This window comes from Oryx dammah, unplaced genomic scaffold (assembly GCF_014754425.2).
Source record: "Oryx dammah isolate SB20612 unplaced genomic scaffold, SCBI_Odam_1.1 HiC_scaffold_20, whole genome shotgun sequence".
NCBI lineage: Eukaryota > Metazoa > Chordata > Mammalia > Artiodactyla > Bovidae > Oryx > Oryx dammah.
The window spans coordinates 48,877,734-49,021,912 of NW_024070204.1; the positions used below are offsets into that span (position 1 = coordinate 48,877,734).

General features: G+C 39.5%; 3 protein-coding genes and 1 pseudogene across 5 annotated transcripts; 2 read left to right on the plus strand and 2 right to left on the minus strand.

Moving 5' to 3' along the window:
- Positions 1-9,025: 9,025 nt before the first annotated feature.
- MAP3K1 (mitogen-activated protein kinase kinase kinase 1) lies at positions 9,026-80,875 on the plus strand. The gene is made up of 20 exons (XM_040262551.1): positions 9,026-9,504; positions 53,745-53,895; positions 54,535-54,735; positions 57,920-58,120; positions 59,129-59,245; positions 59,627-59,775; positions 61,728-61,849; positions 62,467-62,548; positions 62,663-62,846; positions 65,260-65,538; positions 68,729-68,850; positions 70,482-70,573; positions 70,834-71,023; positions 71,332-72,613; positions 72,983-73,135; positions 73,851-74,013; positions 75,123-75,254; positions 76,245-76,387; positions 76,978-77,109; positions 78,316-80,875. The coding sequence occupies exons 1-20, from the start codon at positions 9,026-9,028 to the stop codon at positions 78,463-78,465; spliced, it is 4,524 nt and encodes a 1,507-aa protein (XP_040118485.1). The 3' UTR covers positions 78,466-80,875.
- An 8,267-nt stretch (positions 80,876-89,142) lies between these two features.
- Positions 89,143-89,288, minus strand: LOC120879710 (annotated as a pseudogene).
- An 8,225-nt stretch (positions 89,289-97,513) lies between these two features.
- On the plus strand, positions 97,514-105,709 carry SETD9 (SET domain containing 9). 2 transcript variants are annotated; one of them, XM_040262552.1, is made up of 6 exons: positions 97,514-97,771; positions 99,478-99,845; positions 101,585-101,708; positions 102,763-102,878; positions 103,571-103,676; positions 105,238-105,709. In XM_040262552.1, the coding sequence occupies exons 1-6, from the start codon at positions 97,674-97,676 to the stop codon at positions 105,323-105,325; spliced, it is 900 nt and encodes a 299-aa protein (XP_040118486.1). In that variant the 5' UTR covers positions 97,514-97,673; the 3' UTR covers positions 105,326-105,709. The 2 variants fall into 2 exon arrangements, 1 of the variants encoding a protein (XP_040118486.1); XR_005724810.1 differs by lacking the exon at positions 99,478-99,845 and having other exon boundaries at positions 97,532-97,771.
- A 5,422-nt stretch (positions 105,710-111,131) lies between these two features.
- MIER3 (MIER family member 3) lies at positions 111,132-139,769 on the minus strand. 2 transcript variants are annotated; one of them, XM_040262555.1, is made up of 13 exons: positions 139,715-139,769; positions 138,238-138,262; positions 134,837-134,982; positions 126,083-126,217; positions 124,763-124,883; positions 123,791-123,876; positions 123,529-123,601; positions 121,362-121,513; positions 118,995-119,076; positions 117,520-117,611; positions 115,464-115,591; positions 115,238-115,380; positions 111,132-115,124 (listed from the first exon to the last, which is right to left on the minus strand). In XM_040262555.1, exons 1-13 carry the CDS (start codon positions 139,721-139,723, stop codon positions 114,667-114,669), a joined length of 1,650 nt encoding a protein of 549 aa, XP_040118489.1. In that variant the 5' UTR covers positions 139,724-139,769; the 3' UTR covers positions 111,132-114,666. The 2 variants fall into 2 exon arrangements, with proteins under 2 accessions (XP_040118489.1, XP_040118487.1); XM_040262553.1 differs by having other exon boundaries at positions 117,520-117,614.
- Between the last annotated feature and the right edge of the window lie 4,410 nt (positions 139,770-144,179).

Genomic DNA, 144,179 nt, shown 5'->3' on the forward strand with positions numbered 1-144,179 from the left:
TACATTGACACTTTTACTTTTTCATCTTGGAAATTATTTTTCTTTATAATTAATTAGAGATGGAAGTCAGTGAAGGTGTCCTCTTGGCAAATGCAGAGCAGTACTAAACTGAGTCCCCAAATCAAGACTGTTTCCCTCACCTCATGAGTTGTATTTCTTTTTCACTTTTCTTTTTTAACTTTGCAAAAACACTTAAGCATGTTGTGTCCACAGTGTGTGCTGAATATATCGCAAGGATCAGTCTTTCCATATTGCAATTCTTTTTCCCCCTTTTTATTTCATATTGGAATATAGCCAATTAGTAGGCTTCCCAGATAGCTCAGTGGTAAAGAATCCACCTGCCAATGTAGGAGATGTGGGTTCGATTCCTAGGTTGGGAAGATTCCCTGGAGAAGGAAATGGCAACCTACTCCTGTATTCTTGCCTGAGACATCCCATGGACAGAGGAGCCTAGCAGGTTACAGTCCATGGGGTCACAAAAAAGTCGGATATGGCTTAGTAACTAAACAACATAGACAACTGTCAATATTGTGATAGTTTCAGAGGGACAGTAAAGGGACTCAGCCATACATATAAATGTATCCATTTAATCTTCCCCAAACTTCCCCCTGATCCAGGCTGCCACATAACACTGAGCAGAGTTCCATGTGCTATACAGTAGGAGTTTGCTGGTTATCATTTTAAATATACTAGTGTGTACATGTCAGTCTCAAGCTCCCTAATTATCCCTTCCCTAACTTATCTTGTAAATGTTTGTATCATTTCTTTTTAGATTCCGCCTATAAAGGATGTCATACAACATTTCTCCTTCTCTGACTTATTTCACTTAGTATGACAATCTGTAGGCCCATCCATGTTGCTGAAAATGACATTATTTCATTCTTTTCAATGACTGAGGAATATCTCACTGTCTACATGTACCATATCTTCTTTATCCATTTACCATGTCTTGGCTATTGTAAACAGTGCTGCAATGATCATTGGGGTGCAAGTATCTTTTTGAATTATGGTTTTCTCCATATATATGCCCAAGAGTGGGAGTTCAAGGTTATATGGTAGCTCTATATTTAGTTTTTTTAAGGGACCTCCATACAGTTCTCCATAGTGATTTAACCAATTTACATTCCAACCAACAGTGTAGGAGGGTTCTCTTTTCTCTATAACCTCTCCAGTATTCAGTTTGTAGATTTTTTTGATGATGGCCATTCTGACCAATGTGAGGTGATAACTCATTACAGTTTTGATTTGCATTTCTCTAATAATTAGTGATGGTATGGGGTCACACAGAGTTGGACACGACTGAAACAACTTAGCAGCAGCAGCAGCAGCAGCTTTTCATGCGCTTTTTGGCCACCTCTTGGAAGGATGGGGAAGGGATAGTTAGGGAGTTTGGAATCAACATGTACACACTGCTATATTTAAAATGGATAACCAATAAGGACCTACTGTATAGCACATAGAACTCTGCTCAATGTTACGTGGCAGCCTGAATGGGAGGGGACTTTGAGGGAGAATGGATACATGTATATGTATGGCTGAGTCCCTTTGCAGTCCACCTGAAATTATCACAACATTTTTCATTGGCTATATTCCAATATAAAATTAAAAGTTTTTTAAAAAGTTAACATATATGAAGTACTTATCACATACTGCTATATAGTAAATGCTCAATAAATAATTTATAACTGCTAATAATTTTTAACTTCCTATGCTCCCTGGAGGAGATTCCCTGGTGGCTCAGATGGTAAAGCGTCTGCCTGCAATGCTCCCTGGAAACTTTCCAAGATCCTCTTTCTATAAACTTTCAGATTTGTTTCATGTGTCACAGATATGACTCCTTTTCTGTCATCCTCTTCTTCTGTATTTCAGAGTCCCACTCCTCAGTTCTCTCTCACCTTTCCCCTTCCTTCTCTCCTTACATCCCTCCTTCTCTCTTTCTCCCCTCAATTATTCCCAATAAGAGCTAATTAGAATGCATACAGAAATTAGTTCTCACCTTCTTCTAAAGAAAGTGCACAGTTATATTTGCAAATGAACTCATATCACTTTCAGGAAACAGAACTTCTTCCTCATTAGGGAGCAAATGCTGTGATTGATGCTCAGGTCCTAAGGAGTCTTAGACAGCTTGTGTTTGGTAGCGACCTGTCTCAGCTGGTAAAGAATCTGCCTGCAATGCAGAAGACCCTTGTTCAATCCCTGGGTTAGGAAGATCCCCTGGAGTAGGGCATGGCAACCCACTCCAGTATTCTTGCCTGAAGAATCCCATAGACAGAGGAGCCTGGTGGGCTACAGTCCATAGGGTCACAAAGAGTCAGACACAACTGAGTGATTAAGCACAGCACAGCACACAGCAACCTAAGTCAACCCCTGTTACTTGAGCACCTACTACATGCAAAGCACTGAGCGAGGGGCTCTGGGAGGCAAGGATGATGAAGAGGAGATGGCCCCTCCCTCTGGGGTCTTATTGGCCGGTGAAAAATGTTGGCATGGACACAAGTGGCTCTCATGCAAGGCAGGCTCTGGAAGTTCTCCTAGGGAAAGGGCGTCTTCTCACTCTCTCTACCCCCAGCACCTGGAAGGGGCCTGCCTGTTCGCAGGTGCTTAGCAGTACTTCCTTCAGACCTAGGCAGGAGGATAGAAGTGTACCATGTGTCACAAATTCGGAGAACACATGTTTTAAAGAACACACAGCTGCCCTGGGCACTTGGGTCTGGGGTGCAGTGCTGGCTCAGCATGATGCATAACCCTAAACTTCTGTTCTCGAGATCGATGCCTCTCAGGATCCAGAGATGCATTGCTTCACATGCCTTGTCCCCTGGTCTTGACAGGTCAAGAAGGTCTGTGGCTGTACTGCTGCCCATGTTGGAGATCAACATTAATTTGCAGTTGGGGAGAATCTTACTAGTAGATGTATTCAATAAGAGAAGAGAAAAATAAGCTAACTTGTCAAATCTGTCCCTCTGATAACAGGAATGCAATGGATTCCTGAATAACCGCATGTCATATCCTAGGCATTTGAGTGTCCATGTCCTTGCTTCTCTTTTTGACCTATCTCATGGGTCCTGGGCTACTCACTCATTGGGCCATTATTCACAACAGTAACACATAAATGCTAAGAAAAATTTTGCAATATTAAGTAATGTATATGACCTAGATTTGTATTTGTGTAGATAGAGACAAATCATGTGAAGTATGTTGCTATTCCTTACATTGGCAACTGTATGGATATTGAATGCTAGGACTGCAAATAGTTTTATCCTAATAAAATACTTGATTACATTTAATTAAATTTTTTTTTAATTTAAAATTCAACTTTAAATATTTTTTATTTAAAATTTTGATATATCTTTATTTTATTCCTCATCCAGTTAGCCCATCAATGGAACACCAGATATAAATATAATTCTTTAATATTTTGTTGCCAGTAATATAAAAAAATCACAACTTTACACAGTGTTCATTTTGTCTTTATGAAAGTATATATATCAAGGTAGAAGCCTAAAATATATTTTATCCACTGTTGGTTTACATTCTGACTTTTAACTAGTTTAAAATGTTGCTATGGGGCCTTCATGTGTACTTACCCTGCCCCTTCAAAGGTAAAGAATGGGCCAGGCCCAGGGGTGGTGGTGGCCAGAGTTTGGGGGTGTAGTGGATTTAAGGTAGAGTTTTCGGAAGAAGAGGGGTCATAGGTTAAAGAGTGGAGGAAAAGATAGCATGATCTGCTCCCAACCTGGGGAACAGATATCTGTGGTGGGAGCCCAGGTACAAGACAGGGTGAACTGTGCTGAGAACCTAGCAGTCAACGGTGGTAGGCTGGGGGTGTGATGAAGGCAGGTGGCAGGTCTATGCTGATCTCAATCCTTGACCTTGAGTGGTGCCCAGCACACAGGAGCAAACGCATTTAATATTTGATGAATGAAAGAAAGAATGAATTTGGACTTTATGTAACATGGAACCACTAAAGAGTTTGAGTAGAGGGGACAGAATCACAACTGTAGTTAAGAAAGAAACTGGCAAGGGTGCCTGAAATTTATTTGAAAGCTTCGCTGTTGGAGGTAGAAAGAGTAATATGCTAACTTATATGTTACTAATTTATATCTATTGTGATTTGTTATTTTCTGAACATACAAATGTGGATATTTGTAATTATACACAATGAATGAAAAACCAAATCTGGAATCTGCACTCTATATTCTGTAATATGGAACCACTAAAGAGTTGGAGGCCTAACCGGACATTTAATGGTCCATAAAACTCCTAAGTCTTAGGTATAAACGGCTCTAGGGCTGTGCTGTCTGATAACACTGGTCACTGTCTACATGTGCCTTTTGAGCATCTGAAATGTGACTCAAATGAGGTTCGATATGTTCTGAAGAGTAAAAACCACACTGGATTTCAAAGATGTAGTAAAAAAATAACGACAAAATCTCATTAGTAATATTTTATATATTGATTACATACTGAAAAAGTAATATTTTGGATATACTGTATAAACTATATTGCTGAAATAAGTTTCACTTGCTTCTTTTTAGTTTTTCTAATGTGGCTACTAGGAAATTTAAAATTACATATGAGCCTTGCATTTGCAGCTTGCATTACATTTTATCAGATGGCACTGCTCTAGTGGATATCGCTTTTGTATACCTCTTTAGCAGTTTTGACTCCAAAACAATGCAAATCAATTACAAAATGAAGGCACAAATGTTGCAAAAGATGAAGAAGTTGACTAAACCACTGGAAGTGATACTAAACTTCCTAGATCATGTGTAAGGTCTTGTCAGCATAGGATTTAGCAGAGTTGGACCAGTGGACCACAAAAGAAGAGAAAACCAACAAGGACACTGATTCAGAGAAAGAAATTGAATATTACAGGAGGACCTTGGAGAAATGTATGAAGTCTTCAAATTTTTTTTTTTTGTGCAAAAATGATAGTAATGATTAAGCCATAAAACCAATAGAAAAAGAATATTGCTTTATACACCAAAAAAGAGCAACCAACGGGGTTCAACAGAATTCAAAGAATCATTCAGAGTTGTATAGAACTTGGCTGACTGTGAGATAAATCAAATTTCATTAGTTGCAGTTGTATTTTTAAATATAAAATCCCGATTCAGCTGGCTTTCATTATTCACTACAAAAATTTAGTTTCTGATTTTAAATACTTGCAAATATAAGCAAAATATTTAGATGGCTGGTTAATAAAAAGGAATGTCACATGATATATATAGTATAAACTATTTCCCTTTAGCTTAAAACATAAGCAACAGGGTTTTGTCTTGTCTAGTCTGGGGGTTTTAACCAGTACTTGGGTGGAGGGCCTTGGTCTTTTGAGAATGGGTCCACTATCCAGAGGCTTTCTCACACCTCTCATGGTCTACAGTTTTCACTCTTATTTTCTTTCAAGCAAAGTGAAAGCTGAGAGACATGTACCAAGTTCTTTTAGATGTGAATGCTTTTTTCTCTACTCTTTCACAATCCTCATATCCATAACTGATTCGACAGATACTCTTTTCTGTGTCTCGCTTTCACTCATTCTGTGAAAGCATTTAACTTAGTTTTCATCGGAATAACTTTTTGTTTTGCACTTACATAGTCATGTTTAATAGGACTTAATTAAATTCCATACGGACAGTTACAGCGGCTATAGTCAGATTTGGGAACAAATATGGTGGATTCGCTGGGGTCTGTAACTCACCTGATGGGAGCAGAAGTGTGCAGCTGTCATGAACGTTCGTTATGCTGCAGCACCCCTCTGCCTCTGCACACCACACCAGGAATGACAGGTATCTGTTACTAGACGAGTCAGCAAGTGGAGGTTGGTGAAGAAGCTTTCTACTATAATGTCACCTACAGTGTACTTGCAAAAGGTCAACTGTCCCATAAATGACAAGATTTCCCGACTTAGGCTATCTGGAAACACTTGGAAGTATGGTGTCTGGAAAGAGCACAGAGAAACCAAGTTCTCACCCCAACTCTCCTGCAAGTATTCCATAATAATATTTATAACTCGGATAGGATACCAGCTTTTACTCTGTTCTCAAGGTTATCTTCTTACTCTTTATGTCTACCTAAGACATAGATCTCACAAACACAGGAGTGAAACCCCACACACAGATGGATCTGAAATTCTAGCAGAGTCAACTTGATAAATACCCACTAATAAAAATATTTGCAAATGGATTGTTTTGTTTACTTTTGTAAATATGAAAAACAACAAACAATATCTCAAGAGAAGGAAATTTCTTGTGTGTGCATAATAGGTATTTAAGAAATAGAAGGTGAATGCTACACAGACTGCAATATTTCTGCCAGTCCCTATTAAATCTTTTCATTCTAAATCAGTGATGTTTATGCATAAGAAGGAAATGTACTACTATTAAACTGGATCCTCCAAATGACTGAGATTCAGGAACTGAAGTATGACTTAGGTGATTCCCAGAAGCACTATGTGGAAGCAGTGATCTGTAAAATATTGACGTAAAGGTTACCAAAGTTGTCATAGCATAAATGAAATTACTGCAACATTTGTGTCTGAGAGAGAATAGAAATAAAGAGGTTGGAAATAGGAACTGGGATTTTCAGTGTACAAGCAAACTTGGAAGAGTCACAAGTCTCCTTTATGTCATTAAAGAAATCAAATTAAGGCAATTTGACATATGCCTTTACGCAGTAAAATATAGCAGGACCCAGCAGCACCAAACTAGAGACAGAATTTTAACTATGCTTAAGATGCAAAAATTATGGTAGCAATTCCACAGGTTAAATTTTCTTCAAAGAAGACTTTATATCAACATATGATGGAGGAAGAACACCCTTTTCAGTCAAGCACATCCTTTATCATTCTTCCTTCAAAAATAAGTTCGTCAGGGCAAGGTGCATAATGACAACTCGAATATATACATAAAAGATTAAAGGGGGAAATGACTCAAAGCACCAAAAACCAGGTGAAAGACCAGCACTTAAGGTTTTGCCATGGCAGTGTGATGGATGGAGGCGAGACGGGCTAGTTGAGAGCACTGTGCTCTTCTCACTTGGTCCCGTTTTCATCACTGTGCACAAATGACGAGGCTAAAGTAAATGTTTTACTGGATCCCGTTCTGTTTTGCTACTCTGGCCAAACTTCAAAATTGGAACAATTTTGAAAAGCTGAAGGCATCTGCTTACTTTTCTCATTTACAGTTAACCAAGTACATGTGTGCAAATTTAAAGGTTTTCTAATCTAAATAAGAAAGAAACAAGTTTATCCTTCCCAACGTAGGTTTTAGTGGGTGTAACAATCCGGGAAGACCTAGGAAATAACTACTGTTTGCTTTGGATGATACACTTGGCTACCATTAAAAGACTGTATAATCATAGCTTAACTGTAGACTTCAAATTTTAACAGATTTATCTAAAGTTTCAAAATTTGTACCGTTGGATGTTACTAAAACTAGCTTATGGCAGACTTCGTAGCAGTTAACACGGAGCTAATATGAAATCTGAATCCGCTTTAAAAATCGCTCGGATATCACCATCCTTCTCAGTTACCATTTATAGCCAAGAAAGAGGTTTTCATTTTATCTGTTTCCAGGAAATCAAAGGAATTATTTTGTAGACAGTTTAGACTTTTGTCTAAATGTATGAATACCGACAAGTTAGCGCTCTCCTTTCTCTTCCTGAGCAGCTCTCTCCCTCCACGACACTCCCCCACACTATCCCCGCCTTAATTCCTGTTTCACAAAGTAAATCTAGGGACTCGGTTCCGGGCTTGAGGGAGATTTCTCAGCACTGACACATCGGCTGGAGGAAAAGAAGGGAGGGGAGAAGTAAACGCGACAGGGAAGCCAGAAGAAAGGTCTAAAATCATTAACATGTAAATGGTGCTTTTTCCATTCCAAAGCACCTTATCGCCAGACGCCCTCGGGGACTGGCAGGGTTCGCGACGCCGCGCTGGGCAGCTCGGGCTCCGCGGGGGTGGGGGCGGAGGGAACCCGACAGGCAGCCCGACCCTGCGGGAAAGAGGGACGTGCAGCCAGAGGCATAGGGCTCGGGGAGGGTCAGAACCTGGCGGAGGATGACAGCAGCCAGCACTTCCTGGTTCCTTCCCCAAACATGCTGTGGTCCTGCATATCTGCCTTTCCCAAAGACAGCGGAGGAAAAAAAAAGATTTATAACGATTCACCTCGACCACTCCACCCCCCCGACCCCGTTGCCCGGCCCTCTCGGTCTCCCTCCAACTGGGGGCGGAACAGTGGGTGAAGAGGGTGTCCCAAACCTGTGATTTCAGGCTTTGAACACGATATTCCAGAAACTTCTGTTTTATTTGTAGCACGATCTGGGGGTGGGCAAAAGATGAAGAAAGCTTTTTATATATATAAACTTTGTGTTTTGGGTCCGCGGCATCACGTCAGCTGAGCGTTGGGTTTCTCTTGCTTTGCAGCAGGCGACCGCGCCGGGCGCCACCTGCGCGTCCCGCGCGGAGTGGAGGCGGGGGCAGGGGTAGGTCGGTCCGCGCCCGGGTTCCCCGACGCCCACTGCAACGGGCATGCGGATGACAGACTGCAGACAGTCTGGCTTGCGCCCCCTTCAACGCACCGTCCATCAAAGCTCGAATTGCAACTCCTTTAGGGCGAGCGCCGGCTGAGCCGGGCCGAGATTGCGGCGGAGAGGAAGCGGAGCTCTGCCGCCGAGGCTCCTCCTCTCGCCGGTGCAGCCCGGGACTACCTGGCGGCGCGGCGGGTGAGGCGCGCGAACCCCAGTGCGCCCCCGCAGCGGCCACCTCGGCAGCTACCTTGGCGGCCCGCATGCGGGGCTGAGCTAAGAGTCCGCTCCCCACCGAAACCTGCGTCCCGCCGTCCTCCCCCCACTGAACCCGCGCGCCCGCCCGTCCGTCAGCCCCGGCCCGGCGCCCGAAGGGCCGCGCTCACGCAGTTGGCGCAGCCAGCCCTACGCTAGAGGCGCAGAGCCCGCCCCCCGCCCCCTGCACTCTCCCCGCCTCCTCCCTCCCTCGCAGGGGCCGAGCGAATGTAGCCCGCGAGAGAAAATGGCGGCGGCGGCGGGGAATCGCGCCTCGTCCTCGGGATTCCCGGGCGCCGGGGCGGCGAGCCCCGAAGCGGGCGGCGGCAGAGGGGCCCTCAAGGCGAGCAGCGCGCCCGCGGCAGCCGCGGGGCTGCTGCGGGAGGCGGGCAGTGGGGGCCGTGAGCGGGCGGACTGGAGGCGGCGGCAGCTGCGCAAAGTGCGGAGTGTGGAGCTGGACCAGCTGCCCGAGCCGCCGCTTTTCCTCGCCGCTTCGCCGCCGTCCTCCTCCACTTCCCCGTCGCCGGAGCCCCCGGACGCGGCGGCGGGCGGGAGCGGTTTCCAGCCTGTGGCGGTGCCGCCGCCCCACGGAGCCGCGAGCCGCGGTGGCGCCCACCCTGCCGAGCCGGCGGCCGCACCGGACAGCGGCGCCCAGAGCCCCGCGGGGGCCGAGCCGGGGGAGAAGCGGACGCCCGCCGCCGAGCCGACTGCGGCGGCCCCGGCCGGGTAAGCGGCGCGGCCGGGGAGCGGCGGGGACTTGGGGGGCGGGCGGGCTATTGCAATGAATGAACCCCGGCATCGCGCAGGGCGTCCCGGGGCTCCGCAAAGCAAGGCTGCGCGCGGCTATCCGGGACCCGAGCTCTCGGGCACCCCCTTTGACCCTTCCAGCTTCGGGCGGCGCCCCGGACCTGGCCTGGGGGACCGGACGGGGGCCCGGGGCGGGGACGTGCTGGAGAGTTTGTTATTGTTTGCAGACATGTGACAGGCGTGCGAGCCGCGCTGCTTGGACCAGTTGAGATAAGGTGTGGGGGGCCGGGCTGGCTTTGTGGGGCTCCTGGAATCGGGGCTCTCCGAGGAGCCCCGGAACGGGACCCCGGCGCTGCCCTCCGGGTCAGGCTAGAAGAGGCGAGCAGCAGTGCGGCGGCGGCGACCCCGGACCTGAGTCCCGGGGGGCGCGGGGGTGACGCCTGAGCCTGCGGGCGGGCAGTGTAGGTGGGCGAAGTAGGTGGGCAGCCCTGCCCGAGACCGGGTTGGAGGGCCGGAGGGCGGCGGTGCAGAAAGCGGTGGGGTCCCCCGGGCGGTGACAGGCAGAGCCTCTAGGCAGGTACCGGAGGCCGGGCCGGAACGGAGGCGGCGCGCCCCGAGCGCGGCCGCAGGGGGTTCCGGGTGGACGGCTCCGTAACGCCTGTCAAAGCGGTGCAGGGTGACGGGCTGCAGCTCTAGGGGGCTTGCGGGGTATTAGAACGGAGAGTTTTCTAATCGCGTCCCCCAAGGGACTCCTAGTGTCCTGGGGAATACAGACCGCAGCACGGAGACTTGAGTGACTTCTGTTTGGAGTTTGAATTTGGCCTTTGAAGTTTGCATTTGGCGGAGTGGTGTAAGAGCCAGGACCGGATGTGTCAGCCATTCAGTTGCAAAGCGGTAGTGCCTACTCCCCGCAGCCTCTCCGGAGTGGTTGGGGACCGCGGCGCGGGTGCGGTGCTTCCTGCTCCCTGCAGCTGCGCGGGCCGCCTCGGGATTCCAGGGGACCCAGTGCGTTGTGCTTCGGAGCCCTGGGCTCCCTGCGCGTTACGGTATGTGCAAGGTAACTCAGGCCAGCCATTCCTGGCCTGGCTCTTTTTTGGCAACTAGAAATTTTTGTTTAAGGAAATTCTTTTAAATGTGACAGCCATAGTCCTTGTTTTTGTTTGTTTTAAAATCTAACTAGTGTATGCAGAGCACAGGTTTGAGGAGTATTTTGAGTTGCTGAAAATATTGTGATAGTCACCCGTTTCCCTGTAGGGCTTCCTGACCTTTATTCTGAATGTTTTAGAGACTGCCTTGTATTGGTTTCCCTTGTGAAACGAATTTGACAGTAGGAATCATTGGCTTTCGTTAATTATCTAGTGATTTGGCACTTTTGGGGGCAACTTGATTATTTGTTTAAAACCGCAGTTTGTTGATTGCTACTTAGAAGTTGGCCCCTTCTCTTTCCCCACCTCGCGGGGGAGGGAACCCTAAAAATGTGGTCAGCAGTGTGCCATGGCAATGTTGAGAGGAACAGGGACTTGTGACTGTGCTGGTTTTCTGTGTGCACTTGTACATGTAGCTTAGTCTTAGAAGGGTTATGTTTCTCTGCACTACTGCTTCTTTGCAGATTGCATTAGAACTTGACTGGAATGATTCGTTGTAGGCGATTGTTACTACAAGTGAGGTCCAGTTAAAGATATTAAACCCTGAATTTGAGAGGTGAATTTTGTCTTACTCCCATGATACCAAGTTTTTGGATGCAGTAAATAATTTAGCAAGCCTCAGCATTCTAGGCATCTTAACGAGCTATGAATACAATAGAAGAGGAACCACTGTAAAATTAATGTATAGATGTTTAGTGTTGTCTCCACACAAAATAAGAGGACAAAAGTGAAAGCAGATAGAATTCAGGGAGTGAGTAATCCATGTTTAATTTTTGCATTTTATAACCTAGTTTTCCCCCTTCTCCTTTTTTGAAAGGGTGGATTATAATTGCACAGTATATGAAATAATAATCGGCAAAATCATTTTTTAAAATGAATTTCACTGGCCAGAATGCTGTTTGTTCATCCCAAATGTTATACATAAACATTTCATTTATAGTAAAATATTGATTTCCTCTACTTTTGAAATAGTGAGTTTTTTTCCATATTTCCTTGTTCATGGGGTTGAAATTCATTTGAGTCCGTTGGTATAAGCACTTTGACTGTAAGCAGTAAAATTGCAATTGAACTTTACTTTTTGGATAATAGTTACATTCATACTTTAGAAGGATCATTTAACATCAAGATTTTGAAATATTTTTATGTTTCAGTAGTACTGTACATCTTTAAGACCTGTCGTATTTTTTTAAAGAGAATTCCTAAAGTTTTTAAATTTCATAATTCCTCCAGTTTTTGATCTTTGGGTATAGAAATTGAAATTGTGGAAAATACAATTTTGTAGTGTAAATAATGTAAATAATACTGATATTAAAAATAGAAGATTTAAAGTCCACCCCTCTTTTTCAGGTTCGTAACTGAAATCAGTGAAAGTTTTTTGCCTGTAAGTGGCGCCCAAGGGTTTGGGATTTTTCCTTCTAATACAGAATTAGGGGCTTTTTCTTCCTATTTACTGTCTTTGAAGAGAAATTACAGTGTTACTCTCCATTGAACAGGCTATTGTGAGTTTGGTAGATATAATTACTCCATCCTATTTTTGTAACTTAAAAAAAAAAAACCTAACTATCAATTTGCTGGCCCCATGAAAGAACAAGATATGCTGTACTTGTTAATGTTAGTTTTTCCTTAAAACTGAAGCTGTTTCATAGGCTGCTTTTACATCCTCATATAGCCCTCAGCTTTCACTTCCTTTTAGAAGCTTCTGGATTAAAAATATAATTCAGTGACTTTACTAAAGGAGGTGTAGGAAAATTATTGCCCCCAAATAAGTTTTTTTTTAAAAAATTGGTGATTTTATAAAATGACAGAAGTAGTTACATAAGTTAGTCTTACATGAATTTGTAAGTTTGTAGTTAGGAATTGTCTCCAAGTTTTATTTTGAATCAGGTAAGAAAATGAATGCATTCTTCAAAGATTATTAAATATAATTCTGAAAGGGAAATATTAGAACTAGAATTGTTGCCAACTTTAGTTTTCTTTTCATATCTGATTCTGGCATGAGTGACTGGTTAACCAACATTCCTTAATACATTATTACCAATATGCTATAATAACTCCATTTCGCTAGATTAAAAAAAAAAAAACAGGAAGTAGCTCTGTTCATTGATATTCTTTTTCACATCTCTTATACTACCTCAAGCATATGTTGCACATTTTAGAAATGGTTGCTGACTTACTGACTTGGAAGATTTCAAAATATGGAATGAAAGGAGCGTTCTTTGCTTTCAACAAGAGCAAAAGAACCAGCTACAGCTTGCCTAGGCTGTCTGCTGATCAGCCCTTGACAGTTGCTGGGAGCATTCCAGAAGAAATGCTGGAGTGGCTGGGGCAGTTAATAGGGAATGGATTCCCCTGAGGGAAAACATGGGGCATTCAGAAGTTCTCTGAGTAAGAAGGCACAACTTTTGCATTTTGTATCCAGTTTTCTTGGGTTGAGGGTTATTTTTCTTTGAGGAAGGCAATAGGAGAATGTGGCATGGAGAAGCATTAGTCTCCAGAGGCTCCTTAAGAGCTGCAGTATTTTGCACTTCTAACCTTGAAATGCCTTGCTATATCAGATGTACCAGGTATATTCCTTAGACTTGGTTGTTTTCTTCAATTCTGGCCTCTCTTTATAATCTAAGCTGAAAATTAGAGTTACTTTAAAATGTAAATGGGTAAAAAAGATTAATGTGAGGAAATAGGCACTATTAAGAATCAACCCAAGTTGTTTTTAAGAAATAATTTAAGAACATTTTGAAACGCTAAAGAAATAATCAGAAACAGAATTGAAGTAAATGTTCATTTATAAACCCTCACTGCAAAGCTAACTGCTAGTTGGGTGTTCTTGCAAGAAATAAGAGGATTTTTGCTGCGGTTAATAAACATGTTCATTGATCAAGTAGAAGTACTTTTATATAGTCACTTTTCTTGCCTTCTGTGTGTCAGGCAAGTTATATATTAGCTCATTTCATCATGTCTGCAGCCTTCCAGTGTGTTGTAATTTTCTGTTTTCAAGAGGTAGAAACTCATGCGTGATGCTAAAGCCCCATGATCACACGACTGGAAAACAGGCTAGGATTCCAGTCCATGACGATCTCACTGCACAGTCCATTTCTTTCCATCCTTCTCTGCTGTCTCCACTTTCTTTTACAAATTAATGACCAGATTAATGATTTGAAGGAGGAAGTTGTCCTTCAGGAGTCAATGTGAGAATGATAGGTTTTTACCCAGTGCCGTTGCCAGTACGTTTGTCTCCTGACGTGTCCATAAAGCATGGTGTTTGTAACCTGGCCCCATACATGTAATACAAGTAAACTCTGCTTAGATCGCCTCATCATGTTAGGCAGGGAGAATAAATGATTTGTACTTAGATCATTTCATTGTGTTAGTCAAGGAGAACAGTTGATGAGTGTTGAGTGTTTCTTAGGTTTCTTGATTTGTGTGGTTTATAAGTAGAAGGAAATAAAGAAGCTAATATCACATATTCATTTTAATCATCACACATGGAAACTGTTCCAGTAGAGTCAGATCCTATCCGTTTGTACTTGTTTTAGATTTCATTCATCCAACTTTTAGGAACCTCGGCGAGGTGATTTTCTGGGTGGTAGAGAAAAATGTCATCAACGCACAGCCTCTGTTTCTGCTGGCAGATTGTATTATGAAGAGGTTTCACACTACCATGTTAAGTGTTGTGAGAGACATGGGAATAGAGAGGAGCACCTAGATTAAGGATTAGTGCTCTGAATCTCACCCACAGCATTTCACACTGTATCTCTGCAGTGAATACAGTAGTGCTTCCTTAGCTTTCCGAGGAATAATTGACCTTTCAGGATAGTAGTTAAAGGTGGAAGCTCTGTTCTGCTTTCTGCTTGTACCTTTGGTCTGCTAGTTTTTGCTCTTTCCCTTTGGTCTCTTTCCCTTTCTTAGGACAGATACATACTGTAGCTTTTCCATTTCTACAGCAATGGCAAATTTAGGTACAGATTACTTTCAAACTATTTCTGCCTATGCTCTTAAAAGGTATGAGTATGGAACTGCAAGTTCAGATGTGATTTTTTTTTTCTTTCTTTCTTAAAGAAAAAATTAAGTAGCGGGTATAGGAGCAAAAAACTGAGAATCTGCCAACACTAGTTTTACAATTCAGGCTTTATTATTAGTAAAAGCAACTCTGCTAGTTAGGGAAATAACATTGGGAAACATATAAAGTATGCTCTAGGCTATAAGATAATCAAGAAGATATCCTTGTCTCATTTACTCTGACCTATGGGTTGGTTTAGGTATGTTTGGTATGGAAAGGAGTTCTGTACTATTAGCGATAGAATCCTTTGAAATAACCAGTCTGGTTAGTTTGGTTTAATAGATTGAGATGTTATAGAGAGCCAAGAGCTGTTAAGTTCTTAAGACCCACCAAGCGTGTATTTCTGAAAATGCAGTCTCACCTGGGAATTAGTGATGAGACCTTCAGTCCTCTCTAAGACTGAAGCAAGTGCCTGGAGCTTACACAGTGCTGTAGTTAGCGTGTTGACTATGTGTCACAGTAAGCATGATGATGAGTGTATGTGGAGTCAGAAGAAGGTAGATATCAGGGTGTGGGGGGGGTAGAGGTTGTACTCTTGATAAGTAGTAGGGATTATTGCCTTCCTTTATGGCCTAAATAACCATTCAACTGATAATAGCATCAAATAATCTTCAAACTGGTCGTACAGCATTCTGAATACTAAATATCAGTTGCTAACAGACCAGGAACTCTGTCTTATTCTTAGTGCCATTGCCCATCACCTAGACTGGTGTCTGGCACCCATGAGTATCGGATGCCTGTGAGTGGTGTTGTTTAGTCACGTCCCACTCTGTGTGACCCCATGGACTGCAGCACACCAGCCTTCCCTGTCCTTCACCATCCCCCGGAACTTGCTCAAACTCACGTCCATTGAGTCGGTGACGCCATTCGACCATCTCATCCTCTGACATTCCCTTCTTCTTCTACCCTCAATCTTTCCCAGCATCACGGTCTTTCCTAAGAGCATTAGGATGAGCATTAGGATGAACTAATTTTCCCAAAGTGTTAGGATGAATTAATTTTTAAATAAGTGTATTAGAAGACACACTAACTCATGACTTAATGTAATGTGTTTAATCATAATGTAGCTTAAGGAAAGTTTTGAAGGCAGGAACTATTTCTTATGAGTTTTGGTGTATTGCTTGGTATTTTGTAGCAGTAATTGATATTTAGCAAGCAGTGATTAATAATGTTGACCAATTTTATATAATGTAAACCTTACAGAATTTAATAACTCAGTGTAGTTACAAAGTAATTGGAGCCATGTGTAAACTGTCAAATATTGAGAAAATTGAGTTTCTGGGATTTGAGTGTCTAGTTATTTGTGCTTATGGTAAGCCCTCCTGATTGTTTTCTTAACCCTGCCAACCCTTCTTTAATGGCTCCTCAGCTTCTTGAGCATTATATTAGAACATTCTCAGGTCCAGGCCTTCTCTCATTTCCTCTCTTCCACCCCCACCCTAGTCTCATTAATGCCTTTAGGTCAACTATTGGCCTTTCATGAATGAGTGCAGAGTTTATTTTCCTAGCCATGACCTCTCCTAGTTGCCACACCTCTCTACAGAACACATCCATACTCAGGCATCGAAAACCAAATTTAGGATTTTCCCTACACCTTGCCGTACTCATACTCAGGAGTTCTCTGCTCATGAAGCGGCAGGACCAGAGCCTAGTAGTTACCCTTGACAGCTCCTAGTCTTCAGTTCCGTATCAGAGGCTGGTGCTTTGGTCTGTTACCATATTCCTAGTCCAGGTCTCCATGATCTCTCATTTGAACTAACATAGTAGCCTCCTAACTTGCGCCCTCTCTCCTGCTTCCTTCCTTCCAGTTGGTTCTCCATATTGTATGACCAGAGTGATCATTTAAAAATGTAAATCTGAGTGTAGCAATTTTCCTATAGAAAAGTAAATTAAATTGTAAAACGTTCAGATGCTTTCCATTTGGATAAAGATCGGAGAATTCTTAAGGTGTCCCACAGAGCCCCTACCGGGTTTAACCCCTGGCTGCCTCTCTGGGCCCATCTCTGGTCACACACACCCTTGTTCTTGGCAGGACTGCCTTCGTTTCCTGACTCAGCACACCACCTCTGCCATAGGGCCTTTGTGTCACCGCCTGCTCTCTGTCCTGGAGCACTTTTCCCAGTCGTGAGTCCGCTCCTCCCTTTTCAGATCTTAGCACACTGAGGCTTCTTCCTCAGGGAAGCCTTCCTTCCCTGATCTCCTAGACTGGCTTTGTAGCGCCATGTCCTTACTGTTAGTGCTTTGATTTTGTATTTATCTCATTTGGTGAATGGTTGCCTTCCCTTGAAGACTGAAAAGACACAAGTGGGCAGAGCCTTTGGCTGGGTAGGAACCCAGAACCTAGCAAAATGCCTGGCCCAGAGTAGATCCTCAGTAAGAATTTGTTGAATAAATGGATGGAGGTAGTTATGATGTTGCAAGATCAAACCAGTGGATTGTCTGTTCTTCCCCTTTGGTCAGATGTAATCAAGACTTAGCTGAGATGGGGTTAAATGGCAAAAGCCTAGATGATTGGTGTTTCCAAATAGTCAGTGTGTGATAGATTCATTAGGAGGTATCTGAAGTATTAGACACACCAAATGCCACAGGTGAAGTAAGATGGCTTAATGTGGTACAGAGGAAAGAGCTGTACTGCATGATAATACGCTGTAAGAAGTGTTTGCTCTGTGTATTTAGTTCTGCTCTTACCAGGGAGTTGAAAGTGTGTGTGTGTGTACCTGTGTGCATATCTATATAAATAAATATACACTTGGAGCTGTTATGCATTAATACAATGATTCCTTTTCCTGAGTTCTCAGAATGTTATCTAAATTTAGGATACTATGTTTAGGATTTTTGTCCCAATTACCCTACTTCATCCAAAATTTATGAATTTGCTACTGATAATGATTCAACTTGGGATAAATAGTTCACATTTGCATTAAAGAAAAGATTTGCTAGACAAGTACTATGTCAGATTTCAGGAACCAAGAACCCATGTTAACAGAAAACGTTTTAAAGTTTACTGGTGGTAACTAAACCTCGTAGCCTCCCTTATCTGGAACATGGTTTAGCACTAAGAAGTAAGAAAAGAAGGCTCTGAACTGCCAAAGGGCCTGTAACAAAATCTGTGCTTTGAAGTTCTTTGATTTTACACTTAGAAGGATTCCAGGGGCATTCACTCAGGATTTGCTGACATTTCTTTATTATTCTTGTAGTCTTGTCTATTTGGTGTCCCTAATGCAGTGTTCTTGCCTGGAGAATCCCAGGGACTGGGGAGCCTGGTGGGCTGCCGTCTATGGGGTCGCACAGAGTTAGACACGACTGAAGTGACTTAGCAGTAGCAGCAGTGTATGTGCAGCAATTAAAAGCAGCCAGTTAGAAGACCCACACTTAGAGCAAGAGACAGGTTCCCTAAAGGCGGAATATAGGCAGAGCCCTGACAGGTGCTGAGAAGGGAGGAGAAAGGGACCTGCTAAGAGGACCCTGGAGCATGGCAGTTGGGAGCCGCCTGGTGATGGAACGCTTGGTTCCACACACCTGGATCACCTCTAAGATTATGAGTTTATTAAATCACAGCACTTTCCCACATTACTCTTGGGGTATCAGTTCCTTATTTGTAAGATGAGAGTGATGAAGATCATATGATTGGTTTTGTTTTCCGTAATGACAATGACTGTGGCTTACAAGATTGTTGTGTTTCCCTCCACTCAGTCAACCAAGTTAGAAAGCTTGTAACATATTAAGGAAGTTTTCTGTCCCTGATGGTTGTAGAAAGTATTTTGATCCCCAGAGTGGTAAACATCTAAATCGTCTGGAAGAGGTGGCCCTGTAGCCTTGATGCTGAATAAATGACGTGTTCTTTAGAATTACATAGAATTGGATGCTGCGCATTACGAACGTCCTGTGGATTGGCTGTGTGGCAGAGTTTTTTTTGCTCTATTTGTTGGCCTGAGTCATTTTATATCCTACAATAAAAAAAAGATGCCTTAATAGTTAATCACCACCACCAATATATACTGCCCTTTCTCCTAGCTATACTGTGAGAAGTCAGGCAGTAAGCGCCAGCTTTGCAATGTTGACCAAGTTATTTAATTACTGTGAGGACTTTGGTCTAATAAGATGGCTGCTTGCGAAAGGGTTGGATTTTTGATGTTCACATGTCTTAAGATGTTGAGTGTTTTGAGAAAGACATTTCACATTTCTTTTTTTCCTCTTTCAAAATAATTAATTGGTTGTACCTAGTATTTATTATCTGGATTTTATTAATATTCTTAAATTCTTCTTGGGTAATAAATCAGATTATTTTCATTGATCCTTAGATTTTAAAAAAAGATGTGACTTATTAATTAATGTAGATACTAATATTCCTAAAAAACTTTTAATGTCAGTATAAACTTATTTTGAAATTTGAAAATACGTTTCAGTTTTTCTGGCACACTGGCATTTCTACACTATTATATAAGGTCCTTGTGATTTTTCTGAATTCAGAATTTTTAGATTAAGCTTTATTAATAAAATAGTTAGACAATCCTTTTGAAAGCAACAGAACAATTTGTTTTAAACATTTATTTATCTTTTAACAAAAGAACAATACTATGTAGACTGGTATAAGTTTTTTTTTTCTTAACAGCATTTTGTTTACTATCTTAACGATGAACGTAGAGCTGTCATTTTCATGACTGCATAGCATTCCATCATTTGGTTGTCTCATTAACCAATCTCTTCTTTTTAGACATATTATTTATTGTTTGGTAGTTATATTACACTGCAGTGACTACCCTTGTATGTACATTTTCAGATATTTGTGCATTTGGTTTTGTAAAATAAATATTCAGAAGTAAAACTGCTGAGTCAAAGGATTATGCATATTTAAAATTTTTATCATGTAGCCAAATTGCCCTGTAAAACACTGTGCCAGCTTACATTCATCTCACGGTATGTGAGAGTGCTCATTGCTTCACATTCTTGCCAGTGTTTGATATTATCAGTCTGTGAAAGATGGTTTCTTATTTTAATTTGCATTTCTTGGCTTTTTAGCATCATGGTTCAGTTCAGTTCAGTCGCTCAGTCATGTCCGACTCTCTGCGACCCCATGAATCACAGCACGCCAGGCCTCCCTGTCCACCACCAACTCCCGGAGTCCACCCAGATTGGCCTCCATCGAGTCCGTGATGCCATCCAGCCATCTCATCCTCTCGTCCCCTTCTCCTCCTGCCCCCAATCCCTCCCAGCATCACAGTCTTTTCCAATGAGTCAACTCTTTGCATGAGGTGGCCAAAGTACTGGACTTTCAGCTTTAGCATCATTCCTTCCAAAGAAATCCCAGGGTTGATCTCCTTCAGAATGGACTGGTTGGATCTCCTTGCAGTCCAAGGGACTCTCAAGAGTCTTCTCCAACACCACAGTTCAAAAGCATCAATTCTTCGGCGCTCAACCTTCTTCACAGTCCAACTCTCACATCCATACAACTTGTATTTATTAACAATTTCCTACTTCTTTTGTGACTTTCACACATGAGAGAGAATTGTTTAATTTTTTCTTATTGATTTTTAAGTATCCTTTATGTATTAGAATATTAGTTTGACATTTATTGGAAATGTCTTCCTCTACTTTTGTGTTACGATTTATGCATTTCAACAATAACTGTTGTTCCATAAAGAGGCTTTAAATATTCCTTCGGATTTCATTTCTTTCTTTGTCCCTCTCCCTCTCTTTCTGAATGGTCTTACAGAGACTGTGCTCTGTGGTGGTTCAGAGTGCAGATGCCTGAGTTCTAGTCAGAGTTTCACCACTGCCGAGTAGTGAACCTCGGAAGTTACTGAACTTCTTGGCACTTCAATTTCCTCAACTCTAAAATGAAATTATTACTTCAGAATTGTTGCAGGAACAAAGTGTTTGTATAAACACTGTAAATAGTGCATGGTGCATGATGAACACTATGTAGGTAATAGCTATTATTATTCCCTGCCATAAGATTATAAAAATTCACCAATCTTTTCTAATACTATTTTTATAGATTAAAAAAGAAATTGTCTCTTGATCTCTCTGAAGTTTAAGGCCCTAACTTTATTTTCTCCAAATGATTGGCTAGGTTTCCCAGCATTGTTTATTGACTAAAAGTATCCCCTTTATCACATACTAAATTTTCAAATGTTTCGACGTTCCCAAATACATTTCTTTATTTCAAATCTTACTCTTGCACAAAGGGCTAAATTCTTAAATAATCACATTTCACGTTTTTTACAAAGATCTTTAAAGAATGTCATTGACTGTAGAGGAAAAGATACATCAGAAGACTATTAGTTGTGTCTTTGCTGAATCGTTTTTATAATATTTTGGTGCCTAAAATGCCTTGGCTTCAGTGATAGAACCCTGCACCCCCCTGCCTCTGGGATAGTTTCTCCAGGAGGTGCAGCTCAGCCAGGCACTGCAGCCATCACACACCCAAACGGAATCTCCATCCTCCCGGTCAGATCTCCTGGTCCTTTGGGGTGCCATTGGTTTAGTTCCTGTTACCACCTCCCGAGCGGCTGTGCGCTTAGGCTGGTCTTCTCACCCTCAGCATCCAATCAGTCTCTAGTTCTATTGTTGTCAGTGTCTGCTAGCCCTGGAATCCACCCCCACAGCTGCTAACCAGGGTCAGGCCTCTGTCACCTCCTCCCAGTTATTGCAAAACTTCTTCCTAACCAGCCTCTGGCTCCTGGACATGTTCTCCTCAGTCACTCGCTGCAGTTAGAGTGAGGTTTCTACTATGGAAGTCTTATCTTGACACTAAAGTGGACAAAAATCTAGCCCAGTCTTCTCGTTTTAAAAATGAAGAAACTGAAACACAGGCTTAAACAGTTCAGATAGTTAATCAGTGGCAAAGGTGGGAAGTCCCAAGTCTGTCAGAAATAATTGGCACTGCTTCTGGCATTCAAGAATAATTCTATTCATGCATATTATACATGTATAATATACATTTTTTCTATATTATACATGTATAATATAGATTTTACACCTTATCAGTGGTGGATAATTTATGTAAGGTGAATTGCTGGTGTCCAGCATGCCTTCTGTGCACAAAGTGAGGCCAGGAGAATGATGAAATGCTGTAGAATGAACTCCTCCATACAGGATACTGTACAGTTCAGAAGATGCTTTTGTATTTGCTGCTGTCTAATTGAAATATATGTTACTGTAATCTTTCAACCTGAAAATCACACAATATCACTCTCAACTTAGATTCTCTTAGTTACTTGGGTCATTAGCGTGTTAATAAATCTTAAAATCTACATTTGCTTCTTTTGAGATACTTATTAATGTAAATTAAATACAACAATTCAACTTAATTCCCTAGCTTTAAACTGTGTTGATATTGTGCTCTACGATTTTGAGTGGCTGTGTTCTATCTTTAAATAAGTGAATTCAGAGAGAGGAAAAAAAAAAAAACTTTTCTTCATCCCGAGAATAAAGTCCAGACTCCTTAATGCAGTTCAGAAGCTCTGGTAATTGGCTCTGCGCCCCTCTCAGCTCCCACTCCTGAACACCCTGCTCCAGTCATTCAGGGCTACGTTCACATTTTTGTTTCCCTGGCTGACCCTTCTTTTCTCTCAGTGCACTAAATGTTGTTTCTTCTGTCTAGAATACTTATTTTGTCTCTGCCATGAGATAATTTTTAATATGTTTTTATTCCCCCTGCAATGAACAATTTTTGGTATTCTGCTGTATTAAATATAAATGTTGCTATTTGCGGAAGTCAGTTGTTCTGTCGATAAGGTGTGTCCAGTTCTTTGCGACTCCATGGACTGTAACACGCCAGGCCTCCTTGTTCCTCACTGTCTCCCAGAGTTTACCCAGAAGTCGATAGGTATTGTGAATTCTACTGAACTCTTTGACTTAAAGTTCCTTGGTATCTGAATTAGTTTTGCCACTTTTAGGCCTTTTTAGGGACTTGCCTGGTGGCCCAGTGGCCAAGACTCCTCATTCCCGATGTAGGGGGCCTGGGTTCGATCCCTGGTCAGGGATCTAGATTCCACATGCCGCAACTAAGAGTTTGCGTGCTTCAAGTAAAAATCTTGCAACTAAGATCAGGTGCAGCCAAATAAGTAAGTAAGTAAACATTTTTTTTTTTTAAAGGAAAACTCATAAAAGTTTTTCCTCTGTCATCCCATATATAGTCATGTCTTACTGAACAAGTGTTTAAAAAGAAAAATTCTTTTAAAATTATAATACATTATGATAAAGCAAATCAGATTTTTCTTTTAATTTGTGTTAAAATTTCAGAGGTACAGTCTTGGGAAAATATTTTGGTGCCAGGCAGCGTCCTGTTGACCCTCCTTGTTTCCATGGTTGCAGAACTTGCAGGTACCGAGAGCTGACTGCATGGTTTTATAGTATATGGACTTGAGCATCTGTAGAGTTTGGTGCCCGCAGGAGGTCCTGGCAGCAGTGTTCTGTGGCTACAGGGGGACAACTGGATTGCTGTCACCCAGAGTAGTCCAAGACCACTCAAGTCAGAGAACAAATATGCTCAGCGGTCGAGCACAGAGGCTGATAGGGGCCTAGGTGCAGCCATCACAAGGCCTGTATCAGCTGCCTGACCTCCGTGGGCAAGGTGCTGGGGGCTCATGGGTTACAGGAAAACAAGCGCATCAGATGTAGGGTCACTGCAGGTCTTTCTGTCTGGTCTGTGGGTGGTTTTCTAGAAAAACGGAAAGGCAGAGTAGTAAGCACGCCAGGGTGAATGCCCATTGTCAGCGCCGCCATCACTCCCGACCCGGCTGGGGTCATGTCTTCATGAACACCCTTGGAATGACGTGCTGTGAGCTAGGCGCCAAGGTGCTGGGGACCCAGCAGTGGGGAAGCCCGTGAAGTTTAACGAGGTTACAGACGGCCCAGTGACAAGGGTGGGGCTGGCCAATCTGCTGGGAATGGGAGGGTACAGGAAGGGTTTTCCAGGAAATGGGAGGACTGCTAAGTCCCGAAGAGTGCAGAGGAGTTAAACAGGTGAAAGGGACTTGGAGAGAGACTTTGTGGCCTGGGGGTGGGGGCAGGGGTGTGTGGAGAACACACAGAGGCCTGGAAGTTCATGGTGGGTTGTGTGCTGATATGGAGAACTGTGAGTGTAGTTCAGGGAGCCCTGTCTGGGTGGGGCCAGGGCTCAGCAGCCAAGCCCAAGAACCACGCAGGGCTCTCTCCCTCCATGCTGCTCGCTGTGCTTGGGACAGAATAGAGAGCCTTTGTAGTTTGACAGGTAACTCCAGCACCCTAGGAAGTGGGTCAGGAGGCCCAAAGGAGGAGTTACATCAAAGCTGGAGCGAGACAGTCTGTGTCTGAGGCCGCAGTCTAGGAGCTGTGGCTCTTGCATTTCTAGTAGCTCTCCATAGTTTCAGAGGCTCACAGGGAAATGTTCTCAGGCAGATGAATTCCAGCCACCCTAGTCCCTGAATGTAGTTTTGAAACTGCACGATTACATTTCAGGGGCAGCACAAGGATGCTGGGCCCAAGGAGGCAGACCTCTTTAGTCACTCACCTGTCATTGGACTCCAAGAAAGTCACTTAATTTCTCCGAACCTCAAATTTCTCATCTTGAAAATGGAGTCAGTGGTGGTGATTAAAAATGGAATGAAGCACCATTCTTAACCTAGAGAAGCACTCAGTAAAAACTGTGTGTAATGTAACTGCAAGTAACTATGAAGACTCTCTACTTAAACGTTTGGCTGTACAGATGAGGATGATGTAAAGAGACTCAGAGTTCCCTTACTAGTTACCATTACTTTAACAAAGGCAGTTTGTGTAGATTATGCAGCATCTTGAGAGCAATATGGTTTCTTTAGTATTTTGAAATTATTAAAATAATGGAAAACGCAACTTTCAAAATTACATAATGTGGGATAAAGCATGTCATCAGTAGGACATTGATTAGGGTTCTCATCACTTTGTGAGGACCTAAGGCTGGTCTCCTGGGTCGCTTTCTTATCTGTGAAAAGAAGAGGTTGGCTCATAATCTTTTTGTTCCCTTCAAACTCTGGCAAATAATATTCCAAAAATTTAATTTGAAAATTATTTCTTATGGCTAAATTTAGTTCTGATGATTGAAACAATTAGATTTTTGAACTTATTAATTCTTGGAGTTTTAAACCTGGGTATCAACTATAAATGGCAACCCACTCCAGTGTTCTTGCCTGGAGAATCCCAGGGACGGGGGAGCCTGGTGGGCTGCCGTCTGTGGGGTTGCACAGAGTTGGACACGACTGAAGCGACTTAGGAGCAGCAGCAGCAACTATAAAAAATGCAAATAAAAAGCAGTGAAGGCTCAGAAAACAGAGAAGTCATATCTGTGTTTGTGTTTAGCAAATATGTATAGAGAGTAGTTTTGAAAATAACTTTTAAGTCTAATTCTTGTAACTTGTATGTGCTTAGTTGCTCAGTTTTATCCCACTCTTTGCAACCCCATGGCTCCTCTGTCCATGCCAGGCTCCTCTGTCCATGGGGATTCTCCAGGCAAGAATACTGAAGTGGGTTGCCCTGCCCTCTTTCAAGGGATCTTCCTGATCCACGGTGAACCCAGGTCTCCCACATTGCAGGCAGATTCTTTACCATCTGAACCACCAGGAAAGTTCAGTTCTGGTAACTTGACTGCTATTAAAAACATTTTCCCTTTAACTTTAACTACATAAGGAAAGGATATTCTCTAGGGATAACCTCTAATAAGCAAAGCAGTCCTTTGACTTTTTTCTATGTTTATAAAGACATATGTATACAAATTTTTTTTAAACTTTTAAAAAATGACACTGAATTGTATCGTTTCCTGATTGTGAAAATTCACATTTCTGTTTTATAGGTTCTTTTCACGTAATTTGTATAGAGTTGGCAGTTACTGAACAGTATGAATTTCACTATCTTTTTTTTCCTTTTTAATCTTTAATAATTTGGAGCTCAAGTTCTAGAAAATCTTGACTATCAAATAGTTTTGGAATAGAACTTTTTGACTGATTTAATCGTGGTTACATCAATTTGAAGCATATTCACACCAGCAGACACTCTCACCTACCACTATTCTTCATCTACACAGCTGAAGCTGCTCATAATTCAGTGCTGAGCACAGGGACCTCCAACAGTAATTAACTATTTGTCTTAGATTCCTGGTAGTGAAGAATACTTGACCCTTCCTGCTTCTATCAAAACTCACATCGCTCTCAAGTTCCAACTGTTGCGACAGTTACTCAGTTGTTTGGGAGCACTTATTGCATGATGGGCTTTCTAGGTGGAGCTAGTGGTAAAGAACCCGCCTGGCAGTGCCAGAGATGGAAGAGACGTGGGTTCGATCTCTTGGTCAGAAAGATGCCCTGGAGGAGGGCATGGCAACCCACTCCGGTACTGGAGAATTGCATGGACAGAGGAGCCTGGCAGGCTACAGTCCATAGGATTGCAGAGAGTCAGATGTGGCTGAAACCACTCAGCACACATGCACACACTGCATGCTCCCACCACGAAGGCTGTGATAAGAAATAGAGCAGAGTCCTTTGAGTCTTGGTTGTTTTAGCACCATTCTTATAGTTGGTTGTGATTGATTTTGATAGCTGGCTATAGGTTTTGTCGCTAGTTAGAATGTCATTTGCACAATGTGAACTGGAATCATCCTGCAGTTTTATAAGTGGATAGTGGAACATAACCCTCCACTGCAAGAAGATTTGCTAGAAGAGTTTTAAATAAAACCGAAAACAAATGAGAACAAAGCCTATACTTTTGGGACTTAGGTCTGTAAAGGCAGTTTTGGCATCAAAGAGAAAAAGGTTTATGCTCAAGAACTTTCATTCTTCTTCTCCCTTACACCTCCTAGGCCAAGTTTTGGTGATAGCATATAAAACTGTTGGTGTCTAAAGTCAGCTTATTTCTAAATACAGCAACTTGAAAAGAAATGTGTTCAGAATTGCATGTGTAATAGACTGCTTTATTCTTGTTGAAGTTTCCCCAAAGTACTGAATGTATTTTAATTACTAAAATTAAGTTAGTGAAAATTTCTTACCTAAGTAGAGAATATAGTCAGCCATGCACTGAGCCAAGATGAAATTGTGTGTGTGTGTGTGTGTGTGTGTGTTCTGTCTCTGCTTCTTTTTCCTCCCAGCACCCAACACACACATGCCACCCTCTCTCTGCCCCCCCCTCCCCCGCCAAACACACACATCTTTCTAAAGTACTGACTTCATTCCATGCTGACAGGTTGTACTGGAACTTGCTATTTCAGAGTCTTCAGTGAGCAACTTACACTGAATTCTGTAGCAAAGCTCCTATAGTGCCAGTGCATTCACACTTTTTCCTGTATTTCTCTGTTCCTTATTAAAAATAAATCTCATTTTATAAATTATCTTTTGAACATTTATAAGGCTTTGCATTTTTTATGAAATCTTCTTGACACTTTAGATGACCTATGTATATGTATGTGTGCTGAGTCATGTCTGACTCTTTGCAACCCCATGGACTATGGCCCGCCAGGCTCCTCTGTCCATGGGATTTCCCAGGCAAGAAAGAATACTGGAGTGGGTTGCCACTTCCTTCTCTAAGGGATCTTCCCAACCCAGGATGGAATGTGTATCTCTTATCATACTTTTACTCCTAGGCTGACTTCCTGTCCTTACACTGTTGGGTTACCCCTGCTCTATAAATCTGTTGCAAAAGTTAGTCCAAAGACATAGAAAATTGCATGCTGCCAATTAATTATTTTCTAGGTGCCTAATCTAGGATTTGTTTCTGTGTACTGTGGAGATTGTCTGCATTATGAATATTGGTAAAAAGTTTCTCCTTAAGGAATAGCATATTTAAAATGTTGATTCGTTCTTTACCATGTGCTTAGGCAGCCACATGTGTTAAATCTTTTGAAATAGAATATTTTGTCTTCTTTCCACAAACCATTAAAATTTCAGCATCCAGGTCTGTCTTTGACGGCTCTCTTACCTGTGAAAATGGGATAAGATTTTGGCTTTTTAGGATCATGTGTGTGAATTTGAGGTTCAGAGGCTGTGGTGACTGTGGCTATCTGACAGCCATTACCAACTGTCGTCCGGGATTATGTCCCCTGTGGTTGTCATGGGGGAAACGGTGACATGCATACTCTTAGCTGCGAGAGTGTCAGATACTGCCCCACAGCCCGGTGACTATTTGGGAATCTCTCCTATAAGTCTGGGATGTGAAACATCACTAGTCTCACCCTGGATCCTGGGTAGCAGAATGGTCAGCTGCTTACTGCAGCTGAAGCAGGGTGAATTCCTCAGCATGGATCATATCAGATGTCTCTCAGAGCTGCTTCTCCTGAATAAGGCTTGCTCAGAAGGATGTTTGTTGGTGGTGTTCAGTTGCTAAGTTGTGTCCGACTCTTTAGTGACCCTATGGATTATAGCCTGCAAGGCTCCTCTGTCCACGGGGTTTCCCAGGCAGGCATACTGAAGTGGGTTGCCATTTCCTTCCCTAGGGGATCTTCCCAATCCAGGGAGCAAACCTGTGTCTCCTACATTGGTGGGCAGATTTTTTACCACCGCACCACCAGGGAAACCAACTAACCACGCAATAGCAACAACGAAGCAACAAAAGGATGTTGAACTGTTCTTGCCTGCCGGAGCATAGAAGCAGCCACGAGGTTGTTCCGGAGCATAGAAGCAGCCACGAGGTTGTTTTTCGGAGACCAGCTCAGGAATGGGACAGAGAGCGGGAAGGGCTGGTTGTGGTGTTGGTGGCTAGAATCGGTCTCTAGAACCAGTGAACTGTGAAACCTGATCAGGTTTTTTTCCAAGGTAGGTAGATTCTGAGAGGAAGATGGACCACAGAAGACCTTGGCCTAAAATATTTTTAACCTCTGATTTGTAACTTAATGTAAGAGCCTTATGAACATTCTAGTCTATTTCAAGATACATCTGTGATCGCTTCCGTAGGACTAATTTAAAAAAATAGAAATAAATGAATTCCATGAGAATTCTTCTTTGAGCTCTTGAGTCAAGTAGCACTACCTGAAGATGAGATAGTATGCATAATACTTTAAAAACCAAAATTATTCTGTTACAAAACTTTGGTTTTCTTTACTGTGTCAGTTAAAATGAAAAGCCTACTCAAATTGCAGTTCAAATTCAAGAGTTCCTTGTGGACATACTTGATTCCTTCTTTTCCTCTTTTAGCTATGGGAGAGGGAATCGCCAGCTGTCTTTAGTTTAAAGGTATTTAACCTGCTTTCCAGATGCTTATTGTGGTGGAGTCAGTGTTGGTGTTGGCTCAGGCTCATCAGTCCTGTCCCCAGGGCTGTGTTACCACTTCTTCAGGACATTGAGTTAAGTTATTTAACTGCTTTGAATTTGACTGTCTTCATCTGTGAACTAGAAATAGTGATACTTTTCCTACTGCCAGAATTTGAGAAGATTGAATGAGATGGTGGGATATGAAAGTACTTTCAAAGAGTAAAAATTACCAGAATTTATGGTGACAGTAAAAGTACCAGCTCTGACCCGGAGTGCCATTAGAGAGGTCCCATTATTGTCAGGAGGTTGAGCCCTGCGGTGTAGTGCGGGGCTGGGGTACCCAAGCCTAGCTGACCTTAGTCCATCCTCGTTTCACTGCTTTCTCCTGCTGTGCTTGTCTTACTGGAAATAGCGGTAGTAGTTAATTTCCTCTGAGGAGGTACACTGGTACATTATATAGCTTGTCTGACTTTAAGCCTAGTCCTATCCTTGAAAAGTAAGGGCAGTTTTTATTCCAGTTTTACAGATGAGAAAACAGGGACCCTGAGAAATGAGGTAACTTGGCAGCTAGTGGGTGGGTGAAGCCAGGGTGTGATCCCTGGCAGTTTGACTCCAAGATGGCTCTTTAACCTTATGACAATCTTTTATGCATATTTTACTATTTCTTTAAAATCAGGAGATGAGTTTGAGTTACATCAGATAATACCTTTCTTTATCCATTATTCATTTTCTTGTCTTTTATTGAAGTAAAAAATCATACCTAATGATGATATTTTAAATTTTGTTTAAGTCTTTAAAAATATGCAAGAAGCATCAGTGAATTTTTCTTTTTAACATTTTTCATTGTTATGTGACATTCTTATGAAATAAGGCCAGTTGTAAACACAAATTTAGACTTCAGTCTGTTGACTGTGCCGGAAAAGAGAGTAGGCTCAGGGTGCAGATGTGGCTGGACTTGTTCATGTGCAAAGCTTTGCCAGCAGAACGGGAGCTGTGCTTGGCGTGCACAGTCAGTGTTACCACTCGAGGCTTTACAGAGTGCTTGCATGCAGATCCCTCCTCGCCCTGTGACCTGGCCCTACTCCCATTGTACAGCTGGTGGGACTCCTCAGAAACCAAGTGAAGTAGTGAGAAAGTGAAAACTCCTGACCCTCTGCTCTGGGTATGCACATACCCGCTCCTCTGGCCTTCTCCTAGGCTCACACCTGCATATCCCAGTGCGTGCTTGGAGGTAGCTGCCTTGGGTAGCTCAGGCATTCAAGATTTATTTCTTTACAACTGAACATAGCTATTAGAGCTCTTTATAAATGAGTCATGAAAATAATAGCTAGTTTTCATTTCCAGTGGTTTTAAATTAAAGCTCAATTTAAACTTTGGCCTACTTTTAATTGGTGTGTTTTGATTGTTGGTTGTGCCTGTTGACTAATTTGAGTGAAGATACCAGTTTCTAAGGCCAGCATCCAATAGAGAGTGCTTAAATGGACTTAAGTTCATTTTTTCCTCTTACTGATGTTTGTTCTCTACTGGTAATATAGATTAATGAATGGCTGCCTATCAATATTTTGTCTTCAGCAGGCATCTTCTTCTATAATTAAGAGCTTAGTGGCTCTGAGAGAATTCAGTAATCTCCCCAACAAACAAAGGAGATTATCTTTGAGTTTAACTATAGAAAGGTCACTCAGGTAAAACTGAAATCTCCTTTAAGGCAAGATAAATATCTTTGCCCTTAACTGCGTCTCTAATGTTCCATTATTTTGTTTTCTTAAGTAACAATAGTAATGTGTTTGCTGTCCCAGAAGTCTTATGTATGTGCTGCTTATGGAAACTTAGCTGTCATTCCAAACTCAGTAATGTTTACTGATAATACCACATGTATACTGCTGTTCTAGGAACTCAGTTATCCCCAGATTAAGAGCTGGGTAGGTAACAGGATAATTCTGTTGTGTTGTCTAGCTAGTTGTTGATTATCAGTAGCTAGTTTCATGAGAAGCTCTTTGAGAAAACTGAGTAGTTGTAGTTTCTGCCTGAGTTTGACCATTTCCATGTACACCCTGGATATTAGACAACTCCATGAATGCTGCCTACTGATCATCCTTTTAGGGTACAGATGATGTAGGCAGTGAAGAAAAAAGAAATACTATTGCACTTAAGAAAGCCCTCTTAATAAAAACTTGTGTTGACATCCTCTCTGAAAAGTCAAGAATGATTCAGTGTGAGACCTGAAAATGTTATTATGTGTTTTATATTTATATACAGCCTTTAAGAAAACAGCTTGTTGGAAGTAAAATATTCTTAGCTTTATATTTCTTATTACATTGATAGTAGTTCTGCCTCTGGGATTGAAGTTTCCTGGCTTCTCACAGTGTTTCTCATTAATGGTACCTTTGCTCAGCTCAATCTTGGGTTTCTCAGAATCTCACAGTGGCTGAGAACATTTTAATTTCTTGATAGGTAGGCCTGGGCCCATCTCCATGTCACTGAAAGGACAGTGGGGAATTCTAGCTCAGATCCTTCCCTCTGAGGAGCAGGATTTCCTGGAAGGGAGCGGAGAAGATCCTGCAGGACAGATGACACCCTAGAAGCAGAGCAGAGGATTTCGTCCAAGGAGAGGCTGGTCAGCAGCTGCAGTGCGACGGGGCAGGATGCAGGGGCCGCCGCCACCGTGCCCAGGCCAGCAGTTTTAGTGGAGTATTGGGCATCAGAGCCACTGAACTTCCCTAAGGGATGACAGGGCTGTGAGAAAGCACAGGCTCCTCTTGAGAAGCCAGAGGGGCATAGAGTAGGGGAGAGGCAAAAGCCCCAGGGATTTGCAAAAGCAGGGAAGCATTTTGGGGTTGGCTGGGTTGAGTTTTATTTTAAGGCAGGAAGAAGGGAGAATGCTTATAGGCTGAAGAAGGTGGAGCAAAGAAGGGAAGTTTGTTGTTAAAGCGGCAAGTGTTCTTTCCTGAAATTCTGACATTTCTCAGGGAGGGGGCTTGGAGGATGCTTGACTACAAAGGAACTAGAAAGCCAGTCCATGATTAAATTTGCCATAGTTACGAAATACGTTGGTAGGAGTTTTCTCTGTGTTTAAATTATGATTTTTCAGGGTGTAAAGAAACATTTATCCACCTGACAAGTTTTTTAAGAATTGGTTACACTAGGAATATAGCAGTGGTGGAAAAGACAAAAATCCCTGTCCCCATGGAGATTATGTCTTCACTAAAATATGGTTGTAAGTAATCCTGGAACCTATTTCATGGTTTCTAGTTGCACTTTTTTTCATGCTTTGTGGCCTTCCCTTAGGGTGACATGAACACGTAAGTGACCTTCCTGCCCCAAGGGTTCTGAAGATTGCTTTCTGTCCAAGCCTCGCAGGTGGCTCTTGCTTCACTCCACCCTCTTCCTAACTGTCACTCGCAGTTACATCATAGAAATACTCTCCAGGTACCATTTTAGCTTGGGCAGCATGTGTCCCTGATTGGTAGCCAGTCAGATTTTGATGTTGAAGGCATGGGTGTGGTGATTAGTTCTGGGGAGGTGATCCAGGGTACTCTGTTGGTAATAATAAAATATTGAAGTTTTAAAATGATTGATTTTTAGAAAATAGTTTAGGACATATTTAGAGATATCCTTGTAATGCTGCTTATTATTTTGCATAACCAGTAGACTTTCTTGGATGGAAAATGGTAGCGATATGGCTAATATTTCAGCACTCATGCAGTTTATTTTTGCTTCAGGTAGAGAGTGACTTGGTGCTTAGATATGGCTAGTGGTTGTGCCATTGATAAATTATGTCCTCTAAACAAATTTTTGAAATTTCACCATATATATAGTGGTTGTCAAATTGTGACGGGAAGGTTGTTGAGAAGAGCTGCTTTAGCTTATGACATTCTTCCGGCAGACTTCTGTTGAAGAGAAGGGGCCTGGGAGCGTGGTACACAGCCTGCCACTCTGGGAATGCTTGCTTGGAGCGCTGAACAAAATTGGTTCAAGTCGCTACTCTCATAGTTTACCTTAATTCATTTGAATTTTATGTTTTAGTCGTATTCATATTTTTACCTCAAACTGCCACTGCATCCTCTCTCCCAAATGTTGAATAAAATTGACGTTCTAGAAGTAGATGCTCTATTTTTTGTAGTTATGCCGTGGTTTCAAATGCATCCTGCCAGCTATTCCTCCCGCCCAAACTAGGAGAATCCAGGTTTAAGGAGTCTCGATTTGGGGTTCGAGCGCTGTCCTTCCCCGGAGACGCCCCATTCATTGAGCTCCTCATCTAGTTCCCTTTCTCCTTTCAGGTTGCTTCCTAGTGTAGGGTATAGTCTCATGACTTCTGCCTTTTACCCCCCAGGCACAAACTCTTTTGAGGTTTTCTTCAAACCTTTTTCTTCTTGTTAACTACAGGAAAATCAGTAAGCATTAAAAAGTTAGAGACATAGACAAGTTCTCAAGTTATGGAAAGTTTTTTCCACTGAAGTACATATGTTCTAGGCTCCTGGTTTTTGGCTTCTTTTACTGACCATCTCTGTGTTTCACTGGAGATGAAATCTGTCACTCCTACTACAGCTGGTATTCCCAGCTCTTCTCTTTCTCCGCAGCATCCCTAAAACTAGTGGTGGGAACTTGGTTTACACACAGGCCTCAGCGAAGCTTATTTACATCTTAGAGATCTTTCTGGCCTGGAAACTCATTTTGGAGAGGTGTTGCTGTCTTACAGCCTGCCACGCACAAGTAAAAGGCATTGCAGAGTCAGTATTGTTAGAGTGGAGGATGAGTAAGACAGAGGCCTTGCCTTGAAGTGAAACACAGCCCAAGGGGAAAGATCAATCTGTTCCTTTATTCAGCACATATTATTGAGTATCTGCCATATGCCAAGCTTTCTGCTAGGGCAAGGAACATAAAGTGAAGACTCATTTCTGCTCTCAAGGATTTCGCAGACAGGCAAGAAGCCATTATAGCAGAGTTCTGTTTGCTGAGTTGGGACAGAGGAAGGCACCCCCCGGCCCACTGAGTTAGAGGGGCTGTGACCAGTGGGGAAAGCTGAAGGCAGCTTCTGGGATAGTTTCTTCAACGGAGGGGTGACCCTAGATAGAATTTGAGAACTAATAATGGGAACAGGATATACCTAAACAAGTTTTTCTAATTAAGGAAAATTAGGCAAACTATTTTTTGCTTCTTCTGTATACTAGGTTAAGCTCACATTTTATCAATTGTCAGCATTGTTTCTGTTTTTCAACTTAAAAATTTGAGATGGAGTATTAGCTGGAGTGATAATTAATTTAGTCAGTTATTTTAGTGAAAAAGAATATTCATATTCATGCTTATGAAAGACTTACTGTCATGTTTTAAAACAAAAACAATAATACAGTCTATATAATGAAGTTCTTTAAAATCAGAAAATGGTTAGGAAGAATGTGTTTTGAATCATATATCAGGCTAGATTTTGCATCAAAACCCGCCAGTTTAAAATAAACACAATGCTTTGGTTCTTCTAAATTGTAGCTTTTGCTGCAGTGAAAAGAAATAAGCATATTTAAGAACACCTACAGTCCATTGAAATGAGAAGACATTATTGCAATAGACAGAATATAATGATTCACACCGTATTTGGGACAGGCTATTGGAATTAATGTGCCTTCTCTTTCAAGTTATTAGTGGGCAGATATTTTTAATAATTGCCTGTTACATTTTTAAGGAAAGAGTGCCACCTATTGAAGGAAGATTTTATCTTCTCTCATTCCATTCCTAGAGTGTTCTGTTTCCCTTTGAATCTTTGGTTTCCCCAACTGTGTGCTATAATTAATTGCAATAATTTTTGACAGTGAATAAAGCAGTTAGATTCACACTTGATCCTATCTTCTAGTGGAGTAACTAGCATGGCTAGTTTTCTTAGAGGGAGTTTGAGCCTCTAAAACCAATTGCAGAAACAAAACCTAAATATAAGCATGATTCAGCACTTTGCAAGTTTCAAACCTTCCCATTATTTTAATGTATTCTCTGGCTGAAAGGGTTTGTGTTTGTTTTAAGATGAGTGTGTGGACACTCAGTGAATAGGAATTATTCCCAGGAATAATTGAAAGGGATTGAGGAACATATGACATTGGTCAGGATCTACTGGGGAGACCTCAGTCTCCTCGGCAGTACAGAGACTGATCACAACTTGGCCATAGGTCACTTGGGGAGATTCCTGAGGTTACAAATCCCAGACACCGGATTCAGAGGAAATCACGTGGTGCTTTTTGGTAGTTCTTATCTGTGAAAGGTTGAGAACATGAACACAAGCAGACACACCAGTATCAGAAGTAAAAGACTTCATTTGGGGGTTTATACGGTCATCATTTGAAGTTTATTGGCACGTTAGTGGTGTATTGGCTTAATACATTGCTAGGCATCAGCTGTCTCCAGCTTTTCCACTTGTTTACTGGACTGTGCAAGTAGAGAGTGATTTTTTTTTTAAAGGAGGTGAACTGTATGCTAAATTGATTTATACTTGCTGATGTAGACAGATTAATAATACAGCCCACCGAGGGATGATATTTTGTGTTAAAATCCTGAGGTCAAAAACAAAACAAAAAGTATATAGTGTAAGGTGGTTGTCGCCCAGTCGTGTCTGATTCTTTGTGACCCCATGGACTGCAGCACGCCAGGCCTTTCTGTCCCTCACCATCTCCCGAAGTTACAGTGTAAGGTATCATTCCATATAAAATGTTTTAAGTTGTCTAATCCAAATATGTCAATCTTATGTCCTAAATATCAAATGTAATTCACCAAAGATGAATCACTTTTTTTTTTCACTTTAAAGAATAAATTGCATCTAAGAGAGTAGATTTTAAAAGTAAAATAAGAAGGAAATAAATTGCACTGCTGCATTATGGGAAGAGCAGGCTTGGTGGCTGCAGAGAGCTCTGGACTGGGGGAGTTAGAATTCAGATTGGGACGCTGTCACAGCTGAAGCTGAGGCTTGGCCAGAAAGCCACCATGCTTCATTTCTCATTTCTGGCTCCTGCTTCACAGCTTTTTGACTTGAAGTACTTAAATGTGCAGAATGATTATGTTTCTTTTAAGAAGGAGAAAGCTGTTGTTCTTTTCTTTAAAAAACAAACAAAAAAAAACCAGGAAAGTTAGTTTTTAGTGTAAAAAAAAAAATCTGTGTAAATCCATGTTTTGTGGGCTCTCCTTTCTTGACTGTTTCTCCTGACAGTTGTTTTAGCTTTCTGAGAGAGCTCTAATACAGTCCACTGTACATAGTACTCACCCTTTTTAGTAATTAGACTTGGATTGATTTTACCATAGTGATGATTAGGGAAACGGAGTCTAAAAGTTTTAGTAATTTCCAGCCTGAGTTTGCACAAAGTCTATGGATCCACTTTGTTGTCACATTTTTAAAACACCAGGAGACACTGAATTATAAATGTACAAAGAAAATTTTATGCAACTAAACTATTGGAAGGTACTCTCCAGAATTAACAGAGTCTGTGGATCCTGTTGAGCTATATATTTTTTGATGTTATATCTCCCTTGCAGACCTATAGCATTCACATTGTAGCGTTAATGAATGACGTCTTCCCAGGTGGTTCGGAGGTAAAGAATCTGCCTGTCAAACACATGTGGGTTCAGTCCCTGGGTCGGGAAGATCCCCTGGCCAAGGAAATGGGAGCTCCAGTCTTCTTGGCTGGGAAATCCCATGGGCAGAGAAGCCTGGCAGGCTATGTCCATGGGATCTGAAAAGAGTTGGATACAACATAGCAACTAAACAGCAACAGCAATTAATAAATGAATCATGTTCATTCTGGGTGTCCCTGAAATATCATCTTGTAGTCTGATCTGATTTGGTTAAATTTTTGAATTCCGAAAGGTTGGGGATTACTTAAGATTCTGTAGCTGGTTAATGGCCTAGTTATGACTTCCCAATCCTGTTATTTTTCACTGGTTGCATGAAACCTTCCACAGTGTAGAGAAAAATAATTCGGTAGCACATGTTTATTTTTAAGGAAATATTTTGGCCATGCAGAGGGAGAATATCAGAGAATAATATAATAAACAGCCGTAAAATCTTTACTTGTATTTAATAAATGCTAATATTTTATCATATTTGCTGCAGTTGGGTGTTAAGGAAATGAGTGTGCTTTAGACACAGCTGAAGCCTCCTTTGTCTTCTAACCGTCGTCCTCCTTGCTCCCCAGAGGTAATGGGCCACTGTAGCCTGTTAGCAGTCTTCACATCCCAGACGTCTCTAATCAGCATTGTTGCCTCCTGAAACCAGAAAAAGTAGTTTTACTTTGCTATTGTTATCTGCTTTTCAGCTAACATATTGTTAAGGGAAACTGTGAAGTAACATAGACCAGAAGGAAGAGCACAGGGCCTCAAAGCCGGAGAAACCTGGTTTGGAAGCTCAGAATTCCCACTTACTGTGGATTCTTGGTCAGACTTACTTAATCTTCCCGGCAGAGTTTCTTTGTTTGCACAGTGTGGACACTGTGTCTTACCTTGTAGCTTTGTGAGCTATTTCATGGAGCCCCTGGCATAGTACCCAGTACGGACGAGGGGCTCTGTAAGGAACAGCAGCAATGTAATAAATAATGAGGATGGTAGTAGTTGTAGTTTATTTATTGTGTGCTTACCATATACTTGACATCATTTTAAGTGCTTCATCCATGTTCATTCTTTTTAAAACTGTGAGATGATAACTATATGCAAAGGGTTTGAAACAATGAAAGGTACATAGGAAGTGCATCAGAAATATTGGGTATTATCTCCATTTTACAGAAAAAGGAAATTGCTGGAAGGAAATTAGGGGGGTGAACTTGCTTTTGAGCACTTTACCTGTAAACGTATTTAATCCTGTGGTAGGTATTATTATTCTTTTTACGGTGAGGAAGTTGAGGTACAGAGAGGTTAAATAACTTGGGCCAAAGCCATCCAGCTGGTCCATGTCAGACCTTGGATTTTAACCCAGGCCTTCTAGCTCCAGAACTCTCATCACTGATCACCATGCCATATGTCTTGATGACACTTGTGGTACAACTTCTTTATCTCCCCTATCCTAGGAACGTGTACGTCAAGTTATGTCATCTCCTTTGAATAAGAAGCCCTTTTGATTTTGCTGAGTATACACTGAGATTTTACTGGTTTGGGTGGCTGTTGCCCCATCCGTGACACCTAATAGACACCCCAATAGTTTCTAAACTCCCCGGTCAGGACCTGGCATGTACTAGTGAACGAATGTGGGCAGTTCCCTGTAGCCATCTCTGGATGAGGTGGAACAATGGACTGGTTCCAGATTGAGAAAGGAGTACGTAAAGGCTGTATATTGCCACCCTGCTTATTTAACTTACATGCAGAGTACATCATGCAAAATGGCAGGCTATATATGAAGCACAAGCTGGAATCAAGATTGCCGGGAGAGATATCAGTAACCTCAGATATGCAGATGACACCACCCTTATGGCAGAAGGTGAAGAGGAACTAAAGAGCCTCTTGATGAAGGTGAAAAGGGAGAGTGAAAAAGCTGGCTTAAAATTCAGCATTTAGAAAACTAAGATCATGGCATCTGGTCCCATCACTTCATGGCGAATAGATGGGGAAACAGTGGAAACAGTGACAGACTTCTTGGGCTTCAAAATCACTGCAGATGGTGAGTGCAGCTATGAAATTAAAAGATGCTTGCTCCTTGGAAGAAAAGCTCTGACAAACCTAGACAGCATATTAAAAAGCAGAGACATTACTTTGCCAACAAAGGTCAGTCTAGTCAAAGCTATAGTTTTTCCAGTAGTCATGTATGGATGTGAGAGTTGGACCATAAAGAAAGCTGTCGAAGAATTGATGCTTTCGAATTTTGATGTTGAAGAAGACTCTTGAGGGTCCCTTGGACAGCAGAGAGATCCAACCAGTCCATCCTAAAGGAAATCAATCCTGAATATTCATTGGAAGGACTGAGGCTGAAGCTGAAGCTCCAATACTTTGGCCACCTGATGCGAAGAGCTGACTCATTAGAAAAGACCCTGATGCTGGGAAAGATTGAAGGCAGGAGGAGAAGAGGATGACAGAAGACGAGATGGTTGAATGGTGTCACCGACTCAATGGACATGAGTTTGAGCATGCTCCAGGAGATGGTGATGGACAGGGAAGCCTGGCGTGGTGCAGTCCAGGGGGTCGCAAAGAGTTGGACACATCTGAGCGACTGAAAAACAACAGGTCTCACTGCCTCTGCTTTCCCCTGACCTGCCCCCCACCAGGCACTGCCAGAAGCACTGTCATCAGTGCTGAAAACATGTGAGTGCTTCCGCAATGCCAGAGCTCCAGGAGTTTGCAAGAAGTGAGGGCTGTTCCCAGGCCCCTTTTTTTATTTCAAGTTCTGGGGTTTTCCTCTAGGCATGTAGAGATTTTTAAAGTAAATGGCTTGTCAGGGGGTTTTCTTGGCTGATCTTTGTCTTCTCTCTAGGCTTAAATCTTAAACAGAGTGAATAGAATGGGCCTGGGGCAGATCTTAGTGACAGACTCTGGTCTCTGCAATGCAGGAGACCTGTGTTCAATCACTGGGTCAGGAAGATGCCCTGAAGTAGGAAATGGCAACCCACTCCAGTATTCTTGCCTAGAGAATTCAACGGACAGGGAGTCTGGGGTCCATGGGGATGCAAAGAGTTGGATACAACTAAGTGACTAACACACTGGTCTCTGCTGGTGGTTAGACTAGGCCAAATTTGAATGTCTGACATCCACTGCTCTTAGGATGAGTTCATACCAGGTGAGTTTACTCATCTCTGGCTGGCTGTCAAATAATCTTATCGCCCATATTTTGATTTTTGGAGGCTTAGTTTCACTGAAGACAGTTGCTGAATTTTATGATAGCTTGAAAAGCTGCCATTGAAACAGTATTAACTAGTATTAATTTCTTGTCTGTATTTTTCTTTTTAGACCTGTTGACTAATTTGAGCCAGAAAGGATATAGAGATGATCCTGTACAGATTTCTCACAGTATATTCTAAGGACCGCTACTCTGTCAAAGGTGTTTTGCTTATAAGGACTTTTGTGCCAAATTAGTGTGAGAAATATTGTGTTACCTTTTTTTTTCCTTCTTGAAAAAGTATGATGAACTTGTCTTTAAATGAACATGTTTAACTTTATCTAGTGTTTCCTAAACAGAATCATAAATTGTTTAGTATTCTGTCGGACATTATTTTCACCAAAGCTGTTTCTTTTGTCAAGAAAATCTTTTAACCTTCATCAGCTTCATGCCTGCTAGTCCTTTTCTTTCCTTAAAAACTATTCAGGCATCACCTCCTCTGTAGGTCTTTCCAGGACTCTGCTAGAAAAAGTTAAGGATGGAGATCCACTCCATCCTTGCAACTATTTATGATTTGTTAAAATACTCCTATTATAGCAATGCTGGCATGTTTTCTCTGTTCTGCTAGTCTAAACGCCTAGAGGGATGGAGATCCTGTCTTTTTTCTTTATCCCACTTTGTATCACTTTGGCCTAGTTCAGAGCTTACATGTAGTAGGCATGCCAGCATTCATTGAACAGAATGGTTTTCTAGCATTAAAAGCATAGAGAAGAAAAGCGACATTTGTCAGGAAGTCATTCTTCCTCATTCTGAGCATCCCAGTTAACGTGCCTTTCCACCAGCTAGAAAGAAGTACTAGCTGTTCCATGGGGTTTGAAAGAGATCACTCTCCTAGCACAGGCTATAAGAGGGCTTTGTGCTCTACTTCAGCACTATATGTCTTCTCCGTTAATCTGGGAACATTAAAAACAACCAAAGGATTTTTTATTAATACAGAAGGTATTCAAGGAAATGACAACCCAACTCCAATATTCCTGCCTGGAAAATCCCATGGACAGAGGAGCCTGGCGGGCTACTGTCCATGGAGTTGCAGAAGAGTTGGACCCAACTTAGCGACTCAACAACAATAGCTCATGTTACATTTTTTTTTTTTTTTTACTTTATTTTACTTTACTCATGTTACATCTTTAACTTTACTTTTCTTCCACTGTGAAAGGGAAAATGTGCAGTAACATACCACTTTCCCAACTGTTAGTTTTGTTCATTTGATCTTTTAGAATATTCAAACTGAAGTGGTCGCATTGCTTTCAAGATAATTGGCTTAGTAAAAATGTAGTCACACACCCGTTGGAGAATGTTCCAGAGAAACATATTTAAGAGCTCACCATAACGCGAACTTGGGACCTTTTTGATGAAAACCAAATTGGCGAAGGAGCAGCCATCTTTCTCCCCTGGAATGCCTGCCTTGTGTCCTGGATTGGGTGCCGGGCCCTTGGCGGAGGAGAGGACACGGCTTTGCCGAAAGCAGCCCCATGGTAGTAGTATATAGGGATTTCTGGTATACTACTCTAAAAGCTCACTTACATTTATGCATCAGTTGGCTTTTACACATTCCCAGCTCTAGACTCGTCAAGTAGCGTGAAAGGGGAATTCTTGAAAGGAAATACACACTTAGCAAAATACTGTAAAAAATTAGCATCCTTTTCCTTGCTTACTGATCTGTATTCAACAATTAAGGAAGAGGATGCTCACACATCCCAGTTGTTTTTTTTTTTTAACAGTTTCTAAAGATTCTTCGTCAGTTATCAAGGACACAACAAAGGAAGGAATAAACAGTGGAATTTTTAGCACTGAATATTAAAAGAATACAAGCTCACAGAGTGAAAAGTATTTGAAGCTTTCATGGGTGTTTGTTGGAGAGGAACAGATGAGAAATGGAACCATACTTAAACTCCCACTGTAAGCATTGGCTCTCAAAAAACAGTTTGCATTAAGCCTGTAGATTTTCTGAGTTCATGAGTGAGAAGAGTAGTGTGACTCTTACCCCATGGGAAGGTGGATAGAATAGTATTATAGTATTTATAAATTTTGTTACAGAAGCAGTTACTTTGATGAGTACCCCCCAAAAAAGTATTTCTGTACAACATTGAGTTTAAGCAGTAAATACTCCAGTGACAGCTAGTAACTTGCCAGTCCATTTTGTTTTGTCTGTCCTGGTAACAGAACCACACTCACTGTTCTTCTGTCACTAAGATATTCATATATTTTGTGAGACGATGAATTTTACAAAATCACGAAACTCATTCTGTCCAGTTCTGACCGTGTTTACAGTTTTCGCTTGTCTGCATAAATAGCGTCGTCAAGTTTCAGCTCATAATTTGAGACAAGTCAGTGAATTTCATTGAAGTTGAATCTTAAGACATTGCAGAACTGACAACATGCTGGTTTCACTGCAGTCGGTTTTGTTTTCTTTTCTGCCCACACAGGAGGGGTGTTAACTTGAAAAGACACCTGCCCTCACCTTCTCTGGTGTTTCTCTTTAACTGCTTCTTTAAAAATAATGCCTTTTTTTTTTTTAATTTCAAATTGCTGAATCTTTTAATTTCCTTACTAACCTAATTTGATTACTGACTTTATTCATCTTACTTCCTTTTGCTTTAACATTCTTGTCAATTTTAATAGTCATTGCATATCCTTGACTTTCTCTACATAGCTACTTCCCCCTTGAATTTTGCTGTATATTTGAGCTATCTGAATTATCTTTTCCTCTAACGAGTTTTAACTTCTATTGCAGTTTGACATTTTCTGACATTTACTGGTCAGCTACACACTTGTCAGTACATATGATTATTATCTTGTATTATCCCCCCAACTTGATAAAGTATACCTAATTAGTTTCATACTTACATTGGATGATTTTTATACTTATCTATTAGCACATTTAGAGGGAAGAATGATCATTTTTTCCAGATTTTGATAGAACGTCTTGGTTCCATTATTGAGTGATGACATCAGTAATACAGATTAAATTGATTTGTTTGTGGTACATTAATAACTTGGATGTAGTGGCTTTTAATGAAATCCACTAGCTACATTTCTGAGAGACATGGATGCCCCAAGGAAACCTCGTAACCAAGTTTTTGCATTGCTGCTTTATTTTTTTTCTTGGACTGGGTAGGTATTAAGAAATGATTTAGAAAATCACTTTGCATTGGACCTTTTCTTTGTTTATCTGGGTTCTCAGCCACAAGAAACATAGCTCCTTTAGTTTGATATTATTTATTCACTATCTGGGAAGATTCCCTGGAGAAGGAAATGGCAGTTTACTCCAGTGTTTTTTTCTGGGACAATCCCATGGACAGAGGAGCATGGTGGGTTACAGTCCATGGGGTTGCAAGAATCGGACACTATGGAAGCACAACAGCACAAACTTATCTACCTGAAAGTCTAGCCTTGATGTTTTACCTTAAATGTGTCAGTAACTTTGGAGGCTGTTGAAGTCCATCCAAAATGCTCATATGTCAATTTTATAAGATTTACTTTACTTTGATAAAACCTGCAAGACAGTCTTATCATTTGACTATTCTTATGAATGTTTGTGATCAAGAAAGTTTTCTTTTAATCATTAAATAGTCTTGAGCAGAATTAAATGAAAAATTAAAAGTATGATTCATGAAAGAAAACAAACTAGAATCTTTTTTCTTTCTTCACTTAAGCTTCTGTTGATCGTAATAGTGTCCTAATTGCTAGTTACTGATATTTTATATACATTAAAAAACATTTGTTTTAATGATGTCTGAGCTTGTAGCACACTGACTTACAATTATCAGGAGTAATTTACTTCTCTGTAGAGTTTACTCATTCTGTAGACTTTATTAATTGCTTTAAATATTTTCATACATTTCTAGCATGCATATTAAAAACATATAGTATAGAACAGCTGTGCAGTTAAAATACAGTTTTCTTTTTGATTCTCTTGTCTTCCCTAAAGGGAGACTTTGAGGCATGTAGTTTACTCCGTGTATGTGTTAGTTGCTCAGTCATGACCGACTCTTTTCGACCCCATGGGCTATAGCTCACCAGGTTCCTCTATCCATGGAATTCTCCAGGCAAGAATACTGGAGTGGGTTCCCATTCCCTTCTCCAGGGAATCTTCCCAACCCAGGGATCAAACTCAGGTCTCCCACATTGCAGGCAGATTCTTTTCCATCTGGGCCAACAGGGAAGCCCAGTCTACTCCATAAACTTCATCAAAAAAAAGCTTCCATACAGTTGCCACCTTTAAAAATGGCTTAATATTGCCTAGTAGCTCTGCGTTTTGTAAATTCTGTTATTATATTTATACAGTGATTGTTAAATCAGTCTTTTATGAATTGCTTATTTAGAAGTAGGAAACCTTTTGAATATTCTTCCTGTTCTCTTTGAAATGTTTATATACCCTAGAGGCACTCATTTGTGGTAGAAGTTAAGGGTTAAACAGGCTGTATGTGTCTATTACATGTGCTGGATACATCTGCAGTGTTATTTCCCAGATCTTCATTGATGAGGAGTGATAACCAGCTATGCTAACTCCAGATCATTGATTGTTTATCAAGCCCATGGCGTCAGTTCCTCTGGGTGCTTTGTGGCAGCAGAGTGTGGCCCAGGGGAAGGACCTGCCCTTGAAGACCTGGCACTTTCCGTGTCTAGGTTGGCATAGGTCAACTAGAGAGTGAGTATTTGCGGTGTGATTATCCACTAATTTTTTGGTTTAATTTTGGTTAATTTCATACAACTTATACTGTGCTGTGCTTAGTTGCTCAGTTGTGTCTGACTCTTTGTGACCCCGTGGATTGTAACCCGCCAGGCTCCTCTGTCCATGGCAATTTTCCAGGCAAGAGTACTGGAATGGAGGGGATCTTCCCGACCCAGGGATTGAACCCAGGTCTCCCACATTGCAGGCAGATTCTTTACCATCTGAGCCACCAGGGAAGCCCACTTTTCAAAATCCTGTAATTTTTGGTGGAGAATAATTATAATCTTAAAACTCAAATGGGGTAATATTTTATTAGAAACAAATCCTTGATACCAGATAGATTGTATAAGACAATTCAGAATAATTTTTAAGTGTGAATCAATCAAAATAACTAAGGTGGTATTAAACTGCTTATATTATAATCATTGTTGATAATTAGCTATTTGTTGTCTTTGTTATTTAACCCTCATATTATTCCACCCTTGATGAGTTAACCGGAACATGAGCTTTTTGAGGATGAAATTCTGTGCCTTTATCCTTCAAAGGACTAACTGGGAAGGTATGCAGACAATACTACAAATAGTTTTTGTCCCCTGATAAAGATTTCTGGTAGAAATTCAGTGTATTATAAGACTGATTATACTGTGGATATGCTCATATCAAGAAATCAACAGTCCTTTATTGTACTAAAGTCAGCATATTTACTCTGCACTGAGGGAAAAAGAAAGTTACTTGTTTCTTTAGTTCTCAGAGCCAAATGCTCCTGAGCACAACCTGAAGTGAAATTTTATGGGGCCTAGTTTTCATAATGTGAGCCACTTTTATGTATTATGTTGTAAATGTTGCATTACATAAAGATGGAAGGGTTACTCTTACCAATGATTTTATTTAGTCCTCCTTGCTCAGAAGAGGGAAAAGGCCAGTAGTTGCCATTGACCATATATCTCTGGAGAAATTATCTTAAGGGAAAATAGAGTTGTTTTACCACTAAGATACAGAATTTTTTGGCCTCAGATCTAGGTCTGCAAATTTTAAGTACTTGTGAAATACTGAGTTTCCTTTTGCCTGGAAGTCATTCAAGTCTGAATTTAAATCCTGTGTTTTTTGCATACAGACTTCATTACCTTGGACACATAACGTAACCTCCTGGTTTGTTTGTTTGTTTTTAATCTGCCAGTGGGATCGTAAGTCTCATCATTGGGACTTCCGTGGTGGACCAGTGGTTAGGACTCTGTGCTTCCACTGCAGGTGGCGCAGGTTTGATCCCTGGTCAAGAACTAGGATCCCACAAGCCCCATGACGCAGCCAGCAGTAGTGTCCCATTCTCATGAGAATTGACTGAAGTGGCCTGCATGGAGCTGCTAGCACAGGGCTCTGTCCATGGTAAGGGGCTGTTGGCCTCTGTCGTTGCAGCCTTGATGCGTTGCCACACTTTCCTCATCCTTACCAAAGTCTCCTTCTCTTGCTTTTTACCTGGCAACTTATATTTTAAGGATCCCAAAGTGGTCTGGTTTTGTTTTGGGAGACAGTTCCTCCCTTGCTCTCTCTCTCTTCAGTAACAAAGCTTATGGATTTTAGTATGTGAATTATTGCTGCTAAGAGAACTTCACAGGTAGGCATCAACTGGGTGGCTCTGAATTGTGCCTGTCCCAAATAATTCAGTGTATTTTCTAGGGTTCTTTGAGATTGCCTAGACACTGATAGTGGAGAAGGAAATGGCAACCCACTCCAGTGTTCTTGCCTGGAGAATCCCAGGGACGGGGGAGCCTGGTGGGCTGCCGTCTATGGGGTCGCACAGAGTCGGACACGACTGAAGCGACTTAGCAGCAGGAGCAGCAGCAGACACTGATAGAATTGAGATTCTCTCTAAATAAAGTTATCCATAATCTAAACTGTTCTGGAAATGTTTATGTATACTAAGGTTAAACTTCATTAATTTCCAGAAAGGTTTCATATCAGTGTAGTCATTGTTACTGTTACAGTAAAGTACTCCACTAATTTATACAATTAATGTGCTCCTTTAATTCTTATAATGAAAGTCACCATTTAAAAACTTGTTTAAGCCTCTTGAGTCCTCAAGCAAGTATCAGCATAGACTTCTGATGATGACTTGTTATAAAAACAGAATCAGATTGGACAGTGACCTGCCGGGACAATAAAGAGCACAGGCTTCAGAGTCAGATCGACTGGGGTTTGGGCCTGTTTGAGTGTCTTCTGTGTTAAGTCAGTGTTTTCATCGGCTCCTTGGGGTTGCAGGGGTGAGAGATTGTTAGGGGTGGTTTCAATGCACAGCGAAGGACCCGTGAAGTTCCTCCCCTGCAGTGCCTACACGTGGCCTTTGGAGAACGTGGTGATTCACCCCCCGGGGAGACACGAAAGTGGCTTCAGTTGACTGACAGCAGGGACGGGGGAGTCAGGTGCAACACTTGGGTTTACTTTCATTGCCCCTTCCCCTCGCCCTGTCTCTAACCACATCTTCCTTCTGACTAATTTCTCTCTCTCCTCCCTTGTTTCTGTCTCCTTGCTCCTAGTTACTGCTTTGCTATTTTTTTTTTTGGATGCCATTCTTCCCACAGTGATACTCTCCAGGTGTCTTGTATTCAAACTCCCATAGAGAGAAGGTCTGGTTAAGATGTACGGCACGATCCAGTGCAGAGGGTCTTTGGGTCAGGGCACGTTCCTGCACCAGTCAACTGTGAACTGCAAGATGGGTTTAGATGTGCAAAGCATGGTGCCCCGGGTGTCAGAGACCACTGGGAAAGGAAGGTGGCTATGACTGGCCAGGCCCTCTGGCTTTATGTCAGGTGCTTTTGTGGCCTGTCCAGGACATTTGGCGCTGATGATAGAAGAGTGAATAAGATGTGGTACCCGATCCCGGAGGAGCTCCCAGTGTGATGAGGGAAGCAGGTACTTAAAAACTAGAGTTTATCCTGTATGATAATTAATACTATTAATAGCATCCTGGGAGGGAATGGCTAACTGCTGGAGAACGGTGGTAGGAAATTTTTTACTGAAGACATATGAGATTTCAAAAGGTATATTCCTCTCAGGAAATAAATCCTCAAAGGCAGAGAGACATGAAATATCTTGGTGTGCTTAAGAAGAGGGAGTTTTAGTGCCATGAGAAGAGGCCAGTGGCTGGCATGTAAGAGGTTCCAGGAAGAGGGTCTCGTATATGATACGAAGGAATATTAGAGTATTAGAACCAGGAAAACTCATCTCCCAAAAGACAAGAGAAGGGAGAACTACAGGAGTGACGTCTAATCAACAATGGCTGGCTCCAGATAAATGGAGGACTGAGTGGCTTCATTGAGAAGGGGCAAGTTAAGCATCTCGTTTTTTTAAATATTAGCAGCTAAATTCTGTAGGTCTAGAAAGAGACTAAACTATATAAACCTAACCTCAGGGGAGAAGGTTTTTTGCAGCTCTAGGTCAGTTACAGATTCATTCAAAAAAAGTAAGAAACCTCATGTTTTTTAAATAAATATGAAAGGAAGATAAAGCTTAATCTGTAGCAGTGTTAATCTGTTTAGATTAGTTTGTGTTTAAAAAAAAAAACTTTCTTGTTATAACTATAAAAGATGATGAATCTCAAAAATACTGGAGTGGGTTGCCGTTCCCTGCTCCAGGGCCTCTTCCCAATCCAGGAATCGAACCTGGGTCTCCTGCATTGCAGGCAGATTCTTTACCATCTGAGCCACCAGGGAAGCCCTATATATATGCACACATATCTGGTAAAAAGAAAAACCCTGTTTATGTCTGATCTGTGAAGATTATAACAAAACAATAAATATGCAATTTGGTTTTTGTTTCAGAGGTAAATGAAGCTGAGTAGGTATGATTTTTTCCCCCTGCCCCAGCTGGCAAGTGGAATAGAATTTACTCTATATTTCATTGAATTTAAGATTCCGTTGGTTGTAAATTGTATCATTATTTTGTATACCATGGAGAAATTTAAAAAACGCTGCCAATTATAACAGCAGTTTTATTTAAAAAGGCATTCAGATTTCAGAGATATTAAATGTGAGGCACAGGCACGAGAAAGTTGAACTAAGAGATCTTGTAGACAGAGTGCCTGAAGAACTATGGACAACAGTTCGTGACATTGTACAGGAGGCAGGGATCAAGACCACCCCCAAGAAAAAGAAATGTAGAAAGGCAAAATGGTTGTCTGAGGAGGCCTTACAAGTAGCTGATAAAAGAAGAGAAGCTAAAAGCAAAGGAGAAAAGGAAAGATATCCCCATTTGAATGCAGAGTTCCAAAGAATAGCAAGAAGAGATAAGAAAGCCTTATCAGTGCAATAAAATAGAGGAAAACAATAGAATGGGAAAGACTAGAGATTTCTTCAAGAAAATTAGAGATACCAAGGGAACATTTCATACAAAGATGGGCTCAATAAAGGACAGAAATGGTATGGCCTTACAGAAGCAAAAGATATTAAGAAGAGGTGGCAATATTACACAGAAGAACTGAACAAAAACGATCTTCATGACCCAGATAACTACGATGGTGTGATCACTCACCTAGAGCCGGACATCCTTTAATGCGAAGTCCAGTGGGCCTTAGGAAGCATCACTACAAACAAAGCTAGTGGAGGTGATGGAATTCCACTTGAGCTATTTCAAATCCTAAAAGATGATGCTGTGAAAGTGCTGCACTCAATATGCCAGCAAATTTGAAAACCTCAGCAGTGGCTACAGGACTGGAAAAGGTCAGTTTTCATTCCAATCCCAAAGGCAATGCCAAAGAATGCTCAAACTACCGCACAATGGCACTCATCTCACACGCTAGTAAAGTAATGCTCAAAATTCTCCAAGCCAGGCTTCAGCAATATGTGAACCCTGAACTTCCAGATGTTGAAGCTGGATTTAGAAAAGGCAGAGAACCAGAGATCAAATTGCCAACATCCGGTGGATCATGGAAGAAACAAGAGAGTTCCAGTTCTGCTTTATTGACTATGCCAAAACCTTTGACTGTGTAGATCACAATCAACTGTGGAAAATTCTGAAAGAGATGGGAATACCAGACCACCTTACCTGCCTACTGAGAAATCTGTATGCCGGTCAAGAAGCAACAGTTAGAACTGTACATGAAACAACAGACTGGTTCCAGATCGGGAAAGGAATACGTCAGGGCTGTGTATTGTCATCTTGCTTATTTAACTTACATGCAGAGTACATCATGAGAAACACTGCGCTGGATGAAGCACAAGCTTTAACCAAGATTGCCAGGAGAAATATCAATAACAGATACGCAGATGACACCACCCTAATGACAGAAAGTGAAGAACTAAAGAGCCTTTTGATGAAAGTGAAAGAGGAGAGTGAAAAAGTTGACCTAAAGCTCAACATTCAGAAAACTAAGATCATGGCATCTGGTCCCATCATTTCATGGCAGATAGAGGGGGAAACAATGGAAACAGTGAGACACTTTATTTTATTGGGCTCCAAAATCACTGCAGATGGTGACTGCAGCCATGAAATTAAAAGACGCTTACTCCTTGGAAGAAAAGCTATGACCAACCTAGACAACATATTAAAATGCAGAGATACAACTTTGCCAACAAAGGTCCATCTAGTCAAGGCTATGGTTTTTCCAGTAGTCATGTATAGATGTGAGAGTTGGATTATGAAGAAATCTGAGCACTGAAGAACTGATGCTTTTGAACTGTGGTGTTAGAGAAGACTCTTGAGAGTCCCTTGGACAGCCAGGAGGTCAAACCAGTCAACCCTAAAGGAAATCAGTCTTGAATATTCATTGGAAGGACTGATGCTGAAGCTGAAGCTCTAATACTTCGGCCACCTTATGCGAAGAACTGACTCATTGGAAAAGACCCTGATGCTGGGAAAGATTGAAGGCAGGAGAAGGGGATGACAGAGGATGAGATAGTTGGATGGCATCACCAACTCTATGGACATGAGTTTGAGCAAGCTCGGGGAGTTGGTGATAGGGAAGCCTGGCATGCTGCAGTCCATGGGGTCACAAAGAGTTGGATACAACTGAGCGACTGAACTGAACTGAAAATGTGAGGCACAGGCATGAGAAAGTTGAACTAACAGTGGAAAGTTTATATGAGTTTAATGGAGGAGGTGGTGGCTGGGCCCAGGACCTGTGTCCCCATGGACGGCTTGGAAGCACTGAAGCTCTGGAGTGCTGGGAGGACACACAGAGGGTCCTAGCTGCCTTCCTTAGGCTGGATAATTTTTTTAATATGAAAAAATACACATTTTAGAACTAAGAATATATAAGTATTACTTATGAAGGTATTAGACAAAACAGGTTTAAATTTGCAGATCAATTTAGGAACAAAAATTGTTCCACTGAATAACATTTCAGTTACAGACTGAGTCTTATATTAAGTGCAGAACTGTAAAAGGATTAAGTAACATGAGTAATCCTTAAATTTTAAAACTAGGAAGGTCCTCAGAGCTGCCAAAGATGTTAACAAATGATCATTTATTTAGTATTTGTTTTCATACCTATTGTACGCCAGGCATTATTAGACGTTGGGTATATAGCCATGGATGGAAACACTGGTCCTCTGCCTTCACAGAGCTTATAGTTTGGGGGGCGGTGCCTACAGCAACGAACACTTCAAAGGAAAAGTACAGAGCTGTGTAAGAGTGGAACTAGAGATTCCTAATTGAGAGTGGGAAGGGTCTGTAAGGAGTTGAAGAAAAGCCACTGAGTGAGTAGAAATTAATGAGGTAAAAAGGAGACGAGAAACAGCTTGTGCAAAAAACCTGAGCAGGAGAGATGGAGCCAGTCAGTGAAAGAGTGTGAGGGGAGAGGGGGTCTGGGTGACTTCAGTTGAGGTAAGACTGGATGATGCAGGGCCTCATAAGCCATAACATTTTGGATTTTTACTCTCAGCCCAGGGGGAAACCACCAGAGGGTTTTAACAGGGCAAGTGACCTTGGCTGCTCTGTGAAGTGAGGTTAGAGTAAGTTTCAAAGTGAAGAAGCCCCCTCAGGAGTCTGCTGCTAGTTGAGACCAGCTAAGGTGACGATCTGACCTGAGCATTGTGACTGAAAGTATGTGTTCTTGAGGATAATTTGTATTAACCGAAGTCTTAATTTGTGTACATTTGGACCCAACAATTCCATGTCAGGGCATTTATTCTAAAGGAGTAATCTTAGATGTGTGCAAAAGTTGAGCTACTGGTATGTTTAAATATTTATATTTAATATTATTAAATATAAATAATACAGGATAGGAATAAAAAATTGGTTTGAAAGATTATAGTATTTTCAAACAAGTGGAAAGGAAAGAGGAAAATCATACCCACTTGAAGGAAACCAACGTGGAAAGGAAAGAGGAAAATCATACCCACTTGAAGGAAACCACGTCATTGAGGAAGATTTGTTTAGTTAAGGAGAGTTCTCTGTGTGTTTGAGTGGGTACTGGGAAAAAGATACTGAAAATACAGAATTGAGAAGAGATACTCATGAAACAAATTTGAGGAGGAGAGATCTAGGACCAGGGGAAAGATGGCACTTTTCGGGGTTGCAGGAGCTTCTGGTGTAAAAATGCACTGCAGTTCTACAGTGTGACTTCTGTTTTGAGTACTAGCCTGGAAAGTACCATACCTTGCCACATTGTTACTGGGTGGAAAGTGCTTTTCAAACCAGAGAGTTGTAAATGAATTTTTAGTGTGCAGTCAGCCCATGAATTTGATTGCCTGTAAATTTGAGTTTCCCTGGGTAAGGATCAACTGAGCAGGATGAATTTTTGAGAAAACATTCTCTCTCTCCCTTTTCCCCTCTCCCCCTTCTGTTCCTATCCCCTTCTTTTCCCTTCCTTTTCCTCCCTCCCTTCCTTCCCCTTACAGCCCTCCCTCTTCCTCTGACTCATCTCTAACATTTAGATATATTCAGAGCAGGGAACGCAGTCACATACTTAAAGGAAATCAGCGCCCTCCTTCCTTCCCTCCCTCCCATATTGCCTCTCTTTGTGACAGTTTTTATACCTGAGTAGTGGAGATATTTTACTATGTGGTGTGTCTTAATGCCCCTCTGCAAGTTTCAGATGTTATGTATTCTTAGTAAAAATATGTAGGCCAGTTTCAGGCACAGAGGTATTTAACACCCTGGTTTCCACTCCCTCCATAGTATTGATGCTTAAGTAAACCAGTTGACTGTTATTTCCTTTCTAGTGCCTGTTTTAAGTAGGTTTGGGGGTGGGTAGGTGGAGCTGTTACTGCTATTGTTGAGTTTTTTGTTGTTGTTTGCTGCTGCTTTGCAAACACTGCTGCTTTATAGTAATGATTAGCTGGAATATTCCTAGAAGAGTTTGAATTTGACTTTTTGGTAAGCTTGCAGTTATCATCTCTGGTATTTCCTTTTCCTATCAGTGTAATTAAAAAAAAAAAAATGTTCTGTAGCTTTACAGAATTTCCAAAATAGTTACCGAAGTTAACTGAGTATTTTTTAAATTGTTGCTTCTCCCAGGATGCAGTTGCTTTAACTCTTTCCTTATAAAACCAGGTTTTAAAATCCATGCCTCTATATATTGTGTGTTTCATATATCCGTGTGTGGATATGAGTGTATTTTGAAGCTAGTGGGTGTTTTACCTATTCGGTTTTGTAGAGTTAGTTCTCAAAGGTTACCAGCTTCCTGGATATTTTATTATAACTCCACAATACGTTATCATGTTTCTACCAGGTAATTTTTTACTATTTATATATGGAATACCCCAAGTACAATATCATTTTCTGAGAAAACAAGTTTAATTATTGAGACTTTGAAAAAAATACTGTGGATTAGAAGATGTGGTTAGGTTTCACCTAGATTATTAAATGTTTAACTTATTTCTGCAAATGAGCATATTTTCCAGATTTTACCTATATTGACTTAAGTTATTGGAATTCCTGGGATAAATAGTAATAAAATGCTCTTCTAAATATTTGTCTGTCATATACTTGAGTATGTTAAAATGGTGTAATTAGAAACAGTGCAGTTTTCATGAATGTATTTGTTAATGCAGTGCTTAATGTCTTGAGATGCTTTTTATTAACTACCTAGAAACAAAGGAAGGTCTGCACTAGTATTACTAGTAAGCCTGCACCTTCTAAATAGAACCTTACTTTTTAAAGACATTATTAAACTAGTGTTATCAGGCAGCATTTAACACTCTCCAAGTTACAATGTAAGTTCAACAACATAGTATGATTCATAATGATATTTTCATATCTTGCTGAAGTCATTCGGGGATTTTAGCAGTTATCTTTTTAGTTGCAAGTCCATTGAAAGTATGAAGTAAAACCATATTGTTCTTGAAAATTATTTTTCATGTATAAACCTCATTCTCCTTATTTTTCCTTCTGTTTTTAGTCGTGAAATGGAGAATAAAGAAACTCTCAAGGGACTGCACAAGATGGACGATCGCCCAGAAGAACGAATGATCAGGGAGAAACTGAAGGCCACCTGTATGCCAGCCTGGAAGCATGAATGGCTGGAACGGAGAAACAGGAGAGGCCCCGTGGTGAGTTACCTGCTGGAAGGAAGAAAGCATAGGAGGAAATGGGAAATTAAGCATAAATAGATCCTCTTGTAAGCTTTTTTTTTTCCCCTTCATTTTAAATGCAGTGCAGTTTTATTTGCTTTGACATTTTCTAGACACTTGAACAAAATGTAGCTAAAGCTGTGCTCATTAAGCAACTTAAACTGTTCTAAGGAGTAATCTCTCTGGTTGAGTGGGAGAGGTAATGCTTAAAGCAACACTGCCCTCTAATGTCTGTGTCTCTAAAATCCTTTAATTAGCGATTTATACTGTACTTAAAAAAGAAAAGCGATCTTTCCAGTTTTATTCTTATGTTTTATCTCTAAAGTAGGATCTAAGGATCTTAATTCTAAATCTCTTAAAATTCATGTATGACAACATTTTAAAATGCATTATGTAAATATCGACATTCAATTGTTGAAGCCTAAATGACTGAAATCTGTGTGGTTAAAAATAGCCTTACACTTACAGCTTAAACTAATAAAGAAAAGTTGATATATTTTCTGTTGCATTTGTATAATATTGCATAATTTTAAAAACTGAGTTCTTGTCTTAATCTTATGTTCACGTTTACTTCTTGTTTTATTTTTTAAGTAATAAAGTACTGGCATTTTAATTTAGGTGGTAAAACCAATCCCTATTAAAGGAGATGGATCTGAAATTAATAACTTGGCAGCCGAGTCTCAAGGAGAGGGCCCAACGAGCGCTGCTTCCTCAGCTCCCAAAGGCCGACGCAGCCCTTCCCCTGGCAGCTCCCCCTCAGGTCGCACAGTGAAATCTGAATCGCCAGGAGTAAGGAGAAAAAGAGTTTCTCCGGTGCCCGTAAGTAAATGTGCTAAGTTTTTACAGTTTTAAAACTTACTTATAACACGGGAAAGATTGGCTAACCATCTGTTAGAGCAACCTTCCCGAAGTGTGCCCACAGACCCTGGGCTCAGGGTACCTGCCCTCAGATGCTTCCTGTGTGGTTCCATTAGGGCAAAACTGAGTTTGTAGGAACACTGAAATGTTATCTGCCTCTTGCACTGCATTGACGTTTACAGTGGTGAGTAAAGGTGCTGGTGCATGTGCCTGAATTAAAGCTGTGACAGTAGAAGCTGTATTCCTCACTTGGGTATTTGACAGACATTTTCCTTACAAAGAATTAAGTAAGACTCACTTCAAGGAAAACAGCTGATCTGTTTCTTCACTAGTGGTAAAATTTGAGATTTCAAGCAAAAATTAGAGTTTTGGAAAACTCATATCCACCGCTGTCAGCTTGATAGCGTCTCAATACTTAGACTTTTAATAGGCCAATAGTATTATCACTTGTGGGGTTTTTTTTGGTATATTGTGCCATGAAATACATGAACTTTTAGAAGATCTGCCATTCCTTTGATGTAGTATCAAAGACGAATATTCGTTATTATTTGAAAAGGATTTCCCAAATACATGTCTACGTGAGGCCAGATTCTCTTCATGTACTCAACCAAAATACCATATCACAGCAGACTGAACGCAGAAGCATGGATGAGAATCTCAGTATTGAGGTTCAGTACTCTGATTCAGTCTCTGTATTGAGCCAGACATCAGAGAGACTTGGAAAAAGATAGGTCCTGACCCTCCAAGACGGAGAGATTACCACTGGCAGGAATGCGAGTTAAAACTTTCTAACCTTGAAAAGCAAATGAGTGATGGCAAAACAATTGTGGTATAGTGACCAGAAGGGGGAGATTTGGTTTTCCTCACACCTGAGGTTGTTAAAGCACATAAATGCTTCAGAAAGTAAATTTAAGTAAATTTTACAGTAAAGCCCAAGGTTCTCAACAGTATTTATCAGCTTTATGTGGACACACATTTAAATTAGCTATTTTTTAAAAAAAACTTGAAATAGGAACAATCATTTATTAGCTCATAAATCTGAAATAGGGCTCAGCAGGAGTGGCTCATGTCTGCTTCCCGTGGCATCTGCAGACGCTAGAATATCCAAGGCTGCTTCTTCACTCCCCTGTCTGGTGCTTCAGCTGGAACAGCTGCGGGCTGTTGGCCTCTCTTTCTCATAGCACAGAAATCAGGCTGTAGCAAGTATTTCAAGCTAGGAAAGCAGGTGGAATAGATTCTCACAGCCCTCAGAAGGAACCAGCCCTGTTAGCACCTTGATCGTTGATTGTGGACTTCAAGCCTCTGGAACTATGAGACGATACATTTCTGTTAAGCCAAAAAACAAAAAAAGGTGATTCAAGAGAGCAAATCCTAGCATGGAAGCTCTTATCAAGCCACCACTTGGATTATGTTTACTAATGCCTTATTACCCAAATCTAGTTACCTGCCCAAATCCCAGAATCAGTGTGGTAGGGGACTACAGAAGGGTGTATAAGTATACTGGGAGGTGTGGTCCATGGGGTCATCAAAGTGAAAGTCTACCGCAAATAAAGAATTGTGTCTCCCATCCCCCTACACCCTCTTTGGGATATATATTAGACAAGGTGACTTCCTCATTCTAACGGCTACCTAGCGTTTCATTATCTGGATAAAGATCATTCATGGCTTCTTTGAACTACATACTAATGGACATTTATGTTCCTGCTCAACTTTTCATTACTAAAAACAATCTTGCAAAAATATTTTTGATGCATACATCATTTTGCACATCTAGTGAGCATATCCGTAGTGTGAATACTTAGCAAGTCCAATAGTATATGCATGTGTACTTGTTTTGGGTTTTGTTTTACTTCTTAGTAATTGCTTATTTAAAAAACAATGGTTTTATTAACATATAGTTCATATAGTGTACAATTCATCCATTTAGTTGTACAGTTCATTGAGTTTTGGTATATTTACATAGTTGTAGCCATCACTACAATAAGTTTTAAAATATTTTCGTCACTCCAGCAGAAAACCCCAGACTAGCAGTCTCTCCCCAGCCTTAGGCAACCACTGATCTACTTCCTGACTATATACAGTTTGCCTGGACCTTTTACATAAATGTAATCATATAATATGTATAGTCTTCTGTGGCTGGGTTTTGCTCTCAGCATCATGCTTTCAGGGCTCATCCATGGTATAGCTTGTATCAGTATTCCATTCATTTTTAATTGTAGAATAGTATTCTATTATATGGATATACATATTTTGTTTATTTACTCATGAGTTGGTGGGCATTTGATTTCCACTTCTGGCCACACAATGCTGCTGGTAACAGTTCTGTACACATTTTTGTGTGGACACAGCTTCATTTTTCTTTGGTATATACATAGGAGTGGGATTGCTTTACAGAGGTTTACAAAGTGAGATTGTTTTACAAAGCAGGTACACCATTTTACATTCCCACCAGCCCTGTTGGAGGCTTCCAACCACTTCATTTTCTTACCAGCTTTTATTACCTTTTACCTGTTTAGTTTGACATCAAAAAGAACTAGACTTTGCACTGGGCAGTGATGGAAAGACCAAGTTCTAGGGGAATCAGTGAAGTGGAGTGAGTGACACACATCACCCTCACCTCAGGAGCATTTTCAGCAGCTTCCAGTGAGATATCTTAACCTGGGAAGAGTCATTTACCACTCCTTCTCCACAGAGAATTCCATGGAACTGTTTGTAAATGACCAGTCACAGGAAGCACATCTAGTAATCCCTTAAGTGGAAGCCAGGAAATTGGATGCTTAATTTTCATCACTAGAAACAAGTCATTTTACCTGTTTAGGAAGCACATTTTCTATGCTTTTTATTTTGGTTTACATAAAACTTTTCAAAGATGTCAAATACTTATAATTTGTAAAATTACCATATGTTTGTCTCTCTTGGCCAAAGATTTATTATTTTAATGATGACAGATTTTAAAAATTTATTCATAGCAATATATCAGACAAATGCATTTGCAAAACACATTTTGTCCCATCATATTACATATTGAGGCATTTTTTGGTGAATATAAAAAAGGTCTGGTGTGACCTTTTTTAGGTCATTTTTTTTCTTATGGAGGAGTAAATTTCTTAGGAGCAATTTGCCTAATTTTTAAAATATTGTGAAGTTTCAGAGTGGGAGAATCACACCACCTCGAAGAGCCCCTTCACCAGATGGCTTCTCACCATACAGCCCCGAGGAAACAAACCGCCGTGTGAACAAAGTAATGCGGGCCAGGCTGTACTTACTACAGCAGATAGGACCCAACTCCTTCCTGATTGGAGGAGACAGCCCAGACAACAAATACCGGGTGTTTATCGGGCCGCAGGTAGGAACTGTCACCCTTGTACATTTTATTAGGATCTGGTACTAACTCAATATACTGTGACATTCTTAAATTAGTATGTAATTCTCTTCTGTAATCTAAAGAGAGTTAACATATTGGGGGAACTGTAAACACTTTTATTTAATGTGTTTATAAAGGGTTTCACTATGATTTGATATACGTCGGAATACAAATTTGGTCTTTTTATGACTTATTTAGGGCTGTGCCAGGTCTTTGTTGCTGCTTGGGCTTTTTCCTAGGTGTGGCGAGCAGGGGCTGCTCTCTTAATTGTGGCGCATGGGCTTCTCATTGTGGTTCCTCTTGTTGCAGAGCGTGGGCTCTAGGGTGTGCGGGCCTCAGGAGCTGTGGCTCCTGGGCCTGGCAGCTGTGGCTCCTGGGCCTGGCAGCTGTGGCTCCTTGGCTCCTGGGCCCGGCAGCTGTGGCTCGTGGGCCCAGTAACTGTGGCTCCTGGGCTTATGGGGTCGGTAGCTGTGGCTCGTGGGCCCAGCAGCTGTGGCTCGTGGGCCTGGCAGCTGTGGCTCGTTGGCCTGGCAGCTGTGGCTCCTTGGCTCCTGGGCCTGGTAGCTGTGGCTCCTTGGCTCGTGGGCCTGGCAGCTGTGGCTCGTGGGCCCGGTAGCTGTGGCTCCTGGGCTCTAGAACACAGTCTCAGTAGTTGTGGTGCATAGGCTTAGTTGCTCCGAGGGATATGGGACCTTCCTGGACCAGAGATCGAACCCCTGTCTTCTGCATTGGTGGGTTGATTCTTTACCACTGAGCCACCAGACCAGCCACCCTGATCTTTTTAATAAACCAAAAATAAGAGATTAATTCATGGAGATAGCTGTAGACTTTTCTTGCATATCCTTATATATCTTATAAAGATAATGAAAAATTAATAGAAAGTTTAGTATAATAAACTTGGAAATATCTTTAAAGGGATCAACCTAGAAGTTCTAGTGGAACACGGATTTATTAAAGTAGAGGTTTGTTGTTTTTTTTTTAACTCTTTAGAACTGCAGCTGTGGGCGTGGAACATTTTGTATTCATCTGCTATTTGTTATGCTCCGGGTATTTCAGCTAGAACCTTCAGACCCAATGTTATGGAGAAAAACTTTAAAGAATTTTGAGGTAATTTTTTAAAATAAATGCTTTGGAGTAAAATTGTCAACTAATTTTTATGATACTCCTGAAATTTTTCCATAAGCTTTAAATTTAAGACCGTGGTCTACTTTTCAGAGATGTGAACGTATTTAAGGATTACTTGATGTTTGTAAATAGTTCTCTTATAAGCTATTGACTAATTAGTTTTTTTCTTCTAGAGTGAAAAAAAGTACACACTGACCTATAAAAATACTGTTCTTAGTAAACTATATGTATTCTTATTTTTGAAGCTCTTAAATTGTCTTTGTGAAAAACTTATGAAATAAAAGCCAAATAATTCAACCTATAGAACTCATTTTCTGTACATTATAGCACAAATGTCATGTTGCTATCTTTTTTCAATGTTAGGTTGAGAGTTTGTTCCAGAAATATCACAGTAGGCGTAGCTCAAGGATCAAAGCTCCGTCTCGTAACACCATCCAGAAGTTTGTTTCACGCATGTCAAATTCTCATACACTGTCGTCATCTAGCACATCTACATCTAGTTCAGAAAACAGGTCAGTACTTTTTAAGGAATTAACAGCATTAATCCAGTGTTACTCTTTAATTTTAGGGGTTATTTATTTATTTATTTTTATATATGCATACACTTGTTAAGTTGCTTTAAAATGAGTTAACTATTGAATATTGGCTTTCAAGTTAAAAATCATGGGTAAAAAATATTAAAAGTCATCAAAGTATATTTGGATATTTTGTCCTGAAGCCTACAGTGTTGAAAATGGCACCTGAAATATCAGAATATAATAAATGTCCACTTCATAACAAAAATTAAGGTATAAAGTAAGTGGCTACTGTTCCATCAATTATTACTTTGTGCCAAGCACCTTTTATGTTGTTTTATTAGGTAGGTTTTACCACTTTGGGAGATAACAAACTTGAGGCATTGTGTAAAGAATATGTCTGTAATTCTTTTATAAATTATGTCCAAGGCAAAGTGGTTATCCAAAGACAAATAAAGTAAGAGCTTTATTAATATAACATGTATTTTGTACTTCTCTTTTTATGTTTATTTGCTATTGGTCTTTCTTAAGTCAGCTGCCTTTTTATCTTCTTTACTTGTTTTACTATTGAGTTGCTAATATTTTTCTTACTGATATCATACTTTGTATATAGTGGGAATGGTATATACAATATAATTATATTTATCATATAATTCAGATACACATAATAAAGCTACAATTTTGCCATAAATGAAACCATTCTGTACAAGTTAGAATTCTGTCATGTTATCTGCTATTTTTTCATCATATAGTATGTTATAAATATTTTTCTTTGTCATCATGTTTGGATCTGAGATCCTTTTCAAAGGCTTCATAATGTCTGGGTGTACTATTGTTTTTTTTTAACCTCCTTTTGATGTTACTTTGGTTGACTGTTTTTTTTTCATTATGCTAAGTAGTACTATAACATTCTCACACATATATCTTTATTATTTGTGTCTTTATTTCCTTATGATGTATTCCTAGAAGTCTAGTTGAAAGATTGTGTACATTAGGAATAGTTGTTTCTAGCTCTTTCCATCATCTTTCCATGCTGCCATAATGGTGTGCATGAATGTCCTGGCTGATACTCTGAAGATTATCAACACTGCTGAAAAGAGAGGCAAATGCCAGATGCTTATCAGGCCGTGCTCATCATCCATGTCCTCGTCAGGTTTCTAACTGATGATGAAGCATGGTTACATCGGCGAATTTGAAATCGTCGATGATCACAGGGCTGGGAGAGTTGTTGTGAACCTCACAGGCAGGCTAAACAGGGGAGGCGTATCAGCCCCAGATTTGTGTGCACCTCAGAGATCTAGAAAAAGGGCAGAGTAACCTGCTGCCATCCCGTCAGCTTGGTTTCACTGTACCGACAGCCCCACCTGGCATCACGGACCATGGACCAAGCAAGACAAAAACACACAGGAGCGAAAATACTTGCATTCTTTTTCTAGGGATGTAATACTTACAAATAAAATGCCTCAGAGGACCAGAAAACAGTTGTTTCTAGATTTTTTCCTAGGAAAGTTGGACCAGATTATATACTCACCGAAAGTGTCTGAGATAGGCCTTCATACTTAAGGAATTGGAATAGATGAGTTCTACAGTCTTTCTAATACTTGAAATCTTGACAGTGTTGGCATGTAGTATGTTTCTACATAGATCTTATGGTAGTTCATTTAGTCAAAAGGTTCAGTAACAAAATTTGGGTGATACAAGTATCTCTTGAGATTTAGTTCATTTTTTGAATTATAGTCATAGCAAGAAAAGGTTAAACCACATTCAAAATTACTGTATATTATAATAACAGTAGAAAAACTTCTCAAATAGTTTATGTACACGACGCTCCTAAATAAGAATTCCTAATTTTTTCGTAGTCTGAAGAAGCCAAAATTGTTTGTAGCATATGGCTTTAATTCTGTTAACATTCTTTTGTAGTTAATGCCTTTGTGTCCCCTTCCTTATAGTATAAAAGATGAAGAGGAACAGATGTGTCCTATTTGCCTGTTGGGCATGCTTGATGAAGAAAGTCTGACCGTGTGTGAAGATGGCTGCAGGAATAAGCTGCACCACCACTGCATGTCCATCTGTACGTGGTGCTCTTTCTCCCTGCGCCTAGGCAGCATGGTTACTCCACGAGCTAACTGTCTGACCTAGGATTGTAACTTGGCCTTTGGCAACATGGGGAGAGGCGAAAAGAAGTATACCTACGCCCTGTGTGAACTTCTCAACAAATAAGAGTTTAGATCTGTTAGGAGATGAGCTGTGTGAGCAAAGAAATGTTATAAAGTGTGACCCCTGGTAATGAAAGGCGTGCACAGAATTAGAAACAGTTCCAATCTGGTGGGTGCACCTGGAGGGAAGGGGATGGAAGAATGCCTGGGCAGGGCGTGCCAGAGAGGGTAACACCAAAGCAAGCTTTGCATGACATGACCAGATTATCAAGTGGGCAGAATATTTTGGAAAACAGTAAATAAGATACTTGTTACATAACTAGTAAAATAGCATTTGCAAAAATTACCAGCATCAGAATAATCTAGCCTACTGTGTTTTCCTTTTAGGTAAACACTTTGAAATAAATGTTATATAAGTTTTGAGGCTCCTTCCATATATAAACCCTATACTAGCCATTATGAATAATTATTACATAAATAGTAAATGTTAAACATTTATGTTTTTGTAAGTTTTTTTCCCATAATTTTTCAGGGGCAGAAGAATGTAGAAGAAATAGAGAACCTTTAATATGTCCCCTTTGTAGGTCTAAGTGGAGATCCCACGATTTCTACAGGTAATAATTATGCGTTAATGATTTGGACATGTTTAATAAAGAATAAAAATGCTCTCACAGTGTCCTTTAAATCTGTTCATTCTTCTTAGCAACTTCTGTTGACTTTTCATTCAGCCACGAGTTGTCCAGCCCTGTGGATTCCCCTTCTCCCCTGCGAGCTACACAGCAGCAGACCACCCAGCAGCATCCCTTGGCTGGATCCCAGCGGAGGAATCAGGAGAGCAATCTTAACCTTACTCATTATGGGACTCAGCAGATCCCTCCTTCTTACAAAGATTTAGCTGAGCCTTGGATTCAGGCAAGTAGCTGTTGTTCTTCATTCCTCAAAGAACCATTTAAGGCTAGTTAATGTAGTTGTCTCCCCAGTTTATAATTTAAGAAAGTACTTTTGCTTCCCTCCATCATGACTTGTATTCCACTGAAAATTTTAATTTGACCTTTGGTGTTAATACTATGCTGGGGCTTCCCAGGTGGCTCATTGGTAAGGAATTCGCCTGCCAGTGTGGGAGACGTGGCTTCAGTCCCTGGGTGGGGACAATCTGCTGGAGAAGGAAGTGGCAACCCACTCCAGTATTCTCTCTTGCCTGGGGAAATCCCACGGACAGAGGAGCCTGACGGGCTACAGTCCATGGGGTCACAAAGAGATGGACACGACTGAGCAACTAAGCATGCAGGCACACGTGCACACTAATACTATGCCACTTATAATAGAGCTGGCACTTCAAAAATTCTTTGCAGTCTCACCTCCCACCTCTAGACATTTTTAAGAGACATAAAAGTGAATATCCTTATTGAAGGATAGACACTAGAACCATTTAATACTAACTTGTTCCAGTGTTTAATCCCACTCCTGCCAAGAATTTGTTATTTTTCTTACTTGTTGCCATTTAAACTCAGTTTCTCCATTTGGTATTCTCATGGCATATGTCGGGTACTTAATACTTGCTGAATGGATGAATAAGAAAAAATACGTGGCATTTACCTTATATATTAGTCATTTTTATTTGTAAGAGTAGTTCCCATTCCTTTACCTTCTCTTCTGCTTAAATAGTTTCTCATCCTTAGTAAATCAGAATTTGAGTTGGTTGGTTGGATTCTAATGGTTTTCTTTGTTGTTATCTGCTTAGTCTATTATTTTTTAAAATGTATAATCCAAAACCGGACAATATCTCCAGTAGATTATAGTGAAATAAAATGTTTTTGATAATCTGGTAAACTCTATTAAATTTGTAAGCAGACACAGGTTAACTCATTATGCTTATATATACATAAGTAGAATTTCTCTCCTTTTTCTTTTTGTGACCGTTATAGTCCTGAAGCTTTTAGAATTCTCTTTTCTTAGCATGTTAACACCCAATAGGATTCTAATAAAATTTACAAACTTAATAAATATTTTATCTAATTCATTAATGGTATTTAACATAGCCCCTCACCTGCCCATTCGTGATTCCTCAAGAAAACTCTCAAGTTGATACTGAGCCTTGGATGTCATTGTTTCAAGGCAGTGGTCTAGTTTGTTTTGCTCAGGCTGTAGGTTGGACTAAGCTATATATTCTTGTTTTTTTTTAATGAGGAATATCATATAAGACATAAGACTAGTGGTATGCTATTTAACAGTGCTGTGCTTAGTTGCTCAGTTCTGTCCAACTCTTTGCAACCCCAGGACTGCAGTCTGCCAGGCTCCTCCATCCATGGGGATTCTCCAGGCAAGAATACTGGAGTGGGTTGCCATGCCCTCCTCCAGGGAGTCTTCCCAACCCAGGGATCGAACCCAGGTCTCCCACATTGCAGGCAGATTCTTTACCATCTGAGACACCAGAGAAGCCCCATTTAACGGTGCTAGGCATACAATCAATTCACTAGATTCTAACTGATTTAGTCTCCTTTACTATCACTCTACAACAGAACACACCAAAACTGTCATAATTTGTTTCCCCCAAATCATGTTTATTCAATCTCTAATAGTTAGAAATCTTTCATATGATGTTATCTTAGACATTCAGTTTACTTTTAGCTAACTGGTCCATAATGTCAAGACCACGCACCCTTTCTTTTGGGACTCTCTGGCTTTGCAGAAGTGGTAATGATTACTATAATGACATACACTTTAATTATTACATGTATATTTCATTATCCTTTGCTGATTTGAAAGTTGTTTTTTAGTCTTTTGGGTTTTTCCACTCTATTGATTGTATTTTTTTTCTAATTAACCAAGTAAGAGAAATTCTGTTACTTCTTGAATACCTTGCTCCAGTACCTTTCTTGATTTGGTCTTTTAAAATCTTGCTTCAGTTTTTTCCTCTGCAAACTATGTTAACACAAATACAAATTTGGGGTTCTTTACAGATATTTTTAGTTTGTGTTAAATACTGGAGCACAGAAATAAACTATGTTAACACAAATACAAATTTGGGGTTCTTCACAGATATTTTTAGTTTGTGTTAAATACTGGAGCACAGAAATACATATATATCTATCTTATTACTTAATGGTGTTCACTGTTAGTTTTACTTTAGCTAATAAATATGTTAAGGACTTCTGATAATTACTAGTTAAATTTGAGTATGTCCTTATGGACACATCTGAAAATTTTATAGTATGGTGAAGATTTAAGAAATGTCTGATTTTCCTTTAGTAATCAAAAGTCATACTTAATTCAAAACACTTTAGTTTTTCTTCACATTGAATTCATTTTGTCTGTTTGACTATAGGTATTTGGAATGGAACTCGTTGGCTGCTTATTTTCTAGAAACTGGAATGTAAGAGAGATGGCTCTCAGACGTCTTTCCCACGACGTTAGTGGGGCTCTGCTATTGGCAAATGGGGAGAGCACTGGAAATTCTGGGAGCAATAGCGGAAGCGGTCCAAGTGCTGGAGCCACCAGTGGGTCTTCCCAGACCAGTATCTCAGGAGATGTGGTGGAGGCATGCTGCAACGTTTTATCAATGGTCTGTGCTGACCCTGTCTACAAAGTGTACGTTGCTGCTTTAGTAAGTAGCTTTATTCTCTAACTGTACCTTTTGTGGGTTTGCGTTGGGTTGTTGGTTTGTTTTCCTTTTTTTTGTTCTTCTTGACAGCTAGCAGATACCATTTTTAAGATTCAGTAAAACTACATAATTTGATTTTTGAAAATCCAAAATTTGTTTTTATTTTATAATCCCAGGAAATTGCAATTTTCCATTTAGCATCTTCACTTGGATTCTACTTAATCTGGTCAAGTTTTCTTATATGCTGTTGTAAAGTAGCAATAGCTCGCTGTTCACATCTTTATTTGCCTTACCTTATACATGACCAGATTAAAAATATTTTATGGGATAGCAAAGTAACCAAAGTTACCTTTGTTTTTTAAAAAAATTTAGTATTAGTAGACGTTAAAGAGCTGATTTTTAATAAACATTATATGGAAATTCAGAAACCTTTTCACAAAAGAGGATTCTGTGACAAAAATTACTGAGTTGTTTTTCTAGTTTAATCTGTTAGAAGCTGTGTTTCATGGTGAGATAGAATGACAGGGAGGCTGTTCTGTAATTTCATAGGCTAAAATTATGAGTATGTACATCTTTAGAACAAAGTTTCTCAACCTCCACACTTACTGACATTGAGACAGGCATCTTATGCATCATAGGATGTTTAGCAACATTCCTGGTCTTTACCCACTGCACAGCAGTGGCAACCCTCTCCTCTCCTTAGTCATAACAACAAGTAGTGTCTCCAAGCATTGCTGAATGTTTCCTGAGGGTTGAAAGTGCCTCCAGTTCAGAACCACTGCTTTAGAATAATTCTTACCTGATGTTTTGAAAACTCATTCATCTCTCTGCTTCCACTCTTCATGCCTGCTAAGTCACTTCAGTCTTGTCTGATTCTTTGCTACCGAATGGATCATAGCCCTCTAGGCTCCTCTGTCCATGGGATTCTCCAGGCAAGAACACTGGAGTGGGTTGCCATGCCTTCCTCCAGGGGATCTTCCCGACCCAGGGATGGAACCAGAGTCTCTTATGTCTCCTGCTTTGGCAGGCCGGTTCTTTGCCACTAGCGCCACCTGGAAACTTCCACTCTTCATCTGTTTCTAATCCATCCTCTAACAACTATGCCTATAAAATCTTCTTTTTGAATAGCTGTATGGCATAGGGTCATGAACATTAGTCTGGAGTCAAAATGGAGTGAACTCATAATTTACCATCCCAACTGGAATACTTGAATAATTTGCTAGTTAAACTGGGACTAGCCTAGGCCGTCTGGATGTATGGTCAAAATCAGAACTTGATTCAAATTCCCATTCTCCAGTGTGCTGGCAGTGTAACTTTAGGACTCTTAAATTTTAGCTTCCTCACCTATAAAATAATGAAAATACTTATCTCTCAGGTTTGAAATAGAAACCTCTAACCATAATGTCTAGTGCATTGTAGCAAAGTTGAATACAGTGGCCATCGTTATTCCTTAAATGCCGCTTTATTCCCCAGCTCAGAAACCTTTAGAGGTTTCTGTTTCTTCAACAGCATTTCCTAAAGCATATTCTGTGGAAGTCTGGACGGGTTATGACAAGTTCCCTGAAGAAAGAGTCTGTGTTCAGTTAAAATTTGGTAAGCTCAGAGTCACACGAGGTTAAATGGGTCTGTTCACTGAAAGGCTTCTAGGAACCTTCATAAGTTAATATACGTGAGGAATCTAATCATGGCATAAGATGCATTATCTCCCAGATTTATCTTACCATGGTCTGGTTTTCATGTTAGCATCTTGAGGGACCCAGCATCCTACAGAATACTATAAAATAAAGACCAGCATGCTGTAGAATAAAGACTACTTCTTTCTTCTTACTGTTTTCCAGCATAAAGCTTCAAACAGACTTAACTGTTTGGTATACCGCCTTACTATCCAGTTGTTCATTACCCAGTTCAGATGGTGTCCCAGTGCATTTGTGAGCTCCTGGAGTACAGGGGCTCTGAATGAAACTGTATTCCGATTCTTCTGCAGTTAGTGTGCCAGACACCGTGGGGGCAGATACGGTTCCTGCCCTCAGAGCTCTCCTTTCCCTCTCTCCGCTTCCTCTTGCCCTTTGTTTTCTCTTCTCCTCTCTCCCCATATATAATTTTTTGCTGAACCATTTGAAAGTTGTGTGTAGGCATCATGACATTTCACTTCCAATACTCTAGCATGTATCTCTTAAGAACAGATACATTATTCTGTATAACCACAATGCAGTCAGCAAGCTCTGAAAATTTAGCATTAATAACAAGATTATTATGTACTATAAAGTCCATATTCAAATATCCCCAGTTGTCCCAACTGTGTCCTTTACAGCTAAACCACAGACTTTACTCAGATTTCATCGGGTTTTCCATTAACGTCTTTTCTCTCTTCTAGGATCCAATCCACAAGCTCACATGTCATTTAGTTATCATACCCCCTTAATCTCTTCCCATCTGGGACAGTCCCTCAATCTTCCCTTGTCTTTCGTAGACCTTGACACTTTTGAAGTGTATTGGCCAGTTATTTTGAAGAATGTCCCTCAGTTTGGTTTTATCTGGTATTTTCTCATGATCACATTATGCATTTTTTGTAAGAACACCAGAGGTGATGTGCCCTTCTCAGTGCATCAGTATCAGGGGGTACATCACATCAGTGTGTCTTATGGTTGGTGATGCCATCATCCTTCATCACTTGCTTAAGGTGATGTCTACTGGGTGCTGTGAATTCACTCTTAGGAAGTGTCTTGGGGCAGATACTTTGAGACTATGTAAATACTCTGTTTCTAGCCACAGAGTTTAGCATTGTTAGTGAATCTTGCCTGCAGCCATCATTAGTCAGTTTTTTATTTCTGTCACTATAGACTTATGGATATTTATTTTATTCTTTGGGTTATAATTCAGTACTGTCGTCATTTACTTTGTTGCCCAAGTTATTCCAGCTTTAGCCATTGGGGACTCTGTTTCAGATTGGCTCCTTTTCTTATTTTCTTTTTAAAATAACTATTTTGAAATTAATTCAGACATTTAAAAATTACAAAAATAGTTGAGAGTTCCCTATTATTCAGTTTTTTATTTGTATCAACTCATGGATTCTTATTTATGGGTCATAATCTATTCCTATCATTATTTTATTTCTCAAAATGTCTCAGATTAGGCCATTGTCTCTGATGCTTTTTAAGTGTAGTTAAACTGACCTTCAGTCTTTTTCCCCCAGAAAACGTTGAGAGCCATGCTAGTATATACTCCTTGCCATAGTCTGGCAGAAAGAATCAAACTGCAGAGACTTCTCCGGCCAGTTGTAGACACCATCCTAGTCAAGTGTGCAGACGTCAATAGGTAAGGCCCTTTTAATGAACTGAGTCAAACCCTCTTGTCCTAAAAGCCTAGCACGGAGCCTCACACCTGCTGAGTGTAGGATATGTGCTTATTAAATGAGGCCTTGAATATTGTTTTCTAATGTGAGATTTGAAATTAACATGTAATGTTTAAAGCTCTTAAGGACTAGAAAGAACTAATGGCAGGTAAAAAACAGGATAACAGACTGCATGGACCTCCACATTATTGTGATGCTCTTTTATTTTAAAGTAATATTCTTAAAACTGAAATCCAGTTGATAAGAATAGCTGATATATGAGGTGTAATCTCATGTTAGAGAATGAGTTACACAGGATAGGAACCAATAAAATTATTACACATGGTTTGTATTATCAGGACCAAAAAAAAAGATTTTTAAAAAATTTCATAATTTTCTTTGTGATGGAATTTTACTCAATGACAGTTTATGTCAAATAACAATAATTCTGTATATCCCGGCAGTATCCTTAAAAATCAGCAAGGGACAGAACAGCCCTAATTGGAGGTATAAAAATACAAAGTAGAGAAATGAGGTATGGTGATAAGGAACATGACAAGGCATGCTTTTATTAGACCACTGGTTCTTTCTCTCTCTCCTTTTCCCCTTTCCATAAAGTGGGAGGAAAAGACCATTTTTTATACAAAAAGCATAGCCACAGTCAACACGTTTGGCAGTTCTAATCTCTTCCTGGCCCAGCAGGTCCCAGGTGGTTAGGAGGATTGACTCCCTTAGTTTGCCCCTGCAGTTATCTTCTTTTGGAGCTCTTCCAGGCCAACTCTCTTCCTCCCTAAATGACATGGCATAGTCTGTAGAGGGTCTCAAAATTTAAGCACTTAACTTTGACTTGTTTGTCATCTCTTGAAGTCTGTCTTTCGCCTCCATTGTCTCTCTGCACAAGACTACACATTGTAAGAATTGGGGTTTTCTTGTTGCTTAGAGAGAATACTATAAATATCTGAGAAAAATTAACATATTTGTAAAATGCCTAGAAAAATCATTTCATTTCTTAATACTATATAGATTTGGGGTTTTGTTTTTTTTTTTACCCTGAGAATTTCAGTGCTTTTATAGCAATTGTTTTGTTGTCCACTCTGAAATTCTAAAGTTAGGTTGTGTGGTCACTTGAATGACTGAACATTATAAGGAATAGGGTAAAGAGATTTTATGATATTTAGAAGTCACTTTGGCTATATAAAAAGAATATAAAGTTTTTTTAAAAAAAAAAAAGAATATAAAGTTTTAGATGGGAAGATTTTGTTTTTAATTTAACAATTCTTAGTGAAAATCCAGAAATCAAAATGTTAGAATCTTCTTTCTTATTTTAACAATATATGATAATGAAAATAAGCCTTTTATATGGTTTGGTATTTAAATTAATACTTGCTGTGTAAGAACCAGTAGTGAAGATTCTGTGTTTAACATAGATGATAAGGTAAAATTTATGAAATTAGACCTAATAATAAATATTATAGTGACATCAAAATGCAATTTTAGTGATAGTCCTGAAAAACATTTTTTTCCCACCTTTTCACATGGTGTTACATTACTACTTTCCTTTTAATATATATTTTATCCAAGACTCAAGTTTGATGTTGCTTCCTTTCATTTTTAGTCGCACAAGTCAGCTGTCTATATCAACGCTATTGGAATTGTGCAAAGGCCAAGCAGGAGAGTTGGCAGTTGGCAGAGAAATACTTAAAGCTGGTAATAACTTTTCACTTAAAATTAATATAGCTTATTTTATCATTTTCCTTAGACAGTCTAATCTCATCTCTGACATGGCCATTGCAGGATTTTGAAGTAATTTTATAAGTTGACTTGGTCAGCTAACATTAAAAATAGGCATAAATATGAAAGATAAATTCTTAAAATTAATTCAGAATATTTTTATTAAACTTAATTTGATCATATTTTTAGGTTTTAATATCACTATTTTTCAGTTAGTTTTGCTTTCCTTTTTGTAGGCTCCATTGGTATTGGTGGTGTTGATTATGTCTTAAATTGTATTCTTGGAAACCAAACTGAATCAAACAACTGGCAAGAACTCCTGGGCCGTCTTTGTCTCATAGATAGACTGCTGTTGGAATTTCCTGCTGAATTTTACCCTCATATTGTCAGTACTGATATTTCACAAGCTGAGCCTGTTGAAGTCAGGTAATCTTTCTTCTGAAAATGTATTTCTTTTCCTCTTCTTACATAACCCATCCCACCCCCACCCATACCTATCCAAGAAGGACACATTTTAGATTAATGAAAGACTCAGAAACTACAGAGCACATATAGGTTAATATTTGACTGACAAACACCTAAAATCTAGGTTATTTAAAATATATAGATATTTTATACTGAAGCAGTTTTTTTTTTTAATGTAAGAGCTATAAATTAGTACCATTTTCTTTATTTCTATATATATTTGCAGTAATTTTAACTTGTTTCATAATTGAATGTGCTTCTTCTTTCAGGTATAAGAAGCTGCTGTCCCTCCTGACCTTTGCTTTGCAGTCCATTGATAATTCCCACTCAATGGTTGGTAAACTCTCCCGAAGGATATATTTGAGTTCTGCAAGAATGGTTACTGCAGTACCCCATGTATTTTCAAAACTGTTAGAAATGCTGAATGTTTCTAGTTCCACTCATTTTACCAGGATGCGGCGGCGTCTGATGGCTATAGCAGACGAGGTGGAAATCGCCGAGGCCATTCAGCTGGGCATAGAAGACACTTTGGATGGTCAGCATGACCGCTTTTTGCAGGCATCTGCCCTTAACAGCTATTCAGAAGCCATGGACAATAGTTCCTTTGAACGCACGGACCATTTAGAGAAAACTGGAAAAGGATTGTGTGCTACAAAATTGAGTGCCAGTTCAGAGGACGTTTCTGACCGACTGGCCAGCATTTCAGTAGGACTTCCTAGTTCAACAACATTGGAGCAACCAAAGCCAATGGTTCAAACAAAGGGCAGACCCCACAGTCAGTGTCTGAACGCCTCTCCTGTATCTCCTCATTCCCAGTTAATGTTCCCAGCCTTGTCAACCCCTTCTTCATCAGCCCCATCTGTACCACCTGGCGCCGGGACAGATCTCTCTAAGCAGAGACCTCAGGGGTTTGTTCCCTGCAAAATGCCTTCTGCGTCTCCTCAAACACAGCGCAAGTTTTCTCTACAGTTCCAGAGAAACTGTTCTGAAAATAAAGACTCAGATAAACTTTCCCCAATCTTCACTCAGTCAAGACCCCTACCCTCCAGTAATATACACAGGCCAAAGCCATCTCGACCTACCCCAAGTAATACAAGTAAACAGGGAGATGCCTCAAAAAATAGCATGACACTTGATTTGAACAGTGGTTCCAAATGTGATGACAGCTTTGGCAGTAGCAGCAATAGCAGTAATGCTGTTATACCCAGTGACGAGACAGTATTCACCCCAGTAGAAGAGAAATGCAGATTAGATGTCAATACAGAGCTCAACTCCAGTATTGAGGACCTTCTTGAAGCATCTATGCCTTCAAGTGACACAACAGTAACTTTTAAGTCAGAAGTTGCTGTGCTCTCTCCTGAAAAAGATGAAAATGATGACACCTACAAAGATGATGTGAGTCATAATCAGAAGTGCAAAGAAAAGATGGAAGCTGAAGAAGAAGAAGCTTTAGCGATTGCCATGGCAATGTCAGCATCTCAGGATGCCCTCCCCACAGTTCCTCAACTGCAGGTCGAAAATGGAGAAGATATCATCATTATTCAACAAGATGTAAGTATGGAGTCTTTTAAGTGGTTAGTTTCCTTGGACCATACAATAAAATAAATCTAGTTCAGAAATATGGCTTCTAATGTGAATTAACTATAAGAAGCAGATTTTTCACATAGAATTAATTGTACAACAATTTTTGTGTCACTGCTTGAACAGAAATACTTGTTGCCTGTTTCAGAGGCGCTTCTGGTTGATTCTACAATGGTGAATCACTTATGCATTTGACATTGGTTACCAACACTGTCCTTTCAGAGGTCAAGTTTATAGGTGATTTGGGAAGCCAGACTAAACAAGAGTAATATTTTGCTAAGCTAATTTCACAAACTCATACTCTTAACAGTAAAAAGATTGCTTTCATTTATTATGTAGACACCAGAGACTCTACCAGGACATACCAAAGCAAAACAGCCTTATAGAGAAGACAGTGAATGGCTGAAAGGTCAGCAGATAGGCCTTGGCGCCTTCTCTTCTTGTTATCAGGCTCAAGATGTGGGAACTGGAACTTTAATGGCTGTTAAACAGGTAAATGTCTAGTGAGCTTATAAATGACTAAAATTATAAAAATGAGTAAAGTGAAAAAACAAAGGCTATATCCCCATGTGTATATAATTTAGTTCTTTAAGTTTTCAGAAACCTAAATTTCAAAAGTAGATGTTGCCAGGGCACCAAAAGCATCATGAGTCTATTTGAAAGTTGAAGCATGATTACCATAAGGTGCAGTATCCAGATGGGCCTTAGCAAGGTTGTGTTTCTTACTGTGCTTTTTCATATGTATTAGAGGCATGGTTTTATACTCCCTTTAGCCAAGTTACTGGTGCAGTGACACCTTGGGATTTCTGCAGTTCACTCTTTATAATGAGCATGCTTATCAATATATAACAGCAGTCAAGTTTTCATTTCCAAGTCATGTTGGTTCTTATGATTGGTCTTTTCTCATTTTTTAGTCTGTCTTCAGACAGTTTTCAGAGAGTGGCTGTGCCCCAGCCTTTTATCAGATCTCTTGATATTTTACTGCTGCTGAAGATAGAGTCTTACTATCTTAGAAGACTTCGACTTGGTTTTTTGTTTTTGTTTTTTTTTAAGTATATACATTGTATCCATGAGCATAATAAATGCAATCTCTTATTGATATATAAGCTAATTTGGGTTTCTCCATTTTAGATCAGATTGTTAATGAAAAATTATAAATGAAAACTTACCAGGATTCAGAACTTTATATAAATGTTTATTGAAACAGGTGACATATGTCAGAAATACATCTTCTGAGCAAGAAGAAGTAGTAGAAGCATTAAGAGAAGAGATAAGAATGATGAGCCATCTGAATCATCCAAACATCATTAGGATGTTGGGAGCCACGTGCGAGAAGAGCAACTATAATCTCTTCATTGAATGGATGGCAGGTATGTTCATGCTTTAAATCAGAAGAGAGTAATACATAGATTTAACTTTTGCTTGATTTAAATGTAGGAAAAATAGTTTAATGAACACTTATTTTATTAGTTTGGTTTCTAAATGCAAATTGCCCTAACATAGTACAGTTGTATAAACTGTAAATATTCTTTCATTTAAATATGAATATAAATTCATTACCTTTTAAACTTTTACAGTGTGTCTTTTAAAATGATCGTGTGCCATTGTTTTATAGGAATAATTGTTCAAACCTTCTATGATAAGATCCATATATGTCCAGTTGGCCATCTTTAATTGGATAGATTTATGAGATATTTTAACATAACTATAAAAATGAAATGAAGATACAGCTTTTAAAACTTACAAGTATACTAGCACTGAAGCGTGAAGTTGAACCTTGTCAGCTGCTTTAACAGAGTTTTATTCTTTATTACACAGCATAATACAGTAAAATATATACAGTAAAATAAATGACTTGGGGTGTAATGAATACATAAGTGCTTGGTTTAACTTCTTAGATCTTCTGTGTTTGAAGAGTGTATTTCTATTTACAAATCAGTTCTTTACTATATTCTCTGATGTTGGTTGTAGGTGGTTGATGGTTGTATATGTGTTGACTATAAATACTTCTAGAAGAGGCTTACCGAGTTTATAACTTGTTGTCCCAGGTCATAGATGATAAATAGTGAGATAGGAAGCCTAATTCTGGGTTCTACTGGCTCCTCCCATTCTTTTTACTTATTTCACTGTTTACTTAAGTATTTAAGAAGGGCATTTTGTGTATCTTGGTCAAAAAGAGAGGTGAATTGTACATATGAGAAATAGTTCCATCCAAAATTGTCAACTTTTAAAGGTTCTGAAATCTTGACTTTCCAGAAAACCAGTTCATGTGGGTTCCATGAAAAGGTCTCCTAATTGATAGACTTTAAGATTACTGGAATGTGTTAGCTTTTAAATCAGTTTCACTTCTGATGCAGATGATAAATATTTCAAATGTGAATGTGAGCTCATGCATTACAAGCTTATATAATCAAAGTATGTAATAAACCATTTAATTCTGGCTTAAATTTATGATTAATTATTATTATTACATGTTTAGGGGGCTCTGTGGCTCATTTGCTCAGTAAATATGGAGCCTTCAAGGAGTCGGTAGTTATTAACTATACTGAACAATTACTTCGTGGCCTTTCATATCTCCATGAAAACCAGATCATTCACAGAGATGTCAAAGGTAAGAATTCTTTTCATTACTATCTGCTTATTATCAATAAGCAGGAAACAAATGTCATTTTAAAACTTGGACCTTTGTTGATAGTTTCTAACTTGAGCTCCACTATGGGATTTTTTTCTCCAAATCTCTCGAGTACTCAAATTTCTCCTAAGTAAATTAGAATTACTAGAAGTGAAAAGACCTTTGAGGATAATATATCCTGCCTTCCTTAAGCTGTGACGTTTACACAGTCTTAAAGGCTAACTCGGTTTGCCACCATTTGATTCCCCCATTTGGTCTCATGATATACTGCTTCCCCAAAGGTTTCTGTTCTTGGTTTTATTTAAAATAACTGGGATATTATAAACTTCTTTTAAGAAAGCGCCTCTCCAATCTGTTGCAGTTTGGTTTATTAAAATCAACTTTGGGGAATTCCCTGGCAATACAGTGGTTAGAACTTCATGCTTTCACTGCCAGGGCCTGGGTTCAATCTGTAGATGGGGAACCGAGATTTTGTAAGCTTGGTGGCATGGCCAAAAAATAAAAGCAACTTGGCTTTCTGACGTGAATGCCCTTCTATAACATGAATTCTTTATTAAGCTATAATTATAAAATTACAGTATAAAGTCTGAATTGGTCTATCTAGGTCAGTATGTTTAAACAGAACTTTGTCTTGAAAGTGTAAACTACACTAAAAATTGAACTCTGAGGAAAGATTTTGTTAGGAATTATTATATTAAAGGCTTAACACTAAAGTTTCACAAAATCTCTGCTTTTATTCCTAATGCCTTGATGTTTTGCCCTATTGTCCCTCTGAGGCTTTGGATTTTGTTTATTTTACATTGCGGAGAACTATGTACCTTTACTAATGAAGTGAACTGGGAAGGAGAGTAGAGTTCTCTGACATGGGGGTCTTTCTTTTGTCATTGTCCTATTTCATCAGTAGCATTTTGCTGAGTCTTTAATCTGTTGTCTTTAACGTGGAAGGTTATTTGCTGTTTCTGTTGGCAGGTGCCAATTTGCTCATTGACAGCACAGGTCAGAGACTGAGAATTGCTGATTTTGGAGCTGCAGCCAGGCTGGCGTCAAAAGGAACTGGTGCAGGAGAGTTTCAGGGACAGTTATTGGGGACAATTGCATTTATGGCACCTGAGGTGAGAAGCAGCTGAGTGTGATGAAAGAAAATATCTTGGAGCTCTGTGTGGCAGCGTTACACCAAATAATTTTGCAGTGTTATCCTGTATGTCCTTACTAACTGGAAGTCCACAGCCCTAAAACTAAGGTTTTGATGATATCCTTGATTTTCAGGCCTTTAATCCCTGCCTTTCCATAGCCTTTAGGCAAACCTATTAAAACCTATTTCTAACAAAGAATTATTGGATAATTTATAGTAGTTGTTTTCTGGCAAACCTAAAGTACATACAAAATAACTGTGTTCTGAACCCGGTCTCTTCCGTTGTGTTCAGAGCTCTTCATGTTCATACACAGGGATTACTAGTTGTCCTCTTGAGTTTACTAAGTGTACTGAGGCAGCTTTGAAATTCTGACATGACTCTGCTTCAGAAGCTCACAGTTCTCCAAAACATATTTGTGCCACATGGGGAATTAAGCATATTAAGTCTGTGGAACTGCTCTTTGTACCCCCATTTTTCTCTGAAGTAGAAAAACTAGAACCCATAAAGAAAGAATGGCTTTCTCTTTTTCTAGTGAGTCATAATTCCAAGTTAACTCTGCTTTATTTTAGGTCCTCAGAGGCCAGCAGTATGGTCGGAGCTGTGATGTATGGAGTGTTGGCTGTGCTATTATAGAAATGGCTTGTGCTAAACCACCTTGGAATGCAGAGAAACACTCCAATCATCTTGCTTTGATATTTAAGGTAATCGTGAGATAAAAATGACTTCTGCTAAAGTTGGCAACAGGCAGATTTTCATGGATTCTTCACTATCAATCTAACATGAAAGCATATCTTCAATAAGTGTATGTGTATCTAGGAGTTGATATGGTGCAGTGAATGTTGGCAGCCTCAACAGTCAGTTCTCATGCTTTATAAAGTCACTGTGAACACTGAATTAGCAGATACTGAATCATTGCTCCTGGGTGAAATATGTACCTACATACACACACACATCAAACTTTTAAATTAAAATACAGGAAGCTCTTTATGTATTGTACTGTTACAATTTGTAAACGTATTATTTTCCATATTTAAAAAGTTCATACCTGAGGCAGAGGCCAAGACTGGTCTACCTTTCTGACAACTCTTATATTAACTTTCTCTGTTTCCACCAGAGAGTAATGTAATGATTGAGTTTTTAGCGTTTGAGTTAGACCTGTGCTTGTTTAAAAGCTTGGGCTTTGGAGTTGTACAGACCTGGTTCCATCCTTTAATAGCCATGTGAATAGGAAAATTATTCTGTCTGCCCTCTGTTTCCTTGTTTATGGGTGTAATAACACCACCTACTGACATGAATTATTCAGAATTACCCCTGGCCTGAGTAAAGCACTTAAACCACAATCGCTTCTGTTGCTGAGTGGCTAGTGTAAGTCCTCCGAGCTGATCCCCAGCACCTCTCACCTGCTGTAACCTCATTCCTCCCCATTCTTCAGGTCTCCCCATGCTTGGAAAATTTCCTCAGTCACCTGGGGAGAAAAAATCAGTGCAGTTGTGTTTCTGATATAGTCAATTGACTGGCCAGATTTAGTCTTACTCTGAATAAGCTCTCTGTGCTAAAAAAAAAAAAAAAAAAAACACAGAAAATGTGCAGTGAAGCAAAGAGGACAAACCATTTTGGAGAATATGAGGAAAGCAGAATTGATTAGAGTGAATACCTGCCTAATCATTTTGATGCACCTTGGCCTTGTTCATTTGAGACCATAAAGAGGACTGCAGCTCCCATCTCATCAGGAAGTATTTGGTCAGATTCATGAGTTTTACCATAGGCACCTTGTTGGGAAAAAGTCCACCCACTTCTGTTTTAATTCCTCTGTATAGGATGCACAAGTATTGAAATATATGCACGAGTACTTCTGTATCAAAAGCTCTAGTTCTGGAGCGCTTTAACACTAGTGTTTTCTCTTACAGATTGCCAGTGCAACTACCGCTCCATCCATTCCTTCACATTTGTCTCCTGGTTTACGAGATGTGGCTCTTCGTTGTTTAGAACTTCAACCTCAGGACAGACCTCCATCGAGAGAGCTACTGAAGCATCCAGTCTTCCGTACTACGTGGTAGCCAGTTATACAAATAAACTGTTACAGAGACAGGATGCTCAACAAGAGAAAAGAACTTTTGTGGGGAACCACTTCGATGATCTTCTGGCCTTCAGGCCACTGAACAACTATGAACAAGATCAGTGGGGAACCCTTACCTAAGTATGTGATTGACAAATCATGATTTGTACCTAAGCTTAGTATGCAAAAGTCCACAATTTGTGCAGAAACTGTAAACCGTGCCTTTCAAAGAACTGGCCCTTAGTAAACAGGAAAGCAGTGAAGTCTGCATGACTAATTAACAGAGCTTAATTTTTTGGAGCACTTTTTCAGCAATATTAGCAGCTGAGGGGCTCAGGATCTGTTTTAATGTTTCAGTTATTCTTCCATTTCATATCGTGATCACAAGTAGGGGGTTCTGCAGTTCTGTTCTTTTTTTTTGGTCACTGGCTATAACAGTCAGTATCTGCCTCTTTTAGGTCAGAATATGCTATAAGTAGCAGTAAATAAATATATTTTTGAAAAGTTGACAACTTCTTTATGACCCACAATTGACTTGTTTTTTTTTTTTTTTAATGCCTGGGCAATTGTGGTTCATTGTGCATTTTACTGTTGGCCCATTCATTTCGTTTTTGGAAATTACGGTTCTATACTTTCATTTCACCTTCATTTCTGTTTAATATTCAGGGAAAGGTGACCTTTTCAAACCACACACACAAAAGGTAGAACTAGATGTGAACTAGAGTTTATTAAATATCCTGCTGTTGCAAGAGTTTTTTAAAATACAGATTTAAAAACTTTGTTTTTAAAATTGGAATATGATAAAATACTACCTTCATTGAGTCAGTCACTGCTCTTCTCGTGCAGGTTAAATATAAATTAAGTGAAAATAAAATGTTCTCTGTGATGCAGCTCACAACCAAGATCAAGATGACCTTGAAATGTATTTGAATTTTATGTTTCTTTAGTAGGAAACTTCACACCATTTCTGTATGTAATAATCCATCATCCATCATCACCACTGATAATGTTAACTGCTATTTTCCTTCCACCATGTATCATCTCTTTACAGTAGGCCTGGCTGAGAGATACCTAAAGAAAAATTAATTAAATTATGCAACTACAAACAAGTGTTTCCAAACAATAAATTTGCTTCAAACTTGGAAAATATTTTCAGAAAGAAAAGTGACATTGAAATTTCATTTACGTACTAATTCGTTGGATTTTGCAGTTCTCTAATGTTTTTTATCTGAACTGAATTCAGATGCATGGAATCCTGAAGGAAAATGGCAGCTCCTTTACCCTTTTTCTGTGAGTTTTTTAAATCAAGTACTGATTTAAGTATTTAATACAACTTTTTGAGATGTTAAGTTTTAACTCTTCAGAAGCCAGTTGAATTGTTGCAGAGTTAAATAGAATTGGTTATTGTCAAAGACTCAGGATAAACTAAATAAGCTATATAGAGAGTACATTTTAAATGTACAACACAAATTGGAAGTAAAATAAGTTACAAGGTAAGTTTACAGGGCAGTTTTTTTTTATATAAATGAATGTGTTTCTTAGTGAAATTTTACATTCCTTTGGTTGGAAGATTGGCAATATTTGAAGAGTTAAAAATAGTACTGAAATGTGAAGTTTGGTAGCTCTAAATGTGTTTCTTTTTTTTTTGACTACTTTAGAATTTTCACAGTTCTAATCAGATAGTTTCCAAGTCTCTCGTGTGCAAGCTTTAAAGGATGCACTCTTGCCATTTTATGTACTGGAAGGTCATTGGTCAGATTAATACTGTGTCTGACAGAGATGTAAACTGTATAAACTGAGGAACCTCAGCTAATCAGTATTACTTTGTAGACCACCATGCCCACCACATTTCAAACTCAAACTGCCTCTAGATGTCAAAATCCATTGTTTGAGTTTGTTTGCAGTTCCCTCAGCTTGCTGGTAATTGTGGTGTTTTGTTTTTTTGTTTTGTTTTCAATGCAAATGTGATGTAATATTCTTATTTTCTTTGGATCAAAGCTGGACTGAAAATTGTAACGTGTAATTATTTTTGTGTTCTTAATGTTATTTGGTACTCAAGTTGTAAATAACGTCTACTGCTGTTTATCCCAGTTTCTACTACCTCAGGTGTCCTATAGATTTTTCTTCTACCAAAGTTCACTTTCACAATGAAATTATATTTGCTGTATGACTATGATTCCTAAGACTTCCAGGGCTTAAGGGCTAACTTCTATTAGCACCTTACTGTGTAAGCAAATGTTACAAAAAAAGAATCTCTGGGTTAAGAAAATTTGGCTTAAATGTATTCTTTGTTATTTTAAATATATCAAAGATATTTTAATTAAAATTTTTACCCCATTGAACCAATTTTATAGTATTTGTACCTATTTTGGTGTTTTGTCTTTATAGTAAATAAAAGTTTTTGAACAAAGGTTGTTACTTTTATTTATTTTGGAATAATTCCATTCTTAGAGTCCTAAGAATACCACAAAGCACTCCCATATACCATTCACTCTCAAAAGCCTCACCCACTCAGGTTTTGCCAGCGGTCTAGTTATATCCTCTATAACAAAAGGATCCAAACCAAGATCAGCTTTGTTCTTAGTTACGTTTCTTGAGTCTCAGTCAATCCAGAACTATTCCTTCTTCCTTGACCTTCACACCTTAATTTATTGTTTTATAAAAGTAATTCCGTTTCCATTCAGTGCTTCCGCATGCTTCGGTTCAGAGTGAGCCTCTGTGACAGGAGTATCTCAAGAGGTGATGCAGGCCGTGTTCTTTTCACTGCCTCATATCCGGAGGCATACAAGGTTAGTCTGTCTCCTTGCTGTTGATGTAAACTGGATGATCTGATAGGCTTCACCACGGTGCTTCTTGCCCTTTATAATTAATATCTACCTTTATATTATTTTGTAGAGGTGATACTTTGAGACTACATAAATACATTGCTATTTATCCAACTTTAGCTCTCTGCTCTTAGCTGTCTTATCTGAATTATTACTTTGGTTGGTTGCCAAACACTGACTTTCTGGTTCCTGCACACCTGTATTGTGTGTGTATGTGTTGTGTCCAACTCTGTACGACCTCATGGACTGTACCCCACCAAGCTCCTCTGTCCATAGGATTTCCCAGGCAAGAATACTGGAGTGGGTAATAGCCTATCCCTTCTCCAGGGGATCTTCCCAACCCAGGGACTGATCCCAGGTCTCCTGCTTTGCACGCAGATTCTTTATTGGCTGAGCCACCAGGGAAGCCCCATCTATTTATTAATGGGCATTTTGCTATAAGGAAGACCTTTCTCTTCTTTCATTTATTACTCACATATCAAAATAGGTTTGTGGATTCCTATTCAGTGAGATAGAATTCATTATTGTCATCACAGATTTACTCAAATTGTCACATTTAGCTATTGGGAGCCTCTCAGAGCTTAGCTTCTCTCTGGACTGACAAGCCAACCATCATTCTTTGACCACTTCTATACTTTCAGACCCATCTTGTGTGTTTGCTTCAGCCTTGGGATCAGCAATTTTCCAAAGAGCCCTAACTCCACCGTTAAAAAACAGTGCTAGGTATGCTCATTGCTCTGGGGTGTCACTGCTCCCACGCCCTCTTGGTAGATAAAGCTAGAATATATATATATAGTTTTATGCATACTACTACTACTACTAAGTCGCTTCAGTCGTGTCCGACTCTGGGCGACCCCATAGATGGCAGCCCACCAGGCTCCGCCATCCCTGGGATTCTCCAGGCAAGAATACTGGAGTGGGTTGCCATTTTCTTCTCCAATGCATGAAAGTGAAAAGTGAAAGTGAAGTCGCTCAGTTGTCTCCAACTCAGCGACCCCATGGACTGTAGCCCACCAGGCTCCTCCATACATGGGATTTTCCAGGCACGAACACTGGAGTGGGGTGCCATTTCCTTCTCCAATGCATTAAAGTGAAAAGTGCAAGTGAAGTCACTCCGTCGTCTCCGACTCTTTGTGACCCCATGGACTGTAGCCCACCAGGCTCCTCCGTCCATGGGATTTTCCAGTCAAGAGTACTGGAGTGGGGTGCCATTGCCTTCTCCAAGTTTTACGCATACATATGCAAAATACACACACACAAAAACCATAAGTTTATACCAGTTTTCAATTTCAGTCTACCACTACCCAGATTCATTCAAGACTTCCCTCTTTCCATATTTGTAACTCCTTTTCTGGACAGTAAGAAACCTGGCTTCCATTTGCCTCAATATATGACTTATGCTATGGTTAGATAACATCACAGATTCAATGGATGTGAATATGAGCAAACTCCAGCAGACAGTGAAAGACGGGGAAGCTTGGCCTGCTGCAGTCTATGGGGTCAGACATAACACCTAAGCAACAACAAATTGACTGACTTGCTCAAGTTCTCCACCCACCTATGTAACCCATAAGGAAAGTAACCTAAAGGCAAGGTAAGCTGTATACTTTATTTTTCAGGGTAGTTTTAGGTTCACAACAAAATCGAGCAGAAGATTCATGGATTACCCATACACTTCTGATCCTACATATTGCATAGCCTCTCCCACTATCAACATCAAGTGCTTTTTCGACAAAATGAAGAATAGGGTTTTAAGAAATTTTTCTTTAAAAAAAATTAACTGAAAATTACATCTTTTTTAAAAACCTTCCTTATGTGGTTTGACATGTCATAAATTTGCATATAAACACTACTACTGTCCCCAGACAGCAACAGATAAACTTAATTGATCCTGTTCCTATGACTCGATCATGATATAGAAAAACATAAAAACTATCCTCCTATGTTAAAATTGTTGGGAATGAAAATAAAGATTTATTCACCAGCTACTATTTGTCAGGGACACTTTGCAACACAGTTATTATGTTCTGTTTCTCAAGTGAGGAGATAAGGCAATTGCAATCATTCTGCAATTCAAGGTGTACCAGGGAACTCATCTGGCTGACCCCAGGGTTTTAGTCTTCATTGTATCTTGTTTTCATTGTGTGCTGTTGCTTTCTACTTTCATCCTTTGTATTTCTGCTCAGTAGTTGTTTCCACATGATCACCCTGCAAGATAGGTAATGTCACTGAAAAACTGAGTTCAGACGCCATCCTGTGTCGTTACATTCATTTTAAACTTTCTGTAATAGCTTGGTTTTAAATGTACACTTTTTAAATAGGCTCTGAATATTTTTCCTAAAGGGCAGATTTCAGTCATTTCAGGAAAATACTTTGAGTAAAGCTTTCTATTTCAGAGGAATTAATAAATTCTATTGTTCCTTGGTTCTATTTAAATGATATTAACAGTTTTTAAAAATGATCAAATCTGTAGGTTACATGGAATCTAGAAAAATGTTGGGGTATCATGCCCATATGGAAATGCCAATGAATGCAACTGTGAACTGACACAGTAGTAACTCACTTGTTATATAAAGTATGAAGTACTGCAATCAGTGGAGAACACAGTGACAAACAGAAGTATATAAACTGCCATATTTCCATGTTGTGACAATTTTTAGGTTTGTCATTTTTAAAATTTTGCTATAAGCAAAAGTCACATGTTGGATTGCCGCAAGCAAGGAAAGGATTTTTAAAGTAGGTAATGATTATGGACACAGTAACCACAGAGCCTGAAGCATCACCTGGGTCAAATCTGGCTCTGCCACTTGCCAGTCATGTAACTCCTGTTTGACTTTCTGAACCTCCATTTCTGCATCTATAAGATGAAACCAGCAGTTTTGAAGAGCGCTTATATAAATGGCTCAGGACAGTGCTAGGCACATTGGAGGCACAATATGTGTTTTGTGAATGAAGTGACCCAAGAGTCACAGACTCAAATGCTTCAGCCTTGGGATCAGCTAGAATACTGTAGGGCTAGAATACCCTTAACAGAGCTTTTGGCTGACCTGTGAGTTCAGGCCAAATTCATGAGGGCCCACGGTTACCATGTTAGAACTGAAGGAAAAAGCCCATTATTGCCAAAATAATAAGGAATGGGGAAATATTGGAAAACCTTTGGCAGGGAGTAGCATGGCCATATATGTATTTTTTTGAAGAGCATTCTAGCAGTATTCTTGAAGAAAGAATCAAATGGGGCTGGCTCAAGAAGAGGCAGAGCGAAAGTCAGAAGACAACTGCAGTATCTAGATAAGAAAGTATGAGGGGGAGGGACTTCCCTGGTGGTCCCAGTGGATAAGACTCTGAACTCCCTGGTCAGGGAACTAGATCCCGCATGCCGTAACTAAGAAAAAAAAATCCTGCATGCTGCAACTGAAGGATCCCACAAGCCACATGGAAGACAAAAGAGCCCACGCCACAACTAAGGCCTGGCACAGCCAGATAAATAAGTAAATATTTACAAAAAAGAAAGTATGAGGGGAGAGTGATGTCAACATCAATAGAAGATAATGTCCCTACCAACACTTGAGTGATGAAGGAACAGAAAATCTGAACAGACCAATAACAAGTAAGGAGACTGAACTGGTACCCCAAAGCCCCTCCACAAAGAAAAGCCTGGGCCCAGATGGTCTCGCTGGGGAGTTCTATCAAACATTAAAGCAATCAATGCCAATCCTTTTCAAACTCTTCTAAAAAACTGAGGAGGAGGGAACCTCCCAAACTCATTTTATGAGCCCAGCATTACCCTGACACCACAGTCAGATAAGTAAGATAAGGAGAAAAAAGAAACGTACAGGCCAGGGGTGGTCCCAGATGGCGGTGTGGGAAGATCTGGAACTCACCTCCCACACCAAACCAACGTTCAGAACATTTCCTTCTAGAAAAGACCTGAAGACTCCGTGACCAGCGCCTTCACGACGAATGATAAGAGGGCCACCCTGGGACACGCAGGAGAGCCGAGGAGTGGGCTCACTAAAACCCCACCAGCAGAGCAGCGACCCATGGCCAGGAGGCATGTCAAACGCGCAGAGCTCCTCCCTGAGCAGGGAGGGGTTCGTGCCCGCCATCGGGTCCCGCAAGCCTTGGGACCTGCAGTGGAACAGATGAACCCCCAGAAGGTTCTGGCTTAGACCCTGGACCAAAGGGCTGTAGAGAACTGAGATATCTCTCTTAAAGGGCTCACATGCAGACTCACTCGCCCTAAAGACCAGTGTAATGCAGCAGTTTGAAAAGTGCCTGTTCTCCATTCTAATTGAAGCAGTTTATTGATACATTTCCCACCAACAGGGTAGGGAGGTTCCTTTATCTCTGCATCCTCTCTAGCATTTATTATTATTGTATATTTATTTATATTATTTATTATTATTGTAGACTTTTTGATTATGCTCAGTCTGACTGGTGTGAGGTGATCCTTCATCATAGTTTTGATTTGTGTTTTCCTAATAATTAGTAATACTGAGTATCTTTACATGTGCCTGTATCTATATGTCTTCTATATGTCTTCTTTGGAGAAATGCTTATTTATGTCTTCTGCCTATGTTTTGATTGAGCTGTTTTTTTGTTTTTCCATATTAAGCTGTTTGAGCTGTTTATTTATTTTTGGAAATTAATTCCTTGTCAGTCACATTGTTTGCAAATATTTTCCCCCATCCTATAAGCTGTCTTTTCATTTTGTGTATGGTTTCCCTTTGCTGTGCAAAAGCTTTTAAGTTTAATTAGGTCCCAATCGTTTACTTTTGTTTTTAATTCCATTGCTCTAGAGATGGATCCGAAAAGATAATACTATGATTTATGTTAGAGTGTTCTGCCTGTTTTTTCCTTTAGGAAATGTTCTTACGTTTAGGTTTTCAGTCCATTTGGGGTTTACTTTTGATTATGGTGTTTCCATCTTTTATGTGTAGCTGTTCAGGTTTCCCAGCACACTTACTGAAGAGACTATCTTTTCTCCATTGTATATTCTTGCCTCCTTTGTTACAGATTAAACATAAGGCCATGGGTTTACCTCTGGGCTCTCCACTCTGTTCTATTCATCTACCTGCCTGTTTTTGTGCCAGTATTCATTACTATACCTTTGTAGTAATTATGGTACAGTCTGAAATCAGGAAGTGTGATTCCTCCAGCTTCATTATTCTTTCTCAAGATCGGTTTGGCTATTGGGGGTCTTCTGTGTTTCCATACAAATTTTTAAATTATTTGTTCTAGTTTTGTGAAAAATGCCATTAGTATTTTGCTAGGGATTGCACTGAATCTACAGATTGCCTTGAGTGATATGGTCATTTGAACAATATTAAATCCAAGAACATGGTCGATATATCATATGTTTCACGTGTTTGTCTTCAACTTCTTTCCTCCCTGTCTTATAGTTTTCCAATATGGGTCCTGTATATCTGTAGGTAGCTTCATCCCTAGGTTTTTTCTTTTTGATGCAATGGTAAATGGCATTGTTTTCTTAATTTTCCTTTCTGAGCCTTCATTGTTAGTCTGTGGAAAAGCAACCGATTTCTGCATATGGATTTTGTATCCTTCAGCTTTACCACATTCATCAATATGAGCTCTTGTAGTTTTCTAGTATCATCTTTAGGGCTTACTATGAAGAATATCATGCCATCTGCGAACAGAGACAGTTTTGCTTCTTTTCTAATTTGGGCTGCTGTTTCGTTTCACTCTCTGACTGCTGCAGGTGGTACAAAAGTGGCAAGAGTGGGCATTCTTGTCTTGTTCCTAATCTTAGAGGAACTGCTTTCAGATTTTCACCACTGAATATAATGTTATTTGTGGGTATGTCATATATGGCCTTTATTATGTTGAGGTATGCTCCCTCTATGCCCACTTTCTAGAGAGTGTTTTTATCATAAATGGATGCTGAATTTTATCAAAACCTTTTTCTGCATCTATTGAGATGATCATATGATTTTTATTCTTCAAGTTGTTAATGTGATATATCACATTGACTGACTTGTAGATACTGAAAAATCCTTGCATCCCTGGGGTAAGTCCCATTTGATCATGGTGTATGATCCTTTTAATGTATTGTTGGATTTGGTTTGATAATGATTTTGCTGAGGATTTCTGCATTTATATCATCAGCAATACTGGCCTATAATTTTCTTTTTTGTGATATTTTGTCTGGTTTTGGTATCGGGGAGATGGTGTCCTCACGGAATGAGTTAAAAAAATGTTCCTTTCTCTACAATTTTTTAGAATAGTGTCAGAAGGATAGATGTTAACTCTTCTCTAAATTTTTGGTAGAATTCACTACTGAAGTCATCCTGCCCCAGACTTTTGTTTGTTGGGAGTTTTTAAATTGATTCAATTTTGGTACTCATAAAAGTTTTATGTCATGAAAAACAAAAACAGGGATAGATTAAATTAGATTAACTTTGACCCAATTTTAAAAGCAAATAATAAAAGAACAAACAGCTATAAAAGGTATTTTTGAAATCTGAAAAATTTAAATAGGAGCTATATTCATGATAGTGAATTACTGTTCACTTTAAACGTCATTCTGACATGAGTGCACAGGCATATGTTGTGTGTGTGTGGAGAGAGAGAGAGGAATTATTACAAAATGTTAACAACTGATGAACCTACATAAAAGATATATGGTTGTTCCCTGCACTTTTCTGTAGGTTAGAAATTTTCAAAATAAAAAATTGGGAAAATATTTGTTTGTATATTCTTCAACTTGGTTTCGTTTATTTTTGCATTTTACCTTTATTCCCTTTTTTCCCCTGTAACGGGATTTCTGTATTTAACTGGCAATTCAGCCTTCACTAAGTGACCACCAGTAGAATTATTTAGGGAATCACACAACATTGCAAAGAGTCGGACACAACTGAGCGACTGTACTGAACTGAACTGACACAACATCCAGAAGAGGGCACCAGAGTAAACGTTTTCTTTAATGAAAGGATGTTCTCAGCAGTGTGCTGACTGACAAATAACTGAAAATCAGACTTTACACCACTTTTTTCTCAAGAATAAATCTCACTGCTTTTAGAAAACTGAAAAAACTCAGGGCAATTCACTGATAATTCCATTTTTCTATTCAAAACCTTAAGTTCAGTGTTTATCCATTTTCTTTGAGGACAATACTATTCTGCTATCCCCTTCAGACAAGAGTTAACAGTTACAACCACCGAAAGGCTTTAAAAAGACACGTGATGCCTTCTTTCCTGGTTTTCTGTTCTCAAGACCACCTGCTCTTGGTAGACTCTCACCCAGCTGCCAACCACTGTTCCTCTGAGCTTCTCAAACTAGTCCCACATGCTAGGGCTCTGCTTAAGAACCTTCAATGACTACCTACTGCCTATCTCACGATTTCATAATGGTCTGATCTTACTCTGCCTATTTCATTTCCTACTACTTCTAATGCAAATTTTTACTCTGAGTAGACCCCACAGTATTCATTCCCACTTCTGCACCTTTGCTCATGCCAATGGTTCTCAATCTAGATGGCAGCAAAGTGGTTGGGGAAAGAGGTTGTGCGTGCCTGTCAGTTGTGTGCAAGCATGCTCAGTTGTACCCAACTCTCTGCAACCCTAGACTGCAGCCTACCAGGTTCCTCTGTCTACGGGATTTTCTGGGCAAGAATAATGGAGTGGGTTGCCATGCCCTTCTCCAGGGGATCTTCCCGACCCAGGGTTTAAACCCAATTCTCTTACGGACCTACATTGGCAGACCGGTTCTTTACCTCTAGTGCCACCTGGGAAGCCTGGAGAAAGAGGTGAGTTTTGCTAATTCACAGACTAACAGAGACCATTTTTTTTCTCCTTTTTATGCAGTATTTTTTTTTTCTTTTACTTTCTTTTTTCCAAGGGAAAGTATGAACACAGTCCTCCACTACCACAAATTTTATCCAGCCGAGTTTTCCCCATTTGGGGAAGTTGCAGGTGTCAACACATCTGGATAGGCCTCGCCCTGGGAAAACCACCTTCATGATAATTATTTCACACAGTATTTTAGATCCTAAAGCACAAAATGACTTCAAAATACTTTGTGTCTAACTTTATCAATATGCAATATACTACTGTCATTCACAGAACTGACATTAACTTCAATATCTGAAGCTAATGAAACGCCCTGTCACAACTTTCCTTTTAAAAATTTGCATTATAGTATGTGGCTGTAACACTCAATTCTTGATCATTTTTGTTTTCAGACCCCATTATCCTTTACATTTTACTGAGAATCCCCAAGGAGCTTTTGTTTAGGTGAGTTATACCTATTGGTATTTAGTGTATCATATTAAAACTGATAAACTTTATTTACTTATTCATTAAAAATAACAATTTAAAAATCTATTATATGTTAATATGGATAATGTATCTTCATGAAAAATAGCTAAATTCCCCCAAATAGTGAAAAGAATGGTATTTTAATATTTTTGCAAATCTATTTCTGGCTCAATAAAAGATGGCTGGATACTCATACGTACTTCTGCATTCAATCTATCTTACCACATATCATGTGACCCCCAGAAAACTCCACTGTACCCTTGTGGGAGAATGAAAATAAAGACAAATAACCTCTTAGTACTATTATGAATATAGTTTTGACCTTGCAGATCTCTAAAATGGTCGTAGAGACCCCCAGTGTCACTAGGCAGGACTTTGAGAACTGCTGGTTTATGCTATCCCTTCCTTTCTACCTCTCATCTATCTCCTTCTCTTTGAAGCACTCCTTAACTCCAGTAACTCATACGCAAATTCTGTGGTAACTATTATTTAATATTTACAATTATGTTTTTCCAACTAGACCATAATATTGGATGTAGGCACACAGTTATCAGTGAACAAATATTTGCCAGTTATGTTACCCACATTAGATGATGTAACTATTCAAGTAGGCTCCAGAATATCCACCAACTTTAAACATCAACTCTCTTACAGCAAAGAACTGTGAAATAATGACTCATGCAAAATAAGTTTGTCCTCCAACAGTTTGAAAAACAGTTCTTTCTTGGATAAAGTCAAAGCTCTAAGTTATTTACTGATCCTGACCGTAAAAAACATTAAGTGGATAAACTGCCAGGAATTCACAAAATGTTTGACTATCTGCTAGTTGGTCAACATAAACTCAATCTTTTCATCACTTGCTACAGAGAGAGTAACTCTAACTCCCTCTGAAGGTGGAAAGAGAACCCCTCTTTTCTTGTCCAAGAGCAGAAAAACACTGGTGCGTTTATTTAAAATGATTCAGTAATTCCCTCCTGCATTTCCCTATAAGACTGGCTTTCTAATTCTGGGCTATTTTAAATCTTATCTTCTCATTTCAAAATTCCAATATTACCCTGTAACTGTTCTCATTGAAGATCTTGCCTCATAGGTCAATGAGAAACTAGCAACCGCCACAATTTAGCCCTCAACTTTCTCCAACCAAATCCCCTAACACACCTTCCATTGAGCCCATAATCTCTGCCTTCCGTCTTGCTTCAGATGAAGATGCATCCATCCTCCTGTCAGAGGACCTCTCTACTTACGCTCTGAATCAGGTCCCACCTTCTCAAGAACTTTATTCTGGAAATTAGTCATACATCTCTATCAATTTCTTTCTTTCTGTTGGATCATTCTCATCAGCACACAAATATGCTATAGGATCTTTCATCTTACAAAAGTTCTCTTCACCTTTGGCCCTATTTCCCTGCCTCTCTTTTTGTAAACTTACTGACAGAGTTGTGTACATTTGTTTTTCCTACTTCACCTCACATTTTCTCAACACACTCAAACTTTTCACCAAAACTGCTTTTGATCAAGTCATCACTGGCTTGTATCTTGCAAAGCTCATGGTTGCTGCTCTATCTACATTCTTTGCCATCTCTTCTTCAAGTCTTCTGGCTGAAGACTCTTAATTTTATCTCTGATTATGGCTCCAGGTGTGAATATTCAACTAGTTACTTGACATTTCTCACAGGTATTTTAAAACTTCACCCTCCACATCCACTCATCAGCAAGTCCCGTCAGCTCCTCCAAAATATAGTCCTAATCCCTTCACTCTCTACATCTCCATAGCTACCACTTAGTCTAAACTATCATTATCTCTCACCTGAACTATTATATTAGCCTTCTAATTAACCTTCCATGTATGGTGACAGCCCACCTATTATCCACAAAATACTCAAACTGGTCTTTTAAAAACAAGAATCAAATCCTATTACTTCTCTGGTCATAACCCTCCAAAGACTTCCCACTACACTAAGAATCTCAGATCCTTCCCTGAACCTGCAATGCCCCACATGATTTGGCCTCTTCCCTGACGTCATCTTTCCCTTCTCCTTTACTATCATGTTCCAGCCACATGGCCCTCTTTTCCTTGCTTGAACATAGCAAGCTCCTACCCATCTCACTGCCTTTGCATTTCCTATCCAGAGACTCTCCCCACAGATCTTCCCACGTTTTGTGCCTTGTCATTTAGGTCTCAGTCATACATGCCACTACCCTATCCAATGTTGCTACACCAGTTCCCACCCCCAAGTGACCTTTAGAAAGAGAGTGAAGTCCCAGGAGGAAACAGATGACACACATGAAGTCCTCCATCCCACTGTCTTCTCAGGACTCTACCGCATTTTCTCCAGGGCACTCATCACTGTCTGATATTATCTATGTGTTTAGTATCTGTCTCCTACACTAGAGCTTCAGATGCAGCAGGTGCTCAATGGATTATCTGTTGAAATCTCATTCTGAACTAATTCTGGAAGTTAGAATCCATTTAGGGACACATGCAGTATTTGTGGATTTGTAGGATATTAATAATAAACTTTATGTTTCCTACAAGGCCTTTTTGTGATTAACAGCATAAATGGGCTTTAAATGAAAAAAATACAGCACACATATCTTTAACTGGGTAGAGTATTTCAAGAGACTGAAAACAATAGGAAGCAGGGGTAAAGAATCAGAGAGAAGAGGGCAATTTTGGACAACAGTACATCTCCATGCCTACCAATAGTAATCTTTTGATTGTCATATATTTTATATTAGAAAATTGTCTGGCAGTCTGTTGTTTCTCATTTATCTGTATTTAAAATTTTATGTAAATCATTAAAGACACGGATGATCTAAAGGACACTACCAGCCACTATGACCTAATATTTATAGAATTTTAAACCAAAAAGCTATAAAGTATATACTCTTTTCAATAGCATTTGGTATGTTCACCAAGAGAGAGCATACCCTGGGATATAAGAAAAGTTAATAAATTTAAAAGAACTGAAAACATACTTATTCTCTAATGACAAAAAAATTAAGAACCAATTACAGTAACATATCTAGGGAAATCCCAAATATTTAGAAATTAAAAACACTCCTAAATCATGAATCAAAAAAGAAATCACAAGGGAAATTTTAAAAGTATTTTATACTGAATGCTAATGACAATACAATGTATCAAAATTCCCAGGAATCAGCTAACATAATGCTTGGAAGGAAATTTTTAACTTTAGATGCATATATTAGAAAAGAAAAAAGGTCTAAAAACACTGATGCTAAAGTTCTACCTCAAGAAGTTGGAAAAAGGGCAAAATAAACCCAAAGTGAGTAGGATATATAAAATAATAAAATGAACAAAATAGAAAATAGACAAATAACAGAGAAAATTAATAAAATCAGAAGCTGTTTCTTTGAAAAGATCCATAAACTTCCAGTTACAATGATGAAGGAAAAAAGAAAACACAAATCACCAAAATTACGAATGAATTTATCACTACAGATCATATAGACATTAAAAAGACAGTAAGATTATATTTATGGACAACTTTATACTACCAAATTTGACTACTTAGAAGAAATGAACAAATTCCGTGAAAAATGTAACTTATCAAACTTACGACAAGATGAAAGAGAAATTCTGAATAGCCCTACAATCTTTAAAAGAAACTCAATTCGTTATCAAAGAAAACTAGAAGCCCATGGTTTCAGTGGTGAATTCTATTAACATTCAATAAAGGAAGAACACCAATCTTATAGTTAATTTTTTTTTTTTTTTGGTAGAAAGTAGAGGAGACAGGAACACTTCTGAACTAATTTCAGGAGGTCAGCATAAGCCTAATACCAAAATCTGAAATAAAACTACAAACAAGCCATGAAACTGAAGAAAGAATCCACCTGCATTTCACTCCTGGTTAGGAAAGATTCCACCTGCTGCAAAGCAACTAAGCCCATGCACCGTAACTACTGAGCCTGCCTTCTAGAACCTGTGAGCCACAACTCCTGAGCCCTCGTGCTGCAACCACTGCAGCCCAAGTGCCTAGAACCTGTGCGCCACAAGAGAAGCCCCCACAACGAGAAGCCTGCATACTCCAGGGAAGAGGAGCCCCTGCTCTCTGCAACTACAGAAAGCCTGCGTGTAGCAATAAAGACCCAGCACAGCCAAAAATTCATAAACAAATAAATAAATAAATAATTTAAATGACAGAGTGTGACAAAAGTGTCACTCACAACTGAGTAGTGTCATCTCAGGAATCCAAGGACCGTGCAACATTTGACAATGTGGCTTCCCCAGTGGCACAGCAGTAAAGAATCTGCCTGTAATGCAGGAGATCTGAGTTTGATCCCTGGGTGGGAAAGATCCCTGGAGAAGGAAATGTAAACCCACTCCAGTATTCTTGCCTGGGAAATCCCATGGACAGAGGAACCTGGAGAGCTACAGTCCATGGAATGCAAAGAACGGGACATGACTGACTGACTAAACAACAACAATATTACAATTTACTACAGTAACGGGAGAACAGAGAAAAATTATGTGATCATCTCAATAAATAGCAAAGAAAAGTATTTGATATTCACCATTCATTTAAAACTTAAGACAAAAATTCTTGACAAATCAAAAACAGAAGAGAACTTTTTAAACTCTATAAATTATACCTACCAGAAAACTACAGTAAATATTAAAGGTGAAACCTTAGAAACAGACAGAACAATGAAGTATACTTTTACAAACTAAGGGGAGACAAAATATATCTTTAATAAATAAAAGAAACTGAATATACAAAATATTAGAAACTCTAAAGACTCCACCAAAAAACTGTTAAACTAACAAATTCAGTAAACTTGTGCGGAACAATTTCAACATGCAAAAATCTGTTGCATCTCTATACACTAATAAAGAACTAGGAGAAAGACAAATTAAAAAACAACCACATTTACAAATGCATCCAAAAAAAAAATACTTAGGAATAAATTTAACCAAGGAGGCAAAAGACCAACAGTAAAAACTACAAGACATTAAAGAAATAAACTGAAGAAAACACAAATAGATGGAAAGATATTTCATGCTCATGGATTAGAAGTATTAATATTGTTAAAATGCCCATATCACCCAAAGCAATCTACAGATTCAGCGCAATCCCTATCAATGCAATCAACTTCTCAAAGGCATTTCTCACAGAAACAGAACAATCCTTAAACTTGTATAGAACCACAAAAAATCCCAAACGACCAAAGTAGTATTGAAGAAGAGCAAAGCAGGAGGCAGCATGCTGCCTGTTATCAAATATTACAAAGCTATAGGAATTAAAACAGAATGACACTGGCATAAAAATAGACACACAGATCAAAAGAACATGACAGAGAGCCCAGAAATAAAGCCATGCACATAAATAAATTTACAACAATAAATTGACAAGAAAGGAGAGAAGAATACACTATGGAGAAAGGACAGTATCTTCTATAAACGATCTTGGGTAAACTAGATAGCCACATGAAAAAGAATTAAACTAGACTACCAATTTACAGTATACACAAAAATTAACTCAAAATAGATTAAACACGTGAATGTATAAGACCTGAAATCATAAAACTCCTCAAAGAAAACACAGGCACTAAGCTCATTCTTACCAATGATTTTTTGGATTTGACATCAAAAGAAAAGGCAACAAAAGCAAAACTAAAAAATAAGTGCAACTACACCAAACTAAAAAGCTTCTGTACAGCAAAGAAAACCATCAGCAAAGTGAAAAAGCAAGCTTTTGAGTGGGAAAAAAGATCTGCAAACCACAAATCTGATAAGGGGGGTACTGCCCAAAATATATAAAGTGAAGTGAAAGTCACTCAGTCATGTCCCACTCTTTGTGACCCCATGGTCTCTATAGTCCATGGAATTCTCCAACTCATACAAATCAAAGCAGCAAAACAACCTGATTTTTAAAACGGGCTAAAGATCTGAACAATTTTCCAAAGAAGATATCTAAATAGCTAACAGGTACAAGCAAAGATGCTAACAACACTAAGTAATCAGAGAAGTACAAATCAAAATCACAATGAGATATCACCTTGCATCTGTCAGAATGGCTATTATAAAAAAGACAGCCAAAAACAAGTGTTGGTAAGTTTGAGTGAACTCCGGGAGATGGTGATGGACAGGGAGGCCTGGTGTGCTGCGATTCATGGCGTTGCAAAGAGTCGGACACGACTGAGCGACTGAACTGAACTGATCTGAACTGAAGGATGTAGAGAAAGGCAAACCCTCGTGCACTGTTTGTGAGAATGTAAATCCATGCAGTCACTATGGAAAACAGTATGGTTATTCCTCAAAAAAATTAAAATTAGAACTACCATATGATCCAACAATTCCACTTCTGGTTGTTTCCAAAGGAAACCAAATCATAATCTCGAAAAGCTATCTGCACCACAATCACTGCAGCATTATTACTGAAACCACCTAAGTGCCCATCAATAGATGAATGGATAAAGAAGATAAATACACACACACATACAATGACTACTACTCAGCCATAAGAGAAACATGAAACTTTGTCATTTGCAACAACTGGATGAACCCTAAGGCATTATTAAGTGAGATAAAACAGAGACAGACAATTAGCATATATTCTAACCTATATGTGGAATCAAAAATAAAAAAGAACAGAAAAAAAAACCACAAAAACACAAGCTCATAGAAACAGAACAGACTGGTTGTTGTCAGGGGTGGACAAAATCCATGAAGCTGGTGAAAAGGTAGAAACTTTCTTTTAGTAAGTCATGGGGATGTAATGTACAGCATGGAGATGACAGGTAATAAAACTGTACTGCACATTGCAAAGTCAGTAAGAGTACATCTTAAAAGTTCTCATGACAGGAAGAAAATTTTCTATATATGGTGACAGATATTAACTACATTATGGTGGCGATACATATAAATATCACATCATTATGTTGCATACTTGAAACTAATATAATGTTGTATGTCAACTGTAATTCAAAATAAATAAATAAGGTCTGTGCAAAATGGTCCTTTGTACCTACATGATTAAACCTATGATAAATTTTAAAGCACTGGAAATATATATAAAAACTGCTTTTTTGCTTTTCAAGATAAGTATATCACTATAGGTAAGAAGTCAACTAGTCCTTTTTGGTTCCTTTTAAGTCTGGAGACCTTAAAGTTACTCTCTGAATGTCATTTGTTACACATCCTGGAACTGAATTGTCTCCATTTAGCAAATCAAGTTCGAAGAAGGCAATGGCACCCCACTCCAGTACTCTTGCCTGGAGAATCCCATGGACGGAGGAGCCTGGTGGGCTGCAGTCCATGGGGTGGCTAAGAGTCAGACACGACTGAGTAACTTCCCTTTCACTTTTCACTTTCATGCATTGGAGAAGGAAATAGCAACCCATTCAAGTGTTCTTGCCTGGAGAATCCGAGGGACGGGGGAGCCTGGTGGGAGGCGGTCTATGGGGTCGCACAAAGTCGGACACAACTGAAGAGACTTAAGAGCAGCAGTAGCAGCAAATCAGGTTACCTCTGGAGGATGTCAATTTACCAAACACAACACCTGATAGCAGAGCTTCTGGAGTTTGCCAATTATCATAGGATGAAATAGAAACTTCGACGTATTTTTTTTTTTCTTTTTCTTACTATTTGGAATAGAACAAGTTAGTCCTAAGGCTACTTGAATCTCCCTGAAATTTCACTAGATCTGACGAGTTCGATTTAGACTTTTGGGTTAGGATTCACCCTCACTCTCAGGCAAAGAACTGGAAAGCAGAATTTCCACTCTGAGGAAATGGCAATGTATCTATTCCTTAATGAACATCTGCTGATCTGAAGATGACTGAGTTAGTCTCGTGTGTGAAAATACACGAGCGAATGGAGAAAGGAAAAGGAAATAATGGGCCCTCCTACAGCTCTACGAACCTCTGTTTCAGCGAGCTGGCATCAATAAAGCGGAGGCACGGAGAAGCGGCAACTGGAGCCAAGAGGTACCAGGACAGCCAAGCGGAGCGAAGAGGGCTGAGACCACGAAGGGGCGGGACGGCGCGGCCTCCGCTCCTCCTCTGTCGGGGCGGGCCCGAGAACGCCACCGTAAAGCGGGCCTCCCGCGCCGTCCTCGTCCAGGCGCCACCGTAAAGCCATGCCGGGCCGCCTGATGCGGGGCCTCTGGCAGCGATGGCGCCGTTACAGGTACCGCTTCGTACCCTGGATCGCGCTGAACCTAAATCACAACCCGAGGTGAGAGGGCGAGGCGGCTCGACCCAGGCCGTTTTCCTACCTTCCAGCGCCGCCATCGCGGCCGCAGGGACTTACTCTAGCGGACCGAGGTGGGCGGAGCCTTAGGCGAGTGGAGCCTCAAGCAGGCGGAGCCTAAGACGGCCTACGGGCCAGAGGCGGGCGGGACCTGAGTGGGCGGGGCTCGGAGTGGGCAAGGCCCCAGGTGGGCGAGGCGAAGGCTGGCTGAGTCAGGCCGGCTGGGGGCCCGAAGACAGCACGGGGCTTTTAGGTGGGCGGGGCCTAAGGCATATTTCCCATCGTTCCCGGCGCTGCGAGGTCTTCAGGCCTTGTTGCCCGCGGGCGTTGGCTAGAGTTTTAAGTTTAACTGTCTGCCGAGGTTGGGTGCTTGTGTGTTGGCAAAAAATAGGAACTTTTGAAAAAGGGAAATAACTTGCACGGCGTGAAGGTGCGTGGCCTTCTTTCTATCAAGGCAAAGTTAGGAGCTTGAAGTGTCTTAGAAAAGCCAAACCGTGCTTTATTTTTACAGCTCTGTAGTTTGTACGGAGAAGACAACGCACGCAGCTCGGCTGTGAGGGTAACAGCTTGGAGTAGTTGATGTATATCAACGAGCAGAAAGCCACTAAAAGCAAGTCGGAGTATTGGTTTTAGAATACGGATTCAGCGCCTAAAGAAGGCGATCTAGCTGAGTAGATGGCCTTAGGATCAGTGTTAATACTGGCTTTAGTAAATTGCCTTCTTGGAAGAAGTTAACATGATGCTCACTTAAATAGGCAGACTAAGCTCGGTTGAAGGCTGGTGAATAGCCAAAGAGCTCTCCCAGTTTCGTACTACAGAAACGTAAATTCAGATGCATCGTTAACTATCAAACTGAGGTGGAAATTGGTTCCTTGTAAGTAAAACAAGAAGTAAAATAATACTTAAAAAGTGATCATTAAAGTACTCCTGAGAGAGACTGAGGACATATATAATGTTAAATGTGTCTTTGAAGCTGCTGCTGCTGCTGCTAGCTAAGTCGCTTCAGTCGGCCCCATAGACAGCAGCCCACCAGGCTCCCCCGTCCCTGGGATTCTCCAGGCAAGAACACTGGAGTGGGTTGCCATTTCCTTCTCCAGTGCGTGAAAGTGAAGTCGCTCAGTCGTGTCCGACTCTTAGCGACCCTATGGACTGCAGCCTACCAGGCTCCTCCATCCATGGGATTTTCCAGGCAAGAGTACTGGAGTGGGTTGCCATTGCAGCAGCCGCAGAGCGAGACTGACGACATATATAATGTTAAATGTGTCTTTGAAGCTACACGCATGTAAAAAGGGCCACTGCAATTTGAGGACATAATGGCTTTAGGTGTACTGGGAACCAGCCTGTTTTCTGCTGCTTGTTCTGCCGTTTACCAGCTTTAGGGCGTTGGGCAAGTTCCCTTAACATCTCTAAGCTTGAGTTTCCTTGTCTGCAAAAATGGGATAATGAAAGTAAGGACCCAATAGAATTTGGTATGGAAGGGGCCTTTTATAAGTATTAGCTGTTATTGACCTGTGTAAATATTGTTGGGAGTCAGGTAACTAGAACTGAACCCCCTTTTCCGAACTTCTTAGTTTTATGCCCTTCAAACACATGAGAATTATCTTCATAAAGGCCAGTAACCCTGAAGACATCAAGACAGTCTGGCTTTTATCAGTTGAAGGGTAGTGAATAGAAACTTTTCCCATTTTCAGGACCCTCCGATATGTTCCAGAAGAATCCAAAGACAAAGTTATCTCAGATGAAGATGTCCTAGGAACATTACTGAAAGTTTTCCAGGCTCTATTCGTAAATGATTTCAGTAAACAATCAGATATCTTGACTGTGCTTCCAGAACCTGTTAAATCAAAATATCAAGACCTACTGTCAGTTCAGCATCCAAGGGTGAAACAGCTTGAATACAGACATCAGCAGCAAAATACCTTTACACCAGAAGAAATTCTTTATAAGACATTGGGTTTCAGTGTTGCCCGAGCACCTAGCTCATTGATTTCTGCTGGAAAAGGTGTCTTCGTTACTAAAGGATTGGTACGGAAAGGCGCGGTTGTATCTATGTATCCCGGTAATGACATAATTAGTACTTGACCAAGAATTTCTTATATACAGATAAATATAAGTTCAACAAAATACTTAACCTATAAGCCTTAGAGTAAGGGGTTGTATTGGAAACTGATTTCCACAGATTTTTTTTTAATTGGCAGATAATTGCTTTACAGTGTTCTGTTGGTTTCTGCCATACAACAGCCTGAATCAGCCATAGGTATAACTGTCCCCTCCCTCTTGAGCCTCCCTCCCACCACCCCCACCCCACCCCTCTAGGTTGTCACAGAGTACCAGGTTGAGCTCCCTGTGTTATACAGCAACTTTCCACTAGCTACCTATTTTACATATGGTAATATATGTTTCACTGCTATTCTCTTAAGTTTGTCCCGCCCTCTCCTTCCCCTGCCATATCTACAAATCCATTTTCTATGTCTGCATCTGTATTCCTTCCGTACAAATATGATTTCCATGGACTTTTACATCTTGAGTTGGAAATTAACTGTTTGTAAATTATCTCATGTATTAGAAAGTATCCGGGAGCATTTTGAGATAAATGCATTTTTCTTTTAAGGAAATTTTTCTAATCAATATTTAAATTTAGGCGAGTATAGTATGGCCTACTTTGATAAGACTGATTACTTAGAAATTACTAGAGAATAAGTCACTTTGGGTTAGATAATAATTAAAGGTAAAAAATGATGTGGATTAAAACATAAAGATTAAATCTATAAATCACTGAATAAAGATCTTCCTGCCATTTCTAAACTTGAAAAATAAAGCAGTTTCTTTGCAAAAGATCATTAACTGGAATGCTCAGTAGAATATATTATTTGTTAAAACTGTTATTTGGTGCAGTAGAAAGTATGTGTGAATGTTTGTCAGATAGACCTGTTTTTTAAGAAGTCATTCTATTATCTTCTAATTCTATGTCCCTAAATAGGAGCATCTCAGTTTCCTCCTTCACAACTATCCTAACTCCATGAAGACTAAACAGAACAAGCCAGGAACAAATAAATACTAAAATAAATTTAATAAATAGATTAACAGGGCTTCCCCGGTGGCTCAGACTGTAAAGTGTCTGTCTGTAATGCAGGAGACCCAGGTTCAATTCCTGGGTTGGGAAGATCCCTGGAGAAGGAAATGGCAGCCCACTCAAGTACACTTGCCTGAAAAATCCCATGTATGGAGGAGCCTGGTAGGCTACCGTCCATGGGGTGGCAAAGAGTCGGACAAGACTGACCAACTTCACTTTCAACATGCCTGCAGCATAGGAAGCACCCTGTAAATATTTTCTCCTTTCCTCCATTGCAAATGAAAGGAAAAACAACCTGAATGCCAGCCTCATCTATTCCCATATATATCTACACTAATTGATTAATAACAAAATACATTTCTTAAAAGTCTCTTTAATAGATGTCAAATAGACCTCTGCTTTAAAAAATAAAAGCAAAAACACAACTTTGAAACTGCGCCTAAAATGTGGTGTTCACATTTTTGTTAACTAAAATAGTCATATTTTATTTGACTGTGTGGACAAGTTGGTTCTGTGTTCCTTCTGCTATTGGGCACTTTTTAATGAGGGAAGTAGCCAAAGAGAATGTGATAGTCTAGATTGGAGAATGGAAACATTAGAAAAAGAAACATTAGAAATTAAAGCAAATTCTTCCATGTTATGTTTATGTTCCAGAGAAAGGTCCTTTATCATGATGGTTATGATTTTTATAGGTTGCTATAATATGTGTTTGTCTTATATATTAGGTACAGTATATCAGAAGTACGAGCCAATCTTTTTCCAGTCCATTGGAAATCCATTTATTTTTAGATGCCTAGATGGGGTACTCATTGATGGAAATGACAAAGGAATATCAAAAGTCGTGTACAGGTAAGTTGGTGCCACGTTCAAATTTAATTGTAGGAGACAGAACCATACCACAATGACTCTGACCACTGGCATTTGTACTTTAAATAAAAATCTATTTAGCAAGCCAGAACAAGGCATGGAGGAAACTTAAAGGCATGTTACTAAGTGAAAGAAGCCAATTTGGAAAAGGCTGCATAATATATAAAGTCCAACTATATGACATTCTGGAAAAAGCAAAACTATGGAGACTGTAAACTGATTGGCACGTGCTAAAGTCTGGGGAGGTGAGGAGAGGTCAAAAGGTGGAGCATGGAGAATTTTTAAGGCAGTGAAAATATTCTATGATACCCTAATGATGAATCCCTCTCATTATACATGTATCCAAACCCATAAAATGTACACCAAGAGTGAGCTGTAAGGCAAACTGTAGACTCTGGGGTGATTATGATGTGTCAGTGTAGGTTTATCAGTTGTAGCAAACGTACCACTCCGGTTGGGGATGGTGAAAACTGGGGAGGCTGTGCATGTATGGGAATGGGGGGTACTTAAGAAACATCTGTACCTTTTCCTCAGTTTTGCTGTGAACCTTAAACTCTTCTGAAAAAATCCATTTAGAAAACTGACCCCCCCCCCAAAATCTTTTTAGTTAATTGCCCAATTGATAAGTTTTTTTTAACACAGACTTCAAGAACGAGTTTATGGTTGCTGGCGGGTAGGGGAGGATAAGAATGGGGGGACGAAATAATTAGGGAGTTTGGGATGGACAGGTACACACTGCTATTTTTAAAATGGATAGCCAGCACTGTATAGCACATGAAACTTTGCTCAATGTTATGTGGCAGCCTGGATGGGAGGGGAGTCTGGGGGAAAATGGGTACATGTATATGTATGATTGAGTCCCTACTCTGCTCACATGAAACTATGACAACATTGTTTGTTTGTCAGCTATACCCTAATACAAAATTTAAAAGTTTAAAACAACAAAAACAGTTTTTAAGAAAAATTTCACTGAGGGTTAATTGAATTTTAAGGCACAGAGGAACAGTTTCTTAGCTAATGCTTTCACCTGTTTCAGATCTTGCAATGGGAGGGATCAACTTGGCCCTTTAAAAATGAGTGATAGTACATGGCTAACATCAGAAATTCATAATCCATTGGCTATAGGACAGTATGTGAACAATTGTTCAAATGGTAAGTTGGCACCCTGGGGCTGTGAGATAAAAATACAGCAGTGGTAATGTTCCTCCTTTGCCATATGACTGAGTGCCAGAGGCAGTTAAGTTTAATATCTCAGCCCTGAAGTAAATTTTATAATGGCTGATATCAACCAGAGAATTTGGGGAGATAATGATATACGTTAATTGGAATTTTTTAACTGTTTTTATTCTGATTTTGCAATAAATAAGGCAATTGATAACTGCCCTTTTGATCACTATTCTTTTAGTTATTTTTTACTAGTTAACTTAGAGATTATTTTGTCAGTTCCTCAACATAGCCTTATAGATTAATCACTACACTGGTTCTGTTACTAAGTTTGTGAGTTACCAATCTTCTATCTAGGGCTTTATTTTCCTATAAGCTTGATCATCTGACTACATTTAACACAGACTTTGGTGTTAGACATGAACTTGAAGCCTGACTCTTCTACGTAACCATTATTCTCTCTGAGCCTCTGTTTCCTAATCTTCAAAAAGTAAATAATAAAACTTGTAAATATATGTATATATATAAAATCTTGCAGTGCCTGGAACATAATAGTGATTATTAATTTGAGCATTTTCTGATAATTTAGAAAACTATACATCAAGTGCCATAATTCAGTACTGTTTTCCATGACCTGATAAAATGGTTCTGTTTCTAAAAAGTTTTCTACTTGTTCTTAGACAGAGCAGCTAATGTCTGTTATCAGGAATTTGATGTGCCTGCAGCTTTCCCTATAGAACTGAAGCAGTATCTTCCAAACATTGCCTACAGCTATGACAAACAAAGGTTAGTTCTTCTCGAATAGTTTTTCCTATCTTCTGTCTTATGCTGTACCTTAAAATATATATTTTTTTTCTAAGAAAAAGTAGAGAGTTTGGGGGTTAAGTGAAAAATTATAACTTAGGTTTTTATGTTCATCATAAATGTGTTAATGTAGGTTATTTTCCATTTACAGTCATTACAAAATATTGGTTACATTCCCCATGTTGTAACTGCATCCTTGTAGCCTGTCTCATACCCAGAAGTTTGTACCTCTTACTCTCCTACCCTTGTATTTCCCCTCCCACCCACTGGTAAGCAAGCACTAGTCTGTTCTCTGGATCTGTGAGTCTGCTCTTTTTTTGTTATATTCACTAGTATGTTGTATTTTTTAGATTCCACATAGAAGTGATAAGAATAAATATTTATTTATGGCTGCACTGCATCTGCTTTGCTGCACACAGGCTTTCTCTAGGTGCAGGGAGCAGGGTCTGCTCTCCAGCTGCGGTGCACAGGCTTCTCATTGCAGTGGTTTCTCTCGCTGCAGAGCACTGGCTCTAGGCACACAGGCTTCAGTAGCTGTGGCGTGTGGGCTTAGAAGTTGTGGCTTTTGACTCTAGAGCTCTGGCTCAGTAGTTGAGGTGCATGGGCTTAGTTGTCCTGCAGCATGTGGGATCTTCCCGGATCAGGTATCGAACCCGTCCCGTGCCTTGGCAGGTGGATTCTTCATCACTGAGCCACTAGGGAAGCCCAAGAATATGTGTATTTTTAATGTAACATTTATTTTTTGTGCATTAAGTGGAAAGTCTACTGAGAAGACTCAAGTAACAATTTTTAAATATAAGTAATTGTATATTTAAGAGTTTTTAAAAAATTAACAATACTGTAGGAAGACATTACCTTCATATCATTTCACTTAGCTGCCAGTTGCTAGCAAACTTTATTTTATACAGGTCCTATTAAATTGCCCTTTGAAAATGAATGATATTTAAAACTTAGACAATTCCCTGTACTTAAAACTTGATAACTTTTATGTCTCTATATGTATGTGTGTGTGTTTTAACAATGAAGTTTTTTTAACCTGATATTCTGGGGCATAATGTTATTACTGTTCAGCAACTACAGGAAAAGTTAGAAGAGTAGGAACATTGAAGGCATGCATATGTCTTATTGTGTCCATAAAAGGTATTTTTTTAAATTCCAGTAAATGTTAAGTAACATTTCCAGCTTTGCAGAATACAAAGATACAAATTAATTTTTTTTGAAGTGTTGAACTATAATATCATTTTAAAATGCTTTTTATGATACCAGTTTTGAGGACTGGAACATAGAAACATTTTCAAAGAAGTAGTCAGTTGTATAAACTTATTGATTTGTGGGCTTTTTAAATGATGCAGAATAAATATACTCTAAAATGCCTCCATCAGGGTTGAAAGCTATTTCCTTATGGAAATCAAATACATAAATTAAGATGATAGTAAGGAATCTGAATAAAATTATCAATAAAATCCATCTTGATGGTATTAAAAATATGAGCTTGTATCTGTTAACACTCCTAACTTTTGCCTATGTTTCTTTTCGTTTTCAGTCCACTACGATGTGTCATTCTTGTTGCACTCAGGGACATTGAACAAGGAGAAGAGCTTTTTTCAAACTACTATACAATTGTCAGCTAACTCTATGAAATTACGTTTACTACTCAGTTATTGAGTTAATTCTAAATGATTTTTGTAAGTTCCACTTGCAGACCAAATGTTTTGATACCTAATTGGAGTGGGAATTTTGTTTTTATTGATATTAATATTTTAATTCATCATAAAACCTATTTGCTTTGTTACAATTTCAAATTTGTAATGCAATTCCAGTGTTAATTTGGTTTTCACCTAAGTACACAGTAGCTTACTAAATTAAAAGCCACCATCTGAACTTGTAATTTTAACTATTCTTTTGATTATCTTTAGTAGTTTATCAAATTTTAGCCATGTCATCAGCAGTTCTTACACTGTTGATGTGTACTAACATCCACAAAAACTTAAATTTTTTTTCAGAATAAACCAAGAACGAAAATATTTGTTGTGTTGTCATGAGTTAATTTGGAGAAGGCAATGGCAGCCCACTCCAGTACTCTTGCCTGGAAAATCCCATGGGTGGAGGAGCCTGGTAGGCTGCAGTCCATGGGGTTGCTAAGAGTCGGACACGACTGAATGACTTCACTTTCACTTTTCACTTTCATGCATTGGAGAAGGAAATGGCAACCCACTCCAGTGTTCTTGCCTGGAGAATTCCAGGGACGGGGGAGCCTGATGGGCTGCCGTCTATGGGGTCACACAGAGTCGGACACGACTGAAGCGACTTAGCAGCAGCAGCATGAGTTAATTGGGGTTTGTGTGTAATTTCAGGATTGTTTTAGCTGGTTAAGGGGGCAATGGGGAGTCATTATACTATTTTCTCTATTTGAACATTTACACACACATGCACACCTACAAAGCTTAAGAGACTATAAGAGATTGTTTTGGCATGGAAATATAGTTAAAAGATGGTGGTGGGAGGAACACCTATTCCCCATTTCTCATGTTTAGTGGGCTTCCATTAGTAATTCTGCCTCTCTCTCTCCACCTTTTGGAGGAAGAATGATTCTCTGAGATTATTTTAGAGAAGAACTAGACACCATGGTCCCAACCCCACTAGTTCCATTTCTGTGGACTCTCCCAGTAATCTGTTCTGGGTGGTTCTCAGCCCTGGGTGGGGAGTAGCCTGTAGTCAGCCCAGCCAGGAAAGCAGTGAGTCTAGTTCAGAGGTGGAGTATCAAGTGAGCTGGCCTGGCATCAGCTCTGAAGCCACACTCTCCAGTTCTATTAGTAGGAGTTACTTTGATCTCCATCGACCTGACTCCTGCATCCAACCCTCAGCTCCATACTTGGATAGGGAGGGTGTTATTTATGGGCCTCTCCATGGCACCTGTACAACCAGATTCTGACCCTCTTTACTGCTACACCAACAGCTTTTCTCACTTAAGTTTATTGTAATTTCAGTAGCCTCCTGATTGCTTTCCATGTTTCCATTCCTGCCCCCTTTTCAGAACAGACAGCCAAGAGTGATTCTTTTAAGCACAAATCAGATCCTGCTGGCATCTGCTCAGAACTCTGATTACTCCTACTTTAGAATAAATGCCAAGTCCTTCACTACCTCTGATCTCACATCCTGCTCTCTCCACACAGCCTCAGCTGTCTCCTTGCCACTCCTGAGACTGCGGGGAGCACTCCCATCTCAGGGTTTTTGTACTGGTTCTGCCTCCAGAAACCTACCCCCAAATAGCCATATAGCTCATTCCATCACCTTGCCTAACTTAGCTACTGAAATTTACAATCCTCAACCGCGAACCCCTATTACTCCCCATTCATTTCTTTTATGTAGCATTTATGATGTATATGCACCTAAGTCCATGGGAGCATCTTTTTCTCAGCCTCATTTGTCTTTTATTTGTGCCACCAGGGGAACTCACTTTGTTAAAAAGCCAAGGGCTTCCCTGGTGGCTTGGTAAAGAATCCACCTGCCAGTACAACAGACACGGGTTTAATCCCTGGTCCAGGAGGATCCCACATGCCTCGGAGTAGCTAAGCCTGTGCAACACACAGGCTATCGGACCCGTGCTCCAGAGCCCAGGAGCCTCAACTACTGAAGCCTTGAGCACCCTGGAGCCTGTGCTTCACACAAGAAGCCACTGCAATGAAAAGCCCAAGAACAGCAACCAGAGTAGCCCCCACTTGCCGCAACCAGAGAAAAGCCCCCGTGCAGCAACAAAGACCCAGTACAGCCAAAAATAAAAGTATACATTATATATATAAGCCAAGCTAGTTGATCAAGAAGATCCTATTGTCCAGAACTTTATGTTAAATACAGAAATGAAACTCCCATGTTCGGTAGACTGATGTATTTAGGAGTGAAGTGTCAGACTTTTTAAAAACAATTCATTAAAAAAATGCATATAACAGAGTACAAATATGGTACAACATTAATTGTTCAATCAGGATTGTTCTTTATACTCTTATTTTAACTTTTGTCTTAAAAGTTTTACTATCTTAAGTTGGGGGTAAAGTTATCATCAGCTTAAGTGTAATATAGTGAAACAAACATCAAATTCATCAAACATTTACTGAATGCCTACTATGTGAAGGGTCCTGGAAGATTCAAAGAATAAAACAGTTCCTGCTGATAAAATGCTCACAATGGGAGAATAAAGCTTGCCCAGTATGATGACTTGGTCTGGACTAGAGGGATGAAGTTATTTTTTAAAAAGAAAACACTGCTATTTTTTTTACAAAAAATGGAATAACTTTTCAAGATTTATAAATGACTTATTTCATTTCTGACATGTTTATGAAATGCTTTTATTAATTCTACACCAGGAAACAACTTCATGGCAATATTAGCTTCACTTGTGTAAAAACAATCTCATCAAAATCTAGGTATACTATGAAGCATGTCTCTCACTGAAGTGAACGCCAGCTATAGTATAATAAGCCTGGAAAAATATGAGCATTTCTGATCTAGGACTAGGACTTCAGTGACCCTGTTCAGTTTTGTTCAGAGAACCCAGCCAGCCACAGAAAAGAGAATATGGATTAGAGACTTACCTGGGTGGGAAACCTTAAACAGTGCTATTTTAAACAGCACTTTGTACAAGGACAAGCTACCCAATTTACAGATACCATGCAACCTCTGAAAAAGAAGAGCAGCAGCATGCTGGAAAAGCAAACCATGGATGGATGGAATGGGTTAAGGTCTACAAGTATCTAGATTACTCTGCCCTCACCAGTCTCTCTTCCCTCCCCTAAAAGCCTAAAGGGCTGTGCTCCTGTATGGCACTCGGCTGCACACTTCACTGTATTCAGCCAAGAATCACTGGTGTTTCTCCCCACTTTGAAGGCACTTCTGTGTATATGTCCACCAGGGAAGCCTGTTCATCAAGGCTGTTTGGTGTCTGTGAATGAAGAAATGTGATTTTAGATGAGCAACTGAAGCAAAGATGTCCTCTTGTCCTTGTACAAAATCTGGACATTATGTGCCATCTGATCACTGCATATTAAGAAAGAACTAGACAGGAAAAGCTCTGGTCAGAACAAGTGAAATACGGGGACCAAACTTGTGAAATTAGGCCAAAGTGAGATATTTACCTTGGGAAGATGAAGACTTGGGGAAGTTATTTCTGGAGTCTACCATACAGGAGACAGGGATCAAGACCATCCCCAAGAAAAAGAAATGCAAAAAAGCAAAATGGCTGGCTGAGAAGGCCTTACAAATAACTGTGAAAAGAAGAAAAGCAAAAGGCAAAGGAGAAAAGGAAACATACACCCATTTGAATGCAGAGTTCCAAATAGCAAGGAGAGATAAGAAAGCCTTCCTCAATGATCAATGCAAAGACATAGAGGAAAACACTAGAATAGGAAGGACTGGAGATCTCTTCAAGAAAATTAGAGATACCAAGGGAACATTTCATGCAAAGATGTGCTCGATAAAGGACAGAAATGATATGGACCTAACAGAAGCAGGAGATATTAAGAAGAGGTGGCAAGAATACACAGAAGAATTGTAAAAAAAAGATCTTCACAACCTAGATAATCACAATGGTGTGATCACTCACCTAGAGCCAGACATCCTGGAATGTGGTCAAGTGGGCCTTAGAAAGCATCACTACAAACAAAGCTAGTGGAGGTGATGGAATTCCAGTGGAGCTATTTCAAATCCTAAAAGATGATTCTCTGAAAGTGCTGCACTCAATATGCCAACAAATTTGGAAAACGCAACAGTGGCCATAGGACTGGAAAAGGTGTTTTCATTCCAATCCCAAAGAAAGGCGATGCCAAAGAATGCTCAATCTACCGCACAATTTGCACTCATCTCACACGCTAGTAATGCTCAAAATTCTCCAAGCCAGGCTTCAACTATATGTGAACTGTGAACTTCCAGATGTTCAAGCTGGTTTTAGAAAAGGCAGAGGAACCAGAAATCAAATTGCCAACATCTGCTAGATCATCGAAAAAGCAAGAAGAGTTCCAAAAAAACATCTACTTCTGCTTTATTGACTATGCCAAAGCCTTTGACTGTGTGGATCACATAAACTGTGGAAAATTCTTGAAGAGATGGGAATCCCAGACCACCTGACCTGCCTCTTGAGAAATCCGTATGCAGGTCAGGAAGCAACAGTTAGAACTGGACATGGAACAACAGACTGGTTCCAAATTAAAAAAGGAGTACGTCAAGGCTGTATATTGTCACCCTGCTTATTTAATTTATATGCAGAGTACATCATGAGAAATGCTGGACTGGATGAAGCACAAGCTGGAATCAAGAATGCCAGGAAAAATAACAATAACCTGAGATATGCAGATGACACCACCCTTATGGCAGAAAGTGAACAGGAACTAAAAAGCCTTGATGAAAGTGAAAAAGAGGAGAGTGAAAAGCTCAACATTCAGAAAACGAAGATCATGGCATCCAGTCCCATCGCTTCATGGCAAATAGATCGGGAAACAGTGCAAACAGTCAGACTTTATTTTCTTGGGGTCCAAAATCGCTGCAGATGGTGACTGCTGCCATGAAATTAAAAGATGCTGGCTCCTTGGAAGAAAAGTTATGACCAACCCAGACAGCATATTAAAAAGCAGAAACATTACTTTGCTAACAAAGGTCCGTCTAGTCAAGGCTATGGTTTTTCCAGTAGTCATGTATGGATGTGAGAGTTGGACTATAAAGAAAACTGAGTGCAGAATTGATGCTTCTGAACTGTGGTGTTGGAGAAGACTCGAGAGTGTCTTGGACTGCAAGGAGATCTAACCAGTCCGTCCTAAAGGAAATCAGTCCTGAATAGTAATTGGAAGGACTGATGTTGAAGCTGAAACTCCAATACTTTGGCCACCTGATGCAAAAAGCTGACTCATTTGAAAAGACCCTGATGCTGGGAAAGATTGAAGACAGGGAGAAGGGTATGACAGAAGATGAGATGACTGGATGGCATCACCAAGCTCCAGTCCATGGGGTCGCAAAGAGTCAGAGTGAGTGACTGAACTGAACTGAACCAAACTATAAACATTATAAGGAAGACTAGTTTACTATAAATATACTACGAAATAATAACATCTAAGCAAATTTCAGATTTCAGGTTTCCCTGAATGACAACAGTTACTGAGAACAGTGTTTGAAATGTAACAGACATTCAATAAGTATTTCCTGAATGAAACTGAAAGTACATATAATCCTCACTTTGGGATATCTAGAATTTCATTGTATTGATAGATGGACATTTATTTTAGAGGATTTAAGGAAAACTATTTTACCTATCAATTGTATTTACCTATCAAATATCTTATTTACTACATCTAAAACCTACTTAACAGTGGTTAAATATCTGCCCATGTGTTATAGCTTAAGAGTCATTAGATAAAAATCTATTTGTGGCAAATACTCACACAAACCAAGAAAAAAAAAAGATTTCCAGATTTTTATTTCTGGAACTGTACACCAGGTATTAAAGTACAACAAATACAAAATAATGCTCAAAAAAATCAGTGTTTATGTACAAATATTAAAATCAATGCAACAATAGCAACTTCCTCTTGAACATCTGATACTAAAACTTGTTCTGATTGTCACTAATCAATCTCATACTCACGGCGTACTTATTTCAAACCGGGACAACTGGAATCACTGGTCATCTAAGAGGAGTTTTAATAATATCTACCATATTTAACAATAAAACTAACAGTTTCCTCCTTTCAGTGAAAAAATTAAGAACTTTTTAAAAAACATAGTACTGTCAATATTTTTATAAATTATTTCAATTTCCATTTGTAGACAATGTGCTTTGAAACTCTGGGCAAACAATCTCCTTGGTGGTCAGGTTTATTCATTAGTTTACATTCAAAGTTGAAATATTTACTAGAGACTTTGGTTAAATTAAATAGTTTCACTATGCTCTATTAGATTTGATGTTCTCAAATATTATGACCCTCAATTGTAAAAATTTAAAAGGAAACAATTGCACAGTTCTTTGACCTAATTGTACAGACTTTAGTATTGTTTAAACAGTATTCTACATCCTTCAAGTAAATTCAGCAGTTGACCATAACAAGAGGAAAACTAAACACTGAAAAAGCTAGCATGAAAAAGTGGAGTACAACTAACAAAAGTAAAGTATTGCTATAATCACAGCACCAGTTTCACTTCTAAATGAATCCGCTGTCCTCTTCAAACCCCCTGTACATAAAAAGACACATCAGCCAACACTGCAACTGCTCACCGTGGATTTTTGGTTTGTTCATATGAAAATAATATGGCAAAGAAAAAAAAGAATTTATCACAGTTTGTTATAAGAATTGTGCTTAACACTTAATAATAAAGGCATTATTGTTTCTTCATAAGACTGCAGATCAGTTATTTTCACGCTCTCAAACGCAATTCTTCTAAGAAACAGTAACAAATTCTCTGTTAAGATGCTTAAACGGAGAGGGAAAAAAACCCAGTAAATCCAGATTTAAAAGGAAATTCAATAAATAGTTATTTTACATGAATAAAGTCATAGTGGTACAATTTATGAATGTCACATCAAGCATGCACAAAAATGGTATTATACATGGAGGAAGCAGTCAGAAAATATTGAATTAGATCTAAAAAGATATGAAGAATTTACATATATATACAAAAATCTTGCAAATTATTGCCTCATTTTAACAAGGAATTAAAAGTAAACGTTACCAGCTAGTTAGCACTCTCTAAGAGGCTAAAATCAGATTGGTGTTTAAAAATCTATTAAACTAGCTGGAATTTATTTTTCTCTCATATCATTTCTGGATTTTGGTCAAAAATCTTTATTTAAATAACTAAAGTGTCCATTCAACTTGCTGATAATCAAAACTTTAGATAAGAAACACTGTTTCCATCTTATATCAAGATCCCAGCAATGCATAGATAAACTGAATATATTACTGCATCAGCTACTGAGAATGGGCATGTTCATTTAAGTGCAACTGGTATTAGCATTCAGTCATCTTTGTGTAAATTATTTTATACAGACCAGCCACTGTAAACCCAGAGTAAAAATTAAAGTTATAACAATGGAAGATTATGGCCAGTATCTTACTAAATTATAGATGTATTCACTTTTAACAAAAGAAATTAGGTTCAAAGTTTAGCACAACACCACAGCAATATGAAGCTGACAACTTGGATAAAAATATCCGAAAGCAACCAAAAGCCCAGGCTACCCATTATTTACTGTGTGCACACAGGAATGCTGACTTTAGATGTATAAATTAGAGACTGACTTTAAGTTATTAATTTAACTACTTTCGTCCACTGTGCTAAACTAACTTTTTTAGTACATGTGCTAATGCGTAAACACTTCAAAGCAATCTTCATTAAAATGCTGCAAAGAAAAACAAGAATACAAACCATCCAAAACTAAGGATGTCATTGCAGTTCACAGTTTGTATAATAAATACCCTCCCTTTCCATCACTAAGGTCACTACATTCTATCTATTCATCAGCACAACCTTGAAGCGACTTATACTTAAAAATATCAGCAATGGAGCCAAATATTTAAGTTTTGGCAAAGCAAAACAACTAGTAGAAATTGAAAATTTTAATTAAGACGGTGCAAAAAAAAAAAGGAAAATTCGGTGTTTTAACTGAACTATAAAAGCAAAGCTTATCACATCCTAACACAGCATTACATATTGCATGAATTCACCTTATAACTTAAAGATGCATGTCTACAGAGCAAAAATGGCCAGAGTTTATGACAATGGTTTCTCATTCACAATGTTTAGAATAAAAATAAAAGTGAGTTTTCAGACGCATCTGAACGTCAATCACTTTTTAGAACTTAAAAGTGGTAACGTACCATTGTATTTCAGATAGAAACATTTTTTCCTCCCAACTGGTCCAAGCTAAACAGAAAAGTTTAAATATACTTCAAGGTTCTACTGCATTATGTGTAGGATCTAGAAATCTCACCTAAATATTAACATTTGAACTGCAGCACTACAAAACAATTGAAAAAGTGTCCCAAAATGTAAACCAGTCTAAGTGGCAACATCCTCGGCTTTGTAGACTGTGCCCTGCAAGTCAACTGCCTCAGGAAAAACTAAGTTATCAATGACCAGTATGATTTTTATGATTACAATCTTGATAATGGTGGACAAAACCCCATCTAAATACCATATCTTCAAATGCCAATTTTTTAGCCAATAAATGAAGTTACACAGAAGTCTTCCGGCAGTAAAATGACCAATTCTGTGTAAGGTAGCCCTGGTCTAGAATTTTGAAACAGGATCCAAGCAAGCGTCTTCATAATTTGCACGCAGTTCCTCGTGCTGGCTTCTATAAAGATGGACTTGCTGTTTTGTAAACTGAAGTGCTCTAGTTGAATAACATGAGAGAAGTTTTCATTTTTAAAAAAATCCTTGCATGTTTGTGCAGTTTAAAGAAACCTACCCCTGCTTTTATTTAATTAAGAAAATAAAACCAAAAAATGCTACATTGAGCAGGGATCAGGATCGGTACCTGTAAACATTGTTATTCCACTGCATCCATTACGGCAAAAGGAATTTACACGAATAGAAGCCACTCCATTCAGTTCAGAACATCTGTGCTGGTTTTGAGCTGGTGGCCTCTGTCTACAGGTTTTAAAACTGGGAGTGAGGGCAGTGGGGAACAGAAAAGAATAGAAAAAGAAGGGAGTGGGGAAGAGGTATTGGGGATGAGGAAGAGATAAGCAGAGCTTAAAGCTGCACCACAGAGTTCAATCTTAGTTCCCAACTCTGCTGATCATAGTTCATTTCCACATTTATGGATTGAAAATGAAAATACTCTTGATAAATCAAGATATAGTTCTATACATACTGACATCACTGATGTCATAGTGAAAAAAGTTCAAACTTCCAGTGAAAGACTAAGCAAACCTGATACTTTCCTGGTACTGGTACTGCACACCCACTGTTTCTGGGCCCTTCACTCATTTCATTCAGAATGCAGGGCGGCATGCTGATGCAGAGCGTGGGCACTGATGAAACCATTGGTCTCGTTGGCAGACAGACTGCCAAAGTCAGCCACAGACACGGCCATTTTGGCACTGGTGATATGATGTGTGTGATTTTCAAAGTCTACACCCAAATTATTTACAGAAACCTCATTCATAAAGGATTCAGGAACAGCAATGCCCATTTTCAATCTCTTTGCTGGTCTTTCTGACTCTTCACTGCACATGTTCATGGGGTTCAGCTCTGAGTGATAAAATCCAGTCTCAAATAAATTAAAACAATCACTTTCCCCATTGCTGGGCAGGGTGAGTAACTCCTCCGTTACAACAGGCACATGATTGACTTGTCCACGGGGCGTGTTGCCCAGTGGAGGAAAGCTATCATCCAAACAATTCACATCCGTTGGATTGCAGACGGTCGCTACGCTGCTGGTCAAAGCTAAAAAGAAATGAGAAATGGTTTCAGTAAGTGGTCCTACATCATGCAACAAAGAGGAAATAATTCTGTCCCACATTACACTAAAAAATCCAAAAAGATGCTCATGTTCTTACCTGTCAAATCACTGGCAGTGAAAGAGTTGAGAATGTTTAGCTGTTGATCAGGTACAGGCTCAGGTCTGTTAGAAGTTAAGGCTGAAGAATTTACTGTCCCACCCAGAGCTTCTGTTTCATCCACCAAACGATCCATGTAGTCCCTAAAAAACACACCCAAATAATGTTGTGACTGCATATCACAGTTAAAAACAAAAATCCCTGAAGTCAAGCCCATGGTACTTACGTAACTCCAGGGTGATGGTTGTATCGTTTCTTTCCAAATTTTGTCTGTTGAGCAAAGTAATCATAACGCTCAGATTTCTTCCACATATAGTAGAATGCTACACATTCAGCAACTGTTCTAGTTCTCACCTAATAAAAAAAGTTGAATTTTTTTTTAAAAACCAAAAAGTTCTACACATTTTTAGTAACTTTTTTAACACCCATGGGTCTTATTTTCTATCTTCCTAATTATGAAATTCTGAATATGTTACTAGTAAACTGCTTTTATTTTCACACTATTTAATAATGAGGCTACCTTCCAAAGCTCAAGGCTTTTTATTTAAATCAGAATGTAATAATAATAATAAATGTGCATTCAGAAATTATCTTACACCTTTACTGAAAATCTTAAAACACTGACATACTTTACTTTTCTTCACTGAACTTTCACCATGATTCTGACTGTACCAAGGGTACTTGTTAACCCGAAGTGATCCATGAATGAGCCTCAGTGGGATATAGTAATTCCCAAAATGTCATTCAAGTACACTTTTCTGGTATCAAAGGGCTCCATGACCCAAAAGAGACTCTTGTTTGTAAAGGGATCAGTACTCAACCGCATATGGAATTTAAGATGATTGCCAGCTAAAGGCAAGATTTTTCCTCTATCATGCATTTGGCTCTTAGCTGCAACAAAGTCTGGTACAAAATCAAAAATGATAATAAAATTTGAGCCTCATTCAACTTGGCTCCACATCCAGACTAGGGTTTCTCTAACCATATACAGCTAAAGGTATGAATTCAGACGTGGTATGAATTCAGACGTACAGAAAAAAATTCCATATCTTTACCCAATAAACAGTTTCTCCCCTGCTTAATTACCCAACAAGGAAGTTTCAGAACCTCTATTGTGATTAGTGGCTTTGTTATAAGATCATAATATAGGAACAAGCATTTTAAACCAAGAAATAAAGTATACCTTTCAATAAACACATTAACCATAAGTCTGCAAAACTTGAAAGCAATCAACATGTCCTTCAAATGGTAAATGGATAAACAAACTGGTACATCCATACAATGGGATATTATTCAGTGATAAAAAGAAATGAGCCACAAAAAAACATGGAGGTACCTTAAATGCATATTACTTAAGTCCAGAAGCCAATCTGCAAAGGCTACATACTGTATGATTCCAATTATATGACACAATTTTTAGATCACTGAAACTATTCTGTAGGATACTACAATGGTGGATAGGTATCGTCATATATTTTTCAAAATCCATAGAATATATAACACAAAGAGTGAATCCCAATGTAAACTGTAAACTTTGGGGGATAAAAATATGGCAATGTAGATTTATCAGCTGTAACAAATATACCACTCTGGTGTGGGATGCTGATGGGGGAAGAAGCCATGTGGGTGCAGGAGCAGGAAATACCTGGGACTTCTCTCTACCTTCTCAATTTGGCTATGAACTTAAAACTGCTCCAAAAAATAAAGTCAATTTTTTTACAAGTGTGTATATATTCTAAAAAGCTTGAGATAATTATATCTCATTAAAATATGATTTGTTTATTCTTTCTTTTTGTCCTAAGGAAATTAGAATTCTGAAATATTTAACTGGATATTCAATGCCTATTGCTATTCAATATTCTAGGCCTACTGCTTTTTAAACTAGATTTTGTATTTCAGAGCAGTTATTGGGTTTGTGGCTCCGATGGTAAAGAATCTGCCTGCAATGTAGGAGACATGGGTTCAATTCCTGTGTCGAGAAGATCCCCTGGAGAGGGAAGTGGCAACCCACTCCAGTATTCTTGCCTGGAGAATCCCATAGTCAGAGGAGCCTGGTGGACCATGGGGTCACAAACAGTCGGACACAACTGAGCAACTAGATGACACGGCACTGAGTTTACAGAAACACTGATCAGAAAGTAACCAATATGTTAATAGCATGGGAGCATTAACAAGTTATAGCTTTTTTCCCCCACCCAAGTGACTTATAAATTATTTGCTTATATTCATTGTAATCACTAAGCAATTTTTCTGTTTGTTTATGTCTAATTTGCCTAACTTACCTTATTCTTCTGTATAAGATGAAAATCTTTTCCAAAAAGCATGAGTGCATGTTCAAAGCTCCGGCATTCTTCTTCTGTCCATGCAGTCATTCCTTCTAAAGAAATTTTAAAACAAAATAAATTGGCCTCAAAACTCATATATACAAATCACTGATTTACTTACAGTATGGTTTCCTAATAAAAGACTATAAACGTCTACACACACACACACAAGTCCTTACTAAAAGCATGCTTTTAGTAATCCTAACTAAAAAAATTTAGAATACCAAAATATAAACATTGGGTTTTTTTCTCTGTATAATGAGACAAGAATTTATTTTTTTTCCTACAATTTATGTTCATTGTTTTTCTAATTTTTTTAAAACAATGAGCATTTTTAATTAGAAAAAAATAAAATGTTATTTCCTCTATGGAAAAAAAAAAAGCCTTACTTTGGTCTTATATCAAAATCATTTATGGTCTCTTTAATTAGAGACCATAAATAATCAACACATATTTATTTAAAGTCAGTTTGCAGAGTGCTATACTGCAGAAATATAAAAGGAATAAAAAACAGCTTATGCTCTCAAAAGACTAAGTCCCATTCAACTTCCCAGCAGATATTAATACTGATGAATTAAATCTATTTGAAGCAGAGGAGACCTGAAGTGCCTCACTCACAATGGAGAACTGGTCCCCAAAGCCATTCACAGTAGTCCACCACAAAGGTGAAAAACAGTTTGACTGAAAAAGAAAATCTTAGAAACCTTGAACTAAAGAAAAATTAAATGCACTTAGCTTTTCAGAGTTTTGAGAGCTTAAAATAATTTTTTTCAAAAAAGCAGCTACTACGAGGAAACTTTTCAATAGACTATTTCATCCACAAGTTTCGATGCACTGTTTTGAGCTTTTATATTTTTCCAAGTTTATTTATATTATTAAGCATTATTTCACTCTACATATATTTAATGACAGCTGTGGTGCATGCAATCCATTTATATGACAAAAATATTGAAATTACAGTTAACCATTTTCCTTGACACACACAAATCAAAACCTAGGCACTATAAAAATATTGTTACATGATTACTAAAAATATACTTCTTGCACATTTATTATACGTTTGGAATATACTGTATGTTTCTTTTTTAATTTTTAATCTCCTTTTCATTTCCTATCTGGTTTGAGAAAGAAAAAAAAAACTTTTTTCCCCCAATGAAATCATAAAATCATTCTTATTAATTACTTTGGATATACTGTCATCTCTGGGGTCTGCTTTGTTCTGGAGGTGACAGGGGGGTAACTAATTTGTATTTGAACAATCTCTGGTATGTCTAAAAATAGAAGGCAAGAAAAGGAAACAATTATTTGCTATGAAGATGAACACAGATCTTATCCAAAAGTGACAGGACTACTCCGTCCTTTATACTCTGCTTATTCTGATCCCAAAGACCAGCCCCGGTCCTTTCCCTCTCTTGACCCCAAGTGCTTCTCACCTTGAGATGCCTTTCCGTTGCAGCAGTATCTTTCGATTGCTTCCTTTACGTTATGGTTACACTTGAGAAGTTCATATAATGCCTAGGGGAAAGAGGAAAAAACTATTCAATAAAACTAACCAAAAGTTCATACTTAGCAGCATTAAACACACACACACACACAAACAAAAACATGTGCATTGTAAGCATCCTGACAAATGCCAGCTGAAATGCTAATTTCAGGACATCTGACACGTATGTTCGCCTAGACATTTAATTTATCCTATACACTGACTCTGGTATCCCAGGAGTTTTTTCATTCTCACTCTACTGCTCAGAAGTCATCTACCAAAATCATCCCTTGCTTTTTTATTTTTTTAATTGCTAGATCTTCTGAGCTGGGAGACTTCTCCTATTTCAGATGTTTATTTCCAGTTGGGCAAAGTAAGAATCATGGTCTTGTCTCTTGTTACCACCTACTCCCTGACTTTTAGAATTGCAATAAAAGACAACAGCAGCATGCCTAGAGTAGAAGGATAGATATTTTAATGACTGGAGTTTATAATGGTCTTAGTTATTTCCATCTACTATGGAAGATACCATTTTTTAAAAATTAGAATTTCCTCCCATTAAATCTGTTTGGAATTATGAATATACTAAATAGCAGCAGACAGAACTCAATTGAAATTTAACTAGTAATCTGTTTTGTCAAATAAGTTTCAAGAAAGGCAATTATATGAGTAAACCTATTAACACATTAATAGGTTGATAATCAATACATCAATAATCAACCATTAAAAACAATCTCAACAGTTGCTAAAAAAGATTCAGATAAATCATTACCCATTTTTATTTTTAAAAAGACAAAAAAGTGTAACAGTTGTAAGCAGCTGGATATTATCTTGTTCTAAGGAAATAGCCGGCATCAAGCCATGGCTGGTATTATGCTTAATGTAAAAACCCGAGGTGCATTCTGTGGCCACTCACTCAGCTGTGTCCAGCTCTTTGAGACCCCAAGGACTACAGCCCACCAGGCTCGTCTGTCCAAAGGATTTTCCAGGCAATACTAGAGTGGGTTGTCATTCTCTTCTGCAGGGGATCTTCCCAACCCAGTGATTGAACCCGAGTCTCTTGTGTCTCCTGCATTGGCAGGAGGATTCTTTACCATTGGGCCACCTGGGAAGCTCTTTCAACAAAAGCAGGCCTCAAACCACTATTACTACCAGAAGTCTCTGAGAGTTATGGCTAATGTAGTAGGACATATAATAAGAGATATAATGGTGAGGAAGGAATAAAAGTCTAATTTAATAAAATTTTAAGACTAGAAAACCTAAGAGAAACAACCAAAAAATCATTATACTAAATTAGTTTCAATAGCTTGAGAAAAAAGTTTTAATCTATATATTTCTCTAAATCAAGAATATACAAATATACTAGAGATCCCATTTACAAAGCTAAATACACACATACATTTCAAGACAATGAGGAATCAATTAGACACATGTGATATTTAAACAAAAACATTCAAGTGATTAAAAAAATCAAATAAACAGAGAATCAGATCATGCTCTTCAAGTAGAAGGTTTAATGTTTTAAAGGTACTAATTCTTCCAAAATTAATTTACAGTTTTAACAAAATATCAGTAGAAAAATCCAACAGGATTTCCTGTTGACAGCTGACAAAACTGCTCTGAAGTTCAGCTAGTATGGCTTCTCTATGTTATTTGGAAATTCAAGTTTGAGTCCACCTATCTCTGGGCACCCATTAGCGAGGATTAACTAGACTAGCAATAACAAGTGAAAAGGTATATGAGAGGGGCAAAACAATGCCAGAGAGAAAAAACCCTGATAGGCCATACTCCTACGCTTATCCCACGTACCATCAGGAGACTGCTCTGCATCTACAAGTACACAGTACTTAACAGATAGCCCTAAAGCAAATTTATACACACTTAATAGGCATTAACTTTAACCACTTCCTTAATAAAGTTCAAGAACAATCCAAGAAGTAACTTCATTGTAAAATCTCAAAGTCCAATCATAGAGAATGTCTAAATATACGATGGAATATACAGTCAGCAAGTCACCAAGAATGAACTATTAAAGAAATCTCAATAGCAACGAAAATGAGATTAAGGGATTAAAAGGATACAAAATGGTATCTAAAGTAGAACATATGTGTGTATAAAGGAAAAAAAGCTAGAAGACATGAAATAATACAGAACGGTTATCATTAGGTCCTGGGGTTTTTTTAAACCAGTATCTTCCAAGTTTTAGAATCAGAAAGACATAGCCAGTTCATACATTAAAAATGTTTTAATCAAATATAAGAATATCAAGAAGATACTACATCAGTTAGCTGCTACTTCAACAAAAATTGATGTATACCTGTTCATTGTCCCTTGTATGTGTTCCTGCAGAAATTCGATCCATTATTTTTTCATTTCCAGTTCTTAATGAGGTCTCAACAAGGTACTCCTTAACTTTGCTCTCCAAAACCACACCAGGACGCCAAAGTAACTGGTCTTCATTTTCATACACTGATAAAGAAAATCCCATTAACACATTAAATGCATCAACACACTACAAGATGTACACAAACTGTTCTCCCTCTTCCTATACAAGTAACTAACTTTGAAGACCCTGGTCATCTGATTGTCTGGTAAGCTGAGTCTTTCATCAATAAAGGTTTAAAACAATTTTTTTTTAAATTTTATTAAGGACCAAGTATTTCAGTGACTAAAGCAAGCAAGTTTTTTTGGTGGTTGGATTTACCAAATTAGAGGCTTTCTATGTAGTCTAATAGAGACTTTTCTAAGTAGTCTAATATAAAACCCAGCAGTGGTATCTTACATTCTTCTAATGAGGGGGTAAAAGTAACTTGTGTAAATTCAGTAATAACTTTACTGAAAATTTCTCTTTAACTCCCTAAATGACTCTATGAAATGTCTAGAGGTTGAAAATTGCCAACAAATTAAAACAAACCAACAGAAATAAAAATATCAGCTAGTAATGAAATAACTAGGAAAGATCTATTTTTCCTTTAATATACTGATGAAAAATGGAAAAGAATGGTACACAGTAAAAGAAGCAAAGTTTCCACCTTTTAGGGAAGCTCATACTTAATAAGCAAACGTCACTAAAACACACTGTATATTTTATTAATGCAAACACTGCTGCCATTCTCAAAGCTTCCACTCCACACTATAAGTCACACAGATGGCCAGAGTATTTATCCCATTGCTCCAACTTCAATCCATTCTTTAAGTGTATAATAATTACTAAATATAGCTAATGAAAGTAATTTACTGAGAGCTCACTATATAGCAGAGACCATAATAAGTGCTTTATACTCACAACTGTACAAGGCAGGCACTACTACTCCCAATGAGCAGGAAATTAAAAAAAATTAAGTGTGCCTATGAAGCAGTCAGACTGAACTTTTGAGGTAAGCTTCTGGAACCAGTTTCTTTATTCTTTGGTCAAAATTTAATAGGTAAAATACTTTGAGTTTATCTCCTCTTAAGAGAGAGAAGGTATACGCTCCTTTCTGAAGGTGCAGAACTGAGCAAATACCACCTCCATCATGTCTCATCTAAGCACTGGCTGTTGCTGAACATGTACTCTGCCCAGGGCCAAATCTATGTGGTTTCCAAGTGGAGCTAGGAAAGTGTACCTGGAATTTTACTTCCCACCACCTCATCCATCCACATTCTCAGAACTAGCTATAGTTACAATCTACCAAAAATGTGAGGTAAACTGATTACACTTAAGTAGGACTGTGTAACAAAAGCAGCAGAATCCTTGAAGTGAAGTCAAAGTTGCTCAGTCATGTCTGACTCTTTGTGACCCCATGGACTATACAGTCCATGGAATTCTCTAGGCCAGAATACTGGAGTGGGTAGCCTTTCCCTTCTCCAGGGGATCTTACCAACCCAGGGGTCAAACCCAGGTCTCTCGCATTGCAGCCGGATTCTCTACCAGCTGAGCCACAAGGGAAGCCTGAGAACACTGGAGTGGGTAGCTTATCCGTTCTCCAGCGGATCTTCCTGACCCAGGAATCAAACGGGGTGTCTTGCATTGCAGGCGGATTCTTTACCAGTTGAGCTATCAGGGAAGCCCTGAATCCTTACATTCTATCTTTTCAGGGCTGGGCCAAGGGAACTTCTTCCAACTTCATTTTTCTTAAACATTTCTTCCCCGAAAGATTTTATCCCTACTGTTTTCATTATCTCGGGTGATACAGTGCTACCAGCTCCCATTGGAGTGGGATGTAGGCCAAAGAGCTGTACATTAAGAGCAGCTCCACTATTTTAACAGGTGCTTAGTATACTAAGAAGCACCACAAGAGGTGGGGGGAAAGGAGGGGGTGAGCAGTGGTTCTCTGAGTCTCAAGGTTAATTTTGATACATTATTCCTAAGTCAGGCTAACTCTTCCCCTACTCCAAATCTATCTTTACATTCACAGGATGAGTACACAATCAGATACTGAAATAAACATATTGAGAGAGAACTTGGCTTACCAAATATTACCAAAATTAAAAGCCTTTCTTACCTTTCTCATTACCAGCATACTCTCCGAGATAAGGTGGAATCTCTGCTTGATATTGTAAACCAATCATTATTTCCTTCAGAAAAATTTAGAAGTAGAAACAACTTATTATAAAAATAAATACTGAGAAAAAAGTTCCAATTCATTCATCAGTTACTTCAAGTCTAAAGTTATCTTGCAAAATTACCTTTAAATTATTTCAGAAATGTTTTTAAAAGCTACTTTAAGCCAAATGATCTAAAGTTGCAATGGTAACTTAACATACCTTCCTCAGATCTTCAGGTGAATTACCGCTGTCTGTTTCAACATCTTCAACCTCTGATTCTTTATCTCCATCACACGTAGTATTTGCTTAAAAGAAGAAAATTAAACTTTTAAAAAGGGTTTTGTTGCCTTTCTTTGCAGCACCTGAAAGAGTGGCTGATATTTTGTGATAAAAATTTGCAGAATAAATGAGATCAGCACAAATACACTAAACTTCTTGTACTATTCTCATTTTTACACAAGTCAAGACGTTGAAAACATGAAGAAAACGCATGTTATCATTATAATTATTTGGTGTTCGATCATACAGTTTGGAAAGGCGAGAGGAGAAAGCAGAGCACTGGACTACAGTGATTTCATTAATCCAGAGAGAGACAGTCACAGAGTGGCACAATGAGTTCATAAAAATTGTCTTTTTGCACACGTATGTGTATTGTATTGGAACTTGTTAACTGAACAGTTCTTCAACCATAAAAACACCTGAGAAATAAGCAAAACTGCATGTAAGAAATTATTTCAGCCCAAAGACCTTTTAAATATTGCTGATATACATTAAAAGATAACACCAAGAAATTAAAAAGGAAGCATTAAATCAATCACTAAAACTACAAAAATACTGTTGGCAACTGATGGCAGTTTTCAAAACCAGGAAAATAGGAGCTTTTTAACAGAAACCTAAAAAATGTCTATAAAATTTCATGGCTGAACCAAGACTGGTTGCCTTAGCAGCAGATGAGTCTTGAGAAAGAAAACAGCTTTGCAAAACCAAACAAATGCTTTCATTTTTAAACAGCATATTAATTTACATCTCTCCCAATAAAAAAATGTTATAACTTATTCAGATTATAATAGTATTTTATTTCAATTACGTAAAACACTTAAAATATTCTGATAAAAACTACATTACGTAACAAAATGTACTCAGGCGAGAGTATCAGTGCTACTACTACTCAGTAATGATTGGATTTCTTACATCGTAAAGGTCTAGGGAAGAAGTCAGAAGTTTCATGGGAAGTCACAGATGGAGTCAGATCATCTGCGGAAGACTGAGTTTCCTCATCATCACCTGACAATAGGTCTTTTGCTATTTCCTCCTATAAGAAGAGGAATGCAATGCTAGGGTTAGAAATAATTATATCCCATCAATATTGAAAAAAAATCTTTATAACATTATTCATAAACATGATGGTATTATAATACAGTTAAGAACTATTAATAGTTGAAGCCTCAGTTTTGAGAAAAGTAAATATGAAATTCTCCTATAATTTACTTCATGTACATAATTACTTAATAACATTTACTACTTAAGCATATGTAATATCTAATGATCCATACTATTACACATTTATGATATAACAATCTGCCCAGTTTGTGGGTATTCAGAGAACTTATCTGAAGTGACAGACTAATTTTTAGTGAATTTACAACATAATCTTACTTCTAGGCAGTTAAAAGTTAAAATTCACTTTCTGCCAACTTAAATAACTAAAGCAAAACAGTCTCCAAACTCCACTCTTTCAGTAACTTTAAAAAGTTCAACTAATGTACCACTCAGACTAGTGATATAATTTTGAAAGAAACAGTTCTGAATTAATTTTATGTAAGTATATTGTCATCCTTGTGCCTGGCACACAGTAGGCACTCAATATCTGCTGAACGCCTATGGCCATTAAGGTCTTTGGTACATTAACATCACTTTTGAAAAGTGGAGACAACACAACTCCCAGGAAGAGGTTCCAAGATGTGGACTCCTCTCTCTGCTTGAGACCTGAAAGTCGAGGAAAGCTCCCCAGGGCTCCATCAGCAGAGACCATGCCTCTGAACTCTCCTCGCCAGGGACTGGCCACCCTACAACCAGCCTGTGTTAAAGACGCACCCCTGAGCTCTTGGCTGCCATGGCTGCTGTCACTCCTAGAGCCCAAGAAAACAGAACTTCTCTCCAACCACTCCATGCCTAAGCCAGCTTGTCTGGAAACTTCTGGGGATCTATTAATCAACGCATTCATGTGTCCACAGAATCAAAAGAAGTTAGGGCAAAATCTAAGTATAGATATAATATAGCTACACAGGAAAGATTAAAAGTTATGGAAGAAAACTCTAATATTCAAATTATCATGAAGTTATTACTACTTTTAAAGCAGTGAGATCAAAGCCAAACAATATTCAAATCAGTCACCAAAATGACAACAGTCCACAAGAAGTTTACAATTCAGAATTACGAAGTACTTTAAAGAAACTAATAAAAGCAGTCAACGGTAATAGATCTGGAATTCTTCTCCATGCTCGTACTTACTTTGTCTAGTGTCATATCTGGTAGTTCATCTGCAAGTTCACTTGGGGAGCTATTTGCACTGGAATTTGCAACAGCTGGAATTGTAGGTTCATAGCCATAGAATGCCAATAAATCTTCTAGAGGCATGTTTCCTTCCTATTCAAGCCAGAGTACAGACATGAACTCAGTAGATGCCACAATGCTGAACGGCAGATAAACCATGATGCCATGCATGTTCATAAAGCACACATATCAAAAGAGCAGTACCAAATCAAAAACCAAGTTTTAGTTTTGCTTTTTGTACAATACACAGAAAACAGGATCAAATACTAAGAGCTGTAATTAATATATGAACAAAAATCTAGCAAGTAACACCTTAGTTTTCATTTTCCAGCAACATTTTACTTTTTTAAAACTTTGTCAAATATTTGCTTTAGGGCATACTTTTTCTTCCACTTTTCATTACTATATTCACCTTGAAGAATGACTTCATATAATTTTTAGCTTGTTTTCCTGCAATTAACAGTTGACCATTTGATTTATTCTTTGTGTTAATAGGAAGATACCTAATAAGACACCTTGGCTGAACATTTATGAACACTATTATGTTTATATATTAATGTTCAAAACACAGTTATCCTTTGATATTCCTACTACTGTATCTACATTCTCTACCAGCTATTTTTTCCCCCCACAACTTTCTGATGAAGTTTGCATTACCACCAGCTTACAGATGAGAAAACTGGGGCTTAATTATGCATCTGAATTCCAGGCGCTCTAGCTCTCTTACTGGCAATGCTGCTTTGATAAAATTACAAACTCGCTGCAGTGCTGCCTGTGTTATGAATGCTTATGCGATGCCACACAGTGGCACTCAGTCGCTGTTTTTCCCCTCCACTAATCTGAAAATAAGTGCTATATTTCCTTTTTAAAAATATTTTAATTCAACCACAAAGTGCATAGAACCATTCATAACTATCATTTAAATAACTTCAAAATGATACACCCCTACTGCATAGCACAGAGAACTCTACTCGGTGCTCCGTGGTGACCTAAATGGGAAGGAAATCCAAAAGAGAGGGGAGACATGTATATGTTTGGCTGATTCACTTTGCTGTACAGTGGAAACTAATATAACATGGTAAAGAAACTCTACTCAAAATAAAATTTATAAACCCATACATCAATGAACTAGCTAATTTCTTAAACATTTTGAAGATGTTTACGTCCATCTATAAAGAGGTTTGCTTTTAAAACTTGCTCACGGTTCAGTTTTCCCCTTAAGAAAACACATCTAACTTATGAAGCACAAAGCATGAAACTGTGAAGCAGAGTATGCAAAATATGCCCAGCTGACCAAAACAGTGAGCTAAGGAGGACCAGTGATGCTCCCCACAGCCCACAGGGGACACAGGTTCTGGAGATCCCTAAGAACTGGCCTTCACTTTTATAGCTGGGCTTCCCTGGTGGCTCAGACAGTAAAAAATCTGCTCACAAAGCAGGAGACTTGGATTCGATTCCTGGTCAGGAAGATTCCTGCAGAAGGAAACGGCAACCCACTCCAGTATTCTTGCTTAGAGAATCCCAGGCATAGAGGAACTGGGTGGGCTACAGTCCATGGGGTCGCAAAGAGTCAAACACGACTGGGTGACTAACACACTTTTGCAGTCTAGAACTTACATTCTGCACTATGCCTGAATGAAACAGGATCGTGTTATGAGCTTAGAATAAGGTATATGACAAAAGGCTAGTTTGTAAATCTGCAACAGGAGACATGCACCTTTCCAGTGACCATGCCATTCACGAAACCTTTTCAGCTTGGGACTGAGATCAGTCAAAACTGCTTCAGAAGCATGGACAAATTCAGCACAAATTAAGCTGTATGGTCAAGATGAACAGAAGTTAACCCACACCATGGGAAAACTTCATGAATTATTTCTCCAAAGAATGCCTTGAAGGTGCCAGAACCACAATGAGAATTTCTCCGGTCCTGCTCCTTATAACGTCCACACAGCCCATTCCCTTTCATTCACACTACTTATGAGACTGGGTTGCAGCCTTTGCCAACCACCTGTTAGCGATATTTCTCTAAAACTTTGAAGTTTCAGATTCCCTCCATGTACTAGGGAGACGGCAATTTTCACTCATCATGCCCTGACAGTCCACCTTACCATCAATACAGCATTTACCGGGTTCTAGGAACTATGTGGAAGACTACCGGCTACAGACAAAGAAAATTTCCCAAACACTGCCTGCTCTCAAGGAATTCAGTCTTGGTGGAAGGAACTGATAAGTTAACAATTATAAAACACCGTGACAGCTGCAATAATCAGTTCTGGAATGGTGCTGTGAAATGGTGGGAAGGAAGACCTATACTCCAGGATCTAACAATAGGGAAGTGTCACACAGAGGATAATGACTGAGCGAAGTCTTGAAAGACGAAGACGCTTGTAACAGACGAGGGTTGTACTCTAGGGACCTGTGGCTTGTCGTCAGAAACACTGACTGAGTAGTGACTGCCAGGAGGCAGGTGCTGCTATGAAACACAGGTCTTACCCTTTTACAACTTCCAGACGAGGGGGGGCTACTGACAATACTCAAATACAGAACTGCCAATTATCATGCGTGCAAAGGAAACAGTCCTGAGATACAGAATTATGTGGAGAGCCTATTGTCATGGGGTTGCAGAGGAAGACCTTCAGCTGAGGGCCGAAATCTGAGAAGTGACCAAATCAATCCTGTGAAGAGCATTCCAGGCAAAGGAAACAACACACTTGAGGCCTGACTGTGGTTTTCCACTAAGCAAATGGCCAGAACACAAAGAGTAGAGTGAAGCAGGGTTCAAGAGGAGATTAGAAAGAGAAACAGAGGGAGATGGAGAAAGGGTTCTCAGCAAAGAAACTTGGAATTTACTCCCAACGCAATGGGAAGCCACTGGAGAATTATAAAACTAGAGTGACATGACTTTATTTCTTCTTAAATCCTGAGCAGCTGTATGAAGAAAAACTGCGGGAGGTGGAGAGATAAGTGAAAAAGCAGGGAGACCACTTGGAAGACTCATGCTGGGTTAGTGATACAGACTTGGAAAGAAGCAAATAGGTGAGATACATTCTGAGGTGGGAATCAAACGGACTATGGAGTAAAAGGGAGAAAGAAGGACAACTCCCCAGATTTCTATCTGAGCAATTAGGTGGTGGTGACTTTTACTGAGACAGAAAAGACTAAAGGACAGGAAGGCTGATGAAGGAATTAAGGAGTCCTGCAGAGGACACAAGTTAAGTTTGAGAGGACTATGAAACATCCAAGAGGAAAAGTCAAGCTGGATGAGAGCCTGGAGCTCGGAGGATCAGGCTGGGCTAAAGATACAAATCTGGCATTCATTAGCATCTCGATGATATTTAAAGCCACAGGAGCAGATGAGCTCACTCAGGGAGAGTAGAGAGAAGGGGATCTATATTTTATTAGAAGAAATTTTCAGATATACTACCATATAGGCAATGGGACACGTCTGGAAAATTTTGGACATGATTTTCATTCTGAAAATAATGTCCTGGGGGAGAAGAGTAAGAGCCCAAATTAAAGAAGGGAATTATCCAAGCAAAATTAAGAAAAAACAATCTGTTTCTTGACTTACTTGATGGAGGGAATGTAGATTACCCAGTAGTCTAAGTAAATTGCCCATTTCTGGCCTGAGAAGGTTAAATAGCTACAGTGCAATTATAAGACAAAACAAAAGACAAACAAGTGGGATGGTAGATGACGGTTTAAGGTACAAGTTGAAGCAATGGGCTTGAACGAGTCATCCAGGAAAGGCAGAGAGAGTGAGAAAGACAAAAATTAGAACCCTGGGGTACAGGGTTTAATTGATGATATTCATCAATTAAAATAGGGGTAAATAAAGTAAAGCCCATAAATACAATGGAGAGAGATGTCAGAGGGTAGAAGTAGAACTAAGAGAAAATGCAGGATTATTAAGGAAGAAGCAAAAATGGAGAAACCACGGATGGTCACTCAGGTCAAATATCAAAGAGAGATAAAGCAAGATACAGATAGATGTGAATTCTTTGTATCTGTCAATCAGGAATTACTGGTGACCTTACAATCTGTTGGGAGGAGCAAAGCTGAAGACTGAATGAGCGGAGAGAGAATACATACACTATGAAAGGTGAATGAAGAAAGCAACACAGGGTCAAAGGAGAATTTCCAAATGTGAGAAATGTATCAGTAGGATTCCACATTGAAATTTAAAAAAAAAGGAGGGGGGCAGAAGAATAAACTGAAGACTAAACGAATGAAAATTCAGGACTAACCTGGAGTGTGAATGATACTTTTGGAACCAGAGGGGACAAAGAAAGAATAAGTATAAAAGCTAAGTTTGCATGTGTGGGGCAAACAGAAGATCTGAGCAGTTATTCATGAAAATTCTACTTTCTCTATAAAGATACAAGTATGATCATCTGTTGAAGGAGGAAGTGACCATCTTAGTGGAAAGCTCATTATAACAGTCAAGGGATGACACTACAATGACCCTGAGAAGGGGCTGGTGCTGAAACACAGAAATTATCTGTACTAAGACTTTGTACTAAAGCAAAACTGGAAAAGATTAATCCAGTCTCTGAAGTACTTTACAAATGAGCTTTCTATTAGAGCCTATTAATAAATCACTTAGTCCTTTGAAGCACAGAAGCAATGTTTTCAAAATTGAATTAGCAAATCTCTAAGTCTCTAAGGATCTATGGTGTTGAGATTAACTCAGAAGTTTGATCTAGCACCATATTCCAGGGATGAGGACTTTATTTCTAAGGCATTTTGTTGAATCTATTTAAATTTGAAATATAAATGAACTGTTTTATAAGTTGAAGGATTTCTAACAGGAAGAGCACATGATTTAGAGACAGAGGACTCCCTAATTGTTAACTACTACTGTGGGCAAATCACCTAACCCCTCTCATCTCTATTTCCTCATCTGTAAACAGAAAAACACATTATTTCCTTAATCCTGTGATGCACAGCCTCACATACCAGAAATCAGGATGCATCCTATTGCGAGGTACAGATTTCTCATAGCAAGGCTCCTCTCTGCTCCCATCTATGCTATTTTTGAATCTACAGTACATCTTACAATCAACAAGGCCTCTGAGCCAAGGAAATAATGCTAATATTTCTCTGACACACTTGACAGTGTTGCTAGATAGGGTCAGTGACATTGTCTAAGTGAGGTACAAACTGATTGTAATAAAACACCAGTCCGATACCTTAAAATACAGGCTGCAAAGCAGAATACATGTAGCTTTCTAAAATGCTTTAAAAATAAATAAGGACTTAAACCCAAGTCTAAGTGGTAGAAAAGATGTTTTTCTACTTTTCTCATTTACAATGAATATCAGAGGAGAAATCTCTATATTAATAAAAGCAGGAATGTAAATTACTTTTTAAAAGTTTTAGGTCTAATTCTAGGATTATTAATGAAAACCTATCAGGAAACAATAACATGAATACATTAAAATATAGTACAATATAACACAAACCTTATTTTAGTATTTTTGGTAACTAAAATCTTGTCACACAATCTATTCTCTATTCTTACCAAAGTGCCACTATAAGAAAACTAACTTTGTAACTCTTTTATTTTCCATAACATACAATGTACTAAAAATTTTTAAGAACCAAAATAAAGGGCATATATAGACTATACACTATCAAATTTTATTTACTATAAGCATTAAAAACTTCTAATCTTTAAAAACATGAATATCAAATCCCTAGGACTGTTACCATGTACCAACATCTGAATCACTGTTCCATAATATAAGATTAATACATTATTTTAAATTGTACAGAAATAATTTTAAATTTCTTTATAAGTAAAATGATCCTTACTCTTTACATATGTGTCTCTATCTACTATTTCTTTTATTTTCATGTTTCATTAAACATCAATAAAGAATAGAGACCACATTTACAATTATGAGCTTCCCAGGTGACTCAGTAGTAAAGAATCCACCTGCCAATGCAGGAGACTCAAAGAGACATAGGTTTGAGGCCTAGGGTGGGAAGATCCCCTGGAGTAGGAAACTGCAATCTACTCCTTTCTTACCTGGAGAGGCCCATGGACAGAGACGTCTGGAGGGCTGCAGTCCATGGGGTCACAAAGAGTCAGACATGACTGAGCAACTGAGCATGCAAGCACTACAGTTATACTCTACTATAGATAAGAATCACAGTTCAGAGGAAGCGAGCAGCAAGTCACTCTTAGAAATAGTTCTTCTTGTGCCTTGCTCAATGAGAGAAGGATAAGCCTTCTGAGCAGGGACATAGCACTTGGGTCTTCACTAGAATTTATTTAAAAATCACTTGTATTTTTCTGTCCCAATTTCCAAGAATGTGACAAAATGCCAAGAAGAAAAACTGCCTAAAGAGAAGCTGAAATATTTAAAGACCTATAATTTTTCTGAATCTACAAATTTCATTGATAGATATCACTACAAAGCAAAGATTTAATTACTGGATTTTATACTAAACAAAATGAAAATCACAGGAATAGAAACTAGGTATTTCTGGGAATAGCTAAGTAAATAACTCTTTGCTGTTGATTATTTCTCTATATCTTCCCTAATTTTCTTTTAAAACTCATTAAACACAGATTAAAGTAGATATTACTATAATCTCTGGAAGAATAAAACCTACAAATCTGAAAAACAAAACTTTAGTGGTCCATAGATCTCTACCAGATTACCCATACTCAAGTAATAACTATGTTAACACATTAAAAGAAATTTTAAATTCATACTAGTTTAATGACAATACATCTATCTATTCGCATAGCTAAAGCACAGTCTAGTACATTTGTATTATTTTCTTGTATCATGCTGTAACTAGATTGCTGTCCCCCTATCTTTAACAGCAAACACACAATTAAAGAAGGTGTATCATGAGAGCACCTAGGACTTTTGCCCATGCCCACAGCAGTATCGTGACTTAAAAAACTAGAGGAGAGAAGTAAGAAGCAGCCTTCCACAAACTTTCCCATGAGGCTAAACATCTTTCACTACACATAAATCCTTTCTCCCATAGCTCTCACTGCTTACTGCTTTCACAGTTCTTAGCAGAGAACATCAAAAAAATTTTTGTTCCCATTTGTCACCCCACACTAGACCGTAAGCTGCTTGAGTCCAAAAACACTGTCAAACTGCTAATTTTTGCAATCCCATGACCCCCCACAATCCCTGGCTCAGTGATAATGCTAGTTGGATTATAATTCTCAGTTATTCTAGGCTACCCACTCATGAGAAGTAGAAAGGAACTGCCTGAAAAAAATTAAGGCAGACCTTGAGACTATTGGGCATCTTTTCTTATCAACAGGCAACACTGTCATCACCCCTGAAAGAAGTAATAGGCAAGACTTTTCTTGAGTATTTCCTAGCAATTTTATCTCTATATTCCCAAATCTGTTCAGCTTTTGTAGAAGATATACGTATTTTAAAATGATTAAATCTAACTGCAACCATGTTGCATTAATTTGTCAAAGGAATGAACATGTTTAGAAAATTTCAACTCTTCAGGAGCAAGCCTGGGGTCTAGGCCCTGAAGACTCCTGTGTGTTAAGATGAAGGAAGAAACACAATAATAGCCCAGCTTTGCCTCACAAAAGCAGAAAAGATCATACAAGAATGTTCTTTGTCTTCTTCAAGAAAAAGAAATATGAAAAATTCAGTAGTATTCCTGAAAAATGTGTTATTCTGGGTTGATTAGAAATTTGCAAACAAGGTTAATTTATAGATAAATATAATCTTTTCAAGGAATCCTCTTTCATGGAGGCCTCTCTCTGTAGTTTCTGGTTATAAGTATGTGTTTAAAAATCAGTTCATTTGAACCTACATTGATTGGCGGTTTTAAAAGTTATAAACTACATTTACCCTACCAACTTTTTAAAAGATAACTGGAGGGTAGGATACAGGGTATTACTAATTCAGTAAAACAGTGTGGTATAGTGCCAAGAGGCTGGGCTAGGATTTAGAACTTAGTCTCCTTCAAGAGAACGAAGTTCTCTAGATCTCAATAATCTCATCTGTAAATGTACCTATTTCATTGTGCTGGTATAAACTTAAAAATGGTTGGAAGCAAAGCAGAAGCGTTAGTCACTCAGTCATGTCTGACTGTTCCCCCATGGACTGTAGCCCGCTAGGCTCCTCTGTCCATGGAATTCTCCAGGCAAGAATTCTGGAGTGGGTTGCCATTTCCTTCTCCAAGGGACCTTCACAACCCAGGGATTGAACACCAGTCTCCTGCATGGCAGGCAGATTCTTTACAATCTGAGCCACCGAGGGACAACCCCACCTCCCACCAAAAAAAACAGATTGAGATAAAAAATAATTTTAATTAAAGTGTACTTATTAGCCTATTCTTCAAAATAAGAAAATCAGTAACATTCTGTACAAAAGTAAATATGCTGATACTATTTTTTTAATTGAAGTATAGTTGATTTACAATGTTGTGTTAGTTTCAGGTGTACGTTCAAGTGATTCACTTATTTATGTGTGTGTGTGTGTGTACATACTCTTATATACATATATATTCTTGTTCAGATTCTTTTCCATTATATGTTATTACAAGATACTGAATATAGTTCCCTGTCCTATACAGTAGGTCATCCTGATACCATTTTTATTTCAGATAGGTTGTAAAATAATTTATAATAGAATTCGAAATTTTTACTATGTTTGTATAAATCTTCACTTTAAGTTTGTATTAAAACCCTAAAGTAAAAACCTTTACCTTTTCTAAGTCTTCGATTTCAGAACTGAAGTGTTTACCCTCATCCATCATTTCCTCTTCTTCAAGAGTTCTTTCATCGTCATAGTCATGGACCAACATCTCAGCAGTGGGGTCAAAATCATGATCCTCAGAAGACAAAGACCCAACTAGAAAGAAACACACTCAATCACTTTACAAGTTCATAAGGCTATTTACAAAAGAAAATAATTTGTGTTCTACTGCCAGCTCCTTTTAATGTTTATATGTAAGCTTTATTAAATGCATTTATTATGTACTTCACAAGTTATAAAGTTAAGACCATACAGTTTCTGAAAAGATATTTAAATCAGCAAAAGAAAAAAGCCAGTTTATAACCACTTTTATAAGCTGTCCAATCCATGAGAACATGACTTCTAATAGCAACAAAGTGATTTAAATGGAGTGGTCTTTTAAAAAATGTTCTAATAGAAAAGTCACTTATCAGTTAGTTTTATACGTTTGTCTAAAAGCAGTAGAAAAATGTCAAAAGGGTTATGAATAGAAGACTTCACAAGAATCTGCTATACACTGAGGCTAAAAACTTCAGCAGGAGGGAATATTAATTTTACTCAATTCTCACCCTCAAATAAAAGTTCAAATCACAACAGAACCCAGTTTTCTAGAACAAACACAAGTTTCTATGAGGCAGCTACACAGCAATTCAGTCTTGAAAAGCACCACCTCACTTTTCATGTCTATAACAGTATTTCAAGCTCTCTGAAACTAAACCGTAGGAGAATGCCTTTCTGTGGACTACTTATAAGTACTTAAGACTATGTGAAGGGAATACAGAAAATCATATCTATGGGCTTTGGAAGATATATCCCATTGCAAGCTGTTTTGGTCAACTCAAACTTGTTTATAAGATGGTAGTGCCTAGAAATCCCCTAGCGGTCCAGCAGTTAGGACTTCCACAGCCAGGGGCATAGGTTTGATCCTTGATCGGGAACTAAGATCCTGAAAGCCTTGAGATGTGGCCAAAAAGAGATGGCAATGAATGATTTTTAATGGCAAATCTGAAGTCAACAGGATACCCTGAAAACCAAGTGGAGAAATGAATACTATCTATAATTGCAAGAGAATAAGGTCAAATTTATGAAAAACAGAGTTTTCTCCATTTGTTTTACTCTAATATGTAATTCAACTAGACCAGTGACTCTCAGAGGGGAAAGAAAAGAAGGAACAGAAAGGGAGAATTGGAAGGAAGCATATTCAACACAAAACAGTTTGATGTGTTTTTACTCAAGCTTTAATACTTTAAAACTTCAAACACTAAAGGACATTGAGATCATTACCAAAGCATTGAACTAGACCAAAGATTTTTCAAAATCACAGACAATTCAATGTTTTTGACTGAGTTCAGAGGACTCTAGTCATTAGTCCTGAAAATAATAAAATTTCTATAAAATGTTTTTAGGAGGTGTGCATTATGATGTTATTTTTCACACACATAAAGATTTTAACCTGCTGATTTAAAAAATCTATTGACATACAGGTGGTTTAAGTTAATTTTAGAGAAAGATGAACACTTGTTAAACAGCAGGAAAGCAGAACATCAACCATTACAAATTTTCTTTTTTGGAGAAATTTCTGGATACCTTTGGGGTATGCCAAAGTGCAAGGTAGGAAATGCGAAGTCACTCAGTCATGTCCGACTCTTTGAGACCCCATGGACTGTAGCCTACCAGGCTCCTCCATCCATGGGATTTTCCAGGCAAGGGTACTGGAATGGGTTGCCATTTCCTTCTTTTCTACCTCTTTGATGGCTGAGCTCTACCCTCTTCCTAATCCACATCGCTTGGCTCACTTCAAGGTTTCCCCTCGAGGAAAGCATTCATTCAGTAAGGGCCAGAAATGGAAGGGCCTCAGAGTCTACTTTTGGCTCTGTCCCTGGCTTTCTGGGACCTGAGGTAAGTCATTTAAACTTTCTGGGCCTGGGTCCAGTTTTTCATTTGTAAAATATATAGGGTTGGCTTAGATGACCTCTAGTCTCTTCTGGTTCTAAAATTCTCTTAAAAATTGGCTGATTAAAAATAAGTTATAAGTTTGTTTAAACCCCCAAAATCACACTGTCTCTTTTTATTTAGATTGCAACTTCTTAAATGCAGACAGTGATGCAAAATGGAAAACTTCCATTATCATCCAGATGTTTGGCATCTTGTACATAAATATTCTTTCCCTGAAATCAGTTCTAACAAAGAAACGTCTGTCTCAAAATTAAACAAACTTAAAAACAATTTAGACTATTTTCAAAAGCTGTTTTCAAAATAGCCACAAATTTCTTCTATTTGATATTAATTATAATACTTTAAATGATAATCAAATGAGACCTTGAAGATTGACTAAATACACAAAGTAATATACAAGGAAAATGGTCTGTTCACTCTAAGGCAACATGTGGTAACTGAAGACTTGGGAGCCCATCCAGACTCTGCTATTAACTAGGTAACTCTCAGCAGAATTATTTAAGTCTCCTCCAGTGTAAAATAAGGGAGTTGAACTAGTTTAGAGGCACTTTTCTTGGAGACTATGAGGGAAAAGAGGCAGCCAAAAAGGGGCCGGAAAGGGAATGAAAAACTGAAACAAAGCTGTCCTTACATTTTAGCACATGAGGAAAGGTCTTTACCATGGGATAGGTTTCAGGGGTTCCACAAACCCCAAATTACATGCCATTACCCATTATGTGCAGAGTTCTGTAAACAGAGTCCCTTGCTTTCATCAGATCCTGACAGGGGCTTCTGACACCAAAACAGTTGAGAAACACAGTCCTAGATGGTCTAATGTTGTCTCACCTCAAAAATTCTGTATGACCAACCTCAGAAAGTATGTGTTTCTTTTAATTAGGCCAGCTTTACCTAACTCTCAGTTTTCAATTTAACACAATCTACAGGCACTTCTCAATTCTGGAAAATGTATGAGACAAAGTAAGGGGAGATAGGGAGAAGTGATTAATTATCAATATAAGCAACTCCAAAGTCCTGACAAATTAGAAAGACGAAGTGTCAAAGAAATTAAAATCTAAACTGCTGAAGTTAGAGGAAAGTTTGGGATAGATGTGGGATACATTGTTTCAGGGTTGGAGAAAAAGAAAAAACAGGGTATGTGAGAATTAGATATATTACTTTAAAAGAACATGCCAGTTAGCAGCTTTGTAACAAACTATTTTTTTCAACAAGCAAGGGAAAAGAGAGAGAAAATATGAGATAGAATAGTTGTTCCTTCCTCAAACAACTTAATTACCAAAAAGAACACCGAAACCTCTTAAAAACAAATGACGAAAAACTCGCAAAACAAATTTTTGTTGGAAGAACTGAGCAACAGATCTTTGGGCCCCCATCACCACCCCCTGGGGCCCACCGAAAAGGTAAGCGAACAGAACAAACCTGGGCTCGAACTTCCAAAAGAAGCCTAGGAGAGAAAAGAAGACGTGCGGTTAGATCGCGAAGCCAGGGGAAGAGGCAGCGCCGGCAACAGGGCGCAGAGGAGGCGGAGCCCAGCGCTCCTCCGCAGCTGCCAAAAGTGCAAGACGTAGCTTCGCTCCACTCGCTCCTGGCCCCCTTCGGGCCCCTCTTGGCTGCCTCGCCTTCCTCCCCGAGTCCCCAGTGTACAAACTCGCAGACCCGGGACGAAGCCCGGTGTCTAACAGGCAACTCCAAGCCGCCCCTTGGAGCTCAGCAAGTTACAAAGCAGAGAGGCAGAACCCAGAACAGTCGGCTCGCAGCATCAGTCCCCCATACCCTAGCATTTCAGTAGTCCCCCGAATCCCACCGGCTCTCCACGGCCCCCAAACAACACCTCGCAAGGCAACACCCTTTCCTGAAAGGGACTCGCCTTCTGCATCGAGTCCACCCCCTTGGGGCCCGGTAGCCCCAACTCTGGGGCTGTCCTCTGTCCCCGAGCGTAGGCCAGCTCGAAAGCGGACACTCGCCCCCAAATCAAAAGCGCAAGCCCCCCATCTTCTCTCCCGCGTCTAGAGATGCGGATCCGCAGTCCCAGAGACAGTGGTATCCTCCCGGAGTATTTAGTCGCTCCCCGAGCCCAACAGCGAGCTCCTCGACCTAGTGGGCTCCTGCCAGGGGACTTCTGCTGCGCCACTCGGCCCCCATCCTCCCGCCCCAGCTCACTAGTCCCGGGGGACATGTCCAGGGCAGCTCCGCTCGCCCTGCCGACCCCCTTAAACGGAAGGAAAGTGGGGCTACCGAGAGCCCGTGGAGAGAGCGTCGAGGGTCTTGATCGTCCCCGTTTACCCCCAGGGGCTCCCGCACCTCCAGGGCTGCGAGGCGGGGAATCTTGCCTCTCCCGAAGCCCAGCGGCCGCGCATCCCGCTCGCCTCCGCGCCGGAGCAAAGTGGAGCGTGAGACTCCTTCGGCCCGCAGCCCGGACCCAAAGGGCCGGGGGCACAAAACACTCCTCCCGCAGGGCAGTGGCGCAGCCCGCTCCCCGCTTTGCGATCCGGCCGCGGACGGGGGGGGCTCGGCCGGTTTCCACCCACCCCGGCCCCGGGAGGCGGCGCGGAGGCTCCAGCGGCCCGCGCAAGCTGCTCGGCGGCACGGCACGGCGGCGTCCCCCGACCGGGGCTCGCTGCCGCCGGCCGCCGCCTCTCGGCCGGCCCCGTCGCCCGGCCGGGTCGGGGCCGGAGCCGCCGCGGCCTAGTCCCGGAGGGAGACCGCTCCCGCGCCCGCTCCCGCCCCCCGGCCGGCCCCGCCGCCGCCCGTCGCCGCCTTGCGGCCCCACACCGCCACGCCGCCCCCCGCAGGGCCCCGGGAAAGGCCTCGGATCCCCCAAGCCGGCTTGGGGACCGCGGGAGACCGCCGGGCGCCCGCTCCAGCCCGGCCGCTCCTGCCCGGTTTCCCTGCTCACCTCCGCCATATTGGTACCTTTAGGGCGAACGAGCAGCGCCGAGCCCAGTCCCCGGATGGGGCGCCTGAGCCAATCGCAGCCGCCGCCGCCGCCGCGGTCCGCCCGGCACCCGCCCGGCGGCGGAGGCGGCTCGGCCCCTTATAGGGCAGGGCGGCCCGCGACACCCCCAGCCCGCTCGCAAGCCCACCCCGCCCGGCGCCCCTTGCCGCGCCCCGCGCCCGCTGCGGGCGCCTCGACCCGCACCAGCGCTCACCCGCCCTTCCCCTCTCGGCTGGAGTAAAGTTCCTGCCGAATTGGAGGCAGACGGGGGACGGATGGAAACGCTGGCGCGGGACAGACTCACGTCCAGTCAGAGGCCCAAGAGCCGGTCGGGGCGGCTGCGGACCGACTGACAGACCCTCCGGTCTGGGTGGGCGTGGGGGAGATGGGCAAGAGACTTGGAGGGACAACTCGACAGACTTCCCTAAGTAAGGAGAGAGGAGGTGATCGACGGCCGAGAGGAAGCCCTGTGGGAGGTGGACTGAATGGACTGACGGATGGACGTGAATAAGCCCAGAATGAGAGGACAGCGACCAGGCATTTTGCGGTTTCCCCTAAGAGACCTGCAGAAATGGGAAGTGCTGATCAGCGTACACTGGCCCATGGAATAAACGGTGGAAGAGGTCATTTGCCAAACAGACTCTGGAAGATAGTGACAGTACAGAAGAAAGGGCAATAGGGCAAAGAAGTGATGCCCGATTCAGAGAAGATGCTTATAAAGTACAAACTGTGCACGCGCGAAAAAAAATAGAACAGTACTGCTGCTGCTGCTAGAGGTTGTTAATCACCAAATAGGGTGATTTGGGGATACGGTTAATCCCTACCCGCCCCCCAACAGGAATGACCCAGAGGTACACAATCCCTAGACCTGGGGAAGGGCAGAAATAGTGTATCAAGAGTCCTGAGCCCAGTCTTAAGATCTCGACCTCCCACTTCCGTCCCCAAAGTTCAAACACTTGCTTAGGGTCAAATGGGAAGCTACACCTGTGGGCACGTGGGTGGGTTAAGGATGGAAGACAAGGTTTAAGAGGTGTGCCTTCTCCTAAGCATGCCTTTAGCAGTTTGGTCTTCATTGGGAGGCCTAAGTAACTCCTGGCAGGTCAGTTTTCACGCAGAACAACTTTGAGCAAAGTACACAAAAATACCAGCTACTGGATGGTAGCCCACAAAGGTAAATCTTGCAAGAAGTTTGAGCCCACATTCCTAGTCGGCTTGGCACACAGTTGGCTTGGCACACAGTTGACTTGGCACACAGTTGTCTTGACGCAGGAGACAGAAATAATGATATGTATGGAAACCAAATTAAAAAAAAAAAAAGATAATTGGAAAAGAGAAGTCGACTGTAAAAGGTCCTGGATAAGTGATGTAAACACAGAGAAGTATGGCAGGACCCTATGAAGGCTTGGACAAGAGTGTAATCTCTGACATCAGGGCCCTTCTAATCAACTTTTGCTGAAACACTAATATGAAAATATAGAGTTGAGGTTATCTGCCGTAATCTCATAAATTCAGAAACTTTTTAGAAGCTTCAACTTTCCATTCTTTTTGTCCAAACATGAAAGATCTAGGTTGTAATCTGGGGCTGCCTTTGATTCTCCCTTCCAATGCTGGAAAATAGACTATAGATGGGAGTGGAGAGGGTTACTTCCAACATTTTTAAGCAAGGTATCTCAAAATTAGAGTTATTCCACTGGTAAAAGTTATTATTTATAGAAGTTTTAGGAGAAAAGTCACTTCAACTATTTCAAAACATCATAAAGACATGGAAAATTACACTTTCCCTGCTGTGAAAGATATCGTTCGACCTTTTGTCCAGTCAAATAACTCAAAAACAGCTGAACTTTGAAACCAGAGGGCTTGGCACACATTGTATGTTCTGTCCTCAATGAGGCGTTTAGAGTTTTCAAAGTAAAAAATGGCTTGAAATTAAGTGCAAGTGATTAACTTTAGAAATGTGGCAGTGAGCACATCCCATGGACAGTGCCCTGAGCTTTTGACCACAGGCCAAGCCACCACAGAATGGGGCTAAGATAGAGTCATGAAGTATCTCCAACAGCCTGCCTTGTCATACTTAACAATAGAAGAAACGTTTTCTTCATAGCAAAATGTGGCCCATCCAAACTATAAATCTGGCCTTAGGTTCCATTTTGCTATATCTGTGAAATACACAGACTTGCATAAAATATACTTGAAATATACACTTGCATAAACTTAGTAGAGTGTCTGCAGATTCTCTTTTTATTAAATTATGAAGATTTTGTGTAGACATTTGTAATTTTGACTGCTTATATTCTCTTTATTCTAGTACATAATTTATGTAGTCTACGTCCAAGGTATTAAATAAGGATTCATAGAAAGATAAGTGAAGCTAAATTAATTTGAAGTTTAAAGAAACAGAGCCACTTTCCACTCCTAATCCCCAGAGAAAAAGTTTACCACCAGTCTTACATAAGATATTCCTTTTATGATAAAGTATGTAAAGTCTACTATTCATACATGGATCTTTCATTCTTTTTGATGACATGACTTTGAGGAGTCAGTATAGATAAAAAGTCCCCTTGTTCTAGAGAGTTGAAATGAAAAATTACTTTTTATTGTTGTTATACTGTCACTACACAACAGATGGCATATAGAAAGTAAGTCCTATACTGGATGCTGGGAACTATGGGATCACTGCAAAAGTCTTTGCAGAGCTTATAGTGTAACAGTAATTTTTATATATGGTAGATGGGAACTAGAGCAAGAAAAACTCAAAACTGAAACCAGGGTATTCCCTAAGGAGAACCAAAATGTAATAGAGCCTCCAGCCATCTTTAGAAATAAAATAAATCAAGAAAAGATTATAAATGTGTGGTCTGAGATGTCTTACAACAAATACATACAATAAAATAAGAAAATGTAAATACTGTCTAAAAAATGAGGACCAGTGAAAATAATTAGCCTAGATTAGATGAACATTCAGAGAAGAAGTTAGAACAAGAATATATGCAAGAAATGAAGTGTGACTTGCAACATGAGAGTTAAGCTCTGACTTTGGCTTAGAACCTTCTGGAGTCAAAGCAAAAACATAAATACAATCAGTTGCTTGTCCTTGAGATTCTTATTGTCCTTGAGAAGAAATGTACAAATTCTTCCATGGAAACAAAGCTTTTCAGAACCTTTAAAGAAATGCCTTGCCTGAGCTACATAGCAATGTAGAGGGAAACACCCTCTACCAGATCCCCAAAGGGGATACTAGTGGGGTTTACAACACTGTTTCTTTTAGTGACCATCCATGAAAGTTGAGGGGACCCTATAAATGTATGACCTACTGAAAGCAGTTTTAATAGGGCCACAGTAATGCAATACAAATATTTAGCTTTCTACAGACTCCATCCATTAATAACCCAAGAGAAAATAATAGACTATCCAAACTTAAATTCTCAATCTCAAGTGCCTGTGCTAGTCAGGCAGGCGCAATGAATGAGTGAAGCTGAACATTGTGAAAACTAAAGTAGCAGCAACAGCAAACCAGGGGAAGGTAACCCTGCCCGAATGGAGCAGCAGCTAACTCAGTCTCAGCAGACTGGCTTCCGCCTTGTGAGAATGTGGGCCCAGTATTCAAAGACGTTCTCGATTTCCAAAAACAGCTGGGAAACTGATTATGTGAATCTTCTGATTTTTAAATTTTATCAACTAATTTAAAAACCATCCAACACAATATAGGACAAATAAATCATGTTAAATAAATCATGTGAACTGTGAGCTTCCAATTTGCAGACTTTTAGAATATCTCTTAACCTTACTTCTTAAGATGGCTTTGGATAAGATTAATACCAACAATTCAGCTATTACATCAGACTTCTTGCATTTTTCTAAATATATCCATTTATCATGTGTGAAACTCAAATATTTTTTGATGGATAAACAGAATGAATGACTACTCTCTGAGAAAGCTAATTCATTTGTAGTAAGCTTTGCCTAAACAAAGATTGTGAACAGAAGGGAGATGGTCTATGTAGCAATTTAAAAAAAGAAAAGAGCTTTCACAGAGATGAAAAAGAGAGAATGAATCTTCAGTTCACTACAAAGCAAAAGGAACCTGGTCCGCTGACGGGAGAATCTACCAGACCCATGAGTCAAGGCTGTGCTTATAATAATAAGATGTTTTCAGGCTAACATACTTTTGTAAGGCAACCCAATTGTGAGATCTTATAACTCAGTATCGTCCCCTAAGGGACGTCCTCAAAAGAATTTTGAAGAACTGCATCGCTTTTCACATATCCAAAAGTGTTAGTCTCTCGGTCATGCCCAACTGTTTGCCACCCCATGGACTGTAGCCCACCAGGCTCCTCTGTCCATGGGGATTTGCTAGGCAAGAACACTGGAGTGGGTTGCCATTCCCTTCTCCAGGGGCACCTTTCTGACCCAGGGACCAAACCAGATA

Bases quoted from the DNA above. Each gene is read 5' to 3' on its own strand.
- MAP3K1 (XM_040262551.1), top strand. From the start codon at position 9,026: ATGGCGGCGGCGGCGGGGAATCGCGCCTCGTCCTCGGGATTCCCGGGC. The intron at 70,574-70,833 runs GTAATAACTTTT...TCCTTTTTGTAG, and splicing joins CAGAGAAATACTTAAAGCTG to GCTCCATTGGTATTGGTGGT. The intron at 76,388-76,977 runs GTGAGAAGCAGC...GCTTTATTTTAG, and splicing joins TTGCATTTATGGCACCTGAG to GTCCTCAGAGGCCAGCAGTA.
- SETD9 (XM_040262552.1), top strand. From the start codon at position 97,674: ATGCCGGGCCGCCTGATGCGGGGCCTCTGGCAGCGATGGCGCCGTTAC. The intron at 99,846-101,584 runs GTAATGACATAA...CTTATATATTAG, and splicing joins GGTTGTATCTATGTATCCCG to GTACAGTATATCAGAAGTAC. The intron at 102,879-103,570 runs GTAAGTTGGCAC...ACTTGTTCTTAG, and splicing joins TGTGAACAATTGTTCAAATG to ACAGAGCAGCTAATGTCTGT.
- MIER3 (XM_040262553.1), bottom strand. The intron at 123,602-123,790 runs GTATGTTAAGTT...ATTTTTCTGAAG, and splicing joins CACCTGAAGATCTGAGGAAG to GAAATAATGATTGGTTTACA. The intron at 115,381-115,463 runs GTAAGTACCATG...TGTGTTTTTTAG, and splicing joins AACCATCACCCTGGAGTTAC to GGACTACATGGATCGTTTGG.